This window comes from Mesoplodon mirus (genome assembly GCF_964341445.2).
Source record: "Mesoplodon mirus genome assembly, chromosome: 3".
Lineage (NCBI taxonomy): Eukaryota > Metazoa > Chordata > Mammalia > Artiodactyla > Ziphiidae > Mesoplodon > Mesoplodon mirus.
Genome location: NC_138978.1, coordinates 120,891,294 through 121,034,695, shown reverse-complemented (window position 1 = coordinate 121,034,695; position 143,402 = coordinate 120,891,294). Strand labels below are relative to the sequence as shown.

Here is a 143,402-nt window from a genome sequence, read left to right as displayed (position 1 = left end):
CATGAATAAAATGCCCTTGGCAAACCTCCCTCTTGGCTGACCACCCCCTGCTGCGTTCCTGCTGCCCTCTGATCTGGTATGGAGTTAAACACCACCCAAGATTCCTGATGGGAAGGGGGGAGGGGGGGTTAGGAGGAAGAGTAGGAATCAAGCCAGCCACTCTCCTCCCTTCTGCTGCCATCATGTCCCAGAGAGAAAGGCTGAAACTTTAGCCTGAGGAGCCTTCCTGGCCAGTGAGAAAACAGCGTCAAGGAAGGAACCTAAGAGCAGAGCACGGGTCTTCACAGAATGACCCCCAGATCCCTGCCATGGACCTCTGAGCAGTTTAAGGGCTGGGGATGAAGGAGGGAGTTGGAAGGGGTCCCTCTCCCTCTGCACCCCAGGTCCAAAGAATGACAAGGGGAGCCAACTGAAGCATCAGGTGGCTGGGGGAGGAGGGGACACATAGAGAGGGGTCTTTTGCTCAACCAAGGAAAGGCCAAAAGAGAAGAATGTTCCAGGAGCCAAGGCAATGGAACCATATTGCTCTCCTATCTCTAGGCTGCCAATTACAGGTTTAGGATTTGTCTCCACTTTCTTCCCATGATGGAGAGCAGAAGCTAAGGAAGCACAGAAGGTCCCTTTGTCCATCATTTGTCCCTGGCCCTCATCCAAAGAGTAGGGGTGCATCCCTCTCTCAGAGCTCCCTATTCATTCTGCTACCTCACTGCCTCTCAGTCCTTTGTGGCAGGCACATGTTCTCATGGATGGACTGGGGAAGGAGAGACCCAGAGTAAGGCAGGGCTAAGCCCTCACCACACAGAAAGGTTAAGATGAGCAAGGAACCCAGCTCCCAGGCTTCCAAGCAGGGTATAGGCCAAGAGAAAGGATCTGTGAGTGGGCTTCATCACAGTCTCCCTCCCTTACCCCAGATGCCAAAAAAGGGGACCTCAGAGTGTCAGTCCCAGGAGATCCTAGGAGATATAGTGAAAACTGCTTCTCACTTGCTCCCAAAGTCACAGGCCCATCCCCAGCCCTACAAGAAGGACGAACACCCAGCCTGGGGCTTTCCCATCATCCTGTCCAGTTTGGGGAGACAAAGAGCTAGTGTTGTCTGCTGTGGCACAAAGAACTGGATCACACTGTCATAGGGTTTGGGTCCTGTTCAGAGAGGCCAGCCTCGGGGAACAGGGTCCCATAACAGGGACCCCCATGTACCCTCTGCCTGACCCCTCCTCCTCTTCAGAAGTTCATGGTTGCTATGACCCCTACGTTTCAGGCAATGAAAAATGCTTTGTGGTCACTTTTCTAAAATTTCTTTTTAGAGTAGGTGAACCCAGGAGACTGAAAGCTCAGCTTCAGAGGACATAAATTTCCAGGTGGTGCACTCTGCGTTTTAGACAACAGATTCAAGGAGAGCAGAGTTTCTCAACCTCGACACTATTGCCATTTTGGGCTGCAAAATTCTTAGCTGTGAGGAGCTATCCTATGCATTGCAGGATGTTTAGTATATCTCTGGCCTCTAGATACGAGTAGCACCCTCCCCCAGCCTCCTCTTCTAGACCTGGTGAAATGTTCCCCCCAGGGGAAGAAACCGTGCCTGGTTGAGAATCACTTAAGAAAGGCTTCAGCAAGTCCAGATGTTCTGGCAAAGATGGGACCCAGGCTCCACCAACGCGAAGAGAACTGTTGGTTTACACGTTGCAAGAGTGCCCTCTGGTGGCCAGAGTCAACACCAGTGATCCGAAGAGTTCAGAGCTCGGGACCAGGCTGGGTGGGTAGAAGCCATGGGGGGCGCTGTTTGAGGTGAAGGGGTGATGGGCACCTTGGAGTCTTCCGAGGGGAGGAAGGGAGTTGCAGGATAAAAATATTTTATAAGAACCCTCCTATTTCAAACCCCATTTGCAAATCATGGACTATTCACCAAAGGATCCACAGGTCTAATGGGAAAACAGAAGGCAGATTGTCAGTTCCTCTGGTACAGTTGGGTGCAGCCATCAACGCTGGACATCACACCTTCTAGCCCACTGGGGTCATCAGCGTCCTCTGAGAAGAGCACGGAGCAGATGCTCAGCCTTCTTCTAGGAGGGGTGGGAACCAGGGCAAGACACAGCAAATCCAGCTCACCAACCCCTGCTCCCAGGCCCTGGACTCTGTTGCACCAAAGGCAGGGACAGAAGCACACTTGGGTTCCAGCAGAGTTTTAGGGCGTCAGAACTCCCAAGCTTCATGAACCAGACATTAGTAGCCATAAGGGACGTTTGAGATCATCAAGTTCAACCTCCTAATTTTACAGGCCCAGAGAGAAGAAGGGACTTGTTCAAAATCATACATGTAGAAGAGCCAAATTCAGAACATAAATTTCCTAATTATCAGTTAATGTTCTTTCCACCTCACCATAATCACATGGATTGAGACTTCAAGAGGCCCTTAAAATTCCTTAGAAATAAGAGCAAATTATATACTGAGAGGGAAAATTTTAAAGTTATTCCTGTGTGATTTTTTTCCTCTTTTTCAATAAATTTATTTATTTTATTTATTTATGTTTGGCTGCATTGGGGTTTTCGATGCTGCGCACGGGCTTCCTCTAGTTGCTGTGAGCGGGAGCTACTCTTTGTTGCGTTGAGCGGGCTTCTCACTGCGGTGGCTTCTCTTGTTGAGGAGCACGGGCTCTAGGCACGCGGGCTTCAGTAGTTGTGGCTCGCGGGCTTAGTTGCTCTGCGGCATGTGGGGTCTTCCCAGACCAGAGCTCGAACCCGTGTCCCCTTCATTGACAGGCGGATTCTGAACCACTGCACCACCAAGGAAGCCCCTCTTTTTATTTTTAATTGAAGTATAGTTGATTTACAATGTTGTGTCACTTTCAGGTGATTCAGTTTTATATATATATATATTTATTTATACATATATATATTTATTTATACATGTTATTTATATATATTATTTTTATATTCTTTATTTATTTATATATATTGTATATTATTTATATATTTATTTATTTATTTATTATTTTTTATATTCTTTTCCATTACGGTTTATCACAGGATATTGAATATAGTTCCCTGTGCTATACAGTAGGACCTTGTTGTTTATCTATTTTATATATAGTAGTATATATCTGTTAATCCCAAACTCCTAATTTATCCCTCCCTGCCCCCATTCCCCTTTGGTAACCATAAGTTTATTTTCTATGTCTGTGAGTCTATTTCTGTTTTATAAATTAGTCTTGTGTAATTTTTAATATGACCATAGTAGCAAACATTTTCCTTTTTGTGTGCATTTTGGTGCTCGATTACATATTGTCTAGTTCTGTCATCTAATTGTCTGATTTGCATTAATATGGTGTCCCCATAAGGTTGGTTTTCTCAGGGTGGTGCAACACACAATAGTTAAATGGAAGGTGTTTTGTCACTGGAACACTTGATTAGCATATGGAAGAGGCCTCGGACATTTCAAAACAAAAACAGAAGCAAAGTATTTGCTGCCCTGAATCATTGCTGGCAATGAGAATCCCTATCCTCTCCCTTTTTCCCCCCAATGAAGACTCTGACCAAGAGGGGAGAAAAAATTCAAGTACCGTATATGCTTTATACACACATACACACACATATGAACACACACACACACATATATATAATTCAACAAGCATTTCTTAAATGAGCGCTACATGCCAAACACTGTGCTGCCAGGTTCTGAGGTGCCCTTGAGACCTTTTTATCTGTGAAGGGTCACAGACAGCGTGGCAGGAGTCAGTGCCTTGCATGGAACATAGGTGACTTGGCCGGGGAGAGGAGGGTGGGGTGTGGCCGGGTCAGGGCTCGGCAGTCACGGCAGGTGACTGAGCACTCGAGAGGCAAGGTTTCGGCATACATGTGCAACACCTAATTTAAATGTGAATTTTGTTTAGTAATCAACCTACTTTTAAAATACCTAGAAGTAGGCCGCTCTTACCTTCTGAGATGAACTGCATTATCCGTATGGAATGTGTCTCTTTAAATAAACTTGTTTCCAATAAAATAAGATAAAATAAAATAAATAAAATAAAATACCTAAAAGTAAATCTCAAGAAGTCCTTTCTAATTACCAAACACAGAAAGCCAAGCAACATGTGCCAATTGTTTATAAAGTTATCAAAACAGATATACAATTCTGTGATCTCTTGTTTCATCAAACATTACTTCATAAACACTTCATTATGTATTTGTAATTAATGTTTGTTTGTTTGTTTTTGGTTTTTTTTAGCTGCATCGGGTCTTAGTTGCAGTACTCAGGCTCTTTGTTGTGTCACGAAGGCTTCTCTCTAGCTAAGGCACGCCAGCTTAGTTGCCCCACGGCATGTGGGATCTTAGTTCCCGACCAGGGATAGAACCTGCATCCCCTGCATTGGAAGGAGGATTCTTAACCACTGGAACACCAGAGAAGTCCCTGTAATTAATGTTGATCATCTTAACTGCGGCAGACTATTCCATCATGTTTATATAACATATATTTTACCATTACCCTTTTGGTGGGTTTTTTTCAGTTGTTTCTTGTTATTTGTTTTGTAAATAAAATGTTTTCAAAACTTTTGTCCATAGTTACAATCTTTTTCTTTCTTTAAATTAATTCTTTGAGGTTCGTTCCCAGGAGTGAGATAACTGGGTCAAAAATTATGACATTTCAATGGCTTTAGATACATATTGCTCAATTGTCCTCCAAAAAGATTATAATATTTCAAGCAGCCACATTTACACACTGCTTACTATGAGCCAGCTGTGTCATAAGTGCTCCAGATACATCAGCTCATCCAAAACCCACAACAGCTTTAGGAGGTAGACCCTATTATCATCCCATTTTACAGACGAGGACACCAAGTAGAGAGGTAAAACAACCTGTTCAAGGTCACTTTCCTGGCAAGTGGCAGAGCCAGATTCAAATCCAAGCCACCTGGCTCCACAGTCTTGCTTCAAGTGCTGGCCTATGATGCCAACTGAAAAGGATGAGCTCCCCTGGACCCTCAGCAACTATGACCTCTCCCCTCCTTCCCCCACTTTTATTAATAAAAGTAAACTGTTACTTCACTCTTCGGTTCTTCAGTTTGTCTTAAATGGTGAGGACAACTGAACATTTTTATGCTCGTATGCCATTTATAACTTGGACTCTCCCGCTTTAAAATTAGGAACAGGGCTTCCCTGGTGGCGCAGTGGTTGAGAGTCCGCCTGCCAATGCAGGGGACACAGGTTCGTGCCCTGGTCCAGGAAGATCCCACATGCCGCAGAGCGGATGGGCCCGTGAGCCATGGCCGCTGAGCCTGCGCGTCTGGAGCCTGTGCTCTGCAACGGGAGAGGCCACAACAGTGAGAGGCCCGCGAACCGCCAAAAAAAAAAAAAAAGAAAAAAAAATTGGGAACAAAGGCTACCTCACTAATACAATATTTGAAAGATAGTTTAAATTCATATTATGGCCTGTTAAGGATAAAGGTAGGAAATAGGGTTAGTCAAAAAGAGAGTTTTTCATAAGGATTTGAGGAAAGGGAAGAAGAAAATGTTCCAGGCACCAGGTTAGGAATCACTTATTTAGTGTTAATTACTTATCATAATTACCTATAAAAGTAATGTATCTGGTCACGTGACTGGGAGCTATTAATTCCATTTGAAATGTTAATACTATCACAATTAATACTGTTTATAATTCTTTCATTGCTTTGTCCTTAACCTTTCAGAGACTCAGACCAGTCAGAGCAACCCACCAGGGGAAAATTGAGTGAACACAGCAGTAATTACCTGGAAGGTTCAGCCTGAGGAAAGCAAGCAATGGGTAAGATTTGGTTTCTGGGCCAGAGGTTTTCCATCCAAATGGAATGAGACCCAAACAGCACAATTACTGTGGACCATTGCCAGGAACTTAGAAATGAAGTCAGAGAGATCATGCGTCCAACCCATCTGTTTTTCAGTTGAAGATTCAAAGGTCCCCAAGAATAAGTTGTCCTGGGTCACTTGGAACAGCAAACCCTGGGTATCAATCCCTATATAATCAATCCCACTCACTTTTCCTACCCCAGCTTGCCATGGATTGATGGAGGAAATCCCACAACTGCAGGACAAGGTGCTACCATGTAGCTGCCCTCATCTGGGTCCTCACAAGTCTTTTGCTGATCCCAGGTCAGCTCTTAGCATCTGTTCTAAATCGTCTCTTACCTATATCCTGCTCCTTTCCTCTCAGTCTACTCCACTTCCCGCTCGAGGCTTCCCTCCCTTGCCCCGGTCCTTTTTTCCAGTCCTAGGAATGGATTGTCTCCCCAGTGATGTAACCCCTCCCACCTGTACAAAGCAAGGAAGGTCAGGCAGGTGTCAACTCTTGTGCCAACTCTAATTAACTGTCTGGGGCCACAATTAGGAAGCACATAGTTGAGAAGGATTCCAAAGTTGTGTTGGGGCTTAGGAAGGGAACTGGTACCATGTTTTTCTGTGACTTCCATATTACTAAATCCAGTGACCACACCTTGGTCCTTATCTTATTCAACCTCTCCTCTGCATGCAACACTGTTGAAAACCCTTTGTTCCATTAGTTGCTAAGATCTATCCCCTCTCAATTCTCCCATTCCTAAGACTGTTCCTTTTCAAACTCCTTCCTAGGCTCCCCTTTGCTCCCCCACCTCCAGTGTTCTCCAAAACACTGGCCACAGCTCTGCTTATCCTACACATGCTTCCTAGATGGTTTTAGTTTCGTCTTGTCTCCTTGTCTTAACTACCACAACATCTGCACAGCCGGCACTGACCTCTGACTCAAGCTTCAGACTCATCGGTCCAGCTGCCCACCGAGCATCTCTGCCTCATTGTCCCATAGGCAGCTCAACTGTATCATGTCCCAAATGGAATTCTTTGTCTTATCATCCAGTGCTGCTCCTCACTCCCCTTTTCTCTCAGTTTCTAACTTTAGTTAATGACACCACAATTTAGCCGATTACAACCAGGTAGAAACTAGAGTGTCAGGCCAAGCTTTTTTCTCCCTCACTTCCTACACCTGGCTAGTCACCAAATCCTACCAGTTTCACCTCCTAAACATTTCTCGAATCTATTGTTTTCTGGACAATGTTACGCTGACCTAGTTTAGGCCCCCACCAGCCTCTTAGAGAGTCTAAGCTTGTCCCTTTCCAATCCATAATCCATACTGCCAGGACGTTCTGTTTAAAAAGCCAGTCTGATCATGAGACTCAAAACCCTTCGGTAGCTCCCCTAAAAGGAAAAAAAGGTCTTTGTATTCCCAGCATTGGTAATTTATCTGTATTATAATGCCATTTAAATAGATATAGGCATAAAACTAGATATAAATATATACTTACAGTACATAAAACTATAAAAGCAATGGCAATTTACCAATTAAATAGAAACAAAGCTATAAAACCAATACATTTAAAAATAATAACATTAATTTATTGTGACAGATGATGTTTGCTGAAACTAATTGCTGCACAAAATGTGATTGTGGAACTGATCCGTCCAGCGCAGGGTCTCTGGAGTTTGGCGGGCGTGCAATGACTCACTTCTCCTACCACTTTTCTCCGTTGGAACTTCTGCTAACCCTTTGTTCACTCAGCCTGCTGGGAGACATTTGGCCTCCCGGAGGCACAAATGTTTCATTTACATACTGAGTCCTCCTCTGTTCTCTTCTCATTAGCTGAGACAATTAAAGCAGCGCTACCTGGTGCCAACTCATCACAAAGACAAAAGCAAATGCAGACACTGAAGTCATTTGGCAATTTAGGTTATAAAACGCCACCCAGTTGATCCTAAATGATTGTCTCATTTGTTTTTCATATTATTAAAAGTAAAACACAAAAGTTAACCTTTCTGCAGAAATTCCATTGACTTCGAGTTGAGACCTAAAGAACCAAGTCCAAGTTCAATATAGCACGGGATCCAGGAGCTCACTGCTGCACCTGCACAAACACTCAAGAAATACTTCTGCAGCCACTTCCCACCACCCACTTGACATCCTGGTGGTACTGAATTGCTTGTACCTCTGGGTTTGGGGTGCCTGCTTGTCCCATGGACCGAAAGGCCCTATCTTGTCCACTGCTTAAGCTAACTCCTGCTCATCCTTTAGGATTTCGCTCAGAAGCTCTTTTTTATCCTGTAGGTAGGGTCAAATAGGTCCCTCCCCATCTCTACAGGGCTAGCACCTAGGCAGGACCTGGCCATGGCAGCATGAAACAATGGCTGCTGAACTAAAACCCAGGTTCCATGTTGTAGTAGTGGGAAACTCTCACAGTGGCTGGGCCGTAGAACTTGCTTCAGTGATCCTTTGTGACCTTGGACTTGTCATTGCATCACATTGAGTCTCAACTGTCCCATCTATGAAACAGGGACCATACAGATAAACTCACACAGGTGCAAAGTTACAAGGGAATTCGATGCAGCATGGTTTCAAAAGCAAAATAATGGAAGCAACCAAAATGTCCACCCGCAGTGTTAAACAAATTAGAGTACATCCATAAAATGGAACACTGTGCACAGACAAAAAGAAAAAAGAAGCACCTTGTGTACTGATGTCAAAATACCTCTAAGATTTGTTTTAAGAGGAAAAGTAGGTACACAGCAGTATGCATGGGATGTTATCATTTGTCTAGAAAGGGGGAAACACATATTCATGTTTACTTGATTAGGCATTTGTAAAAAATTGATAAACAGAAACCTCAATTAAATGGAGTGGGGAGACCAGAAGGGGGAGCTCTTACTCCCTGTGATAACAGCAGAGCCCAATAGGAAGAAGAAAGACACCTCTTCTTTCCTGGAAAGCCATGGAGTTTTTGTTTACTATAGCCCTCTCAACTTCCTTTTCCTCTTTATAAAGATTGTTCTCCTTCCCTTGCGGTTGGCGGGACTTGCAGATGGCTCGCCAAGGTTGCAATTCTCTGCTGATCCTGAATAAACCCATCTTTGCTGGCCAAATATCTAGCAGTCTATTTGTTTTAGGTCAACTCATTTAAACGTCTGGAAAAGTAAACAAAACTAACAACAAAGGTTACCTATTGGGGAGAAGGAAATGCATGGCTGAAGGACAGATGTGAAAATAGATTTTTCACTGCAAATATTTTACACTTGAGATTTTTAAACTACAAGATTGTATTATTTATATTAAAGTTAAATTAATTTTTAAAGTAAATAATATCTGCCATAACTATATCACAGGATCAAGTAGGAAGATCAAATAAAAATTGTAAAAGCGTGTGTTATTATTGTAAGGTGTAAAGCAGTAATGTCATTTTTGTGGTGAAGCTAATATCCTATAGTACTGCTAAAAATTATAATGAGAAATATGTCACATACCTTCCCTTCTCCAAACCCACATCCCCCCAATACATACTCACTGGGGGAGGATCAAGTTTTACTATCATTTTACAGAAGAAAGGAAACTGAAAAAAGGAAAATGACAATTAGACTGAAACATGATCTTATACCTGCTTGTAATATGGAGGGTCCCACATCTGAACACACCCCTCCAAAAGCCCTCTAAAGGCATCCTCTTCAACAAGAGCCTGCCTCCTTCCTACCCTCCCTTTCCATGCCCTACCCCTACCTTCTCATGGCCCTCACATAATCAGGGGCTCTTCTGCAGCTGGTCTCAAACATCTACCATCAATTCCACACATCATTTTCTTGTTGGCCTAGTACACACACTGAGTCTCATGACCTTCTCTCACTCACTCTGACATCCTCACAGAAATCTCAAGGCTGCAAAACCCAAATAGCAGCCTTACAGCAGACTCCACACACAGATACTGGATGCTGACTCCTGAGACCCTCGACCAGCCCAGCTCATCAGGATGAGTCACTTCTGATGGTCTTCTGCTTCTTGTTCCTCTTCCCCTTTATCAAATGTCTCAAAGAAACCAAAACTGGAAGGAAAGAATGCCAAGGTTTGCTTTTGGAGAGCAGCCAGGTACCACCCAAGTAACACCCCAGTAATGCACACAGCAAGGGTTTCCTATGATAAGAAATTCCACACTGAGCCTTATTCAGTTAAAGGTATGACTGAAGAGACCCTAATGAAATAGTTAAACATATGAACTGTGGTCATATGTTTATTCATTCAACAAATATTTACTGAGTGCGTACTAAGTGCTAGGCACTGGACTAGATAATGGCATACTAGTAAACCAGCTCTCCAAAAACAAACCAAAAAAATCCCTGATTTGAAGCATTAGCCAATTACCAGGGTGTGAATACTCCCACCATAGTCAATATCAAGCTCTGTGACATCTCTGAATGTGGAACTGGAAAGAAATGGGCTCAGTTTGTACAAGCTGGCTCCAGCACACCACTGGACAATGAACAAGATACATACAGACCCTACGTTCATGAGCTTATACTAATAGTATAACAATAACTAACATTTGTTGAGTGCTTACTATATGCCAGCTAATATTCTAATAACTTTATAGTTATAAACCATTAAATTATTACCAAAACCCTATAAGGTTCACTTTTTTTAAATTTGGAATTTTTGGAATATTGACCCCTTTATCACTTTGTAATGCCCCTCTTTAGCCCTGACAACTTTCCTTGCTCTGAAGTTGGCTTTGTCTGAAATTAATATAGCCACTTCTACTTTCTTTTGACTAGTATTAACATGGTATATCTTTCTCCAACCATTAATTTTTTTAATAAAAAATCATTTATTGTTAACAAAGGAGATATATACAACAGGAAAATAGGTGAATCTTTTTCATTTACTTTTAACTTATATATGTCTTTATATTTAAAGTGGGTTTCTTGGGAGTTCCCTGGTGGTGTAGTGGTTAGGACTCAGTGCTTTCACTGCTACGGCCCAGGTTCAATCCCTGGTCAGGGAACTAAGATCCTGCAAGCTGCATGGTGCAGAAAAAAAAAAAAAAATGGGTTTCTTTTATATAACACATAGTTGGGTCTTGTTTTTTGATCCACTCTGACAATCTTTGTCTTTTAATTAGTGTATTTAGGTCGTTGACATTTAAAGTGATTATTAATATAGTTGGATTAATAGCTACCATATTTTCTATTTGTTGCCCTTGTACTTTGTTCCTATTTTTGTCTTCCACACTTTTTCTGCCTTTTGCGGTTTTAATTAAACATTTTATATCAGTCCATTTTCTCTCTTCTCTTAGCATATCAGTTGTATTTCTTTTTTTTACTTTTCTTAATGGCTGCCCTAGAGTTTGCAATATAACACTTACAACTAATTCAAGTCCACTTTCTGGTGGTCCAGTGATTAAGACTCCATGCTTACACTGCCGGAGGGATGAGTTTGATCCCATGCCGCGTAGTGCGGCCATAAATAAATACATAAATAAATAAACAAACAAAAAAACTGCTTCACAGGTAGTGCAATATCTCATAATCATAAGATATTCCTAATTCCCCTCTCTTGTCCCTTGTATCACTGCTGTCATTCATTTCACTTATACATAAGCACATATATATATATTTGTGTGTGTGTATATATACATGCATACATAATCAAATACATTGTTGCTATTATTATTATTTTGAACAAAATGTTACTTTTTAGATCAATTAAGAATAAGAAAAATAAAAGTTTTTATTTTACCTCTGCTTATTCATTCTCCAGTGTTATTCTTTCTTTATGTAGATTAAGGTTTCTGACCTATATTATTTTCCTTCTCTCTGATGAACTTTTTAAAACATTTCTTCCAAGGCAGGTCTAATGAAAAAAATTTCCTCAATTTTTGCTTGTCTGAAAAAGTCTTTATTTCTCCTTCATTTTTTTTTCTTCTTCATTTTTAAAGGATATTTTGCAGTGTACAAAATTCTAGGCAAGTGGGTTTTCTCTCTTAACACTTTAAATATTTTACTCCACTCTCCTCTTGCTTGCATGGTTCCTGAGGAGAAGTTAGATGTCATCCTTATCTTTGCTCCTCTATAGGTAAGGTGTTCTCCACCACCCCCATCCCAGCTTCAGCCTCTTTCAAGATTTTTTCTTTATCTTTGATTTTATGAAGTTTAATATTATATGCCTAGGTATAGTCTTTTTTGGCATTTTTCCTGTTTGGTGTTCTCTGAGCTTCCTAGATCTGTGGTTTAGTGTCTGACATAAATTTGGAGAAATTCTCAGTCATTATTACTTCAAACATTTCTTCTGTTCCTTTCTTTCTTCTCTTTCTAATACTCCCATTACGTGCATGTTACGTTTTTGTATTTTTTCACACAGCTCTTGGACATTCTGTTCCATCTTTTTCAGTCTTCTTTCTTTTTGCTTTTCTATTGTTGTATCCTCAAGCTTGGAGATTCTCTCCTCAGCTGTGCCCAGTCTACAAATGAGCCCATCAAAGGCCTTCTTCATTTCTGTTACAGTGTTTTTGATCTTTAGCATTTCTTTTTTGATTCTTTCTTAGAATTTCCATCTTACACCTTACATTATCCATCTGTTCTTTCATGTTGTCTACTTTTTCCATTAGAGCCCTTAGCATATTAACCATAGTTTGTTTTTAAATTCCTGGTTTGATAATTCCAACATTCCTGCCATATCTGACTCTGGTTCTCATGCTTATTCAGTCTCTTCAAACTGTGTTTCTCGCCTTTTAGTATGCCTTGTAATTTTTTGCTGAAAAGTAGACATGATGCCCTGGGTAAAAGGAACTGAGGTAAACAGGGCTTTAGTAACATAGTGGTAAGGTCTGGTGGGAGGGGAGTTTTTCTATAGATCTATGATTTGGTCTCCGTCTTTTAGTGAGCCTGTGCTCCTGGACTGGGAACTTCACCAGGGCTTCTCAAGATTTCCCTCCCCTAAAGGGGGCTGGAGTTGGATATTTTCCCTTCCCCCAGATAGGTTAGGCTCTGATAAAACCCCAGCAGCTTAAGCCCCAGTAAAGTAGTTTCTCCTGAGGGCACACCTTATTAAGACGGACAGACTACTCTAATGTATTTCTCCTCCCCGCCACCTACCAACCCCCAACCCTCTGCCAGAACACAAAGGGATTTTTCTCCATTACTCACTGTGAAGTCCTAATAGGGCTCCTAGAGGCAAAACTCACAGAAATGGGTGCCTCCCATTCACCCATGACTGGGTCACCCTGCAGTTTTTAACTTTCAAACTTGTCCACACTGAGCCTCAAGCAATTTGTCAATTACAGGTCAGGTTTTCCTACCCCAGCTCTGGTTCCAATGGAAGTTTCTGCTCATGGGTTTCTTCTCTGGTAGATGTGAGTCTCTGTATCTGTGTATCTATTTCTCCAACTTGGGAGAGCAGCAGTTTGCCCTGTGACTTCACTTATTTGGTAAATCTAAGAATTGTTGATTTTGCATTTTGTTCAGATTTTACTTTTTTAAAATTTAAGATGGAATGGTAACTCTAAGCTCCTTATGTGCCAGGCTGAAAACCAGAAATCAACCATTTTTTTTTCCCCCTCATAAAACAAGAGTGAGAAGGGATATGGTGGGGAACACTTGAGGCAAGTGGGGAGATTTACAAGAGTTGCTATGGAGAAGAGGGGAGGAGTTGATACCGCTCAGAAATACACAGGATCACAGGAATTCATGGTAAAAGACCATGGATTTGTACTAGTGTTAAATTCCATGGTTGGGTGACTCCCCAGCAGTCCTCAGCAGAACAGACGTAGGGTCAGAAAAGGGAGACAGATGTGCTGCTCTTGGGTTAAAGTTTACAAGAGAGCAATGCATTTGAGAGCGTCGATAAGTGAGTTATTGAAGTGATAGATCATAAATCTAGGCCGATTGACTAGAGAAATTGGAGGACGGGTAGGGTAGGAAGTTGTAGCCAAGGATATTGAACTTAAAGAATCAGGTGATAATAAGGCCCATAATATGGCCATAAGAGTAAGTGGATGGTATAGAGCAAAAGTAAAAGGAGTTGAACATTAGAAGGTCAAAGCACGTAAAGAGCTTGAACATTGGACAGTCATTTATTTTGACCCTGGAACTGTGCAAGATGATGGTAGCATCCACGAGTTACAAAAAGGCTATGACCAAGATTCCAGAATCTTAGATATGACCAGTTCCTTATATGTCAATTCCTTATATAACAAATAGGAGTAGATAGTCGTGTAGTTAGACGGTAAGAGTCTCAAAGAGGATGGAAGACTTAATGATCATCTCTTTGGGCTTCCATTTTCTCTTCTAGGAAAAAAAGGGGGATGGATTAAATTGGGTCATCTCCAAGAAATTTCACAGCTCTAAAAATCTGTGAACCCCTGTCTAGAAGATGACAGCCTAGAGGTGGCTCCCCACCTCCTGGTACAGTACTCCCTACCTTTGCTGCCCACACTCTGTTGGGATTCTCGCATATCAATGCTCAGCTTTTCTACACTCCTCAGTCATAACCATGGGCTTCCCTGGCTTGTGGGCTGAGCTCTACTACCTAAACTCCATGGACACAACCTGGGTGCTCCTTGCTGTCTGTGCTAACCTGGCTTACCTAGCTTGGTCCATCTGCTTAGCACATAAGTGGCACTCTTTATTAACAGTCCATCTTTGTACCCATAGCCTCCATATCCCTCACTCACTCACCTCTGCTCAGATAAACTGGTTCTTTGTTGACTCCTTTCTATTGAGCGAGGCATATGGGATCCTAGTTCCCTGATCAGGGATAAAACCCATGCCCCCTGCAGTAGAAGCGTGGAGCTCTAACCACTGGACCACCAGGGAATTCCCTTTTTATTGGGGGGAGAGGGGTATTTGTTTTATTTATTTATTTATTTATTTATTTATTTATTTATTTAGGCACCACCATCTTGAAGGTTTGTAACACCATAAGGAAAATTCGACGCTTCCAAGGGCTTCTCCCAGTACTACCTCTTATTTGATTAGAGTTGCCCCCTTCATCCAATGCCCATTTTACTCCAATTAATTTCTGCTCCTCCATCTTCATTCATCTTAGAACTGAATTTTTGCCTGCCCCACACATTCATTCTGGGACTCCCATTTCCAGCTTCAGCCTTCAGCCTATCTCACAAGACACCCCTCCAGCCTCTCACTTCTATCCTTCATGTTAACCCACTTTTCAGAAAAGGCCAGGTCTTTCCCCCTTTTGGAGTCTTTTCAATCTTGGTGGAGAATCTCTCTAGTTTGACTGCTATGTGCTTACCAGCTGTGAGGATTAGTGAGGCATCAGAATAGTCTGGCAGCCATGCTGGGCTCTCCCTGAAGCTGCCATGCGCGCTCCTCAGAAACCACCAAGCAGGGAGCCCATCCTGCCAGCAGAGAGCTGCAGGCAGCAGCAGCTCCTTGTGATGTCCCTCTCAAAATGCAGGCAGGAAGGGTCATTATGTGTGCAAGTCCTTGTGCAGGACTCCCCAAAAGCTTCCAGTGAAACTTACTCAAGTATATAAAGAAGTGGTCATCAGAATATCTGTGTCTTAACCATCCCACTTTCCATACTGCTGCTAGAATTAAATACCGTATTTACCCTTTTCCTTCTCCACAAGATAATCTTGCTGGCTCCCTGCTGTCCTATATTAAAATTAAAATCATTTTTTAAATATATTAGATTTTTTAACTATTAAATTACTACAGGTTATTGCTGAAAACTTGGAAAAAACAGAGAAGTATAAAGAAGAAGATATAAATCACCTGTGTGATATTCTGATTTATAATGACATATATTTGGTCTTTGTCCAGTTTCTGGAACAGAGCTCCTAAAACCCTTGGAATTTCCTAAGTGATGAGAGCAACAAATATGTATTTTGTTATGTTAATGAAGTGACTTTTGGACCACACTTAAGGATGGGTGCTGGTTGCCAGTGGACCCAACCATATGACTAGAGGGTTGGAACTTTCAGTCTCCCCATTTAGCTCCCACTACCTCCAGGGAGAGGAGAGGGGCTGGAGATTGAGTTCAATCATCAATGGCCGATGACTTAATCAATCATGCCTATGTAATAAAGCCTCCATAAAACCCTGAAAAGACAGGGTTTAAAGAGTTTCTGGGTTTGTGAACACATGGAGGTGTGGGGAGAGTGGCATTCAGAGAGCATGGAAGCCCCAAGGTCCTTCCCACACACCTTGCCCTCTATATCTCTTCCATCTGGCTGTTATCTAGCAAGTAACTTGTTTTCCTGAGTTCTGTGAGTTGCTCTAGCAGGTTAGTAGAACCCAAGGAGGGGGTCACGGGAACCCCTGACTTATAGCCAGTTGATCAGAAGCACAGGTGACAACCTGGACTTGCAATTTGCATCTAAAGTGGAGGGCAGTCTTGTGGGACTGAGCCCTTAACCTGTGGAATCTGATGCTATCTCCAGATAGATAGTATCAGAATTGAAATGAATTATGGGACACTCAGCTGGTGTCAGATAATTACTTGGTGTGTAGAACCCAACCACTCTTACCCCCCACTTTGGAATTGGGTGACAGAAAGATAACCTGTCATTCCATCTCCCAGAAATAATATTATTAATATTTTGGAGTGTTGACTAACAGTCGTGTGTGTGTGTATAGAAATATTTTTCTGTTTCTTGTTTTGTTTTACACAATTAGGATACCTAATACTATTCCAGGATATAGCTGGGCTGTAACTCAATTAATTGTTTCATATCGTCAGGCATTTTTCCAACTATTCCTTGCTATAAACAATGCTGCTGCCATGAACATCCTTGAGGAATTACTGGATCAAAAGATATGAGCAATACAATGGAATATTATTCAGTCATTAAAAAGAGGGAAATCCTGCCATTTGCAACAACATGGATGAAACCCGAGGCCATTATGTTAAGTGAAATAAGTCAGACAGAGAAAGACAAAAACTGTATGATTCCACTTATATATGGAATCTAAAAACACTGAACTCATAGACACAGAGAGTAGAATGGTGGTTACCAGGGGCTGGGGGGTGGGGGAAATGGGCAGATGTTGATCAAAGGGTACAAACTTTCAGATATAAGATAAGTAAGTTCCAAGGATCTAATGTATAGCATGGTGATATAGCTAACAATAGTGTATTGTATACTTGACAATGCTACAATAGTAGAACTTTTATGTTCTCACCATAACAACAACAACAACGAAATGATAATTATGTGAGGTAAAGGATGTATTAACTGACCTTGTTGTGGTAAACATTTCACTCTATATACGTGTATCAAATCATCACATTGTACACAGGGTTATATGTAAATTATATCTCAATAACTTTGAGGAAAAGAGATATGTCCACTCTAAGACTTTTTATTCATTCTACCAAATTGTCCCCAAAAAAGTTAAAATTAATTTTTACTAAGTCACTCACTCAATATGAGTTTTTATTTCATGGAACCCTTCCTGCCCACAATAGATAATTTCATCTTTCTAATGCTTTGCCAATTTGACATTTATAGGTAAACAGACTTATTTTATTTGTGTTTTGTTTTGTGTTGTTTTGTTTTGGGGACTGGCCTCATCATGGCATGTGGGATCTTATTTCCCCAACCAGGGATTGAACCCGTGACCCCTGCAGTAGAAGCACGGAGTCCTAACCACTGGACTGCCAGGGAATTCCCATTATCTTATTTTAATTTATATCCCTTACTAGGAGTTGTACATTTTTTCATGTGCTTATAGGTCTATTCTATCTCACCTAAACCCAATAGCCCAATCTCGCAGCCTTCTTCTGCTGCACCCATCCACCTTACCAACCTCACTTCTCATGACTTCCCACCAATCTATAGCCTGCACTAGCCAAGCTCATCTGATTGCACTCTTCATACATATGACTAGCTAACATGTGATAACCACCTGCTTTGTGTTAGGCAATGCACAGTGCTTTGCAAGTATTAACTCATTTAAATCTCATAACAACCTTATAAGGAAGGTATTATTATTATACACATTTTAAAATGTGTATAAATAAATAAGCCATAAATAAATTAATTAACATTCCCTAGGCCACACAGCTTGAATCTTGAATCTTGGAGGATCCAAAATTCAAAGCCAGAGAGTTGGCTCAAGAGCCCATAACAGGCTGAAAATCCTCCCTTCTAAAATGGTAGCATGACAAGCCTTCCTTTAAAATTTAATTCCAGGGCTTCCCTGGTGGCGCAGTGGTTGAGAGTCCGCCTGCCGATGCAGGGGACATGGGTTCGTGCCCCGATCCGGGAAGATTCCACATGCCGTGGAGCAGCTGGGCCCGTGAGCCATGGCCGCGGAGCCTGCGTTCCACAACGGGAGAGGCCACAACAGCGAGAGGCCCGCGTACAGCAAAAAAAAAAAAAAAAAAAAAAAAAAAAAAAATTTAATTCCAGCAATAAGAAAATTCTTCAAATTTTAAGTATAGAGTCGGGGTTTAAGTTTGAAAATAAAAGGCAAGCCAGAATTTCTGCATCTGGCTAAGAAAGTATAATAGGGACTGAATTCCATTGTTTCAACTGAAACAACTAAAAAATATAGACAAAATATACAAAACAATAGTTCTCAAGACATTGGCGACCAGGCAACGCAGGATAGTGATTCCTGGGAAATGGGAAACAAATGAGGTGAGTCCTTCAGTTAGTTGCTTCAGCTTACTTCCCAGACAAAGTTTCCAGGCCAAGGCACAGGAAGGGGGAGCCCAGGTGGGGTGCAGTAGTGCCCCAGAGCTGAGGAGACAAAGCTGAGAGTCCTGGAGGGCAAGGTGGCTAGAGGCCAGAGGCCAGAATATCAGAAGGAGAAAACTGCACAAAGGGAGGACTCCGGAGAGCTGCACTGGGCCCCCCCTAAGTATTCAGCTGACTTTAGATCAGTGCATGTGTGAGAGGATAATATCCTAGATTGAAGACAGAACTACTTGAAATGATTAGAAAGAGGAATCCTTGAAACTCACACAAGGCCAGGAAAGGTGCCTGTTCCTACCAGCCAGAGTGAAAGATCTCATAGTTCCTAGGCCGTCATACAGAGTACACAGAAGACCTAACCTCAGTAGCTGTGGATAGGGGGAGGGAATCAACTTTAGACTAAATACTGTCCTTGTTCCACCTAACAAAGCTTAAATGCAAGACCTGAAAGGGTTAAACTGCTTCCAAGAAGCTTAAATGTGTTCTATAACAAAATTTAAGAATATATATAGGAATACAAAAATATCCAGCACCCAATTAAAAATTACCAGGCATGCAAAGAAGTAGGACATTAAGGCCCATAATGAGGAAAAATATCAATCAACTGAACCAGACCCAGAAATGACACATATGATAGAATTAACACACAAAAATAGTTATTATAACTGCATCCCATATTTCAAGAAGCTAGAAGAAAGACTGGGCATATTAAGTATAGGTATATGAGGAATTTTAAAAAGAATGTAACTGAACTTCTTACAAAAAAAAACTACAATGTTTGAGATGAAAAATACACTGGATATGATTAACAGTAAATTAGACATAGCAGAAAGAAAGATTAATGAATTTGTAGAATAGCACTAGAAACCATCCAAAATGAAACATGAAAAGAAAAAAGACAGAGTATCAGTGAGCTGTGAGATATCTCAGTGGCCTAATATACACAGTCTCCAAAGGAGAAGAAAGAGATGGGGAACAGACAAAAATATCTGAAGAAATAATTAACCAATAGATTTCCAAAGTTAACTAAAACCATAACCCACAGATCTAAGAAGTTCAATGAACCCCATGCACAAGAAAGTAGAAAATAATTACACCAAGCACATCACCTACACCAGCAACAAGAAATGTTAAAGGAAGTGTTTCAGACAGAAAGCATGATACCAGATAAAATTTCAATTTACACAAAGGAATGAAGAGCACCAGAAATTGTCACTATGTAGATAAATACAAAAACTTCCATTTTTATTATTTAAATAAGTTTAAAAGACAATTGACTGTTTTACAACATATTACAGGATTTACAACACATGTAGAAGTAAAGTGTATGTATGCTAACAATAGCATAAAACCTGGGAGATTATTATATGTGAGGTGGTATAATATCACTTGAAGTTATTCAACGATAAAAATTAAGAATTATACTATAATAGCACAACAAAAAGTTATAGTTAATAAGCCAGTAAGAGGGATAAAAAGAAATCATAAATATACACCTGTACATCATAAGGAACTAGAAAACAAAGAGCAAACTAAACCCAAAGCTAGCAAAAGGAAAGAAAAAACAAAAATTAGAGTGGTGATAAATAAAACAGAGAATTTGAAAAAAATAGACAAAGTCAATGAAACTATCTTAGTCAATTTGGGCTGCTATAAAAATTACCATAGATTAGCTTTAACAATAAAAAAATTTTTTTTAAGGAATTCCTTTATTTTTATTATTTATTTATTTATTTTTGGCTGTGTGGGGTCTTTGTTTCTGTGCAAGGGCTTTCTCTAGTTGCGGCAAGCGGGGGCCACGCTTCATCGCGGTGCGCGGGCCTCTCACTATCGCGGCCTCTATTGTTGCGGAGCACAGGCTCCTGATGCGCAGGCTCAGTAGTTGTGGCTCACGGGCCTAGTTGCTCCGTGGCATGTGGGATCTTCCCAGACCAGGGCTCGAACCCGTGTCCCCTGCATTGGCAGGCAGATTCTCAACCACTGTGCCACCAGGGAAGCCCAACAACAAAAATTTATTTCTAATAATTCCAGAAGCAGGAAATCCAAAATCAGGGTACCAGTATAGTCAGGTTCTGTGAGAGATCTCAAATCAATGATCTCAACTTCAACTGTGAGAAACTAGAAAAAGAAGAGCAAATGAAATCCAAAGTAAGCAGAAGAAAGGAAACAATAAAGATCAGAGCAGAAATCAATAAAACAAAAACAATAGGGAAAAAAATCAATGAAACTGAAAAGCTGGTTATTTGAGAAGACTAATAAAATTTATACACCTGTAGTCAGATTGGCTAGGAAAAAGAAGTTACAAATATCAGGAATAAGAAAGTAGATATCACTACAGATTTTATACATCTTAAAAAGATAATATAGGAATATTATTAACAACTTCATGCCCATATATTCAAAAACTTAGATGAAATGAATAAATTCTTTACAAAACTGAGTCTATTAAAGCTCAATCAAAAAAAAATAGACAATTCAGATGGCCTTATACCTATTAAAAAGACTGAAGTTGTAACTTAAAACATTCCCACAAAGAAAATTCCAGGCCCAAATGGCTTCATTGGGGTATTCTATGAAACGTTTAAAGAAGAAATAATGTCAATTCCACATAAACTGTTCCAGAAAATTGAAGAGAAAGGAATTCTTTCCAGTTTATTCCATGAAGTCATCATTACTCAAAACCAGACAAAACATTACAAGAAAATAAAGCTACAGTCTAATATCTTTCATGAATATAGATGTAATAATTCTTAAAATTTTAGCAAATCAAATCAAACAATATATAAAATCATAACCAGGTGGAGTCTATCTCAGAAATTCAAGGCTGGTTCAACACTGAAAACTCACCATATCAACAGAATACAGAAGAAAAACCATATGATCATCTCAGTCAATACATAAAAAGAACTTGATGTAATACAACATGTATTCTTGATAAAAACTCTCAGCACACTAGGAATACAAGGGGAATATTGCATGATACTACTACACCGGAGGTGCTACACTAGGAATACAAGGGAATGTCCACCACCTGATAGCAGAGCATCTATGAAAAACCTACAGATAACATCATATATAATGGTGAAAAAAACAATGCTTTCCTCCTACGATCAGAAACAAGACAGGGGGCTTCCCTGGTGGCGCAGTGGTTAAGAATCCGCCTGCCAATGCAGGGGACACGGGTTCAATCCCTGGTCCGGGAAGATCCCACATGCCGCAGAGCAACTAAGTCCGTGCACCACAACTACTGAGCCTGCGCTCTAGAGTCCGCGAGCCACAACTACTGAAGCCCGCGTGCCACAACTACTGAAGCCTGTGTGCCTAGAGCCCATGCTCCGCAACAAGAGAAGCCACAGCAATGAGAAGCCCGTGCACCGCGTCGAAGAGTAGCCCCTGCTCACCACAACTAGAGAATGCCCGTGTGCAGCAACAAAGACCCAACACCACCATAAATAAATAAATAAAAAGAAACAAGACAGGGATGCCTGCTCTTACTAGTGCGGTCAACATCACACTGGAGGGTCTAGCTAGCGCACAGTAAGACATGAAAAAGAAATAAAAGGAATGCATATAGGAAAGGAAGGAGTAAAATTGTCCTTATTCTCAGACAACATGATCATCTACATAGAAAATCTGATAAAACCTACAAAATATCTACTAGAACTAATAAGTAAGATTGCAGGACATAGGATCAATACACAAAAATAACTGTGTTTCTATGAACTTACAATAAGCAATCAAAAATTGAAATTTAAAAAATGCCATTTAGCAATAAATTGATACATTCAACAACATAGATGAATCTAAAAATAATTGTGCTGAGTAAAAGAAGCCATATCAAAAGGAACACATACTCTATGATTTCATTTATATAAATTTCTAGAAAATGCAAACTAATCTTTAGGGAAAAAAGCAGATCAGCAATCACCCAGGGACTAGGACGGGAGAGGGGGGGTCCAGTTGGAAGCAGTGGGAGGGAAGAATTAGAAAGGAGCAAGACTAAGCTTTGAGATAATAAATATGTTCATTATCTTGATTTGTGGTGGTTGTTTCATGTGTGTCAAAACTTATCAAATTGTACATTTTAAATATGTGTAATTTATTGTATGTCAAAATTTTTAAAGGATATTTTTCAGTTTTTAAAGCAGGCTTTGGGCAGGTTTTGTTTTTTGTTTTTTGTTTTTTAATCTTCCCCTTGGTAGCTCACCTTTTTTGTATCTCGCATTTGATCCTGGGTACTTTTTCCTATTGGGAGGAAAAAAATAACACACCCAACTTCCGAAATATTAGCCTTCAATCTAAAACTGGTTTTCTTGCACACATTTCCCTTTACAACTTATCTTGGCACCTTCCCTGTTATTCAATTCGTCTCAGCTACTAGGGGTGCTGATGGGAGAGAGCTGGCTTCTAAGGTAACAACAGACAGGAAGGTTCCACACTCGGGAGGCTGGAGTGCACACCTGAGACGTGGCACCATAGACAATGCAGACCTCCCCTCAGTGGGAATTAAGGTGAGAAGTCCCTTCTCCACTGAATGCCTTGAGATCCTCAAAAGTGATGAGGGAGCAAATTTCTGGGGGTGATATCTCAAGGGACACTGAGAAGGGAGACGAAGACGTGAGAGCACTAAGATAAAATTCGCTGTTCACTGCATCATGGGAAAAATGACTCTCTGGAGGGTTGAGGAGTTAAACAGCTGACCTCTAGTTCCAGCTCCACCCTCCCCAGTTTCTCCTCAATAAGCCCTGCACCTCTTCTTTCTGATAAGCTTTTGTCTATGCGTTGTTCTTTGTTTTGGTTTGGTTTTGGTTTTGGGGGGTTTTTTTTCACCAGTGCCTGTAACATATAGCCAGTACAGTTGACAGTTAAGCATAGACTCTGAGGCCAAACTGCCTGTGTCCCCAGTTCTGTGACCCTGAGCAAGCTACTTTAGCTCTCTGAGCCTCTGTTTCCCATCTGAAAATGAGGATAATAACCACCTCAAAAGGTTGCTGAGACGATCTAGTGGTTAATACTCATAGTTTGTTTAGAACAGTATTTACATAGTAAGCACTATGTATGTTTTGGGTATTATTATTTGATATTTCTTCATATTAAAATTTTATTGGGAACTCAACAGGTTGAATGATCAGAATGTTCTGAGTGACAATGAAATGATATCTGTAACAGAGGTTTAATATTGGTTATTCTGGCTACCCAGAAGTATTCTAGAGAAATCTAAATCAGCTAAAAAATAAACCATAACATTTTCTCACCCTTAGGACTAAACAATATCTTAATTAAGCAAGCCTCTCCGCATCATTTTTCCAACTGATAAAGGTTGAAGAGGGATAAAAAGTCTTCAATAAACAGTAGCACTGTCCCTCCAGTGGTGATTTTATTTGCTAGGCCTGTCTCCTAACAGCATCCCAGAAGGAGAATGACTGAAACCTGGAGTCCGTCTTTCTAGACTTTACTCCTGGTTTGGGCTGAGGTTGTCTCTGCATGAAAAAGTTGCTTCTCTAGAACTCACATTGGGAACCATTCAAGTTTCTCCATCACAGCTCTCCCTCAGCTATGCAATTAAATATTAAGTTTCTAGACTCCCTCTCAACACACACACACACACACAGTTTTTTCCTTTGCTTCCCTCACCTAAAAATGAGGAGGTATGAACTCAAGCCTAAATGTATCAAACTAATGGGATTTCATGCAAATTACCTAAAACTTCTCTGTGCCATAGTTTCCTTAAGTGTAAATAAATTTAACCTAACAACTAATGAACATAACAATGAATGCCCTACCTATCCCACAGGATGTTGGGCAGAGAGGGTTCACTTATTAATAGAGTTCTTGGAAAAAAGGTAAAAGGACTCTGTCGATTCAAGATATCACTTCTTAATGTTTATCCTGATTTTCCTGCCCAGCAATCTGTAGTTTACAGAGCCCATGCTTGACCTTACTTAATCCTTACAACCTGCAAACAGCAGGTCACAAAGCTAGAAAGGGATACAGCCCCAAACAAACTCAGGTCTTTGGATTCCTAGTCTAGTGCTCTTTTCATTAACCAACAGCTGCTTCCAGATTCCTACAACCTAGTCTGTCTTGGGTACAATCTAATATTTTTGTTTCCCAGAACTGAGACTGCAGTTCACTTAAATGACCAGCTAACTTCAGCGAGTTCTATCCTGCTAAGGTCACCCCCCCATCCCCACAGTCTTCAAAGTGGAGTATACACAGAGGTACACTGCTCTGCAAGAGGAAACTATTTAAGTGCATTCACAATAGTATTTAACAATAGTAAAAATAACTAAGCTTTATATTAATATTTATTATTATTTATCTTTAATATATGGTCTGAGGCCTGACCTAGCACTCTCACCGGGTCACTACTTCAGAGGTCATCTGTCACGTGCAGTATGTGAGATGTTTCCAGGAACCTGCAGTAATGCCACACACAGTTCAGACATTCAGTTTCTTTATAATGTATGCCATCCACTGGATAAAAATAAGCCTCTTAATTGCTACAAACTTTACAATTTTTAGTAAAGACAGGGAAAATGACCATGAAAATTCTTGTTCTGCTGAGATTCATTGGTTATCTTCTGGGAGAGGCCTAAAAAGAGATATAGAACAAAGCAGGGATACACATTTTTATTTTACAAAGTTCTATCAAAAATGGCTGGCAAGAGTATACTATCTAGCACTTATTTTCAAAAACAAAAAACAGCAAAAATCCACTTAATCTGTCCCTTCAAGGTGAAGATGACAGTCTATTAATTAGTGGGAAAGTTACTGCTTTTCTAAAGAAACTCATGCTTATTGAGAAAGCATTTGGAAAATGCCTGGCTGAAATGGTTCCAAAACTGTTATTTTAAAATTTATTTTTGGGTGGCACTGTGCGGCTTGCAAGATCCTAGTTCCCTGACCAGGGATCAAACCCGCACCCCCTGCATTGGAAGCTGGGAGTCTTAACCACTGGACTGCCAGGGAAGTCCCTGATATTTTTATTTATTTATTTATTTATTTACGCGGGCCTCTCACTGTTGTGGCCTCTCCCGTTGCGGAGCACAGGCTCCAGAAGCGCAGGCTCAGCGGCCATGGCTCACGGGCCCAGCCGCTCCACAGCATGTGGGATCTTCCTGGACCGGGGCACGAACCTGTGTCCCCTGCATCGGCAGGCGGACTCTCAACCCTGCGCAACCAGGGAAGCCACGCTGCTATTTTTTTAATCACCAAAAACAGTGTGTTTCACGTGTAAAACTTTTGTCTGCACACTTGAAAACTAAGAAACAAAAATTTTAAATCTGTTTTAAAAATCTAAATGATACTTCCAAGGGGGTTTGGACCCATCTGTTAAAAATATAAAATGTAAAACCTTCCAGTCATTCAAGAAGGACTGATTGACTTGAGCTGTAAATTTACTAGTTGAATTTCAATTAAAAGCCTTTGCATCGTGGTGAATGGGAGGATAGGAAGATGAGTTATCATAATTTAATAAATGCAATCAAGAACGCACTCCTTCTGCTTGACTCTACCTCTTTGACAAGCATCTTTTCCAGTCATGACAGCCATTAACTTTCACTAAAAAGTACGATTTTAAAATGCACTTCATCTTTATTTTAATCTTTTAATATTTCTACTCTAGAGCAAGATTTATAATGTATGTAATAAAATACATGTAAATAATTGTTTAAAAGTATTACGTAGATTAAGAAAGCATGATAAGAAAAATGTTTGGTGACCACTGGTCTATCACCATAGAACAAGTGTGCACATTTGGGAACATTTTTGCAGGTAGTATAGGAAGGGAATAAGCAACAAAGTCAGTAGAAATTTGAACTGTGGTGCCTCAGATTCCGGGCAGACCGCCTGTCTTTGGGGATTCTGGCCTAGGGGTTGGTGGAGATGGGGTGAAGTTCTTTCTTTTATTTACCAACTTGTACCTGGTATAATTCAGAGGAAGGTTCTAGTTCATTCTGGGTCCTCAGAGGATGCTTGTTAGTTTCTTTTTCCTCTTGCTGTTCGCAAATTCATCACTTCTAACACTGCTGGGGTCACTCAGATAGATCCCTCTTTACTGCTTATGGATGTGTGTGGGTAAATACACATATACGTGTATTTTCCCCCAGAACAATCAAGGTGGTGTGGAAGGGAGAGAACATATGCAAACACACCACCTCCGCAGGGTATTTTACAATAGCATTTACCCAGGCAAGAAGACAAAGTTCACTCCCCAGTCCTAATGAAAAAGTTTCCTTTTTGTCTTAATTATTTTTAACCATAACGCTTGGGACCTTCTGACTAATGTCATGCTACTTGGAAAGATTTAGAAACCTGATTCTTTGAGAGGGGGTTATGAAAATAGAACTGTCCTTGAAAGGATTTTCCATCGAGTTCAAAAACACTTTACCCAGCCTGGTATTAAGATGCCCAAACAACCAGAGTGGGAAGAGCAGAAGGGTCTCTTCCCGCAGTGTCGGTGGGTGTTAGAAGTGAGGAGGACCACCGAAACGGGAGGAAAAGGTTAAAAGAGCTCCTGGCACCCAGGCAGGGGGCCGCGACAAATTTCTGAAAAATAAGATGAGAAAAGAGGTGGAGGTAGTGTGAGCAGAGGCGGTGGGAGAGCAGGCGTTAACGATGGTGAATGCAAAAACCAGTCCACGTGGGGAGGGGGCCTAGGAGCGCTGGGCACCGCAGCAGGGTGGGAAGAGGGGAAAGAAACAAAGGTCAGGTCTTGAGCTCAGGGCAGTAAAAGGGGGAAAAGCATCCAAGGGAAAGCAGTGAGGCGTCCGGTGTGGTGACGGCGGCGGAGGCGGCGCCGTGTGACTCGCGGGGTCCGGGCCGGGGTCGCCGGCGAGCCAGGCCGGGAAAAGCCAGGGATCCGGCTAAGCTCGGGATCGGCTAGGCCGCACTGAGGGGCAGGGCCAGCGACTGTGGGGCCGCGGAGGGGACCCGCCGAGAACCGGCGGCGAGGGGTCGCGTCGGGGCAGAGCGCACACGGAGACCTAGAGAAGTGCCGGCGGGGCGGGAGCCGCGGCCTCGGCACTCAGGGAAAAGAAGGGCGGTCGGCTTCCCGCCCCCGCCCCTAGCCGCGGCGTGAGGGGAAAGGCCGGCGGGCAGCGCTGGGAGGAGGAGCCTGCGGCCCCGCCCCCGCCGGAGCGAGGGAAGGAGAAAGGCTCGCGGGGAAGGAGGAGGGAGGGCAGCGCGAGGAGGGGGCGGCCGGCCGGGCCTGCGCCCGAGCGAGCGGCGAGCCGGGGGGGAAGGGGCCCGGAAGGAGGCGAGCGCGGCCGCGACGCCGGGAGCCGGACGTCTTCCCGTGCCGGCCTGCCGTCGCCGCCTTCCCTGCCTGCGCCCGAGCCCGGAGTCCCGCGGCCGTCGAGACCGGAGCGCGGCGGTCGGGCGTGGGGCGAACGGGCGAGCGGAGCCGGGAGCCGGAGGCCGCCGGCGGTCCTGCGCGAGGCGCGGTGGGCTTCTGCCTGCGAGATTAGGCGAGGGGCGGAAAGGGAGGAAAAAGAGAGGCCGAGCGAGAGAAGCCAGGCGATCGGATTGTCCAGGAGGCTGGTGTGGAGGAATATCCCACCTCGAACTCAAATCCACAATAATAATCCAAACTATTAATAATAAGGGAGCAGTTTTTCTGGCCAGGCGAGAGGGAGAACGGGGGGAACGGGAAGAAGCGAAATCTCCGTTTCATGGAGGCTGAGGCAAGAGAAAATTTCGGAGCCTGGATGTGGAGGAGCAAAACAGAACTAACTCAGGAAATTGTCTTTCAGAAAAAGGCCGAACCTAGGCTGGGAATCAGGCTGGGGTAGGTGGAGAAACCTGCAAGTTTAAAGGAAAAGGAGAGAATATTTTCAGAGATTTTTCTCTGGTTTGTGGTATTGCTACCATTTTAAAGGTAAAAAGCATTGCATTTCAGGTGTTCCTTGTTTTTTTGTTTGTTTGTTTGTTTTGTTTTTTGCTGCGATTGGCTCATTTAAGAATTTCAAAACCTTTCATATAAAAGCTTTTTTTTTTAAAGGAAATTCATAATTTTGGTTCCCAGGGTTGCACTGGACTTGGAAGGAGTGCTGTTGTGTACATACTAGTGTATGGTTTTATTTATTTTTTTTACTGTGCAAATCAGCTGGAAGATTTTTTCCAGGTGTCAATTTGGATTTTTTTTTTCTTTTTGGTCCGTCAGTATATTTGTTGTCGTTTTAAGCATTGGAGACCAGAGCATTATTTTTTCCCCCTTTGGAGCTTGAGGCTCTCTTGCCAACAGAAAGACAGCTAGGAAAGCTAGATTAAAAGGATGGTTTTTATCTATATTTTGCAGTTAAGATTGATATTTTGAAGGCACGTTCTTTCTGTGATTTTTTTTTTTTTTTTTTTTTAAGCCCATAGCGCTAACCTTGAAGAGATTTGTGGTTGGGTTTTTGGTTTCTAAGAAGGTCATAGTTTTTTCTCTTTTTCTTTCGGGTTTTTTCTGTTTTGTTTTGTTTTTTTTAGGGGGGGGAGGGGAAAAGGGGGCTAAGAAAGGAGACCATGTTAACTGGTAGAAGTAGAATGGAGCTTCAGTTACCAGGGTCCTGAGAGCTGGAAGAAAAAGCATTCTGTCTTCAAGTTGGGAGGCCATCCTCTCATCTTTCTTTAAAATTGCAAGCGATTCAGTCCTGATCAAGACATCAAAACTACAGGATTCTGGAACCGTGGAGACACTGAGAAACCATGAGTGTAAGGTTACCCCAGAGTATAGACAGGTAAGTTTGCTAATAATGTGTTTTTTCAGCACTTACTTAAGGAAGGACTGGGAGGGAAAGTGTTGCATTTTGATAAAGGGTTGCAAAAGAAGGGTCTGTGTGGGCTGTGGGAATTGGTGGGGTCTCTGGGGACTCTCTGGGCATGTGTGTTTATGTTCCCTCTATGTGTGTCCATGTTCAAAACATATCTCCTGATTCAGTGTTTTTTAAATATAAACAGTAGACAGTGACGCCAGAAGTGGGGAAAGAGGGGGAAATGCTTTCCAGCCGCCTTTGACTTTTGCCAGGCCAGAGGCTGAATTTGAGTCCCTAACTTGCCAGCCTAGGGGTGGGAGGCGGGCACAGGACTGGTCACGTGAGACCCCAAGGGTGATTGGGACCGGCTTTAGGTGTCGGAGCTGCTGGGGGAAGGGCCCTGGCAGGGGCGTGGGCCTCCACCGGCTGGTTGTTGTGGAATGGTGGGGCTTGGTGATGGGGTGGATCCCATTTCTAGAATGAGGAGGATGTTCTTGGCCTGAATGATGGGACAGAAACACCCTTTGCACCCATACAGGTCTGGATTTTTACCGGTGGCTGATAATGGCCCCCAAAATGCGTAGGTCAGCACTAGAATTTCTTCCTCTCCAAGCTTGGGGTTTAATTGAAATCTGCCAACCAGCTGATGCTCTAGGTTAAATCTTCCAAGCCGTTTTTAATAAGCTTGACTCTGCAAAATGGGCCTTCCCTCTGCCTAGAGCCCGAAGGGGTTGTTTTAGGCTCTTAGGCCTGATGGGCAGAGGCACTGGCCCTTAGAGTCAGAGCACAGGATGCCCTCCCCCCGACCCCCAACCTCCTCCAAGAGTCCTCCCAGTCGCCCCATCACCGGTAACACTACAGTTTACAACTTTGTAAGGTGTCTGCCTTTTCCTTTCCTCTCCTCCTCAACCTTTTCTCCTTGAGAGTCTTTAGGGTAGTTTTGTGGGTGCTGGATGGATGGTTGGTTGGAGGACTGAACAAGCAAATGAAAGGACTGGGCCTGGAAGAAAAAAAAATTATTGGAGAGATAGGGAAGAATATTTGCAAGGGAACAATTGTTTTCTCCCTGTCCAGTTAACCTTTGATTATCCATGCTGATAATAATTTCTTTTGGGCTGTGGAATGTGGCCTAAAATGATACAATCTCTCTCTCCCCCAAACACTAATCTCTGTATTGCCTCAGAGTCCCGTTTAGATTAGTTCAGCAGTCCCCAGACGGGGACCTGACTTGGCAGTGGAGAGAAGGCAGACAGCCACAAAGGACAGATAGTATATGTGGCTGCTTGAACCTCCATCCCTTCCCCTTTTTGTTGGCTTCTCTTTAGTTTGACTCTTGTAAAGGGAGAACTGAGGCGCGTGTCAAGGCAAGAAGTTGAAATGGTTACATGGCTGCCCTTCTCTTTTCATCCTCTTGGAATTTGGGAATTAGCGCACTTGCCTTTTTGAGATTTGGGGATAAACTATTTCTCTGAATTCAGAGATGTGAGCAGATGGAAACCCAGGTGTTGGGGGTACAAGAAAAAGGCAATGAAGGTTCCTGGCCTAGTGTAAGATGCTCCTCTGGGAGTTTGCATACCCTCACAGTCTTCTCAGGATTTGTATAGCACGGTTTTTCTGAGTGCTTTCATAGGAATGTATCTCATTTGAGCCTCCCAATATTTCCGTGAGGCAGACAAATCAGAGGTTATTATTCTCATTTTACAGAAGGGGTGATTGAGGCTCACGGGGGATACCTGGCTAGCCCAGTGCCATCTGCCCTGACTAGTGGCAGAATCTGGACTCAGTCGCAGGTCTTCTGATTCTGAACCCGAGGCTCTTTCTCTTGCCCCACCCTGTCTAAGTAGGTTTATATACTGGTCCTGTGGGATAGGGGCGGGGGCCCCGTTTTATTCTTTCTGGCAGTAGGGTAAGATGCTTTTCAGAACCCCCTTGCACTTGGGATAATGGAGCTTCGCAGGGTGAGAGCGTTCCTCACCTCTACCACTACCCCAATTCTCTTCCCCATTAAAGGATCAGTTCTGGGACTTGGGTCCCCTTCACGGTATCTCCAGTTGTATTGGATTGTACCCCTTTAGCAGTAGTTTCATTCTATTGGCTATTTTGACATCTCAGATTCAAGACCCTGTGGATTTTAAATAATTTACAGTTTTACACAATTTTACACCATACTGGAGAGATTGAGTGAAGGGATTTCAGATTATAGAGTCAGGGATTCTCTTTTAGTTTATCAATTTGCTGTTTAGAGAGCGTAAGTGTAAGGTGCTGTGCTCAATGTTTCAAAAAATTTAAGTATGCAGTTCTTGCTTACAAAGATCATGCAATCTACTTGAGGAACTAGGAAAGGTTTAAGACTCCTGAAGACCACATAAAAGCAACACTGGATTATAAGCTCTGTAAAGGTAGGAACTGTGTTTTGTTTGCTCAGTTATAGCCTGCACGCCTGGCTTAGTGCCTTGCATGGGGTGAGTGCTCACTAAATATTTGACAAACGAATATTGGATTGAGTGAACATGTCAGCATGTATAAATTCATCCATTTCAGATTTTTCAACATTCATGTGTTAATCTCAAGTGTAGTCAAAGTAAGGTCAATTAGAGAAGGCTTCCTAGGTGATGCATGTTTTCTAGGACATAAGCATGGAGGACCATGTCTATGGAGAGAGATTGTGGCTCGAAGAATAGAAGGCTGTGGAATATTTATCCAGTAGAGTCTTTAATCCCCTCTTGGGAAGTGACTTCTGGGTCCAAAGAAACTTGAAGTATTTGCAGCTAATCTTGATCTTACAGTGTTAATCAGTTGTTAGCGAAAAATGGGCTAAATTGTAGCTGTTCATGTCCCTTTCAGTTTTTGTCCATGGACAATTTATTGCCTGTTAATGTGTGTTCTTCTCAAAAGTTTCTAAAAATGTGTTTGATATTGCAAGCTGAGATAATAATACTGAATTATTTTTATAGGAATGGTAAAGAGTTTTGCTAAGCCATCTATATCCATTTGCCTAATTCTCCATGGCAAATGTTTTTGAGATGGCCAGAGGGGTTAGGAGTTTGCATCCATAAAACAGCTTTTCTCTGTTCAGAGATAGTTAGCTTATGTGAGAACCAAAGCAAATGGAGAAGTACTAGATTTAAGCTGAGAGTTCTTGGTTTGAGCCCTGGCATTCCCCTTAACTGTGTGATTTTGGGCAACTCACATGCCTCCTTTGGTTTCCTCATATGTAAGGCAATAGCTCATTTATATGAAATGCTTTCCGGTTCACAAACATTTTCACATAGCTTGTCATTTGAGGATTGTAACACTTATTGTGTCTTTCTCATGGTGCTATTGAAAGGAGCAAATCAAATTAGATAGGGACTTCCCTGGTGGTCCAGTGGTTAAGAATCTGCCTTCTAATGCAGGGGACGCAGGTTTGATCCCTAGTGGGGGAACTAAGATCCCACATGCCGAGGGTCAACTAAGCCTGCGTGCCACAGCTACTGAGCCCACATGCTCACAAGCCAGCGTGCCACAACTAGAGAGCCCGAGCATCGCAACTACTGAGCCTGTGCGCTCTGGGGCTCATGTGCCACAACTAGAGAGAGAAGCCCGCACGCCACAACAAAAGATCCCGAGTGCCGCAACTAAGACCTGACGCAGCCAAATAAATAAATAAAATATTTTTTAAAAAAAACAACATTAAGGGCTTCCCTGGTGGCGCAGTGGTTGAGAGTCCGCCTGCCGATGCTGGGGACACAGGTTCGTGCCCCGGTCCGGGAAGATCCCACGTGCCGCAGAGTGGCTGGGCCTGTGAGCCATGGCCACTGAGCCTGTGCGTCCGGAGCCTGTGTGTCCGGAGCCTGTGCTCCGCAACGGGAGAGGACACAACAGTGAGAGGCCCACGTACCACAAAAAAAAAAAATAATAATAATAATAATAATAAATAAAAATTAAAAACAACATTAAAAACAAATTAGATAATATATTTCAAATTGCTTTCTAAACTAAAACTCTATAACTTTTATATGGTAAACTCATGAATTTGATTTAACATCATGTACTGCTTTCTGAACTGGCCCAAAACAAATTAAGAGTGACTGAAAGATCTTTCTATTGTTTTGAAGAATTTAACCAGAGTGAACAGGCATTTCTGTTGCAGAAGTGCATGAGGTTAGAAAGAAGGCATACTTTTCTAGTGGTCAGGGTTGGGTGATGATACTAGAATATGAGAAGGGGAAGGTTATTGAATCTCCTTCCCAGGAATTTTGATGAATGGGAGAGGCTTGAGCTACCTTGGCTTCCTTAGATGGGGATAGAAAGGATTTGTTTTATGATCTCTGGCTGTTCCTTGTTTTAGAAGCATATGACTTGCCTAATTCAGAATAAACCCAGAGCCAGCAACTGTTCCTTATCAGGGATCTGAGATTGAATGTAACTTTTCCCCAGCCTGTAGCCTTTTTGTTTTTTTGGTTTTTTTTAGAAGAGGCAAAATCTTTCATGAAGTGTTCTTTCATGAAGTGTATGGAGGAGGAGGGAGAAAAAGGCAGAGGAAGGAGGAAAGAGCCTTCAGGCTGAGGGGACGTTTGTAGAGAAGAAAAGCTGGTAGCCTAGGCTGAGGAGACGGGGCTTCTCGGAGAAGGAGGTGGGGGGAGGTTCTTCCCACCTCAGGCTCCCCCTTTGCACTTCAGGTTCTTACTGAGCCCTGGGAACAAGAAACCCCCAGACATTCAGCTGAGTTTCTGCCTAGTTTCGAGGTTGGCCTCCCAGAACAGTGACAGGGATCCAGAACTACAAAGAGTAAGTCCCCTGAAATGCTGAGTCTTCTCCAGAATGTACCCTTGTGCTCTCCAGGCGTGAGATGAGAGATGGCAGTGGATTTGCAGATGAAACATTTGGTGATTAATCACCATTATGAGCAGGAAAGGGCTGAGCTTACCTTCACATACTCAAAAACATTTCTGAAAGAGCACCCTTTGATGAACAAATTGATTTAGCTTTTTTTTTTTTTTTTAATAGAGCACTGTCAGAGTCCCTTTTGTTCTGTTTAGGAGGGTAGACAAAAAATGTGACAAGTTAAATGACAACGAGTTCATCAGAAATAAAAAAGATTCTGTGAAGGTCACATGGCTAATCCCCAAATTGGTATAAAGACAGAAGACTTCTGGAAACTCGCAACCTTCGTGGAATAGAGTTTGGAAACTTTTGGATAGCGTCTTTTGGGTAGCAGTGATACTGCTTTAAAGATCTGGGAATCTGATGTATGTGAAAGGGCTGAATGCTGAAGTTCCATAAAACATAAGAGGAATGGTTTTAATCTATACTGACTGAATTCGCTTCACATCTTCATAGTGGCACTGCCTTTAAAAATCCATTTTATTGGTTTATTATTTTTAAAACTTAATTTCAAGATTTATCATGTGGTTTGGAAACCCTTTTCCCCATGGACTGTGCATTCTTCTTTCCTCAATCACCGTATTGGGAAAAGACCCAAGCATAGACCTGCTAGTGGCATCCAGGGTCACTCCTTTGCCCCACGGAGGAAAGCAGGACTACAGAAGTTGCAGATTGTGGTCTCAAAAGAAAAAAGTAATCATTACTTTATGAAAAGTTGTGTTAGATCCCCTGTGAAAAGAGCCTTGGAGTTCTGAGGGAAGACCCCCCCAGCATCCGAGTAAATAGATGAGTGAATTAGGGTAGCCAACTTCTCAGATTTGATACCTTCTAGCTGTTATGTTCTTTGAGCCTCTGAAAACATAATGCCTGTGCCCATTCTTTCAGTGAGCCAGGACTTTTTTTCAGGAATCCTATCTGCCTCCCTGAAAACCAGTGAAAACGAAAGTCTGAAAAAACCAGGGAACAGAGCTGTCTGATGAAATGGGAGGGGAAAGTGGAAGAAGTACAGTGATGTGGAAGTGGAAGTGTGGGGAGAGGCGGGGAGACCTGTGGCCCCCAATAAAATTGGAGTAGGATTTGGAAGACATTTTCAAGGCCTGGAAGAACACCCAGATTTATGGTCCTAAAACAATTGGACAGATTTGAGGGGAAAATCACAGAAGTCTGAAGTCTTAGGGGATCCTCCTCTTCCCTTTCCTCTTGACTCCAAATAGGGCATCTCTTGAGCTGGTCCAGAAGGTTGAGGGGCTCCCATTTTCAGTGATCTCTTGTGGTTCCCTGAGTTGAATAGTTGTAAATTCTTTTGAATCCCAATTTTTCCTTTGCTACAATTTTTTTTTTTTTTTTTTTTTTGGCTCCACTGTGTGGCTTGCGGGATCTTAGTTCCCTGACCACGACCAAGGATTGAATCCAGCTCAGTGAAAGCGCCGAGTCCTAACCACTGGACCACCAGGGAATTTCCTCCTTTGCTACAATTTAAGTCCATCTTCCTGTCTTTTACTTCTGATTTCAGCATAGGCCCTAAAGTCACTAGTACCCCTCTGTCATCCTTATTGACTTCTTCAGGATTCTCCTCATTCTAAAAATAGCAACTAAGACGTGAATGTGTGAGAAGGGGGCTTTGAAAAGTTGGGGTGAAGTGATTTCAGAGTCCTGATTTCCAGCACTTTGTCCTCCAGTGTTTAAAGCTACCATAAAATGGTGCAATGGGATCTATAGTCACCAGTCGTGGACTGGCATCAAATCACAGAGGGAACGGGACCAATCTAACAACCTTCCAGATGATGACCTATGATCTGTGGCACTTGCAATCGGTTGGATGGCAAATATTTATCAAATAGCTCCATGCACAGCTCAGTTCTTAGTGTTCTGATAGATAATTTGCAAGAATGTGGAGCTTACATTCTTGTTGGGAAATGTAATTAATGAAGCAACACAAAACAATAAAAAGGTAGTACCTCATTACTGAATCTTGATGTAGACCAAAAAGGTACATTTAGAGACGAGTAGAAAGTTGGTGCTAGTGAGAATAGCCAGGGGAGGGGTGGTTAGGAATTATTTAGGTTGAAGAAAGAGAGGAAGCTCTTTCAGACCAGGGGAACAACATAAGCAAAGGTTCTGGGGCAGAACCAAGCATTGGGTGGTCTCAGGATGGTAAGAGTATTGGTCTTTGTAGATCAGAGAGAAATTAGGTTGTCAAGGTGAGTATGGTGGGAGCGTGGGGGGGGATAAAGGTATTCAGACTGGATGTGGTAGGAAAAAGGGAACCAGCAAGGTTTGTGTAATATGTGGTGATAAAAGGAATGTTTAAGGAAAGAATTCTAATATTATTATGTAGGTGGGAAGAGAGCAAAAGATAATGTGAGAACAAAGAAGGGTAGGATTTGAAAGACATTTTGGAAGGAAAACTAACAGGGTATGTGTGTTAAGGCTGAATCAGATTTGGTTCCCAAGTTTTGGAGACTGGCTATTGCTAGAGAGATTAAGACCATCATTAAAAGTCATTCTGCCGGGTTTCCCTGGTGGCGCAGTGGTTGGGAGTCTGCCTGCCAATGCAGGGGACACAGGTTCGTGCCCCGGTCCAGGAAGATCCCACATGCCGCAGAGTGGCTAGGCCCGTGAGCTGTGGCCGCTGAGCCTGTGCGTCTGGAGCCTGTTCTCCGCAACGGGAGAGGCCACAACAGTGAGAGGCCCGCGTACCGCAAAAAAAAAAAAGTCCTTCTGCCTCGCATTGGTACCCAGCAATTCACTGAACATAGCATATCAAATGATACTTATTTGCTGAGGCCCTTAGGTTAGGCTGTTTCTACCAAATAGATTTAGAGGTCTTCAGCGCAGTCTTCTAAAGAGAGGGAGAGAGGGCAGTGAGTTCTGAGAGCTCCCTTAGGAAATGGGGTCATGATTTGAGGAGATTAGCATATATTTGATATCCTGATTAATTAATCATACCCCACTCCCCCACTGCAGACCAAACTCCAGGGCTCAAGGGATATCTCTGCAGAAACCATCCTAGTAGCATGATTATAGAGAGTATAGGACTTGAAGTGAGAAGAGCTTTGTGTGAGTCCCAGCTTTTCCGCTAACTAGCTGTGTGATCAGGACGATTTGTGTAAAAGCATTTTGTGAATTCTATAGAGCCCAACATTTGGTGAGTGTTGTTGAGGCATTTGGTTTGGCGAGGACCCCAGATTGGCCTGAACTCTCCTCAGCTACCACGAGAAGACCTGTGCTTGGGTGCTGAGACCTGTGCTGATTCTAAACTGAGGACTGACAGGCATGGCTCTGGGAACATATTGAACAAACACAGGACGGTACTAGTTAAAAATAAGGTGCGGAAGATCTCGTCCTAAGTCGATCCTTTTTCACTGGAAACCTTCCTTGCACGGCGTCTTTCCTTTCCAGTTCGAACTCCCAGCTTGGGATCCATGCCTTCTTGCTTCAGTTCAGCCCACATCTCACTAATTGTAGGTCTTATTACTGTCCCCTACCATCCCGCTTCAGGTAGGCTAGCCTGTTTCCCAGGCCCACATCACTCTTTCCACATCTTTATATGAGTGTTCTCTTTTTCTCCCCAACTCTGGCTAGTCTTACTTCCTTCAAGGTGACCTTTTCTGGTTAATATCATCAAACTCTACAGTATATTTATATTATTCAACATTCTTTTTGCACATACATATAGCAATTGGACTCTTATTATCTTTTGTATGTTGGTATAAAATACTTTATATCAAAGTTCTAGCAGAATCCCTAGCACATGGTCGACTGTTATAAATAAATGTTGGTGCTCTTCCATTCTTTGCATGTTTTATGTTGGTTATTGTGTCTTACCCTGTTTCTCAGGGTTCAAAAGCGATGCCTCTTCATTTTTCTAGATTGTCTTCTAGTGCTCAGTAGAGTTCTCTTTATACGAGGTATACTCCTCCCTCAGTTACCTGACTTGAACTGTAGTTCATTCTTGACATTTCCAATTCCCTCCATGCCTACCCAAGGGATTTCAAGAAAGCAACTCTAAACATTGCTGCTAGGAAGGGAGACCAAGAATTCCCCTTGTTCTTACTGGGTGCTAGGTCTTGGGCACTTGGTATTTCTTCTAGGGACAGAGCAGCCTTGTTGCGGTTGTTTGCCTTCAGCTTCTCCCAGCTCTCGGGGGATTTCCCCATTGGCGGCCTGGTTTCCGGGCTGCTGTTCCCTGCAGGGGTCTGACGGGGCACAGGACCCGCCCTGCCATTGTCCTGCCTGCCCCAGGCTGGCCCCATTCATTTCCCAGAGCACAGCCCTCAGAAGCTTCCTTCCAAGAGACTGCTGCTGCAGAGAAAGGCCACTGTTGTTCTGGGGGGAGGTGGCTGGAGAGAGTGTAGTAAATAGCTTTGTGAATGGGACCTTGTATGAGACTAGAACCGCAGACCCTTTTCTGCAAGCCCTAGGGATGGGGGCAGAAAACCACTTGGGCTTCAGTGTGTTCACAGGAATAGGGTCTGAGGTTTAGGAATACTCATGCTATCCCTCAAATAAGGAGATTGGTCCATTTAATAAGTCTTCACTGGCTGGTGCCCCTCAAGCCACTAGGATTCAATGTGAATAAGTCGCTTACCCTGCCCTCTGGGAGCCTGTGGTTTTGTGTGGGGAGACGGTGGGCAAGCAGGAGTTGTACGATACCACCCTGAACTCTTCTGTGATATCAGTTGAAGCAAATGGGAGGGACAATAAAGAAACTTTCCTGGAGGAAGTGACCTTTAATTGAGGCTAGAAAATGAGAGCCAGGCTTGAGCAAGGGAAAGTCCAGGCAGAGGGAACAGCATGTACTGAAGACAGAAGAAAAGGAAGGACATGGTGGCGTGGGAGCTGAAAGTAGCTATGGTCTATAGCGAGACCTTGAAACAATTAATTAAATGAAACAGGAGCGTACAGGAGCTAGGGCCTGGGAATCATGTAATCCTCCCTATTAGGAGTTTTCAACTTTATCCTGAGAGCAGTGAAGCACCATTGCAAGACAAGTAGGGAGTGACATGGTAAGATAGGCTTTTAGAAAAACAAGGTCACCCGACTGCAGTGTGGACGTTTAAATTGAAAGAACAGAAGAATAGAGAGGGAGGACAAATTAGGAGCCCATTGTGGTAATCTGGGCAGGAGGTGAGGGTGGCCTCTACTAGGGAAGTGACAGTGGAGATGGAGAAAAATGAAGGCTTAGAAGACTAAGTAGTTGGTTATGGGGCGGGGAGGGCGTGAAGTGGCGGGGGGCAAGGCTGACAGCCTTTTCCTTGGCTTGGGCTGGTGGGTGGTACTATTCAATGGAAAGGGGAACTGAGGAGGAAGAGCGTGATTGAGGGAAGGAGACCCTTTTGGACATGATGAGTTTGAAGTGCCTGTGGGAGATCCCAGGGAAGCTGTTCAGTAGGTTGGCGGCTGGTTACACAGGCCTGGAGGTCAGGAGGGCGTGCTGGGATGTGGGTCATCAACATCTGGACCGAATGGTGCAAGTGTGAGGCTGTCCAGGGACAGGGTGTAGAGTGAGAAGAGGGCCTTGGACAGAACCCTGAGGGGCACTGCATTCAAAGGTGAGGCAAAGGAAGAGGATCCCACACAAGAGACTGGTGGGGAGTGGCAGGCAAACAGGAGCCAGGGCAGTGTGGAATCTCAGAAATGAAGGGAGGGAGTGGCCAGCAGTGTCAAGTGCTCCCAAGAGGCAGAGGATGGAAAGGATAGAGAAGTGTCTGGATTTAGTAACTAGGAAGATTTTCATGGCCTTAGGGGGATGTGGGGAGGAGCCAGTTTGCAGTGAGTTTAAAAGGGAAGAGGTAGTGAGGAAAGGGTGATAGTCTGGTCAATCCTTTTATGAAGTTTGGTCAGAAAGAAGAGGAGAAAAAATGGAGCCCCTTAGTCCCCATCAATAGGCCTTTGAGTTCATTTTTTTCAAGGTAGAACTAGGTTGTCTTAAGTCAGAGGTTAGCGTACATCAGAGACTGCCTGTGGGAGAGGCAGAAGGGGAAATGTGTGACAGGATTAAAGGAAAGATTAGACCCAAGAGAAGAAGTCAGTTTTTAAAGTAGGGGAGGACACAATTGACAGGGAGAGAAAGATGGAAAGTTTATAAGGCCGAGATAAGAGTGCCATAATGATGGCGCTTCTTTGTATTTCTGCGGTATGATATGTAGTTTGCAAAGTGTTTTTGGTCTGTTATTTTATTGAGGTAGTCCAGGCAAGTATTTGCATTCCCATATTATAGGTGGGGAAACAAGCTCAGGGAGGCTTTAATGATTTGCCTAAGTCTGTAAACTAGTAAACAGTGGGATTGGGATTAAAAAAAAAAAATCTGTGTTTACGGAGCCCTAGCCTAGTGCTCTTTCCATTTTCCTGTCCCCCTGGCCAGGCTCACTGGTAAAAATGTGTAAATCTTTGAGGGAGCCAGACATCAGGTTTGCTTGACACGGGTGAAGGGTATCCTCCAGGAAAAGAGATTGGTAAATCGGGAATCAAGTCTCTTGAATATTTAATCTCTTGCCGATAAGCTTTCCTTGTCCATGGCCTCCCCATAGGACCTGAGGTTTGCATTCACTATCCAAGAGGAAGGAAACTTCCCTCCCTCTCTGCCTCCTGGTTGGTTAATGATGGGGAAAGAGTGGCACTCTGGGGCCGGGTAAGTTCAGTGACTTTGGGAAGAATAAAATCTCAGAAGTGACTGAGCATTCTTCCACTAAGCAGTGTGGTGCCTTTAAACTACTCAGGGGCCTTATCTGTGTGTACCCTGCGGTGCCTGGACTGTGTAGTGAGTGGATGCTCAGTAAAGTTTTACTAAATGAATGAATACAATATTTATTTATTTATTTGGCCACCGTGCACAGCATGTAGGACCTTAGTTCCCTGACCAGGATGGAACCCACACCCCCTGCAGTGGAAGCGTGGAGTCATAACCACTGGACCACCAGGGAGGTCCCTGAGTACAAGTTTTTAATTAACAGCTTTATGATGTATAATTCACATACCATAAAATTCACCACTTTGGAGTGTACAGTTCAGTGGGTTTTAGTGTATTCACAGAGTTGTGCAACCATCCCTATTATCTAATCCCAGAAAATTTTCATCACCCCAAACGAAACCTCGTATCTGTTAGCAGCCACTCTCCACACCACCCAACTAGCCCCAGGCAACCATGAATCTACTTTCTGTCTCTATAGATTTGTCTATTCTGGATATTTCCTATACATGGAATCATACAATATGTGGCCTTTTGTGCCTGGCTTCTTTCACTTAGCATGATATTTTTCCAGGTTCATCCATGTTGTAGCACATAACACTACTTTATTCCTTTTTATGGCCAAATAATATTCCATTGTATGGATATACTACCTTCTGTTTATCCATTCATCAGTTGACGGGCATTTGGGTTGTTTCCACTGCTCAGCTATGATGCATAATGCTGCTATGAACATTTGTGTACAAGTTTTTGTGTGGATGTATCTTTTCATTTCACTTGGGTATATACCTAGGGTGGGAGTTGCTGGATCATATGCTATCTCTGTGTTTAGCATTTTAAGCAACTACCAAACTGTTTTCCAAAGTGGCTGCACCATTTTACATTCCCACCAACAAACTGTGAGAATCCAGTTTTCCCACATCTTCACCAATACTTGTTTTTTTGTCTGTCTTTTTGATTATAGCCATCCTAGTGGGTATAAAGTGGTACCTCATTGTGATTTTGATTTGCATTTTCTTAATGACATTGAGCATCTTTTCATGTGCTTATTGGCAATTTGCATGTCTTCTTTAGAGAAATGTCTATTCAAATCCTTTGTCCATTTTTGTTTATTTGTCTTTTTAAAAAATATTTATTTATTTATTTACTTATTTATTTATTTGGCTGCATCAGGTCTTAGTTGTGGCACACGTTGCTGCATGCAGGATCTTTCACTGCAGCCCTCGGGCTTCTCTAGTTGCAGCATGAGGGCTCTAGAGCGCACCAGCTTAGTTACCCCGTGGCATGTGGGATCTTAATTCCCCAACCAGGGACCGAACCCACGTCCCCTGCATTGGAAAGCGGATTCTTAACCACTGGGCCACCAGCGAAGTCCCTGTTTACTTGTCTTTTTATTGTTGAGTGTACAATTCAGTGGGTTTTAGTATATTCACAGAGTTGTGCAACCATCCCTATTAGTTAGTCCCTACTTAGTTTTTGTTTGTTTGTTTGGGTTTTTTTTGTTTGTTTTTTGCGGTACACGGGCCTCTCACTGTTGTGGCCTCTCCCGTTGTGGAGCACAGGCTCCGGACGCTCAGGCCCAGCGGCCATGGCTCACAGGCCCAGACGCTCCGCGGCATGTGGGATCCTCCCGGACCGGGGCACAAACCCGTGTCCCCTGCATTGGCAGGCGGACTCTCAACCACTGCGCCACCAGGGAAGCCCTACTTAGTTTTAAGCTAAGTCACTTAACCTCGCTAGGCCTCTCAGTTTCATCAATTGTAAAATGGGAAAGTTGGATTTGATCTCTGAGATCCATCCAACTCTCATGTTAATCTGTAGAACTTCGGTCACTTCTTTAAGGTTCTACTCACCATGTTGCAGTACGGACGAGTTTTTAGGAGTATGACTTTTGTGTCAAATAGACCTGGGTTTCCTGTTACTCCATCCCTCTCAGCCTCAGTTTTTCCTGAGAAAAAGTGTATTTCTCTCATAGGGTTCTTGCAAAAATTAAGTAAAAGTAATGCATGTAAAGTGCTTAGCAAAATACCTGACATAGTTAAGAGTTCAGTATATGCTAGCTATTATTATTATCTCATTACCACCTCCTATAGTCTCTAGTTGGATGAGCCAGGTCCCCATACCTTAGGTGTGACTTAGCTGTCCTGGTCATGGAGGCTTTGCACAGATCAGTATTGTTCAAAATATCCATTGCTGCATAACAAACCACCCCAAACATTGGCTTAACATAATACTAATTATTTTGCTCAAAATTCTGGGGGTTGACTGGGTTGAGCTAAGCAGTTGTTCCCAGTTGGGATCTCTCGAACAGGTGCAGTTATATAGGGGCCTACCTGGCCTGGGCTTCAAAGGCTTCTTCACTGTGGCCCCTGTGTTGGGAAGACTCAAGACAGCTGGGAGCTGAAACAGCTGGAGCTCCTCGACTCTCTCTCTCTCTGTCTCTCTATCTCTGTCTCTTTCTTTTCCTCTCTCTGGAATCTCTATAGATTCTCTTTCCACATGGTGGGGTGAGGGTAGCCAGGCTTCTTAGAGGGTGACTGAAGACTCCCAGAGCAGGCATCCCGTGATATTTGCAGAGGCTGCATCACCCTTTATGAGCTAGCCTCAGAGATCACATAGTGTCAGTTTTGCCCTACTCTTCTTATTAGTAGAGGGAGTCACAAAGGCCTGGCCAGGATTAGGGAAGGGATACGGACGCCACCTCCTGATGGGGAGTGGCGTGAAGAATGGGAAATACTGTTGTGGTTACTTTTGGAAAATTCAGTTTGCCACAGTCACTTAATTTCTTTATGGTTAATTTTTGTCCCTCCTGTCCTCCAAATACCACTTCCAAACTTACTTACTAGTGAAGTCTTACCTGATTAACTGCTTGATTCAGGTTTCTCCTTTTTCCCGTATCTCTCACCACATAAATCCCTGTTGATTTTTATGTCATATCTGCTTATCTGTTCTGTCATCTCTAATACTCCTGTAGTACTTACAACTGAGCTCTGTGCTCTTTAAGTGGTGCCAGCTAGTGCCCTAAATTCTCCAGTTGGGGTTTTTCCAATAACTTTAATCAGCTAGTGTTCAAGTGTTGACTGGTTCTCTCTTGGTTAAAAGTTCTTGCAACTTTTCACACTTACTAACTGCTAACTCTAATCCATCTGGCACTGTAGGGAAACCCAAGTCCCACACCCTTTTGTTCTCTCATATGACACTACATCCAACCGTATAAGTATATAGAAGGGTGGATAGGGGAAGATCCGGAATAACAACTGGCATTTGTCAGGCACTTTACTATTTTTTGGAAAGTGCTTTAACAGTCATTCTGATATATACTCATTACAGTTATTTTTCTCCTTTATATACAAGAACATGGAGGCTCACGGGAGTTGAGACTTGAAATCATAACTGTAGTGAACCTAGGTCCCTGGCTCTAAATCCTGGACTTCCTCTCCTTGGTTGAGGAGGGTGTCTGGTTTGGGCCCTGTTTAACACTCTTAATCACCCAGAGCTCCAGGGAGCCCCACAAGACTGATCTCAGAAATCGCTTTCCACCTCCTAGTCTTTGCTGAAGGAGGTAAACTCAGACAAAATCTTCTACCATTCTAGCCCTACCTTCTCTGTAACAGTCATACAGTGATCTGGGACTCTGAGCTGTGTTTTCCTCCCATGGTCTCGCCTCTGCCGCTTTTATCCTTTACACCAGAGATTGAGTTCCTTGGGAGCCCTGTGAGCTTGGTTACTTTGGAAAAGGATCCCCCAAGTTGGGGAAAGTGTGTGTGTGTGTGTGTGTGTGTGTGTGTGTGTGTTTTCTAGCAGGAGGGTCTGAGAAATAGTGCTTATAGGTTAGGAAGCATGGAATGAGCAAAAGGATGGGAAGGTAGCTAGAGAAGATAGAAAAAAAAAATCTCCCGAAGTGGTTAAAGTTCTCTTGTCTTCAGTTGAGGGAGAGTAAAATCAGATGCAAAACTGATGCTTTCTCTGCATCTGACCCTGCTGGTGATCTGCCACTGCCTCCAAATTGATACTTGTGTCATCAGGGGCTCTTGACTGAGAGTCTGCTTCATTTCATTTCCTGTCTTGGTGATCCAATGCTTGGGGAGTTTTATTAGGGTATTGTTGGAAGAACTAGGACACAAACCAGGCAAAGGATAAGAACCACTTAATATAATAATCCTTGCAGTACCAACCATTTATACAGTGCTTTTATTCCTCAAAGCACTTTCCATCTATTGTTGTACTTTAACCTCACTATATACTTGTGAGGAAGAGCCTAGGGCATGAGGGAGGCATCTCCCTTCAGCTGGCTTAGTTTTTGTTTCTTCCTCTCCCTCCTTGGAGGTGGGTTCCCCCAGGACACACTGTTTCCATAGCTCTTTCCAGCTTTTGGAATTGCGTCCCTTCTGATACAACTTAGCTCCTCTATCTTTCCCATGAATGAGGTGCCTTCCCTCCCTGGTGTTTAACAGGGGAGCCTGCTCATCTGTGTGGCCGTCCTGTCTGTCACCATCAATCTCATGGAGAGCCTTTTACGTGAAAGCTACAAGATTAGAAAATAAATTGGCTGAGGCAGGATTACTGACTCAGAGGGCTAGGGACCCACAGCTTCAGGAGGGCATGGAGAAGGGGTGGTGAGGAGGGAAGGATGAGATAACAAGCTGGCAGCATGAATCCTACTGGAATCTGAGGTTCTTCTTCCCTCTCTACCAGATTTATCCCCCATCTCATTCTGGCTGCCATCATCTCCATCAGCATCTACTCCTGCCCTGTATTATGTGCTTACCCCTCTTCTAGATGCCTTGGGGAAGATAATGGAGACTAGTGGTCCCTGACTTTAGGGAACCTAAAGGCTAGTTGGGAAGGCACCTGCAAAAGATCTAAGAACCCTTAAGCAGCAAGGGTGGAATAAAGGCATCACAGCTCACAGCCAGGGAGCTTACTGGCAGCTTGGTAGAGATAAGGAATCTCCTCTGCTTTCTGATTTTACCTTCGAGTCTTATTTGGCAATTAATTGACTTCAACAAGAAATGTGTATTGATCCCAGGTTGGTATGTCAGCATTGTGCTAGAGGTTATGGGGATTTAATATTTTCAGGCAGATATTTAACCTGAGATATGTGTTCAAAAAATATGAAATGAATAATAAAGAAATAGTCACTCAAGATGCCAGAGAAGTGACGTATCTGATGCACCTTTTAAAAGATTTTCTCTGGTATTACGAATAGACTAGGGGTTCAAGAGAAAAGCAGGAAGGACTATTAAGCTCTTGCAATAATCTAGGCAGGAGATGATGGGCATAATTACTGAGTTAAAAATCGCTACTGTTTTTACTGTGGCACAGATACAAACATTTTTTCCCCTTAACCAACAGACTGTGCTTTTATTTTTAAAATTGAGGTAAAATTCACATAATATAAAATTAACCATCTAAAATATACAGGTAAGTGGCATTAAGTACATTCACAGCGTTGTACAACCAATCACCTCTGTCTAGTTCCAAAGCATTTCATCTCCCCAAAGGGAAACCCCTTACTCATTAGCAGTCATTCCCCATTCTCCCCTCTCCCTTACCCCCACAAACGTCTTAAACTTAGGAATAGGGTAGGTTTCTATGGGGTTTTGTTCCCTTCCCCCATACATCTTAGCTTTAATATATCTTTATTGGTCAGAGGTGAAAAGCGAATTGTTTATAAATGTACCCTAAAGTCAAGAGATAAATACATTAGATGTAAAATACATAGCAAGCTGGGCACCTCCCATACCTGCAGACAAGATTTTTGAGGATTAGTGAATTGGCTGATTTAATTGCTACTTCATCTAACCTTCATGACTTCACAATCCACAGCCATTTATTTGCATCATAATAATCCCTTGTGTTTGTGCATTACTTTGCAGTTTTACAGTTTGAGTGTTTTCACATATATTCTTTTTTTCGTAACAGCTTTATTGAAATATAATTCACATGCCATAAAATTCACACTCAAGGTGTGCAACCATCACCACTATCTAATACCAGACATTTTCATCACCCCAAAAAAGAAACCTTATACCCATTAGCAGTCACTTTCCATTCCCCTCTGCCCACAGCCTCGGGCAACCACTAATCTACTTTCTGTCTCTATAGATTTGCCTATTCTGGACATGTCATATAAATGGAATCATACAATATTTGTTCTTTTGTGTCTGGTTTATTTCACTTAGTGTATTTTCAGGTTTCATCTATGTTGTAGTATATGTCAGAATTTTATTCCTTTTTATGGCTGAATAATACTGTATTCCATTGTGTATATATACCATCTTCTGTTTATCTATTTACTTATTTGGCTGTGTTGGGTCTTCGTTGCTGCATGTAGGCTTTCTCTAGTTGCAGTGAGCGAGGGCTACTCTTCGTTGTGGTGCGCAGGCTTCTCACTGCGGTGGCTTCTCTCATTGCAGAGCACGGGCTTCAGTAGTTGTCGCTCGCGGGCTCTAGAGCGCAGGCTCTAGAGCGCAGGCTCAGTAGTTGTGGGGCTAGTTGCTCCGTGGCATGTGGGATCCTCCCGGACCAGGGCTTGAACCCGTGTCCCCTGCATTGGCAGGCGGATTCTTAACCACTGTGCCACCGGGGAAGCCTCACATTTTGGTGATTTATGAATAATACTGTTGTTAACACTGGTGTACAGGTATATGTTTGAATCCCTGTTTACAGTTCTCTTGGGTATATACCTCATAGGAGAATGACTAGATCATATGATAGCCCTGTGTTTAGCATTTTGAGAAACTGCCAAACTGTTTTGCAAAGGTGGCTGCATCATTTTACATTGCCACCAGCAATCTGTGAGGGTTTCTAATTCTCCACATCCTCTCCAACACTTGTCATTATTTGTCTTTTTTATTATAGTGGGTGTAAAGTAGTATCTCATTGTTTTGATTTGCATTTTCTTAATGACTAATGATGTTGAGCATCTTTTCATGTGCTTCTTGGTCATTGTATATCTTCTTTAGAGAAATGTCTTATGCTAAACCAACCTTGCATTCCTGGGGTAAATCCCACTTGGTCATGGTATATAATCCTTTTTACATGTTGCTGGATTCAGTATGCTAGCATTTTGATGATAATTTTTGTGCATATAGTCTTATTTAATCTTTAGACTAGCACTATGAGATTAGGGTTCCCATGAAAAACTGAAGCATAAATTAAGCAGTTTTCCTGTGACTACATAGTGTCAGGACTAGAATAGGAAAGTAAGACTTTTGAATTTAGTCTAATTTTCTTACCACTGCTTTACTTTGCCCCTCTTTTTAGCATAGATAACCAACAGTTGTTTTCATTTATTTGGGCTGTTTTCCTTTTTTTTTTTTTTTTTTTTTGCGGTACGCAGGCCTCTCACTGTTGTGGCCTCTCCCATTGTGGAGCACAGGCTCCGGACGTGCAGGCTCAGCGGCCATGGCTCATGGGCCCAGCCGCTCCACGGCATGTGGGATCTTCCCAGACTGGGGCATGAACCCATGTCCCCTGCATTGGCAGGCGGACTCTCAACCACTGCGCCACCAGGGAAGCCCCGTTTTCCTTTTTTTGAAATCCTATCATTATTGCTTAGATTGAAAACTCCCATTACATGGCCACATAATTAAGATTTAATATTAGATGCATTTTGAATGATAATGAAATTTATATCCTTGATGGTTATTAATTTGATTTTAAATGTGTCCTTGTCATTGTCTCTTTTTTGAATGAGGAACATTGCAGAGGAAGGACGTATCTGTGATTCTTCTCTCTTTTTTAGTGCTCAGCATTTGCTGTGCCCAAATAAATACTAAATAAATGCTTTAGGACTGGAAGGATGCATCTCTGTAGTGCCCACCTGAAAGCATCTAAGAACAGCTTATTCTGCTGGCCTAAAATCCTCTTGAACAGCTCTCTTCTACCTGAATTGTGTACCCCATCACACCTGTCTCTCTCCCTCCTTCCTAAGTAGCAACTGGTTCATCAGAGACTGTAATTGCTGAGAATTTACTGACAGAATCTCAGCATTAAATCTTTGGCTTTTGCCACCTTTTCTGATGGCAGGCTATAACACATTTCACATTGAGGTACAAGCATTTAGAGACCCAGAAAAGCTCTTCTGGAGAGCTCATGAGAGTGAGTGGGGAGCACGTGGGCAGACATTTCCCTGTAAGTATATAACATTGGTGGATATGTGTGAATGCTTTTAATTCAATTGCTTTATCCATGTCAGTGTTGTAATTTAGCCTTGCCACTCTGAACTCCTTAGCTCCTGCTCTAGTAAAAAATAGGGGGGGAAAAGAATTTATTTTAACGTTAGTCAAAGCCCAACATCCCTAGATATATCTTCTGAAAAACAAGACCACATGTTCAATTACAAAGGCAAATGAAAATGCTTTTTGTATTATACGTTTTCGCTGAATACTTGTGCTGCCTCTCCATTAATGTGGGTATTTAGGACTTGCCTCTGCATCAATTGATTAATCATTTGTATGTGTAAAGAGATAGAATGCAAGTGTGTATGTACATATTGCGATTTTCTCCTGTTTTAAATCCAGAAGCCATTGCCTCATTTTATGGTCTAGCAGCACTGTGACCTGGAATAATGAACAGAATGTCTTGGGACACACTTGTGTTACCAGTTAATAGAGACTGCCTGCATCTCTATAATTGAAAAGAGCAATGTTTAGTTTCCAGTGTGGACTCAGAATATTTTTTTTCCCTTAATGTGTTTTTTTTCCTTTTAATAGTTTTATTCTGCTATATTTGATCTACAATCAGTGTATACATTTACAGTATATAATTTGATGCATTTTGACATTGTGTACATCTGTGGCACTATCCCCACAATTAAGACAAGGAACATACCCATCACTCCCAAAAGTTTCCTCATGCCCCTTTGTAATCTCGTTCTCTCTCTTCTCTTCTTTCCCATCCCCAGGAAACTATCCTTGGGGATTTCTTTTCTATCACTGTAGATTAGTTCACATCTTCTGTAACTTTATATAAATGGAATTATACTCTATGTCCTTTTTTCTTGCCTGACTTTCACTCAGCACAATTATTTGAGGTTAATCCATGTTGTTGTATGTATCAGTAGTGTATTCTTTTTTTATTGCTGAGTTTTATTCCATTTTATGGATAATCTGTGTATCCAGTCTCCTGTTGATGGACATTTGGGCCACCACAAATAAAACTGCTATGAACGTTTATGTACAGGTCTTTGTGCGGACACATGTTTTCCTTCTTGTGTAAACCCGAGGAGATGATTGGCTGGGTTATATGGTAAGTATGTGCCCAGCACCATAAGAAATAGCCAAATTGTTTTCCAAAATGGTTTTACAATTTTACATTCCCACTAGACAATGTGTGAAAGTTCCAGTTGTTCTACATCTTGGCCAACACTTGGTATGGTCAGTCTTTTTAATTTTAACCATATTAGTGTGTGTGTAGTAAGTTGTTCTACATCTTGGCCAACACTTGGTATGGTCAGTCTTTTTAATTTTAACCATATTAGTGTGTGTGTAGTAAGATATCTTATTGTGGTTTTAATTGGCATATCCCTCATGACTAATGACGCTGAACATTTTTTTTAATTTATTTTTATTACTTATTTAATTTATTTATTTGAGGCTGTGTTAGGTCTTCGCTGCTGTGCATGGGCCCTCCCTAGCCACGGTGAGCAGAGGCCACTCTTTGTTGCAGTGCGTGGGCTTCTCATTGCCGTGGCCTCTCTTGTTGCGGAACACGGGCTCTAGGCGCACGGGCTTCAGTAGCTGTGGCATGAGGGCTCTAGAGTGCAGGCTCAGCAGCTGCGGCGCACAGGCTCAGCCGCTCCACAGCATGTGGAATTCCACCAGACCAGGGCTCAAAACCGTGTCCCCCGCGTTGGCAGGCAGACTCCCAACCACTGCACCATGAGGGAAGTCCCTGAACATTTTTTATGTGCCTGTTTGCCCTGCTTATGTCCTCTTTGGTGAAGTGTTTGTTCAGGTCTTTTGTCCATTTTTTAAGTGGGCATAGTTGCTTAGTATTAACTCAGTTATTAAATTGTAAGTGTTCTTCGTGTATTCAAGATACAGTTTCTTTGTCAGATATGTTTTTGCAACTGTTTTCTCCCAGTGACATGCTTTTTCGTTTTTGTGACAATGTCTTTTAAAACTTGTTTCACATTTGCATGCAGCAAAATACAGCGTCTTTGAAGACCAAAAATTCTTAATTTTGATGAAATCCACTATATCAGTTTTTTCTTTTATAGTTTATACTCTTTGTATTGATTAAGTAAATCTTTGCCAAATTCAAAGTAAGGTCTTCTCCTAGAAGTTTTATGATTCTAGCTGTTACATTAGATCTGTGCTTTATTTTTAGTTATTTTTTGTATAGGGTGTGAGATAAGAATTGAGGTTATTATCTCTTTTGGTTTACGGATATCTAGTTGTTGTAGCACTATTTATTGAAAAGAGTATTCTTTCCTCATTGAGTTGCATTGGCACCTCTGCTGAAAATCAGTTGATCATATGTGTGTGGCCTGGACTCTACTTTGTTCCATTAATCTGTCAGTAACACTGGTTTGGTTATTGTCATTTTATAATAAGTCTTGATATCAGATGATACAAGTTTTCTAGCGTTGTTGTTGTTTTTGGTCGCGCCACACGGCTTGTGACAGCTTGTGGGATTTTAGTTCCCCGACCAGTGATCAGACCCGGACCCTCAGCAGTGAGAGTGCGGAGTCCTAACCACTGGACCACCAGGGAATTCCCTCTAGCGTTCTTTTGTTTTCAGAATTATTTTGGTTATTCTAGGTCCTTTTCATTTTCATGTAGATTTTAAAATCAGTTTGTCAGGTTTTACAAAAATGCCTTTTTGGGGTTACAGTTGAGATTGTGTTGAATCCATAGATCAGTTTGGAGAGGATTGGCATCTTAACAATATTCAGTCTTCCGATCTCTGGACATTGTATATTTCTCCATTTAGGTCTTTAATTTCTCTCAGCAGTGTTTTGTAGTTGTTAGTGTACAGGTCTTACACATCTTTTGTCAGATTTATCCCTAAATATTTCATATTTTGGATGCCATTTTAAATTGTAGTTTTTAAATATCAATTTTCAGTTATTTCTGTCAGTATGTATAAATATTAATTTTTATGTATTTATCCTGTATCCTGCTACCTTGCTAAAGTCAATAATTCTCATAGCTTTTTTGTTAATTCCCTAAGATTTTAGAACCGCTTGTTTGATTCTAAATCATGTTGTTGGCAAATGATGAGCTTTGCCTCTTCATTTCTAATCTGTTTATTTTTTGAGTTTTGGAGAAAAATCAGGATTTTATAACTTTTTGCTAGACATGTGAAGCATACGTTGGATTCTCCCTCACTAGGAATTCTTTAAAAATAAATAAAAAGGGGATTATTAAGTCCTTCTATCCATTCCTTTATTCATTCAGTGAACCTTTAGTATCCACTGTGTGTCAGTCACTATCTAGTGACTAATGGAAGAGACAGACATATAAACAAGTAATTTTAATTTAACAAGTAAGTACAGTAAGTGCCATAGTAGTTATGATGCAGAGTACGCTGGGGACTTCGAGGCAAGGCGATTCAGAATCAGGGGAGGGAATGAAATGATCTCTGCAGGCCTGCTGCTACCCTGGATGGGTATGATTGACAAAAGAATACTCAGAGATTATTGATCGGCAAATGTTTAAACTACACTGTCCTGAGAAATTCTACATCCTCCCCATCCTGATTGTTAGTTACAGTCGGCCCTCTGTGTCCTGGGTTTTTGCATCCATGGATTCAACCAACCTTGGATCAAAAATATTCAGAAAAAATAAAATTCCAGGAAGTTCCAAAAAGCAAAACCTGAGTTTGCTGTGCACCAGCAACTATTTACATAGCATTTACATTTTATTAGGTATTATAAGTAATGTAGAGATGATTTAAAGGATATGGGAGGATGTCAGGGGTTATATGCAAATACTTTGTCATTTTGTATTAGGTACTTGAACTTCCGGGGGTGGCAGGTGGAAGAGCCCTGGAATTAATCCCCCTTAGATACCGAGGTACAACTGTATTTACTTTATTATTGTTGAGAGTCTGAAAGGACTACATCTTTATCTATAGTTAGTTCGTTTTTCTTTCTTCTTCTTATTTTTTTTTTAATCTTACATGAAGGCAACAGCCTTTGCTTCTAGCCTTAAATCTCACTGACCTGAGTCCAGGAGCCGTGGGAGCAGGGATATTTGATATCATGTTACTCTTAATACTAAATTATGCTGCTGTGTTCTTAAGAACCCTATGAGTTCGGTACTATTGCCCCCATTTCTGCAAGTTTTTGGTTTTTTTTTTTTAATAAAGTGAGCTTTTTTAAAAAAAATATTTATTTAATTTATTTATTTGGTTGCGCCAGGTCTTAGTTGCAGCAAGCAGGCTCCTTAGTTGCAGCTCACTGGCTCCTTTAGTTGCGGCATGCAAACTCTTAGTTGCAGCATGCATGTGGGATCTAGTTCCCTGACCAGGGATGGAACCCGGGCCCCCTGCATTGGTAGCGTGGAGTCTTAACCACTGGACCACCAGGGAAGTCCCAATTTCTGCAGTTTTGTTTTGTTTTTTTAAAAAGCACTTTAGCATGTATCCTGTTACTTTTTAAATTCTCATAGCAACTCCTGAGGTCTTTACATTTCTCCTGTCATGTACATTGAAGGGGAAGTAAGCTTCTGACTTTGTAGCCCCAGCATATTTCTCGGAATCTGGTGAGTAGGAGGTGCTAAATAGACACTAATGTGTGTGTATTGGCATAATTTCTCTTCAGCCTAGTTGTCATGCTTTGGGCTCCTCTAAATAATATAGGATCATTCGCATTTTATAGATAAGGAAATTTATCCAGGCCACCAGAGAGTAGATGATTGTAGGTTCTCCTTCTTCTCCTCCTCCCCCTCCTCCTCCTCCTCCTTCTTCCTCTTCTTCCTTCTTCTTCTTCTTCCTCTTCCTCTTCCTCTTCTTCTTCTTCTTCTTCTTCTTCTAGAATTTAGTATTTTATTCGTTTGTAAAATTATATAATTTAAGAAACACTAACAGCACTCTTCATTTTAGAGGTGAGAAATCTTGCTATCATAGAGGAAGGCTAAAAACTTAGACATATCCACACTTCTTATTTGTTTCTGAAACCTCCGTAGTCATGACCTCATTCTTCCTGTCACCCTGTTGCAAAAAGAATCTCTCACTTTCCTGAATTGAGAACTCCCAGAAGGCGGGGACCAATATAGCAAAGCGACTGGCACATGGTAGGAACTGAGTAAACATTCTTGACTGAGTAAATGAGTGTATCCGACTCACCATGGGAAACACGCCCATCGGACCAATGCGCGAAGAATCTGGTGGCCAATTTTCCATTCCAATGCTTCTTCCTCCTTCGGGGGTAAGAAGAAGTGAACTGCACATACCTATGCTGCATGTGTTAAAGCCCTCTGTGATCTTATGATGGTTAACAGACACACCCCACGCCTTAAGGGGAGGGCTACAGTGCATGTATGACAATAGACCTTCAGGCTGCAAGAGTGAATAAGACAATCCCTGCCTCAAGTAGCTCACAGACTATTAAATAAATAACTTAGCGCAGGGTGAGTGCAGTGATGGGGATGTGCACTGTGAGTTAGGGGCACAGAATAAAGATAACTGACCCAGTCAGGGGAGCAAAGTGAGGTTGCTTTTTGTTTGTTTGTTTACTAAAAACGAATACAGTGTTTGTTATGTGCCGGGCACTGTTCTAAGCAATTTGCACCTAATAACTCCTTTACTCCTCGTAACAACCCTGCAAGCTAGGTTCTGTTAGTGTCCCCATTTCACACTGAGGATAAAGAGCTACAGAGAGTTAAGGTCACACAGCTTGTAAGTTGTGGGACTGGGATTCAAACTCAGGCACTGTGGCTCTAGAGTCTGTGCACTTAAGCACATGCCAACTGGGTCTCTTGTAAGTCCTGAAGTAGAGGGGAAAAAAATGAGAAATATAAACATTTGTATTAAACTGACAAGATTTCTTGTTTAACTGGCTATGGGGTTAGAGAGAAGGAAGAGTCGAGACTGATTGCCAGAGTCTCTACTTTGGGTTAGAGAGAGAATACAGGAGTAGTAAAGAGGTGGGGTGTACGGAGATGAGGTTTTCAGTGGATTGAGTTTGAGTGTTTACGGGTCGAGGTGTCTCCCTATAAAGTTACGTATAGAAGTCAGAAACTTGAGAGAGTCTAAGGGCTGAAAAGAAGCTTCGGGAGTCATCAGTGTTATGAGAGCTGGTTAAAAGTACCAGAGTAGACACTGTCCCCTGTGAAGAGAGTGGCAGACCAGAAGGAGAAAGAGAGAGAGAGAGATCAGCATTGTCAGATGCAGAGAGAAATCCAGTTTGACGGGATCTAGAAAAGAAAATCCTTCAAACTTTCAGTTAAGGGACTATTAACAGTTCAGGGTCAGCAATCTTACTGAAAACAATCCCATCAGTGTCCGGAGGCAGAAGTCAGATTACAGTGGGCTGAAGAGTAAGTGGGAGGTGAAAACGTGAAGATAGTAAGTGTAGACTACTCTATACTTTCCAGAAGTCTGGATGAGGAAAGAGGTTGCTTGGTAAAAGCTAAAGGAGCTTTCTGGGTGAAGGAAATACTTTCTCCTCAGGTTAAGAGAGATTTGGATAAATTTATGGGTTGAGGTGGTAGAGCCAATAGAATTAGGGGGATCCTGAAGATTTAGGAGAGAAGGAGCTCCTGAGGAAGCAGAGGGGAGTGGAGTCAGGGACCTCGTGAGAGGGCCTCGACTAGACGAAAGTAGCTAAGATGTGTGTGAATGTTGATTGAGGAGCTTATAGGTAGAAGTAGGAAATTGAAGAAGAATATGCCTAAGGACTCTAATTATTTCAGTGAGGTCAGAAGAAAAACAACCTTATGATAACATGAGGGCAGGCTTTAAATACAGAACTTGAGGAGAGCCATAAATGTTTGGAGTGGTGGTGGAGAGGGTGTGAAAAAGAGAATTGGGCTAATAAAGCCCCGACTGGAGACACTAAAGGCCTGACAAAGGTTGGAGACCTTGGATCTGCATGCAGGATTGCATGGCAGTGTGGTTTTTCCCCAGCTAACTGAGTCCACCTAACTGGCAACAGGAACAGAGGCCACAGATGGGAGTTTTGCTGCAGTGCTGGTTTGCTGGACACATTTGATGGAGGATCGGAGGTACAAAGGAATCAGGACTGTGACTTCAGGTGATCAACTACAGAAGAGAAGCCAAGAGAGGGCTGACACCTGGAAGGAAAATAGAAGGGTCTGGTGAGGTCACTTATAGGTGAAAGAGCAGATGTAGTGGGACTGAATGTGAGAGTGAGGGGAACTGGAGTTTGTGTCTTTGAAGGTGGAAGTATTCTGGACATAGTCAGGATCCAAAGTGTGTAGTTCTGGGAGTGAGTAGAGGAGATTGAGTGGAGGTGAAAATCTTAGGAATTAAGGGATAAAAAGAAAATACATTCAGGGAATTCAGTGTGTTGTATGAGACCCATAAACAGATTTGCTCTGCAGAATAAGAGGTACTGTAATAGAGGGAGGGAGGATGTGAGCAGCTATGCTGGGGAAGAGGCAGGGAAATGCTTCACCAGGGTATTAATACGTTTGATCTGAAGCTTGAGGAATGAGCAGGAGTTTGCTAGGCATTCAATGAGTGAGCATGGCGAAGCATGGCTGTGCTATGTAAAGCAGGATAGGGAAAACCAAAATGACTGTGCCTTTGAAATAAACCCACCCACTGGACAAGGCTTCTGATGTGTGTGGGTCGGAATGGGAGATGCAAGGAGTTGGGAACAGACCCAAGTACAGGTGACGGCAGGGAAATGTAATTCAGTCCTGGAAATAAACGCGATTTCTCTAGTGTAGAGCAACTATGGCCAGCGGTCCAGGCATGTAGTTAGTTACAGACGTTCAACACTAGATAGCAGAGCATAGGATGAGGAGTCCACATGAATATTAGCCTGTAAACTCCAGGTTCCCCCTGCCATATCACTGCCCCATCAGCCACCCAAAATGGCACCCTTATCTAAAGACCCTCCATGACTTTGCATCAGACAAGGAAGGAGAATCTGACTTGTGTCTTATTTTGCTTTTGAAACCTAGCAGTGCTTCTTCATACACATTAGGCACTCAATAAATTTTGTTGAATGAATGGCTCAGAAATGATGGTGATGATGGTGATGATGATGATAGTAACTTAAAGCTTAAATAGCGTTTACTGTGTAAAGCACTGTTCTAAATAGTGCTTAATATTCAACAACAGTACTGTGAAATAGGGCTTCCCTGGTGGCGCAGTGATTAAGAATCCTCCTGCCAGTGTACGGGACATGAGTTTGAGCCCTGGTCCCGGAGGAAGATCCCACATGCCATGGAGCAACTAAGCCCGTGTGCCACAACTTCTGAGCCCGCATGCCACAACCACTGAAGCCCCTGCGCCTAGAGCCCATTCTCTGCAACAAGAGAATCCACCGCAGTGAGAAGCCCGAGCACCGCAACGAAGAGTAGCCCCCTGATCGCCGCAAGGAGAGAAAGCCCGCGTGCAGCAACGAAGACCCAGTGCAGTCAAAAATAAATAAATAAAATAAATAAATCTATTTAAAAAATACTGTGAAATAGGTTCTCTTTTTATCCAGATTCAACATAGATGATTGAGCAAAAATATCAAATTAATACCTAGACAGAGAAACTGTTTACTTTGGATATATGAAGGATACGTATCCATCTCGAGTAGAGGATGTGGAAAGTAGTCGTATGAGAGTTCAAGGAAAGATCTTTTCTTCTAATCAGTAAACCTAGGGAAGTGTGGGGGGCGGATGGCTGTTTGTTTTTTGTTTATGTTTTTGTTTTACAGCTTTACTGAGATATATTTCACATACCATAAAGTTCACCCATTTAAAGTATACAGTTAATTGATTTTTTTTTTTTGCTGTACGCGGGCCTCTCACTGTTGTGGCCTCTCCCGTTGCGGAGCACAGGCTCTGGACGCACAGGCCTAGCGGCCATGGCTCACGGGCCCAGCCGCTCCGCGGCATATGGGATCCTCCCGGACCGGGGCACGAACCCGTATCCCCTGCATCGGCAGGCGGACTCTCAACCACTGCGCCACCAGGGAGGCCCAGTTAATTGATTTTTAGTATATTCACAGAGTTGTAAGACCACCACCACCATCTAATTTTAGAATTTTTCAGTACCCCAGAAAACACCCCCCTGTTCATTAGCAGCCCTTCCTCTTTGCTGCTCCCTGCCCTTCACCCTAGCCCCAAGAAGCCACAAATCTACTTTATATCTCTATGAATTTGTCTATTCTGAACATTTCACATAAATGGAATCATACAATGTAAGGTCTTTGTGACTGGCTACTTTCACTTAGCATGTTCATCCATGTTGTAGCAGGTATCAGTACTTCATTCGCTTTTTTCTCGCTGCTTAATATGTCATTGTATGGATACACCAGATTTGTTTATTCATCAGTTGATGGACATTTGGGTTGTTTTCTCTTTTTGACTTTTGTGAATACTGCTGCTATGAACATTTGTGTACAGCTTTCTGTGTAAATATATGTTTTCAGTTCTCTTGGGTGTATGCACCTAGGAGTGGAATTGCTGTGTCATATGGTATTCTGTGTTTAATATTTTGAAGAGCTGCCACATGGTTTTTCAAAGTGACTGTACTGTTTTACATTCTCATCAGCAATATCTGAGGGTTCCAATTTCTCCACATCCTCACCAACACTTGTTATTTACCATTATTTTGGTTCTAGCCCTCAGGATCGGTGTGAAGTAGTATCTTATTGTAGTTTTGATTTACATTTCCCTAATGACTAATGATATTGAACATCTTTTCTTGTGCTTATTGGCCATTTATATCTTTTCTGTAGAGAACTGTCTATTCAAAATTTTTGCCCATTTTTAAAATTAATTTATTAATTTGGTTCTGCCGGGTCTTAGTTGCTGCAGGTGGGCTCCTTAGTTGTGGCAGGTAGAGTCTTTAGTTGCGGCTCCAGGGCTCCTTAGTTGTGGCATGTGAGCTCTTAGTTGCGGCATGCATGTGGGATCTAGTTCCCTGACCAGGGATCAAACCCAGGCCCCCTGCATTGGGAGCATAGAGTCTTATCCTCTGCACCACCAGGGAAGTCCCCTGGTTTTTTGTTTGTTTGTTTGTTTTTTATTGTTGACTTATATGAGTTTTTTAAAAATATATTCTGGTTACAAGTCCCTTATAAGCTATATGAGTTGCAAATATTTTCTCCCGTTGTGTGGATTGTATTTTTACTTTCTTGATGTTGCCCTTTGAAGCACAAGTTTTTAATTTTAATGAAGACCAGTTTATTTTTTCACTTGTTGCTTATGCTTTTAGTTTTATATCTAAGAAATCATTGCTTAACTCAGGATGACAGAGATATACTCCTATGCTTTCTTCTGAGAGTTTTACAGTTTTAGCTCTTACATTTAAGTCAATGATCCATTTTGTTAATTTTTGTGTGTGATGTGAAGCAGGTCCAACTTCATTCTTTTGTTATGGATTTCCAGTTGTTCTAGCACCATTTATTGAAAAAACTGTTCTTTTCCCATTGAATTGTCCTGGAACCCTTGTCAAAAATCAGTTGACCATAAATGTGAAGATTTATTCCTGGATTCTCTATTTTGTTGACCTATATGTCCGTCCTTATGCTAGTCCTATTCTGACTTGATTACTATAGGTTTTGAAATTGAGAAATATGAATCCTCCAACTTTTTCAAGATTGTTTTAGCTGTTTATTTTCATATGAATTTTAGGATCAGCTTGTCAAGTTCTGCAAAAAAACAAAACCCTGCGATTTTGATAGAGATTATATCAAATCTATACATCAATTTGTGGAGTATTGCCATTTTTTTTAAAGGTTTCTGTTTATGTAGAAGACACAGACTAACATTATTAGATGGTAAGGTTCACAAGTGGGTTCATTTCTTTCCTTAGCTTTTTTTGGCTGCATTGGGTCTTTGTTGCTGTACGTGGGCTTTCTCTAGTTGCGGTGAGCAGGGCCTACGCTTCGTCGTGGTGCGCGGGTTTCTCACTGCAGTGGCTTCTCTTATTGTGGAGCACGGGCTCTAGACGCAAGGGCTTCAGTAGTTGAAGCATGTGGACCCTAGAGCACATGGGCTTCATAAGTTGCAGCACGCGAGCTCAGTAGTTGTGGCTCTCAGGCTCTAGAGTGCAGGCTTAGTAGTTGTGGTGCACGGGCTTAGTTGCTCTGCGGCATGTGGGATCTTCCTGGACCAGGGATCGAACCCGTGTCCCCTGCATTAGCAGGTGGATTCTTAACCACTGCGCCACCAGGGAAGTCCCGAGTATTGCCATTTTAACAGTCTTAAATCTTCTAACCCACGAACATGGATCTTTTCACTTAATTTCTTTCAATGGTGTTTTGTATTTTTCACTATACAAGTCTTTCACTTCTTTTGTTAAATTTATTCCCAGGTATTTTATTTTTCTGCTACTATTAAAAAGGAAATGTTTTCTTAATTTCATTTTTGTATTGTTCATTGCTGGTGTATAGATATATAAATGTTTTATATCAGCTTTGTATGCTGTGGCCATTTATTAGTTCTAATAGTTTTTTGTGGATTCCATAGGATTTTCTATATACAGGGTCACATCATCTGTGAAGAGAAGTAGTATTACTTCTTCCTTATCAATCTGAATGCCTTTTATTTCTTTTTCTTGCCTGATTGCCCTGGCTAGAACCCCTAGCTCAATGCTGAAAAGAAGTGATGAGACCAGATATCTTTGTCTTGCTCCTGATCTTGGGGAAAAGGCAGCCAGTCTTTCACCTTTGATATTAGCAGTGGGTTATTTGTTTGCTTTTGAGGGAAGGATGAGATAGAATTTAATAGGTGCTCCAGGAAGCAAGTTCATGTTGGGAGAAGGCAAGAGAGGTTCAGAGTGAGATTCAGCCACTGAATATTGAACTGGGGGTGGCATGCTTTTGTAGTGGAATGAAACGGCTCAGAGCTGGACTGCTTAGTGTGTTGAGGACTTTGTAGCCAGGTAGACGAGCTTCACCCCTGTAGAAGTTTTCCACCAGCTAGCTTAGACTAGCTAATGAATTTGCGTTGATAAGGAGTCCCCTTGTGTTTAGGTCAAATCATGGTTCACTTTGGTTTAGAAGCTAGGAGAAATAGAAGAAGGGTGTTTATCCCTTCTGGCTGCCCTTTAAGAGCTTAGTGCAATACCAGTGACCTCAGGATTACTCTTCTTGAAGAGCCCCATCTTCTGATCACTGTATTTGTTACTCAGTACTGTTTGTAAACAATTGGCTCTTTGTGGGTTTGCACTTAACTTCTCTTTTGCCTTAACTTAAGTCTCTTTTGCCTTTGTCTTCCTAACTCCTCAGATTGTAAATTTCCCAAGGACAAGAATCATGCCTCTACCTTAATATATGCCTCAGATGTCTAAATCACTTCTGTGTACCAATAAATAGTTATTAGCTATTGATAAAGATAAATGTGATTATAAATGCAAAGATTTCTGAGCCGTTTGGGAAGATATTAAGTATAAATCCATTTTATACTCGATAAGCGGACTTTTGGAAGAGATGAAGGAGGTCACCTGAAAGTCATGATTTTAAATTTTAATAGACACCCACTTGAGTTTTTAAATATGTGCATGAGTGATATTTCTAACCTGCCCCTAGAATTTATTTCAGTTCATTCCCACTTACCTACAGGTGACATACCAGGCAATCTGACTTTTCACTTCCTATGGACTTGGCCTTTACTAACTCCCACTCCTGAGTGCAACTTTGTGACTCAACAACAGCTGGGAGGAAAAGCCTTTGAAAGCAAAGCTGTGCCTTGCCTTTTGTTCCTTTCCCCACCTTGTGAAGGAATGAAGCAGGGCTTAGGAGAGTAGCTCTGTTTGTATCTCTCCAAGAGGCGAAGCCATTGGCTCTAAGTATAGAGTGAGAAGCTCTGAGGAGTTGAATAAAGGGTGAGATAGAGATGCTAAACCCATTTTTCCAGCTTCTCCCAGTGTTGTTATCTCCAAAATGGCCAACACCCCTACACTGATGTGCAAACACATTCCAAGGCCTTGGTGTAATAGAAAACACCAACCTGGGATAGGAGCCCTGGCTTCTAGTTCTCACCCTGTCACTAGAGGACCCAGAAAAATTCAATTAAAGGCCTTCTTCCTCAGCATAGGCTGCCATAACAAATACCATAGATTGGGTGACTTAAAACCATAGAAATTGACTTTCTCACAGTTCTGGAGGCTTGAAGTTTGAGACCAGGTTACCACCGTGGTTGGGCTCTGGGGAGGGCCTCTTCCTGGCATGTAGACAGCTGCCTTCTCATTGTGTGCTCACATGGCCTTTCCTTGGTGTGTGCACATGGAGAGAGAGAGGGGGCCAACTCTCTGGTGTCTTTTCTCATAAGGGCACAAATACCATTATGAGGGCCCCACCCTCATGACTTCATTCAACCTTCTTTATCTCCCAAAGGTGCATCTCCAAATACCATTACACTGAGTGTTAGGGCTTCAAAATAATGATTTCGGGGGGGGGAACACAGACATTTAGTCCATAACAAAGGCTCCAATCCTCAGTTTTCTTGTCTGTGAAATGAGGATGTTGAGATTCTTTCTAGCCCTTAACATTTATGATTCTGTGAGGTTGCATTTGCATTATTTTCTATTTTGAGTTATTTATAATGTTCCCCGTTACATTCTCTCAGGCAGCTGAATGGGTTTAGATTTAAATGGAGTTAGGTTTATTCTTTTATTTAATAAGTATTTTTTGAGTATCTGAGCATCTCCTTTGTGCCAGGAACTATTGTAAGCACTGAGACTATAGTAGTGAACAAAAGAGACAAAAAATTCTTGCCTTCCTGGAGCTTACATTCTAGGTGAATTAAATAAGGAATAAAAGGATAATGTGTTAGGTAATAATTGCTGAAGAGAAAATAGGAAGTATCAGAAACGCAGGGTTGCAGTTTTAGATATGGTGGTCGGAGAAGACCATCTAAGGTGGCATTTGAGTAAAGAGAGAAGAGAGTGAGTTTATTTTATTACTTTTTAATTTAATTTTATTTATTTTTTTATACAGCAGATTCTTATTAATCATCCATTTTATACACATCAGTGTATACGTGTCAATCCCAATCTCCCAGTTCATCACACCCCCACCCCCCACCCCTGATGCTTTCCCCGCTTGGTGTCCATACGTTTGTTCTCTGCATCTGTCTCAATTTCTGCCCTGCAAACTGGTTCAGCTGTACCATTTTCTAGGTTCCACATATATGCGTTAATATACGATATTTGTTTTTCTCTTTCTGACTTACTTCACTCTATGACAGTCTCTAGATATATCCATGTCTCTACAAATGACCCAATTTCGTTCCTTTTTATGGCTGAGTAATATTCCATTGTATATATGTACCACATCTTCTTTACCCATTCGTCTGTCGATGGGCATTTAGGTTGCTTCCATGACCTGGCTATTGTAATAGTGCTGCAATGAACATTGGGGTGCATGTGTCTTTTTGAATTATGGTTTTCTCTGGGTATATGCCCAGTAGTGGGATTGCTGGGTCATATGGTAATTCTATTTTTAGTTTTTTAAGGAACCTCCATACTGTTCTCCATAGTGGCTGTATCAATTTACATTCCCACCAACAGTGCAAGAGGGTTCCCTTTTCTCCACACCCTCTCCAGCATTTGTTTGTAGATTTTCTGATGATACCCATTCTAATCTGTGTGAGGTTATACCTCATTGTAGTTTTGATTTGCATTTCTCTAACAATGAGTGATGTTTTCATGTGCCTCTTGGCCATCTGTATGTCTTCTTTGGAGACATGTCTATTTAGGTCTTCTGCTCATTTTTGGATTGGGTTGTTTGTTTTTTTTAATATTGAGCTGCATGAGCTTTTTATATATTTTGGAGATTAATTCTTTGTCCGTTGATTCATTTGCAAATATTTTCTCCCATTCTGAGGGTTGTCTTTTCGTCTTGTTTATGGTTTCCTTTGCTGTGCAAAAGCTTTTAAGTTTCATTAGGTCCTATTTATTTATTTTTGTTTTTATTTCCGTTACTCTAGGAGGTGGATCAAAAAAGATCTTGCTGTGATTTATGTCAAAGAGTGTTCTTCCTATGTTTTCCTCTAAGAGTTTTATAGTGTCCAGTCTTACATTTAGGTCTCGAATCCATTTTGAGTTTATTTTTGTGTATGGTGTTAGGGAGTGTTCTAATTTCATTCTTTTACATGTAGCTGTCCAGTTTTCTCAGCACCACTTATTGAAGAGACTGTCTTTCCTCCATTGTATATCCTTGCCTCCTTTGTCATAGATTAGTTGACCATAGGTGCGTGGGTTTCTCTCTGGGCTTCCTATCCTGTTCCATTGATCTATATTTCTATTTCTGTGCCAGTACCATATTGTCTTGATTACTGTAGCTTTGTGTAATCAAAGATTGCTGTAGATTACTGAAGTCAGGGAGCTGATTCCTCCAGCTCCATTTTTTTCCCTCAAGACTGCTTTGGCTATTCGGGGTCTTTTGTGTCTCCATACAAATTTTAAGATTTTTTTTTCTAGTTCTGTAAAAAATGCCATTGGTAGTTTGATAGGGATTGCATTCAATCTGTAGATTGCTTTGGGTAATATAGTCATTTTCACAATATTGATTCTTCTAATCCAAGAACATGGTATATCTCTCCATCTGTTTGTATCATCCTTAATTTCTTTCATCAATGTCTTATAGTTTTCTGCATACAGGTCTTTTGTCTCCCTAGGTAGGTTTATTCCTAGATATTTTATTCTTTTTGTTGCAGTAGTAAATGGGAGTGTTTCCTTAATTTCTCTTTCAGATTTTTCATCATTAGCGTATAGGAATGCAAGAGATTTCTGTGCATTAGTTTTGTATCCTGCAACTTTACCAAATTCATTGATTAGCTCTAGTAGTTTTCTGGGGGCATCTTTAGGATTCTCTATGTATAGTATCATGTCATCTGCAAACAGTGACAGTTTTACTTTTTCTTTTCCAATTTGAATTCCTTTTATTTTTTTTTTCTTCTCTGATTGCCGTGGCTAGGACTTCCAAATCTATGTTGAATAATACTGGTGAGGGTAGACATCCTTGTCTTGTTCCTGATCTTGGAGGAAATGATTTCAGTTTTTCACCGTTGAGAATGGTGTTTGCTGTGGGTTTGTCATATATGGCCTTTATTATGTTGAGGTAGGGTTCCCTCTGTGCCCACTTTCTGGACAGTTTTTATCATAAATGGATGGTGAATTTTGTCAGAAGCTTTTTCTGCATGTATTGAGATGATCATATGGTTTTTATTCTTCAATTTGTTAACATGGTGTATCACATTGGTTGATTTGCGTATATTGAAGAATCCTTGCATCCCTGGGATAAATCCCACTTGATCATGGTGTATGATCCTTTTAATGTGTTGTTGGATTCTGTTTGCTAGTATTTTGTTGAGGATTTTTGCATCTATATTCATCAGTGATATTCATCTGTAATTTTCTCTTTTTTTGTAGTATCTTTGTCTGGTTTTGGTATCAGGGTGATGGTGGCCTCATAGAATGAGTTTGGGAGTTTTCTTCCTCTGCAGTTTTTTGGAAGAGTTTGAGAAGGATGGGTGTTAGCTCTTTTCTAAATGTTTGATAGAATTCTTCTAAAAATGTTTGATAGAATTCACCTGTGAAGCCATCTGGTAAATGGTCCTGGACTTTTGTTTGTTGGAAGATTTTTTTTTTTGCAGTACACGGGCCTCTCACTGTTGCGGCCTCTCCCGTTGTGGAGCACAGGCTCTGGACGTGCAGGCTCAGTGGCCATGGCTCACGGGCCTAGCTGCTCTGTGGCACGTGGGATCTTCCCGGACTGGGGCACGAACCCGTGTCCCCTGCATTGGCAGGCGGACTCTCAACCACTGTGCCATCAGGGAAGCCCCTGTTGGAAGATTTTTAATCACAGTTTCAATTTCATTACTTGTGATTGGTCTGTTCGTGTTTTCTATTTCTTCCTGGTTCAGTCTTGGAAGGTTATACCTTTCTAAGAATTTGTCCATTTCTTCCAGGTTGTCCATTTTATTGACATAGAGTTGCTTGTAGTAGTCTCTTAGGATGCTTTGTATGTCTGCAGTGTCTGTTGTAACTTCTCCTTTTTCATTTCTAATTTTATTGATTTCAGTCCTCTCCCTCTTTTTCTTGATCAGTCTGGCTAATGCTTTATCAATTTTGTTTATCTTCTCAAAGAACCAGCTTTTAGTTTTATCGATCTTTGCTATTATTTTCTTTGTTTCTATTTCATTTATTTCTGCCCTGAACTTTATGATTTCTTTCCTTCTGCTAACTTTGGGTTTTGTTTGCTCTTCTTTCTCTAGTTCCTTTAGGTGTAAGGTTAGATTGTTTATTTTGAGATGTTTCTTGTTTCTTGTGGTAGCCTTGTATAGCTATAAACTTTCCTCTTAGAACTGCTTTTGCTGCATCCCATAGGTTTTGGATTGTTGTGTTTTCATTGTCATTTGTCTCTAGGTATTTTATGATTTCCTCTTTGATTTCTTCAGTGATCTCTTCGTTATTTAGTAACGTATTGTTTAACCTTTATGTGTTTGTGCTTTTTACGTTTTTTCCCCTGTAATTGATTTCTAATATCATAGCATTGTGGTCAGAAAAGATGCTTGATATGATTTCAGCTTTCTTAAGTTTACTGAGACTTGATTTGTGACCCAAGATATGATCTATCCTGGAGAATGTTCCGTGCGCACTTGAGAAGAAAGTATAATCTGCTGTTGTTGGTTGGAATAGCCTGTAAATATCAATTAAATCTATCTGGTCTGTTGTGTCATTTAAAGCTTGTGTTTCCTTATTAATTTTCTGTTTGGATGATCTGTCCATTGGTGTAAGTGTGGTGTTAAAGTCCCCCATTATTATTGTGTTACTGTTGATTTCCTCTTTTAGAGCTGTTAGCAGTTGCCTTATGTATTGAGGTTCCTATGTTGGGTGCATATATATTTATAATTGTTATATCTTCTTCTTGGATTCATCCCTTGATCATTATGTAGTGTCCTTCCTTGTGTCTTGTAACATTCTTTGTTTTAAAGTCTATTTTATCTGATATGAGTATTGCTACTCCAGCTTTCTTTTAAGTTCCATTTGCATGGAATATCTTTTTCCATCCCCTCACTTTCAGTCTGTATGTGTCCCTAGGTCTGAAGTGGGTCTCTTGTAGACAGTATATATATGGGTCTTGCTTTTGTATCCATTCAGCAAGCCTGTGTCTTTTGGTTGGAGCATTTAATCCATTCACATTTAAGGTAATTATTGATATGTATGTTCCTATGACCATTTTCTTAATTGCTTTGGGTTTGTTTTTGTAGGTCCTTTTCTTCTCTTGTGTTTCCCACTTAGAGAAGTTCCTTTAGCATTTGTTGTAGAGCTGGTTTGGTGATGCTGAATTCTCTTAGCTTTTGCTTGTCTGTAAAGCTTTTGATTTCTCCATCGAATCTGAATGAGATCCTTGCTGGGTAAAGTAATCTTCGTTGTATGTTCTTCCCTTTCATCGCCTTAAGTATGTCATGCCACTCCCTTCTGGCTTGTAGAGTTTCTGCTGAGAAATCAGCTGTTAACCTTATGGGAGTTCCCTTGTGTGTTATTTGTCATTTTTCCCTTGCTGCTTTCAGTAATTTTTCTTTGTCTTTAATTTTTGCCAATTGGATTACTATGTGTCTCAGCGTGTTTCTCCTTAGGTTTATCCTGTATGAGACTCTCTGTGCTTCCTGGACTTGGGTGGCTATTTCCTTTCCTATGTTAGGGAAGTTTTCGACTATAATCTCTTCAGATATTTTCTCTGGTCCTTCCTCTCTCTCTCTTCTCCTTCTGGGACCGCTATAATGCGAATGTTGTTGTGTTTAATGTTGTCCCAGAGATCTCTTAGGCTGTCTTCATTTCTTTTCGTTCTTTTTTCTTTATTCTCTTCTGCAGCAATGAATTCCACCATTCTGTCTTCCAGGTCACTTATCCATTCTTCTGCCTCAGTTATTCTGCTGTTGATTCCTTCTAGTATATTTTTCATTTCAGTTATTGTATTGTTCATCTCTGTTTGTTTGTTCTTTAATTCTTCTATATATTTGTTAAACATTTCTTGCACCTTCTCGATCTTTGCCTCCATTCTTTTTCCGAGGTCCTGGATCATCTTCACTATCATTATTCTGAATTCTCTTTCTGGAAGATTGCCTATCTCCGTTTCATTTAGTTGTTTTTCTGGGGTTTTATCTTGTTCCTTCATCTGGTACATAGCCCTCTGCCTTTTCATCTTGTCTGTCTTTCTGTGAATGTGGTTTTTGTTTCACAGGCTGCAGGATTGTAGTTCTTCTTGCTTCTGCTGTCTGCCCTCTCGTGGATGAGGCTATCTAAGAGCCTTGTGCAAGTTTCCTGATGGGAGGGACTGGTGGTGGGTAGAGCTGGCTGTTGCTCTGGTGGACAGAGCTCAGTAAAACTTTAATCCGCTTGTCTGCTGATGGGTGGGGCTGGGTTCCTTCCCTGTTGGTCATTCGGCCTGAGGCGACCCAACACTGGAGCCTAGCCGGGCTCTTTGGTGGAGCTAATGGTGGACTCTGGGAGGGCTCACGCCAGGGAGTACTTCCCAGAACTTCTGCTGCCAGTGTCCTTGTCCTCATGATGAGGCACAGCCACCACCACCCCCCCGCCTCCCTCCAACACTAGCAGGTAGGTCTGGTTCAGTCTCCTATGGGGTCACTGCTCCTTCCCTTGGGTCCCAATGCACACACTACTTTGTGTGTGCCCTCCAAGAGTGGAGTCTCTGTTTCCCCCAGTCCTGTCAAAGTCCTTCAGTCAAATCCTGCTAGCCTTCAAAGTCTGATTCTCTAGGAATTCCTCCTCCGGTTGCCAGACCCCCAGGTTCGGAAGCCTGACATGGGGCTCAGAACCTTCACCCCAGTGGGTGGACTCCTGTGGTAAAAGTGTTCTCCAGTGTGTGAGTCACCCACCCAGCAGTTAGGGATTTGATTTTATTGTGATTGCGCCCCTCCTACTGTCTCACTGTGGCTTCTCCTTTGTCTTTGGATGTGGGGTATCATTTTTGGTGAGTTCCAGTGTCTTCCTGTCGATGATTGTTCAGCAGTTAGTTGTGATTCCGGTGCTCTCGAAAGAGGGAGTGAGAGCACGTCCTTCTACTCGGCCATCTTGAACCCGGAAGAGAGTGTGTTTAATTTTGCACAGCCAGATTGGAAACTGAGACCTTGCTAGGGAAAGCTCTGTAATCCAGAAATCCTGCAGCAAACCTGGTTCTTGCTTGCCAACTACCCACTCCTCTCTCCACTAATCTTTCTCCCCACCACTGCGTCATCCTGTTCTGTGCCAGACACTCTGTGTTAATTAATGATTTCACAGCCCTTTTACAAATCTCAACCCAAAGACTGTAATGAGTTCCATTTAACACCCCTGCTGTCAGAGTCTGGGAGAATCTGGCTGCCTTAGAATCTGTACCAACTCCTGAGCTAGTTTGATGTTTCAATAGTTCTATGACTCCCTTCTTTCCCCTTTTGTTGAATGCTTCTTCTCTTTTGCCCTAATTTCTCCTCTCCTTTCTCCACATCTTTCCACGTAGCCCTTGATCCAAAATCTTTTTATCCTGTCATGCTCTTGTTTTTCTCTCCCCTTTCTTTTGTAACTTCCCTACTTCCTCCCCTTCTTCACTTTGTTCATCTCACATCTGCATTTATTCCATCTCTGACTCTTCTCTTCTGCCTTGTATTTCTTTCCATCCTCTCATTCTCACCATGCCCTGTGATGTGTGCAGAGAGCAGGCTAACACAAGGTGAGGAGCTCTCTCCTTTCCTCACAGAGTAAGTCACATCTTGGCCTCTCTCCTGTCTCCCCCTAACTGCTGCCTGAGCGCACAGAACCTTATAGGGGAGAAATTCTAACACAAGTCAGTTAGGATTTAAAGGGCTGCTAATCTCAGCCAGGCTGTCCCTGCAGGAACCCCATCCTCACTAGGCCTGTGGCATAGGCCTCATCCTACAGATCTGGGGCTGCCACTTCATCCTCTGGCTCCAGCCCTTGGCACATTTACAGTTGATGGATTATGGGGATGGTTTCACATATCAGTCAGATCATTAAAGGTTCAGCATGATCCAGGGAAGGAGGTGCCAGCAGGTGGTGAAACCATTCATCGGTCACTGCCATCTTCACTACCTTTCTGACCTGACCCCTGTCCAAGTGCCTCCTGACTTCTCCTGTGTTTCCAAGAACCAGAGCACTGAGTCCCATTCCAAAGCAGACTTCTGCACCAGAGGGCAAACAGGATCAGAGAGGTGTCCACTTCTTGCCCTCAGAACCCTTTTTTTCTAAGCCCTGGAGAGGGTGACAGAGAGACTAAATTCTATCCTGTGGTTATAGTGCTTTTGATGGGATGCATCCTTGCCCCCCACCTCTCTCCCTCAGTCCCACTCTGTCTTCAAATCAGAATCAGCCTCAGGATTGGAAGGAATCTTGGCAGTCATCTAATTAATCCAACCCTCTGATTCTTAGCCCATGTGGTTGTGTAGCTCCATCTTGAATATCTCTAGTTTTTCTTTGGCTATCTGGTTCCTTAGATTTGTGTCATGTGTCAATGGCCATTTGTCAGCTGGTTTGTCGAACAAGTGGATCAAGCAGTGCTTTGTAGAATCATATATTTTGTAGTGGATGCTGTGTGTGTGTGTGTGTGTGTGTGTACATATGTGCTTGTGCAAAAAAAAACACCTATTTTATCCAGGTGGCCGACAGAGGGGAGAGAATGCAAAGATATTTCAAAAGTGGAAGACACATCCTTTCCTCTTAAGGAATTTACAGCTTAGTTGGGAAAACCAGAAGTATATTGATTTAAAAATACTTAGAAAAAGAGTGTCAAAACAAGTGTCATTTAATGCACAAATGAGGTCTTTGTGGAGTGAGTTCCACAGAGGTGTTCGTCTTTGGTCATGCTGGATATGACAAATATAACTTGAAATAAATGGTTTGAATGGCTGTTTGTTTTTTCACTGAGGTTGTTGTAAGTAACTAACAAATAATACAGAGTGAATTTATGAAGGCTTAGGTTACGCCTGCCTAGGGGGAGAGGTTGGTTAGGAGCAAATCAAGGAAAGCTTCTTGGGATTAATATGTTTTCTTTTATTTTTTTCTTTTTTAAACATATTTATTTTTATTTTTGGCTGCATTGGGTCTTCGTTGCTGTGCACGGGCTTTCTCTAGTTGTGGCGAGTGGGGGCTACTCTTCATCATGGTGCGCGGGCTTCTCATTGCAGTGGCTTCTCTTGTTGCAGAGCACAGGCTGTAGGGTGCATGGGCTTCAGTAGTTGTGGCTCATGGGCTCTAGAACGCAGGCTTAGTAGTTGTGGCGCATGAGCCTAGTTGCTACGCAGCATGTGGAATCTTCCCAGACCAGGGATTGAACCCGCATCCCCTGCATTGGCAGGCAGATTCTTAACCACTGCACCACCAGGGAAGTCCCAGGATTAATATGTTTTAAGTACGGTTTTGATGGGTGGAATTGGGTCAGTACGGGTCTGCTTTGGGGCTTTTCTCAGTTTGCTCTGTCAACCACAATTGTGAGGGCTCTGGACTGGCCTCAAGAAACTGCCCTGACAACCTTCATTTCTGACCTCTGAGCCATAACTGTTCAAAAGCCCTCTAGGATGTTGAGGTCCACTCCCTATTTGGGATACCACCCCATCCCTATCCTCTGCCCTATGCCACATTCACTTCACCTCCTGAGAGTTCCTGGAGGTGATTCTAGGGTACTCAGACCCACTGAAAGCCTTCAGCATTGTGGGGGCAGGAGGTAGGGACAGCCCTGAGACCACTGGCAGCAGTAGGGGACAGCATTCTGTTCTGTAATGGTGTATCCAGAGCAATCATCAGAGCTAAGCTGAGCAAATCCCCCACCCAAGCAATGGACAGTGACAACGGAAGGGAGAAGGAAGGTACTACATAAAGTACCCTTGTGCTGGAGTTTGAAATAACCAGAACATCAGTCCCATGTTTCAGAATAGAAGAGCAGCAATTTTAGAAAAGAAGGCGAGGTCTGACGTTCTTTCCTGTTAGCCAAGATTAGGAGGTACTCTGGGAGCGGTAGATTTCCTACAAGACTTTTCTAGGATCTTAGAGGTAAGAGTTAGAGTTCTAGATCCCTTTGGGCTTCTAGATGTCATCTTTTCTTCATTCTATGTCCAGCCAAGATTGTTCCGTCTGGAGAGATTGAGGTTGCTGTTTCCTATTCCACAAGATCCCCTTCATTTTCACATTTGGGGGTGTCACCCACAGAATTCCTTCCCGACGTCATCTTTGTGGGAAATAAGGCGTGGATTGAGGGGAGGGGCCTCAAGAATGCTTCTCTTTCTGTGAAAATAACTTTCGGCTCTTGCTGCCATTCGGCATTAGTTATATCCATGAGATGGCTTCTTTCCCCCCTCACCCCACCCTTCTTCGGTTTTCTGGAAATGGAGCAGGGCTGGAAGAAAGAAAGGATGGAAATTCCCATTGCGTCTCTCTCCACTGAGCAGTGGTTGAGATGGGGTTCGTGTGAGGGGGATGGGAGAGGTAGATAGATGGAGTCAGCCCTGGAGGGAGAGGCCAAGAGACTGCTGAGCCGATGGTATGGGTGTAATTACTCCTCTGCCTTGAGCTTGCCTGTAATTGTGGTTTCTGGGAGCCAGCACGTCCTGGAAATCTACTGGAACAGCAGAGATTTGGGGTTTCCGCCTGGGATGGAGTTGAATTTTCCACTTGGAACAACTTGCCCAGCACCCGTTTTTGCTTGGGGGGTGGGCAGGGTGAATCCCTAAAGCTCTAAAGGGGCAATTAGGATAGTCTTAGGACTACAAGGCCTTCCTTTGGAACTGAACGAGAGGTTGTATATTCTGAAATTCGGGACATTAGAGAGGCAGCAGGTAGCCAGATCTGGTGAAGAGTTGTAATTAGAGAGGCGGCAGATAGCCAGATCTGGTGAAGAGTTGTATGCCGAAAGTTAGGAGATGAACTCTTCCTAACCTTGGGTAAGGGGTTTAATGTCTCTAGACATTAGTTTTCCCATCTGTCATTTGATTAGAACATCTGTCTTTTTTTAAAAAATAAATTTATTTATTTTTGCCTGCGTTGGGTGTTCACCGTTGGGTCTTCATTGCTGCGCGGGCTTTCTCTAGTTGTGGTGGGCGGGGGCTTCTCTTCATTGTGGTGAGCCGGCTTCTCACTGTGGTTGCTTCTCTTGTTGCAGAGCATGGGCTCTAGGCGCGCAGGCTTCAGCATTTGTGGCATATGGGCTCAGTAGTTGTGGCTCGCGGGCTCTGGAGCGCAGGCTCAGTAGTTGTGGCGCACGGGCTTAGTTGCTCTGCGGCATGTGGGACCTTCCCAGACCAGGGATTGAACCCGTGTACCCTGCATTGGCAGGCAGATTCTTAACCACTGAGCCACCAGGGAAGTCTGAACATCTGTCTTTTTTACAGGGATCTTCCTAAGTAATAGATGAGGAAATGCTAGACTAATGTAAGGGAGCAACTCATGGTGTGTTGATAAGAGTAAAAGGTAATATGCATTTTTGGTATTTATTGTGTACCCTGTGCTAAATGCTGTAAGGAATGCACCGTTTAATCTCATAACAGTCCAGCAAAGTAGTTACTAACCTCTGCTACAGATGGGAAAACCTGAGGTTGGGAGATTAAATATCTTGCCTGAGGTCACAGAGCCAGTGTGTCAGCGTCAGGATTACCAACCCGGGGATCTGATTGCAAAGCCTGTGTGTTTGGCCAGCAGAAGTATAAATGGTAATCCGCACTGTGTTTTATGCTTGTGCCAGGAAAAACCCAGAGCCAGCCAGGTTTAATGAGGACTGGCTATTGGACTTGGAGACAGGGAATCTGACTTCCAGTCCTGGCACGAGCCATCACTAACCTTGGGACCTCAGGCAAGTCCTTTATCTTCTCTGAACTGTAACTTCCTCATCTGTAAAATACTTATGTTCAGAGTTCTGAGGATCAAATGAAATACTATTTAGCACTACACCTGCCACCCAGCAGATGCTTAATAAATGTTAGCAGAATCTAAATTCATATATGGAAAAATAAGCAGCCAATCCCTGTCATCTTGAATCTGTGATCTGAGATTTCAGGAGAACACGGACGTAAGTTAAGTATGGATCTATGGCAAAAACAAACTTCTGGTTACCAAGGTTGGGGGTGAGGATAAATTAGGAGTTTGAGATTAGCTGATACAAACTACTATATATAAAATAGATAAACAACAAGGTCCTACTGTATAGCACAGGGAACTATATTCAATATCTTGTAATAAACCATAATGGAAAAGAACATGAAACAGTATATATATCTGAATCACTTTACTGTACACCAGAAACTAACACAACATTGTAAATCAACTATACTTCAGTTAAAAAAAAAAAAAGAAAAAAAAAAGGATCTATGGTAAAGTAAAATAGGTGGTAAAAACTGTCTCTAACTAGAGGGCAAAGCATTAGCAGAGAACAGGCTCTGAAGTTAAACTGGTTGGATTCAAATACCAGCTCCACCTCCCTCACTGGAGGCATGAAATTAAGCAAGTTACTTCAACTCTCTGTGCCTCAGCTTCCAACTATAAAACCACAACATTAATAGTACCAGTTCATAGGGTGGTTGTGAGGATTAAATAAATAAGAATGGCTAATATTTATTGATTATTCTTACTGTCACCAGGCCCTGGCCTAAGCATTTTAGTTTTACGTTTTAAATAATTAAGTCCTAACAACAATTCCAAGAGATGGGTACTATAACTATCCCCATTTTAAGGATGAGGAAGCTGAGGCACAGAGAGGTTAAGTAACTTGTCAGGTCACATAGCTAATAAGTGGCAGAACCAGTATTTACATCTGAGACAGGGACTCAGGAGCCTACATTTCCTAATCATACTGTCTTGTCTCAGTAAGTGCTTGAGAAACATGCTAGCTCTCATCATTGTAGTCATCACTGGAATCTCATCTATCAGTCAGTTGCCTCACAATTAGTGTTTACTAAGAGTACATGTTTAGCACTGTGCTAGTTATTGTGGGCTCTGTCAACAAGGAATCTAACAGGATTTCTGCTCTTAAGTTTATTATCTATTTGGAGGGAGACATGATCAATATGGATGAAAAAATTTGAAAACAATCAAGTGCTAAGTGATAGAGTATGGACTCAAAATGCAGCAGAAATGAATTTAGTAAATAATAAAAAGGTCATTGGAGGAGTTGCACTACTCAATGAGAAAGCTTCCTAGAGCAGGTGATACTTGCCTTCAGCCATGGAAGACTGGGCCAGAGGACAAGGGTAAGCTATTTGGAGCACTGGAGTTTGGGAAGAGTTAGAATTTCAAGGTCGGTCATTCACCGTTCAACACATTTTCATTGAGTATATACTCTGTGCATGGATAAAATCAACACTAGTGCTCAGTTGCCATTGTTTCTCTCCTGGTCAATCCAGGTTGGATTCCTAAAGATTATGTTTTGGAGACTGGCGATTTCCAAGTTGAAGTACTGTTACTGCCCTGCTCAAGGTGGTCTCTTGTTGACATAATAAAACTTCATTATAATATGATTTGTGCCTGGATAGAATAAAGAGTATGTTTTCCAGGCCCCTGGAAAGGCACTGCAGGGAACCATCTGGTTCATCCATTCCTCTCCGTGTCACTCCCTCCACACGCACATGCCACCACACTCTTTGCTCATAAGGAAACGAAGGCCTAGAACTACGATTATAATCCAGAGCTTCAAACCCCCAGGATACTTTATTTAAACTAACCTATGCTGCCTGATAGTAAACTGAGTCAAATTATGTGCTCTAAAATGTAGCTGTGTAGAACAAATGCTTATCATTTCTGTTCACCTACACAGGGGGTTATAGTTCCATCTCCCAGCGCCAGTGATTTTTGTCTTTTTTTTTTTTTTTGGACTATGCCGTGAAGCTTGCAGGATCTTAGTTCCCCAACCAGGGATTGAACCTGGCCCACGGCATTGAAAGCGCCAAGCCCTAACCATTGGACCACCAGGGAACTCCCTGATTTTTGTGTTCTTAATATCTCTTCCACTGTTGTGCAGCACCCCACCCCACCCCAGTATGAAAGGTTTCATTCAGTAGGAAAGGGTATAAGAGGCAGGAGCACTTGCTGAAAGTGGTTAACAGCCATTGCTCTAAAAACCCTTGTCTTCCCACAAAATGGCCTGGCATCTCCCCCAACAGAGAAGGCAGCAGCTGGTTTCCTCTCTTTACGTGTATGAGCTACATCAGCAGACTCAAGAAGTACCCAGCTAGGCAGAGTCAGTGGAGTGTTCTGGTTGGTGGTCTGCCCATTCTACCTCCTTTCAGGCAGGCATATACCTGAGTTGTTGCTTGGAGTTGTCTTAGACCAAGTTTATGTTTTAATAACAGCGGCTGGTCCAGCAGTCCCGGTCCCATCAGTCAACATGAGGGGAGGGAGTAAGGGTCAGAGAGGTCCAAAGTGGATCACTTGGCGATGAAACTGCGACGAGAGCTACGGGGATCTGGCTACTAGGGAAGTTGACTCAGATGTTCTCTGGCTGGCTTTCTATCAGCTTCCTACCAACTATGTCTGTAAAGTATCCCTTGTAGAGCTCAGGTTATTGGTTGGAGGGCCCAGGTCAGGTGGCTGGAGATGCAGGTGCTAAAGAGACACAAAAATAGAAGACAGTGAGTCCTTCCTTCAGAACAAGTATTTTATTAGACAAAACACAGAATACTTGAGTTCCCTTTTAAAGTAAAATGGAGGCAAGGATATATGTGTTTATAGCACAAGTCAAATGCTTAAGGGCTAGCAGGATGCAAAGAATAGGAGTGGTCATCATTAGAGAGTTAACTGAGGAAGGCTTCCAGAAGGAGGGGAGTTTCCGGGCAGTTTTTAGGAGGATGGAACAGGAATTTGTAGGGAGCCTGTTGCAGGCTGGAGAAGAAGCCCCCACCCCCACCCTTCTTTCTTCTCTCTGCCTCGGCAGGGCTTCCTGAAGTCACTAGCTAAGAATGTGGAGGGTAGGGATGCTCAGCCTGTGATGTTCTGGGTCCCCTCCCCCCATTACAGTTGGTAGCTTAGATGCTATGACTAGATTCGCATCTTCCTGCAGTTACCTCAGCTGAAGAAAAGGGTACCACCTCCCTGAGGTAGGAAAGGGATTGCAAAGAAGAGCAGACGTGCTGCTGTCAAGCCACGTCAACTCAAGTTACCTCTGCTACTCATTTTATGGTTTAACCTCGGCAGCTTTAAAATCGAAGACTAGCTTTCTTCTGCCACCAAGTACTTTCCTAATGATTGTGTTATGAACTCAGGGAATTGAAACCACTAATTTAAAATCCACCTTAACAAAGTAAATCAGAAAGGTGAATCTTCTGAGACAAACGGCAAAACTTTTTTAAAGCAAAACGGAGACTTCTTGGATTGGCTGTTATTCTGGGTTATTTGTTTTCTGGTTTGTCCTTTATTTGTGCCAACAATAAAAAACTGACTCGAATAACAATTCTATTTTTACAGAGTGGAAAGCAAGGTATGCCTTGCTTTAAGAAAACCCAGTCTTTTGAAAGTTTGTTTTTAAATTAGTATCATCACCTTCAGGAGGGTTCACTTCAGGACACATTTACTTATCTTTCCAGGAAAACTTTAGGTAAAACAAGATATACCTGTAGAGTGATTTTTGGTTTACAAATAATTTAGTTATCACGGTGCCCTGTGAGAAGTGCAAAGCGTGATCTTCCTGTTTTACCAGCACAAAAGCTGAAACTTAGAGGTGTTATGTGGCTTGTCCACTGTCACGCAGTGGGCATGATGTAGGCAAGGAAGAAACCTCATTCCATAGATGGAGGCCCTTTCCACTCCACCCTCCTAAGCCTTGGGCCTTATGACAGATGCTTATTCTTTACCTCGTGAATTCTAGGCTTTGCTTCTTATTCCTTTGCTTTTGTGAAAACTGGGAAATGAATAAAAATATTCTTAGCCATCTTGTGGGCCTTACCAGTGCGGACCTCGAAGTGCTTCTAGATGATTGTTGGTGAGGGTGTCTACTGTTTTCTCCTAGTCGAATGAATTTAGTTCTCCCTGAGCCCCCTCTGGGTGCAAAGACCTGATATGCCAAAGAAACATGGTGAGGGCCAAAGAATCATGCAACGTTAGTGTGAGAAAGGATGAGAAATAATGTGGTCCAGCCCCTTCATTGCAGGAGATGAAATCAAGGTGCTGAGAGGGGAAGACTGGACTTTGGTCAGGCCAACTTAAGCTCATGTTCCTGGCTCTATCATTTAGCACCTGTGTTCTTGGGCAAACTATTTAACTTCTCTAAATCTCATTTTCTCATCTGTTAAAGAAAATAACAATGTCTACCTCACCAGGTTATTGTGAGGATTAAATGAATGCCTGTAACGTATTAGGTGCTTGTTCTATATAATTTTCTTCTCCTTTTTCAAGGGTAAACAAAAAAATGGGGGCAGATTTGGTCTAGAACCCAGATGTCTAGACTGTCAGTCCTGCCCTCTCACCACCTTGGCCTGTTCCCTCCCTGCTGCTATGGCGGCCTCCATGATCTCCATGATTTCCCTTCCTGTGTGCGCCGCCACGCCCCCAAACCACACACACACACGGAATTACACAGCTAGTGAATGGCAGCATTAGCACTGGTATCCAGGTCTCCTGGTCTCCTCTTTCTGTCCTGAAGCACATTATTATTATTTTTTTTTTTTTTTTTTTTTTTTTTTTTTTTTGCTGTACGCGGGCCTCTCACTGCTGTGGCCTCTCCCGTTGCGGAGCACAGGCTCCGGACACACAGGCTCCGCGGCCATGGCTCGCGGGCCCAGCCGCTCCGCGGCATGTGGGATCTTCCGGGATCGGGGCACGAACCCGTGTCCCCTGCATCGGCAGGCGGACTCTCAACCACTGCGCCACCAGGGAAGCCCAAGCACATTATTTTTATCAAAGGTAGCAGTTTGGAGGATACTTAGACAAAAGTAAATGGATGTCAACTGATATAATAGCAATAGGTCATTTGCTTCAGAGGAGATCTGTGAGATGGTTGCGTCTGTATTAGATAAGTCAGAATTTGTTTATTTTGTGCTGTGAGGCAGGATGTGATGGCTTTAGCAGTAGCTTACTAATTATGTTTGACTTAGGGTCTCATAAATAACAAGAATAGCAATCATTTTTTGAGCATTGCTCTGTGCCAGACATTGTGCTAGAGACTTCACTTACATTACACCAGTTCTTACAACAGCCCTGCAGGATAGGTAGCTAGCATTCCAGTTTTGTAGAGGAGAAAACTGAGGATCACAGAGAGTAACTTTGCCTCGGTCACACAAATGATCAGAGACAGAGCCAGGACACACGCCCGTTCTAACTCCACACTCCCCCACGCCGCTCCTCAATATCAGTTTGAATTCCTGGGCATAGCCTGAGCGTTGAGCTTTTCCTGAGGGATGTGTGACAACTTATAGACATCTGATGTGCATCTATACCTGTGCTGCTAGAGCCTGGGAGGCTGGTGGGGTGTTGGGTTCTGAGTGAAGAGAAGGGTGCACAGCCAGGGTCGTGTGGCATTGTTCTCTGCTCAGCGCTGCAGACGGCCGCCCCCAGAGCAGGGCTCACTGCTTCCTCACTGGGGCTCCAGAGACGCTGTGGTGCGCCCTCAGGGGCTCACAGTCCAGCAAACAAGGGAGAAAGGTCGGCACCCATGTATGACGTGCTTTGGCAGAAACGTGTAGCAGGTGCTGTGGGAAACAAAGGAGCTTGGGAGGAGTGACTCTGGGCAGATTTCTAGCTTCCTTTGACTGGTCTGAAGGGCACGAGGCCCTGCCATGGGAGAGAAGGCACAGTGCAGTACAGCTGTGGCCAGAGGAGGCCAGACCAGCGCTGTCCAATAGAAATAGAGTGCAAGCCTTGAGTGTAACTGAAAATTTTCTAGTAGCCACATTAGAAATAGTAAAGAGAAACAGGTGAATTAATTTTAATGTGTATTTCATTTAACTCAATATATTCAAAATATGTTATTTCAACATGTAATCGATATAAGAATTATTAATATTTTACATTCTTTTTTTTTGTACTTAGTCTCTGAAATCTTGTGTGTATTTGGTACTGACAGTGTCTCAGTTCAGACTCGTCACATTTCGGGTGCTCTGCGGCTTCCCTGTTACACAGTGCAGAGCCGGAAGGTACTCCTCATGTCGGCCTCCAGCAGCCACTCTCAGTGGTCTCTCTCTCTCCTGCCTTTGCTGTTATATCCCAGCAGCTGGGCTCTCATTCAGGTACACATCATCTCTGCCCCACCTGTTCTCTGGGCCTCCAGCCTTAATCTCTTCTTGTCCACTCTACTCACTGCAGTCAGACCTGTCTTTTTTTTTTTAAAACATCTTTATTGGAGTATAATTGCTTTACAATTGTGTATTAGTTTCTGCTTTATAACAAAGTGAATCAGTTATACATATACATATGTTCCCAAATCTCTTCCCTCTTGCGTATCCCTCCCTCCCACCCTCCCTATCCCACCACTCTTAGGTGGTCACAGAGCATCGAGCTGATCTCCCTGTGCTATACAGCTGCTTCCCACTATCTATTCTACATTCGGTAGTGTATATATGTCCATGCCACTCTCTCACTTTGTCACAGCTTACCCTTCCCCCTCCCCGTATCCTCAAGTCCATTCTCTAGTAGGTCTGCATCTTTATTCCCGTCTTGCCCTTAGATTCTTCATGACTTTTTTTTTTTTAGATTCCATATATATGTGTTAGCATACGGTATTTGTTTTTCTGTTTCTGACTTACTTCACTCTGTATGACAGACTCTAGGTCCATCCACCTCACTACAAATAATTTTGTTTCTTTTTATGGCTGAGTAATATTCCATTGTATATATATGTGCCACATCTTCTTTATCCATTCATCTGTTGATGGACACTTAGGTTGCTTCCATGTCCTGGCTATTGTAAATAGAGCTGCAATGAACATTGTGGTACATGACTCTTTTAGAATTATGGTTTTCTCAGGGTATATGCCCAGTAGTGGGATTGCTGGGTCGTGTGGTAGTTCTATGTTTAGTTTTTTAAGGAACTAGATCTGCTTCTGTTACTCCCTTCTAGAAAACCTTCAACAGCTCCCCTCTGTAAAGAATAAAATCCATAACCTGCCCTAACCTTTTCCTCTGTCCTTGTACTTCCTAACATGAATATGTTGTTTTAGTTTTGAAAACCTTTGATATTCCCTATCTCATTTAATTCTCACAGCAGCTCTATGAGATAGGTAGAGCAGGGCAGGTGAATTATCCACATTTTTTAGGTGGAGAAACTGAGACTCAGTGAGTTTGAGAGAGTTTCCTAATGTCCACTAGCTGTTAAGTGGCAGAACCAGGACGAGAACCCATGTCTTTTCAGGTTTTTTTTTTTTTTTGCGGTACACAGGCCTCTCACTGCCGTGGCCTCTCCCGTTGTGGAGCACAGGCTCCGGATGCGCAGGCTCAGCGGCCATGGCTCACGGGCCCATCCGCTCCGCAGCATGTGGGATCCTCCCGGACTGGGGCACGAACCCACGTCCCCTGCATCGGCAGGCGGACTCTCAACCACTGCGCCACCAGGGAAGCCCTGTCTTTTCAGTTTTATCTCTTCACTCCTCTTGCCTGGCCCTTTCCTCTTTTCTCCCCTGTGATGCACTGACAGCCTCACCAAATTCGCTGTGTTCTTGACCTCCTTCTGTGCCTCTACTTATGCTGTTTCCTCCCCCTAGCATGTCCTTGCACAGCACAGCTTCCCATCAGAATTCCACCCTTCCCCAGGCTCTGGTTAAATGTCTCCTCTCTGATTCCTCCTTTGGCCATCCCCTCAACCAGATCTACTTTGTAGTTACCAACACATCCTAACATGCATTTTCTTGTTTAGTGAATGCTTCGCTGCTTTGTGTACAGAATTGGATTCTAGAGATCTGAGAGATGGAAGACTTTAGGAGCTTAACCAGTTCTTACAGCCAGGTTGATGTCAGTCCCTGCTGTAGGTGCATGGAGAGGCTAATACCTTCCTACTTCATTTAGCCTTTGTTAAAACTGTGAAACTGTGGATTTAACCCTAACATACACGCGTTGTGGAGGTTACTCAGAATGCTTCCTTTTGATGGTAAGTCTGTGCTTACGATATTTTGATGTCTATAAAGTTCTTTTGTGTGTATTATCTGATTTCATCTTTCAACACGTATTTATTGAATGTCCACTATGTACTGTGTTCTGGAGCTGCTGTGTGATCTAGAGAATAAGATACAATGAAGTTTATCATTAAATGAGGAAAGTAGACATTAAGCAATCAGGAAAACACCCAAATAACTAGTTACTATTGAGTTAGGCATTGCAAAGGGAAATTTCAGGGGAGATTCAGCTTCTTGGGTATCGGAGAGAGCTTCGCTGAGAGGAAGCATTTACGCTGAGCCATGAAGAATGAGTGTGAGTTGGCCTGGCCGAGGTGAGAGAGAAGGGCCCTAGGTTTGGAGTACAGTGAGCAAGGTGGGGGGCAGCGGGGGAAGCACAAGAGATGAGAACCTGCCAGGCCATGCAGAGGATTTGGAACTTTATACAAGGACAGCAGGAAACCACGGAAGGGTGATGTGTGTTCTAAATTATCTTATGAAGAAACCCCCCTGACTGTGTGTAGAGAATGGGTGAATTCTAAAGGAGTGGAGGCTGGAGGAGATGTGAGGAGACCAGTTGTTCTAGGTGAGAGGTGTCTTCCAACAGCGTGTGACAGGAAGGGGCAAAAGTAAGTGGATTCCAAAAATAATAGTAGGTAATATCAGTAGGACTTGGCGGTTGGCTAGATTTGAAGGGGTGTCAAAAATAACTCAGGTTTCTGGCATGAGCGACTGTGTGTGGCCCTGTTTCCTGAGGAGGAACTATCTGCTCAGGAGCCAGGGTCAGGCTTGGGCTGGGGAGATTGATTTCAGTGTGAACATTTTAGCTTCGAGGGATCCGTCATGGTGATTTGGTTCCTCCAGTCGCCCTTTGAGGAAAGTGGAATTACCCACATTTGTTATTGAGAAACTGAGACTTGGAGAGGTTGGGTGGTTTGCCTGAGACTACACAGTGAGGACAAGGCTGAGCCTGAGCTGGAGCCCATACTTTACCCCTAAAGCTGTGCTTTCCAGACCATACCACATGGGCCACGTGCTACCCTGTCGGCATACCAGTTCTCTGCCTCCACACAACCCCGTCTGCCAAGTTGTCTGCTCTGATCATCAAACAAGTCCCCATGCCTCTTGTTCTCCAGGAGTCCTTCATGGAAGTGCGAAGGAGAGCTTTCCTGGCTCTGCCCTACCTAGAATTAGAACACACCAGGAGTCATCCCCACTTTTCCATGTATTGTTCACTCACTCAATCTTGTACTGTTCCGCTCACCTCTGACACATGTTGAGTGTAGGTCATCCAGTCTGGACCTGAACAAGACTTCAGAAAACACAGTAGAGCCATTTGCATAGGACTTTACACTTCCAGAGAACTTAACAAATATTACCTCTTTGATCCTCACCTCAGCTCTGGGAGAAAGAAAGGACGTGTACATTCCTTCAGCAAACATTTTGGAGCAGGTGCCCTCCATGCGCAAGACGCTTTGCTGGACCTTGACTGGTGTTACAAGGATGAGTAAGATGCCGTCCTTGTTCTCAAGGGGTTTAAGGTCTACCAGGGAAAACAGATGATAGACTAAGAAGTTAAGGGACTTGTTTTGAGAGTTCCTCAAAGTTACGGTCCTCTAAATAAGGAGTCACTTGGACTGCCTATTGAAATAAAAATAGTATTCGTACCACAGACCTGCTGAGTTGAACCCACAGGGTTGGAGCCTCAAGTAATTCATATGCTGCTCCTCAGCTAGTAAATGATCCACTTGAGATGTGAGCCTTTTCTGGCTACATTACCAGAGACTTTCCCACTCCATTTTTCTGCCCTCTACTTTTACAGATAAGAGAATTGACACGTGTAGAAGTCAAGTGGGTAGTGGCCCACAGTGAATTAGAGACAGAATTGGAATTAGCATCTGAATTTCCCTGATTTCCAAGCCCAACGCTTTTCTGCAACATCATTTAAAGTGTTAACTTTGCACTCTGGTTCTGATTGAAACCACTGCTTTTACTTGATCTGTACCCTTTTTTCCCTCTAAATGTCTTCAATTACATAAGCTCTTAGGGAGCATTTGTGTCATATTCTGTCAGCAAGGATTGTCTGCAAACTGGCCTCTTTTCTTTACTATAGGGATGTCCTATGTTTCCAGCCTCAGACCATGGGGAAAATTCTACCCAGAGGCAGAATCCTTGGAAAGTTAGGGTTCCAGGAAGCTGCTTAAAGCTCCACCCTGGCAGATAAGGGAAACCAGACCAGTAGGACCAGGTCAGGGTTCAGTGAGTGTGGACTTTATCTAGAACTAAGGTCCTGGCAAAGTAGCTCTTTCCTGGTTACTACTCCTCGCTTTGGGCAGGGATTCAAGAACATTACTTTGCCCCAGACTCAAAACACCTAGGTCAGCCTATGTATAGTGTACTTTTTATATCTATCTATCATATGTGTTATATATCTTTATATACATGTATTGCATATATGTATTATGTATTTGTATCTCATGTATATATCATCATATAATATTTGTGTGCACATGTGAGATGTATATATTATATGTGTGTTTGTATATGTATGCATGTGTGTACATATGTACGTAAAAAAGAAAATAGAGAAAGTCCAGTAAAGACCAATTAGATCTACATACAGGCACAGGTCATATAGCTTTTTGTTTAGGAACACAGACCTTGAAGTCAGTTACTTAACCTCTGTTCACTCATCTGAGAATGGAGATGTACTATCTGCCTCACCAGGCTTTTGTGATGGTTAAATAAGATAATGTATGTCAAATGTTTAGCACGGTATCTGGTAGCTAGTAAGAACTTAATAATTATTATCACAGAACAGGGATATTCTCGGCCTTTCCCTCATTTACACATTTGTGGTGGGATGGGGCTGAGGATGAAGAGATCTCCCATTGGAAGGGGCTGATACCACCCAACTTAAGCCAGCTGTCACCATATGAGACTAAAGCCCCAGTGATGCCAGAACTTCTGCCTTTTCAAGAGAAACCAGAAACCTGTATTTTTAAATATGAAATTGCCTGATTTTTAAAATTTTTAACAATTAATTTTAAACTCACATATATACATATATGTGTATGTGTGTGTGTATACACACATATATACATATATGTATACATGGTGTATACACACACACACACACACACACACACACACACACACACAAATACCATAGGCCAACAGCAGGGATTTGTGGGCTGGTACCACTCTTCAACTTTGCTGTCTGGAAGGTCATCAGAACTTTCCTTGCTTCCTCACACACCCTCTAGGCTAGGATGAGGAGGCTTGTTTCACCATGTATTTGCAGAGCGCCCATCCTGTGTCTGGTGCCGGAGAACATACCAGGAAGAACACCCTGTAACCATTGCCCTCTGGCAGAGGCAGGACTAACACAGCAGATGATAGGGAGCAGTGTAGGCAGGAGGAACCTTTGTGAAAGAATGTGGGCTGCATTGTAAAGAAAAGGATGAGGAAATGGAAGATTTCTGTGAACTGATATGGAGTTTCTTTGAGGGTATATTAAATGAGAAATCAAAGTGTAAAAGGTGTAGGATACTACCTGTTATGGAAGCAAGAAAGGAAAATAAGAGTATTTATATGTGTTTGCTTAGTTTTTACAAGAAGAAACACAGAAAACCAAAAACAAATGAAAGTGGTTACTTGGGGAGGAGTGGGATGAAGGGACAGGGACACTTCTGAATATATCTTTTAAATTGCATTTTGACTTTTCAACCATGTAAATGTCTGACAAATTCAAAAAATTAAATTAAATAAATAAACCTGAAAAAGCAAACCCTAAAATTACAGACAAATATGAAAAGAAACCTAGGGACTTCCCTGACGGTACAGTGGTTAAGACTCCACGCTTCCACTGCAGGGGGCGCAGGTTCGGTCCCTGGTGGGAGACTAAGATCCCACATACTGCATGGTGCAGCCAAAAATAAGTAACCTAAATGCATTTCAAATTGATAACATAAAGAAGAATTAATCCAAAGTAACTTTTGCACACAGTACTGGCTGTATACCTTTAGTGGGATATAGTCTAAGGACAGAAAGAATTGCAAGGAAACGCTGAACTTTACTTAGTAAGTTTGCTGTTGCCAGTGTTACTGATGTAGTAACTCTGGAAACAGTATTTGATGTATTACAGAAGAGAGCAAATGAGTAAATATATTACTGTTGTTTGTGAATAAGGTTCTCACTATGGGAAAAGGAACATAAAATATGGAATTGGGGAAGACGAGGAAGAACCCTGTAGTGTTGGAGTTAAACAAGATTTTATTGTGAACTCACAATTTCTTAATCAATTTATTTTCTGGCTCTGTCCATTGAAAGGGCCTAGAAGCAGTGACAGCTTAGCAGCAATGAACACCTAGCATCCAGACCTTGTTTCTAAATACATTTCCTACTAAAAGGAACCAGGGCTCCTTAGAGAAATGTTTGAGTCAAAGTCTGACACAGGGAAAATACAAGGTGAGCCTGGAGTATTTCTGTGTGTGCCAGAAAATAAGGATGCACTCAAAGACAGATAGTGACACTTTAAAGGACACAGCTGGCTTGTAGAAGCTTCCACCAGCCAAATTGGGACAACTTTAACATTTTTTAAAAGCAGTAATGAATTATAATGCATTGCATTGGGGGAAAAAAATTCATGAGTTCATCGCACTATTCCAGAAAAGGGACAAAATGACCTTCTTTACAAGATTGCCTGCTAATAGATGTAGAAGGAATGATAGGCTTCCTTCACCTCATCATGCTGCCCCTTCAACTTTAATATAGGTTTGAAAATTTTCCCAAAATGCCATTTTGCAGCCACCAGTGCAGTAAGTGGTTCAGGCCAGGATCATCAATAGATAGTAAAACTATTGGGTGGGAAGCTGTTGGACAACAGGATATTCACCAGTCTCAAAATATCACCCCACAGATTTCCCACTAATTCAAATGGGAAAATATACTTTTACCATTGAGAAATCTTAGGAGCACCAACTTATCTAAGTAATCAAACCTAGGATCACCAGAAATGGGCAAGGTATGCTACATCACTTATCTAATATTATTTTTAAATGTTTAATCTGAATCTAATCCTGAGGAGACAGGCAGATCTGTTGCAGGCCATTCAATAAGACAACTGGCCTGAACTCTGCTACATGTCAGTGTTAGTAGAGACCAAGAAAAGTAGGCAGGCAGGGGGCTGATATTCTAGATTAAATGAATCTAAAAACCATGAATGAATGCAATTCTGAGATCTTTGACTGGATCGTGTATTGAGGCAGTTGGGGAACAACTATATAGGAGATTAATGAAACAATTAGGGAAATTTGAATATAGACTATATATTAGATAATATTATTTTTTGTTTTTATTTTTTGGCTGTGTTGGGTTTTCATTTCTGTGCATGGGCTTTCTCTAGTTGTGGCGAGTGGGGGCTGTTCTTCGTTGCGGTGCGCAGGCTTCTCATCATCGTGGCTTCTCATCGTTGTGGCTTCTCTTGTTGTGGAGCATGGGCTCTAGGCACGCGGGCTCCAGTAGTTGTGGCTCGCGGGTTCTAGAGTGCAGGCTCAGTAGTTGTGGCGCACGGGCTTAGTTGCTCTGTGGCATGTGGGATCCTCCCGGACCAGGGCTCAAACCCGTGTCCCCTGCATTGGCAGGCGGATTCTTAACACTGCGCCACCAGGGAAGCCCTAGATAATATTATCGTATCAAAGTTAAACTCATTGGGTGTCCTGATGGCATTGTGGTTATATAGAATTCCAAGGGTCTTGGGGGACATATGCTGAAGTATTTAGGGGTAAAATGTCATGATGTGTGCAACTTTCAAATGGGAAAAAGTGTATAATCATAGAAAGATAAAGCAAGTGACAAATGTTAATTGGTGAACCTAGATGAAGGGTATGTAGGTGTTCATCATGCTGCCCCTTCAACTTTAATAATAGGTTTGAAAATTTTCCCAAAAAATGTTGGGGTAAAAGAAATGTGAGCTGCAGTGGCCAGGGAATGCTTCATGGAATCAATGCCATTTGACTAGAGCCTTGAAAAAGGAGTAAAGGAGGGATAGAGAGAAGGGATGGAGGTCTTCATAAAGCAGAGGTGAGAATGAGCACAGAATCTTTTAGGATCCAGTAGAGGTAAGGAAAAGTGAACAAGTAATAAGAGTGAATTTGAAAGGTACTTGGATCCACTTGATGAAAGGCCTTTAACACCAGGTAATTGCACGCACATCCGATCATATAGATAGTAAGAAGGGGAAATCATAGGTTCTTGACCAGGGTGAGACCCAAAGAAATATTGTTTGGGAAAGTTAGTCCTTTGTGGTAGAATGCTGGAGGGACTGGAGAGTGAAAACAAGAGGTTTGTTTTTTTTTTCAGTCATCCAGACTGAGGCAATGGACATGTGGCTTAAAGTGACGGATATCAGTGATAATGTAAAGGAAGGAGCAACTCTGGGAAAACATAAAAGGACTTACCAGTCTCCATAACTGACTGGATAAATATGGGGGTTACTGAGAAGTTGATTCAGAAGATCTATCTCAGTGATGTCATTTAGAGAGCCACAAATTTTGCGGGAACTTCTCTACTCTCCTGGGCCTTCTCCATGCCCATCAGATTTAGGCTGATTGGAATCTGATCTCTGCTGCCCAGTTTTGATGGGAATGTCATCAGGAAGAGGGAGAGCCCACCATTAAAGTCTTGATCTGCTGATACAGGCGTTTCTTCCTCCTCTAATTTAGTGGTAGTTTTTCCTCCTTTAAGCTCTCAAAGAGAAAAAAAAAATTTTCATCTGTTACAATTATACTTATGTTGTAATCCCCCATGTCCTCCACTGTCTCTGCCCTAGCCTGTGTTTCTTTTTTCTTTTTTTTTTTAGAGGAGCTTTCAATGGCTGCTGAAATGATCCTTGTCTTTGCCCCTAACAGTCCTCTACAGCCAGGTACATAAACCTTGGCTTCATGTGCTTTGCGTTACGTTGAACAGCTCACAACTTAGCTCAAATGCAAAACCAAACCAGGTTAAGTTACCAGACCATTCCTTCTAAGCTTAAATGTGGGCATAGGAAACCAGTTTCCTGCAGAGTCAAGCAGAACAAGGCAAGGAGGTGGCCCAAGCTGTCCCAAGATAGAATGGGCTTTCTCCTGAAGTAGTAAGGAGGGAGAAGTGCAAGCCCATTCTGGGTAACCCAGGGGTGGGATGTTGTGGATCTAGCCGAAGACAGCAGATGAGCAGCTGGAATAAAAAACCTTTAAAAGTTCATTCTGAGAATCCCTCACCGATGTGGGGAGCGGAGCTGTTGCCATTCAGTGTTTATACTAAAGTTCTATATGTATACCTCATCCATTACCTGCAAGTGACTGTGTCTTATTCATTTTTTTACCCCATAGTGCCTGGCATAGTATCTAGAGCAGCGCTGTGCAATTGAACTTTCTGCAGCGATGGAAGTGTTTTATTCTGCACTGTCCTGTATGGTAGCCACTACCCATAGTACAACTGAGAAACAGAATTGTAAACTTTAAATATCTACATGTGGCTAGTGGCTGTTGTATTAGATAGATAGCACAGGTCTAGAATCTAGGACTTTTGTTTGTTTGTTTGTTTTGCGGTATGCGGGCCTCTCACTGTTGTGGCCTCTCCTGTTGCGGAGCACAGGCTCCGGACGCGCAGGCTCAGCGGCCATGGCTCACGGGCCCAGCCGCTCCGCGGCATGTGGGATCCTCCCAGACCTGGGCACAAACCCGCGTCCCCTGCATCGGCAGGCGGACTCTCAACCACTGCACCACCAGGAAAGCCCTAGGACTTTTTTTTTTCCATTTTATTGAGGTATAATTGACACACAGCACTGCCTACGTTTAAGATGTACCGCATAGTGACCTGGTATCCGTGTGTTGCAAAATGATTACCACAGTAAGTTTAGTTATCATCCATAGATTCTAGGACACTTATTAAACGATGAGCTAAGTTGAATCTTTACCTTGGCTGAGGAGGTGGGGGGTGGCAGGGCATGATGGACTAGGGTAATTTGAAGAAAGCCAGAAGTTGTAGCTTCTGGAAGTTCTCCTTGTCTGGCTGACAGGTGTGGTAATGGGGAGTAGAGTAAGAACATCTAGGAAGAAGGGACAGTATGGGCGGAGCCAGGAGCCGGAAACCATGGCAAGTGAGAGAACAGTGAAGAGCAGGGACCAAAAGTAGGACGGAGCATTCACTGTGTCAGGCACAGGGGGTGCTGATCAACAAGACCACCCTGACTTCGTGGACCTTACAGCCCTACGGACAAGCACACAAGCATCTCTGCTGATTGTATACAGTCAGGATAGGTACTGGGAGCTGTGGGAGACAGCGGAGGGGTGCTGACTGGCATCAGGCAGTACCTCCTTTTTGATGCTGTGGCTAATGGCCTCGCTTGAAGACAGGGTGACCTTTCTCCCAAGTACAATGGGGAAGCTCTAAAAGGTTTTAATCAGCAAAATGGCACAGGTAAATCTGCATTTTAGTAAGGGGGTTCTACTGCATTGGCCAGTTTCCACCCCGGGTCCTTCTTAAGCTTGATTGTGGTTTTTCTTTTAAACCAACCATCTCCAGTGTCTTGTCTGGTTTATGTCTTGTTTCGTTTTTCTTCCTTGCTTCCTCCTTTCCTGCGTCACTCTCTCCTGGGCCCCACGCTCTCTTCTTCCTTGATGTCCTTCTCTCTCTGATCCAAAGATCAGCCAGTAAAAAGCAGTCTCACCTGTCCAGGTAAGTGGGGTGCCAGGGTGAGGGGGGAAGAAGACCCCTCTTTTAAATTTAAAAGTTATTTATTTGTACTGTGTTGTAATTATTATTTGAATAGTTAGTACCTTCACATGACTCAGAATTTAAATGGTACAAACAAGAAGATAATGAAAAGATTCCAACTCCATCCCTTTGCCCCTGGCACAGTTTCCTTCCTCAGAGGCAACCAGTGATATATGTTTCTTTTGTACCCTTTCAGAGGTATTTTACACATTTTATATATAGGTAAGCAAACATATAAACAAATCATTCCTTCTCTTTTACCGTCTACATAATTCTGCATCTTCCTTTTTCCACTCAACAGCATGTCTTGGAGACTATTCCTTATCATATATAAAGAGCCCCCTCATTCTTTTATATGACTGAATACTGTGTCATTATATTGATATACTGCAGTTTATTTAACCAGTCACCCATTATGAACACTTAGATTCTTTGCAGTGTTTTGCCACTGCACACAGTGCTTACATGAAGCCCCTTCTACATAGTCATTTGCTAGATATGAATAGGAGACACCCTCTGGAGGGGCAGCAACTATTGATTAGGAACTGGCAACTTGTACACTTTTCTAAAAAGGAGAGGCATAGAAATGATCTGAGCTTCTCCTGTTCCTTCAGGGGCCCTATTATTAGATCTGGTTTGGTGATCCGTGGTTCCTTGAGGTTGTAGGGCCTTAATAGTTTCTAAACAGGGTGCCTCAAGCTGGCTGTAGGAATGGGGTTGGAATACTACCACCAAACAGACCAGATTCCTGTTCTCCCATGGTACACACAAAATAAATGGAATTTCAGAGGCTTGGGTCATCATTGTACACCTCCTTTCTAGAAAAGGGTACAAGTTGCCAGTTACCCAACTAAAGGCCTAGTTACCCTCCTAGAGACACTTGTTTTGGAGAGGGACAAAGAGACGAAGCTAAAGTGAGAGAAAGTGTCTCTGATACAGCCACTGCAGTCCTCTGCTGTGTCCCCGCAGGCCTCTGTGTGTTTGTGACGCTCCCATCCTTGCCTTCCAGTCCCCCCTTCCTTACAAATCATCACCTAAAACTAACTAGCTGTTTGTTTTTTTCTTGTCTTTTTCTCGCATTCATTTTCTCTGCTGCCTCCGTTCTGTTCCATCAGCCCCATTGCAGCCTGGTAAGACCCAACAAGCATGTGTATTTGTTCACACTCTGTTCTTGCTATTGTCTCTTTGTCTCCTGACTCCAGGAAGGGCTATTTCCCTTCACGCCTTGCTGGGTATTAAAGAGATCATGCTTGCCTTGCCAACCTAGGATTCCAGATAGGTGATGTTGCCAGTGGTGTAGATGTGGCTGATCTCCCACCAGATTGAGCGGGTTACAGGGTGAGAGGGTCGGTCTCTTGTTACCCAAGACTCAGGGCCCCTTTGACAGAGCTTCCTTCTGCTACAAGGCTGGTCCCTCCCTGCCCAATTCATTGTTGTGCTTTTCTTGCTCTTTCTCCAGGTTAAGTAGCCTGTCTTTGGGAGATTCAGCACCTGAACGCAAGTCCCCTTCCCACCACCGGCAACCCTCCGACACCTCTGAGACAACAGGTAACCTCTCGGGGCATTAACACGTAGACACAGAGGTGTTTACCCATACAGACAGGTCCGTATACCCCAGATGTAAAACAACTTAGCCTTTATATTGAGCTCATAATGTGTGCTAGGCATCGTGTTATATGTTTTATACAGATTACCTTATTCAGTCCTTTAATCAGTTGTAGAAAGTAGATTTTATCATACCTATTTTATGGATGAGGAAGCTGAGACACAGTGGTTAAAAAATTTGCCAAGTGTACAGGCTTGTAGGAGACAAAACCAGGACCTGAAACCAGTTGAGTTTTAACTCTAGAATTCATGCTTTCTCCATCACAGGGAGCAGTCACACATACCTGCACACATGCCCGATGTCTAGTACACGCCCACAGGGATGGAGTCAGTTAGGAGTTATAGTCTCTCTTTTTTCCTACGCTCTGCATATGGTTGTATGTGTGACAAACAGGGTTTTCTCTTGTCATTTATCCTTCCCTGGATTTTGACAAGGGGCCAGCCCTCAGTCACCCCACGTGAGTTACCCAGCTCTGCAGAATCAGCAAGCACTGGTGTCCCACTTGCTGTATTCATTGGACGTAATTTGATGGAAAACTTCCAGTCTCACTTAGGCTTCAATCCCAGGGCTGCTTCTCTGTAACACTAGCCTTCAGGCTGGAGTTGGCCATGCCCCTTCTTCGACCAGTCTCACCCAAACAGGCCTAAAAAGACAGACATACATAAGAGAGACAAACATCTCAGCACCTCAGAGAAAGGAATTTCTTGTATAGAATGCAGAGTAGGTGACAGGGTTTTGTCGATCACTGAGGAAGGCAGGCATTGCAATAGTGTGTGGGGGCAGGAAAAGTCTGGGGAATCTGGAAAGGCTTTCTGGAGGAAGAAACACACTGGGACTTCCCTGGGTTGGTCTTGGCTTGTGTGCACTAACTTTCTGATGACAGTTCCTACCGAACTCCCTTCTTTCTCCTCCTTACCTCTCACCAGGTCTTGTTCAACGCTGTGTCATCATCCAAAAGGACCAGCATGGCTTCGGCTTCACAGTCAGCGGGGATCGCATTGTTCTGGTGCAGTCTGTGCGGCCTGGTGAGTGTTGCGTCCCTGCTGCCTGCAGTGTACAGTTCTTACAAAGCCACCATGTATGTGACAGTGCCATAGGACTTGAAGAACTTGCATGTGCTTTCTCTGGAGGCCTGGGCATCCTGGGGCATGAATGATTCATTGTAGAACTGGTTCCCCAGGGGCATCTGGGGAAGTCTCCACAATGCTAAGCTTCCAGGCAGAATGTCTAGGGATCACACTCCAGGCTTGTTTCCCCTGTTGGAAGTGTGAAAATGGCAGAATAGCCTTCAGATCATCAGGCAGGTGCCTGATTGCCCTCCAGGGGAGCTCCTCATCCTGGGTTGGAAGATGCTGTGGAAAAATCGAAGACTCGCTTTCTTCTTTCTCACCTTCACATGACCTTGCTCCGTGCACAAATGGTCACTGTGCTGCAGCAGTTCACAGTTGAGACAGGCACACTGGTCTAAATGTATTTGCAGATATATTAACACTAAGTAATAAATGACCTAAAGATGTGTGTTGGACAGTACATGGGAGGAAAGGGTGTTTGTAAGTTTGTATTTGGGTAGTTGGTGGTTCGAAGCTAAGTATTTCCCTTCTGATCAGTTTAGGAAGCCTCCTTAGAAGAAAATAGGATTTCAGGAGTAGTTTGAAAGATGGCCATGGAAAACACATTGGCAGGATAGAAATTTGGTGGGAAGGGAGTAGAGAGTGGGAGGGCATTATAAGCAAATCGATCAGTGATGTGTGAAAAAGCTTCAGATATTTCAAAGCACTATCATATGTCAGGTGGTAGAATCATTGTTGTTAAGCGACCCAGACTGAAGAAGATGATCAGGAAGGAGATGGGAGTAGGGGAGAGTATGAAGCAAGTATCCCTGACACAAGCAAGTATCTGTAACAGGAGTGAACTTCAGTGTAGCAAATAGGATTGGGCCTGGCAACGTGGCACATCATAGGCTTGAAGAAGAGTACAAGGAAAGGGGTAGGGGACAGGCCAGCATTTTCCCACTAAGTACAGTGCAAAATGGGATGGAAATATACTTACATAACTTGGGAGAAATATTTGGGATTTATTTAATGGGAAAAGTGAAAAGAGAATTTCAAATTTATGACCAAAATGAGGTATGTGGATCATACAAGGATATAAATAATTATAGCTCCTTATGTTCGGTAGTTAACTTTTGTCAGTGAGAGGTTTGTTTTTCATATCCTAGGGTAGAGCTCTGAAAAGATACTTTTCTTCTTTGCTTCCATATTCTCTCAAGGCTCCTGGACTAGGGCGAGACAGAGCAAGTGGGACTGCCAGTAACTTGTACTCTGCCTCTATGGTCTGTTTGATACAGAAAGTATGGGGATCCCCTCCAGTGAAGTGTGAGTTCAGCATTCTTCCAATTTTTCCTCCTCTCAGACCTGGAGAGGAAAGAACAAAAGGATGGCCTGCAGTAAAATATGAGTTTTGGAAAATCTGTGTATGTATGAGTATTTCGGGCAGGAGAGAGGGAGAGACTTCATTTGGATTGGCACTGAAATCACAAGAGTAACAAAGCAGTTGTTGTCTTTTACAGATTTTAGCCTTCTCAATTCACTGTTTCTCAGAGTGTAGCCTGTGTTCTGCCTACATCAGAATCACCTAGGTCCTTAGGATGATTGAAATCCTCATTCCGGGGCCTAGTCCCAGAACTACTGAATCACTTGCTAGCAAGGGGGTCAAGGACTATGCTTTTTAAAAAATTCTCCTGGTGAGTCTCATGCTTACTGAAGTTTAGAACTTCTGCTCTAATTCCTTTACGCTGAAAAGTTTAATTTCTTTTAATCCCTAAGTTATTAGAAGTCACCTCACGTGTTTCGTACATTCAGGCAAAATAGCTCTTTCCTCTCCACCTTTAGATTCTAGATGACAGTGTAAAAGAGAGTTTTCAAGCTACTTGCAAGTACTTTTCCATAAATAGCAGACTTTTTTTTTTAATTTTTTTTTTGCGGTACGCGGGCCTCTCACTGTTGTGGCCTCTCCTGTTGCGGAGCACAGGCTCCGGACGCGCAGGCTTAGCGGCCATGGCTCACGGGCCTAGCCGCTCCACGGCATGTGGGATCTTCCCGGACCGGGGCACGAACCCGTGTCCCCTGCATCGGCAGGCGGACTCTCAACCACTGCTCCACCAGGGAAGCCCAATAGCACACTTTAGATGAGGGTAGTCTGGGTCCCAATACTGAAAAGCCAAATTGGAATGTAGTCATCACTGTAATTTCCCTTTTCAGACTAGAAACATCTAGATGTGCTTTGTTGGAGTTTTGTTTTGATCAGATGAATGCAACTTACAGATTTAAGGATCATCTTGGGGCAGATTTACAAGAAACATAATTTTTATGCTTCTCGTGAACTTCTTTCTTTCTTTTTTTTTTTTTTTTTTTTTTTTTTCCTTTTTGCGGTATGCGGGCCTCTCACTGTTGTGGCCTCTCCCGTTGCGGAGCACAGGCTCCGGATGCGCAGGCCCAGCGGCCATGGCTCACGGGCCCAGCCGCTCCGCGGCATATGGGATCCTCCCAGACCGGGGCACGAACCCGTATCCCCTGCATCGGCAGGCGGACTCTCAACCACTGCGCCACCAGGGAGGCCCTTTCTTTTTTTTTTAATAAGCTTTCTGAGTGAACATATTTTTAAAATTTATTTATTTATTTATTTGGCTGCGTCAGGTCTTAGTTGCGTTACGTGGGAACTTTCATTGCAGCTCGGAGGCTCTTCGTTGTGGCACACAAGCTCCTCTCTAGTGACATGCAGGCTCCAGAGCACACAGGCTCAGTAGTTGCAGTGCACAGGCTCAGTAGATGAGGCATGCGGGCTCAGTAGTTGTGGCACGTGGACTGTCTAGTTGAGGCACGTGGGCTCAGTAGTTGTGGCATGTGGACTCTCTAGTTGAGGCACGTGGGCTCGGTAGTTGTGGTGCGTGGGCTTAGTTGCCCCGCAGCATGTGGGATCTTAGTTCCCCACCCAGGGATCAAACCCGAGTCCCCTGCATTGGAAGGTGGATTCTTTACCACTGGACCACCAGGGAAGTCCCTCATGAACTTATCTCATCATTAGTGTTTCTTATGCTTCCTGGGTATAACTTAAACTAGGACTCTAACTTATTTAAAACTACATTTGGCCTTCCATATCCGCGAGTTTCGCATCTGAGAATTCTGCATCCATGGATTCAACCAGCTGCAGATTGAAATTTCCATCTGCAGTTGGTTGAATCAACAGATGCGAAACCTGCAGGTGTGTACTACTCCATTTTAAGTAAGGGACTTGAACATCTGCAGATTTTGATATCTGTGGGAGGTACTAGAACTAATCCCTGGTGGATACCGAGGGACGACTGTACGTGGTGATCTAAACCACTGCAGTGGGCTTCCCTGGTGGCGCAGTGGTTGAGAGTCTGCTTGCCGATGCAGGGGACACGGGTTCGTGCCCCGGTCTCGGAAGATCCCACATGCCGTGGAGCGGCTGGGCCCGTGAGCCATGGCCGCTGAACCTGCGCGTCCGGAGCCTGTGCTCCGCAACGGGAGAGGCCACAACAGTGAGAGGCCTGCATACTGGAAAAAAAAAAAAAAAAAAAAAAAAAAAAAAAAAAAACCACTGCAGCTCCAGAACAACTTTTTAACAGAAAATAAAGCAGTGATCATTATTATCCTTAATGCTAGGAACCCCCATAATATCCTTGTGAACCTCTCAGGGCTTAGGGACCACGTTTTGAAAACGCTTGTTTTAATCCTTTTCTCATATTCCTCTTAAAAATGATTATTACTTCAGCAATTATTTAATACAGTGAACTCGTTCTTCCCACTGGATAATAGAAATAACTCTTATTTGACCTTGGAACACATCTAGACACATTCAAATAAAGCACACATTACTCTCTCCAGAGCATGGCCATGCCTCTCTGCCACCTTGGCCTGGCTCTCAGAGGAGAAGTCTGGCTTCTGAGCCAGGTAGAGGAAAGAGCAAGAGATGTGTCCTTATACAGTCCAGTCCAGCTCAAAGGTAGTTGTGTCACTGGAGCAGAATAGGATGTACACCCAGCATTTGAGGCACTTAACACAGAGAGGTGAGAAGGGATTTGAGGGGGAAGGTGATCTGACAGGGTCGTTGGTGTAGATTCAGCCACCTCTGGAAATGTCGTGGGGCTCTGCTGACCAGGCCTTCTCCTTCCTCACAGGAGGCGCAGCCATGAAAGCCGGTGTGAAAGAGGGCGACCGGATCATCAAAGTGAGTGACCTTCCCTCTCCGCCCCCAGAGGAGGGGGTGCAGCGTCACTTCTGGCCTTGGCCATCCTCCACACTTCCGTTTTCGTACCAGCTGTCATCAGCCACTGAGTGGGGGGGTGGTACCATGAGAGTGAGTAGTATAATGTGACAGAGACTGGGGACTAAGATAGCTGGGTTCCACATTCTAGGCCCTTCTTGACTCTGACCAAGCTTCTGTAATGTTTTACTATGCTAGAGAACATTGATAAATGGCTCCCTAAAGGAGTGGTGATTGACCTAGGAGAAGGATCCCCTGGGCTTCCACTGCCATTACTCAATCATGTCGTTTGTCCCCCAACAGGTGAACGGCACCATGGTGACCAATAGCTCACATCTGGAAGTGGTGAAGCTTATCAAATGTGAGTTGGGGAGAGCTGACAATGAAAGAAATTAGGGGATCAAATGGGGCATGGGTGGAAGCAGGCCTGTTGCCCCAGGAGGCTTCCTTTGTAGACGTGCGAGGCAGCCGAAGTCTTTCTTCTTGGCCTGATCATTGTAGACTACCACAGTTCCCCACTGTCATTTCAAGTGGAGACACTATTAGTCTCTCATCCGACATCTTTATTTTTCCACCCATCTTTGCCCTACGTTTTAGATCATATTCTACTAAGACCAGGTCTCACTCAGATACTGCTCACTCCCCTCTCCCAGTCCCAGGAAACAGGGACTGGGCAGGCAGCTCCCAGATAGTTCCGGGTGGGATTTTGGTTGAGGTCTCTACATGAGGAAAGGGAAGGAAGGGATACTTGTGTTGATGCAGGATGGAAGGACAGGAATTAAAGAACAGGTGGGGCATTAAAAGTGAGGAGAACTTTACCTGAAGAATTATAAGCTTAATGGAAGGAGAAGGGAGAACCCCCTCCTTTGTACCTTGAATGTCTGCTGTTGAGAACAATACCACTTGAGCAAGCCTCTCTTTGCCTTCCTCCAGCTGGTGCCTATGTTGCACTGACCCTCCTGGGCTCTTCACCCTCGTCCATTGGTGTCTCTGGGCCCCAGCAGGACCCAGTTCCAGCAGGAGCTCCCCGAGTCACCCCTGTGATCCCACCACCACCACCCCCTCCACCTCTGCCACCTCCACAGCGCATCACAGGACCCAAACCTCTTCAGGTAATGGTCCTCCTACTCCTCTCCTCATTGTGGTGTCCTTTTGAAGAGCTCCGCATTGGAATGAAAGCAGGTTAAATCAAATGGCAGACTGGCAGGAAGAGACAAGCCAAAGAGCTGTATGAAGACCATCAAAAAGTAGAGCAAAATGAGAACTGCATTAAAGGGGTGTTCCATGCCTTAGTGTCCTCTTTCCATGTAAGTGGAAATGCACTTTATCAGATAGCAGCAGCAGTTTCCTGTGTGTGTGCAAGGCTCTAAGGAGGCCCTTTGAGAGTTCTCCCCATCAGGGAGAAAGTGCACACCTCCAGCCATGGTCAGAGGCATCTGTAAAGACTGTTGCCAGTCATTGTTACAAGGGTATGGAATAAGTCAAGGAGTAGGGGAAAAGGCTTCCTGGGGAAAAAGGCTGCTTGGAGGAATGAAATATGGAGCCTAGTCTGTAGGGGAGAGAGTCAGGAAAGGACAAGAATAGTAGGGAGAGAACCCAAGGGCCAGGATAACCTGTGTGAGGAGTTAAAAGAGGACAGGAGGCAGATAGGAATAGGGAACAGGATTTTCTGGTTGGAAAGAAGACCAACCAGCAAGTCCTGGGAGACTTCAGAGAGCAATTGATAACAGATTTGATTACAGCCAGGGTTTCTAGGAAATTAGGAATGAAATCAAAATCAGATTTTATGTTTACTGAATTTCAGTGAGATACTGAGTGTTATACAAAACATTCTTATGACCCAGGCTCTACTCATAGCTTTCCTTCACCAGGAATCAGCTGGTAGACGAGAATAAAAGCTATTGATCTGGTCCCCAATTCTCACTACTGTCATATTTTCCATTCTTAGGATCCTGAATTTCAAAAACATGCCACCCAGATCCTTAGGAATATGCTGAGGCAGGAGGAGAAAGAGTTACAGGTAAGGTCGCTGCTGAGGGTAGACTGGCCATTGCCTTAATGAAATAATACTTTATCAGAGCAATCTGCCAGTGTGTACAACTTAATTTGCAGGCCATATCCTATCACAGTAAAACCTTAAAAAGTCAAACTGCAGGACTACTAATGAATTGCCATAGGCCAATGGAATTTGTTAAAGCAGAATTTGATGGATAGAGTGAATAGGGTAATAGAGCTTATGGTAATAGATTAGAATGGTGACTATGTAGAGAAAATACAAGTGATGAGACAGGTAGAATAAAATGAAGGAACATGAGAACTGAGGAAAATCAGTTGGAATTGATCTTAGAGGTTCTGGGAAGGGAAGGATAAGAGGGAAGGAAGGTGGGGGTTGGGGGTGAATGCCAGGCCAGGCTGATGGAGGAGGGGATGCAGAGAGATTTCCAGGCCTGGAGAATGATGCACAGGGAAGACAGGAGGAAGATTAATTTGTCTGGACGGGAATAACCAGATTCCTATAATAGCCATGGCTTACAGTGGGCTCCTTGCCCCTTCATTTCAATTCAACAAATTTCTAAGTTCCCACTGTATGTAAAGCATTGCTTTAGTTCCTACGGTATACAGAGATTAAAACGATTAGACAGTTCTTGCCCTCAACATGTTTACAATCTCATGGGGAAATTTCATATTACAGTAAGAGAGTGGGAGGAACAAAGAGCTTGCAATAAGAGAACAAAGAAGAGAGCAGTTAATTAATAATGGGAAATGTGAGGGAAACTTCACTGAGAAGATTGTATTTCAGCTGGGCCTTGAAGGATAGGGCTTCAGTAGGCAAAAGAGATGAGGAAGAGAATGCTGGTAAATGGACAGCATAGGACAAAGGCACCAAGACATGAAAATATACTCATTTCTTTAACAAACATTGAGTTCCTGCTGTGTGCTAGGTACTGTGTATGTGCTGCAGTGGAGGCATGGGCCAGTGCTAGGGACAAAGGTTAGAATGGTTATAAAGATAAGTGAGAGAGGAATCTTTCCTTTAAGGAGTTTATAATCCAGTAGAATATCAATGGATGAATGAAGATAAAGTTATACTGCACTGTAATAAGTGCTGATACTTACATTTTGCTGCAAGTCATAGAATAATCAAGATAGTGTGGTACTGGTATAAAGATAGACCTATAGATCAGTAGAATAGAATTCAGAGTCCAGAGATTAATCCATACATCTATGGTCAGTTGGTTTTTGACAGTGTCAAGATAGTTCAGTAGAGAAAGAATGGTCTTTTCAACAAATGGTTCTGGGACAAGAGGGTGTCTATACGCAAAGAAGGAATTTGAACTCTTACCTCACACAATAAACAAAATTTAACTCAAAATGGATCAAAGGGGCTTCCCTGGTGGCGCAGTGGTTGAGAGTCCGCCTGTCGATGCAGGGGACACGGGTTCATGCCCCGGTCCGGGAAGATGCCACATGCCGCGGAGCAGCTGGGCCCGTGAGCCATGGCCGCTGAGCCTGCGCATCCGGAGCCTGTGCTCCGCAACGGGAGAGGCCACAGCAGTGAGAGGCCCGCGTACCGCAAAAAAAAAAAAAAAAAAAAAAAGTGGATCAAAGACTTAAAATGTAAGAACTAAAACTATTTTTAAAAACTATAAAACTCTTAGAAGAAAACATAGGTATAAATCTTTATGACCTTGGATGAGGCAGTGGTTTCTAGGCTGTGACACCAAAAGCATAAACACCCCCCCAAAAAAGATAAATTAGACTTCATCAAAATTAAAAACTTTTATCCATCAAAGGACACTATCAAGAAAGTAAAAAGACAACCACAGAATAGGAGAAAATATTTGCAGCACATATATCTGATAAGGGTCTAGTACCAGAATATGTAATAGATGCTTAAAACTCAACCCAATTTAAAAGTTAGCAGAGAATTTGAATACACAGTCCAATAAAGAAGACATACAAATGGCCAATAAGCACATGAAAAGATGCTTAATATCATTAGCCATTAGGGAGAGGCTAACCAGAACTACGAGATACCACTGCACACGCACTAGGACGGCTAGAGCCAAAATAACAGTTATTGGTGAGCATGTGGAGAAGTTGGAGAAATGTTTGTTTATATTTTGTCTACATATCCGCTATCCTAATCTACTCCCACCATAGTGCAGCCAGTTTGGCAGTTCTTCAAAATATTAAACGTACGATCTGTCAATTCCACACCTAAGTGTATACCCAAGAGAGTTCAAAGCATAAAACCTGTACATAAACATTCATAATAACATTGATTAATTGCATAATGGCCAAGAAGTGGAAACAACCCAAATTCCCATTAACTGATGAGTAGATAAACAAAATGTGTTGTATCCATAAAGTGGGATATTATTCAGCCATAAAAAGGAATGAAGTACTGATACATGCTTTAACATGGAAGAACCCTGAAAACAGACTAAGTGAAAGAAGCCAGACACAAAAGGCCACATATTGTATGATTCCATTTGTGTGGAAGTCCAGAATAGGTAAATCCGTAAAAACAGAAAGTAAATTAGTGGTTGCCAGGAGGTGGAGGAAGGGGAAATTGGGAGTGACTGCTTTCTTGTTGGGTTGATAGAAATGTTCTGGAATTAGATAGTGGGGATGTTTGTACAACTCTGTGAATATACTAAAAACCACTGAATTGTATACTTTTTTTTAAATATTTATTTATTTTCTTTATTTTTTTGGCTACGTCAGGTCTTAGTTGAGGCCTGCGGGATCTTTTTCGTTGCCGTGCATCGGCTCTTGGTTTTGGTGTGCGGGCTTAGTCGCCCCGTGGCATGTGGGATCTTAGTTCCCTGAGCAGGGATCAAACCCGAGTCCCCTGCATTGGAAGGTGGATTCTTTACCACTGGACCACCAGGGAAGTCCCCTAAATTGTATACTTTTAAATGGTGAAGTTTATGTTATATGAATTATATGTTGATAATAATTTTAAAAATATTTTTTAATGCCATTAAAGCCCAAAAGAAGGAATAATTAATTATGCAGTGATCAGAGAAGGCTTCATGAGATGACATTCCAGTTGGGTTCAGTCTTTTTCACTCTGGAATGTGCTTTGGGCCTTCAATACCATGATGAGCTTGAAGTTTATTCTGAAAGCAGTGGGAATTGATCAAAGGATTTGAGTAGGGGAGTGATCGTATCTTCAAATCAGTTTTCTTTAGAAAAGTGTGTTAAGTGGATTGACACATAAGGAAACTATGTTGGAGGCTGTTGCAGTAGATAAGAAATGATGAAAAAAATAAAAAAATAAAGTTAATGAGAAATGGAAAAAAAAAAAGAAATGATGACCGATTTAACAAGAACAGCAGGAATAAGAACAGAAGGAGGGATGGCAATGTGAGACACACTGAATCCCCTCCATTCCCTGGCGGTCCAGGGGTTAGGACTCTGCACCTCCACTGCAGGGGGCACGGGTTCGATCCCTGGTCGAGGAACTAAGATCCCTCGTGCCACTCTGCGTGGCCAAAAGAAAAAAGAACAGAATGAGGGATGGCAATGGGAGACATCTCAGGGGTCAGATCAGTAGAACTTATCAGCTGGAAGGGGGAGGTAAAGAAGAAGAAAGAAAAGATAGCCCCAAGTTTGTGTGCCTACACAGATGGTGATACCATTGATGGAGTGAGGCGGAAGAGAGGAGCAGGGTTTAGGGGAAAGGAATGAAGGTAATCTTTGGATGTACTGAGTTTAAGCACCCATGGGGAAGTTCAGATAAGCAGATCATCCACCAGGCACACGGAGATAACAAGGATGAACCTCAGGAGACAAGATTGGGTTGAAATAGAGATCGGGTGGCCTCAGCATACAGGTGGTAGTTGAAACTGGGGGCTAGACGGTATCACCTAGGGCACCGCTGCAGAAAAGAGGAGAGAGCTGAGGGCGGAATTTCGGAACATCCGTGCTTCTGTAGCACACCGCACCAACCTCTAACGTCACAGCAATTGCTGTGGTACTTGTATTTTAATTATTTATTTGTCTTCCTCTGTTGGACTAAGTTCCTTAATGGCCAGGACCATGCCTACATTTGCATATTCCTCCTGCACAGCTGGCACAGGGCCTGGTGTGTATCAGCTCTCTGTAAATGTTTGCGGGGCTGAAGGCTCACCTAGATTTAAGAGAGGAGGAAGGGATAAAGCTGTGGTTGGGGAGAGGGGTGTGAGGTGACCCAAGACAGTGTCGAGTTAAGAAGTCAAAAGAAGATAGCATTTGGAGGAGATGGGTGTTTAAAGAGGTCTGGAGAGTTGAGGACTAAGAAGAGACCATTGGATTCAGCCACTGGGTCATTTCGCCTTTGGAAGAGCGAGGTGGTGAGCGGAACTAGGCTGTGTATGCTGAAGAGTGGCTGGAAGGCTAAGAAGTCTGGGCTCTACATAGAGACTCCTGTTTAGAAACGTGGCTGTGAAAGGAAGGAGAAAAGACTGAGACGGTGGCTTGAAGAATAATCAGACTTGATGGAAAAGGTTTTGTTGTAGTGGCTTGTTTTTGTTTTAAGACAGGAAACAAGCATTTTTGTAGGATGAGGAGAAGGAGCCATTGGAAAGAGGAGACTGGAGATACGTGAACGATGCCGAAGAGGAGCCCGAGGCAGCTGGAGGCACTAACCTTGTGGAAGATTTAGACAGAGTTTCTATTCTGAGGCAGAGGGAAAGGGTGGCTGCAGATGCCTTGAAATGGAGTAAAGTTGGGAAAGTTCTTACCAGCCGATACTATCTGCAGAGACTAAGAGGAGCGTTGGGGGCTTGAGAGACATGGAGAAGATGAGACAGCAAGTATGGCCCCAGACGATCTTGGAGAAAATGTGCACCCAACGTCTTTATTTAACTATTTAACCCACCAACTTCACTGAGCATTTCATTTGGTACTAAAATAATAATAGCTGCCATGTATTCAGTCAAGTAATTATGCACCAGACATTCTGCTCAGCACTTTCCATACATAATCTCATTCAGAGCTTACAGCCATCCCCAGAGGCAGGTACCGTCATCTCCATTTGATCCATGAGGACGTAGTAAAGCTTGCCCAAGTCTACACAGCTAGTAAGCCAGAATTCAGAGCCAGGCCTCTCTGACTGCAAAGCCCAAGCTCTAAACACGCATGCTGTGCTCTGCCGTATGCTGGGAGGATGCTAGATAAGTCTCAGAGTGGTTCCCAGCTACAGGGCTGGGGGACGGGGGTGCTTCTTCCTCTCATCTCCTGCGGTTCTCACTGTGTGTATGTTTCCTCCTTAGCACTTTTGTGTGTGTGCTAGTCTGGCCAGTCACTTAAATATCTAACCCTTCAGCAGCAGTCAAGGAAGACCTCATTTAGCAAGTAGGCCTTAAGAACAGGTCAGATCAGGACGGGCCTTTGTGTCACGTCTTCTTTCTCTAGTTGCCTCGTGTTCTTTTTCTCACCATTTATACCTCTTTCTGCTCCTGAGTGATGGTGAAGTAACATGTATCTCCTAGGAGGCAGAGATCTCCTTTCTCTCCTCTTTGTTTTGGGATAACTGCCTACTCTCCCCACTGGTGAGTCGTCCATTCTCTACTAACCACTCCTCTGCCTTTTCCCTTCCTCCTTGTCCTCCTCGCCCCCTCCCCGCCCCCCAGCGTATCTGTGAGGTGTATAGCCGGAACCCCGGCAGCCTGCTGGAAGAGCAGATCGAAGGCGCCCGGCGGCGAGTCACTCAGTTACAGCTGAAGATCCAGCAGGAGACTGGTGGCTTAGTGGTGAGTGATGGTAGGCTTAGCTCTAGGAAGGGCACGTGCAGGTGGATGGAGGGGAGAATGAGGGAGAAATCTAGGACAGAGGCTTCCCGAGTCCTACAGGACCGCAGGGCTGAGCTAGTGAGTGTTTAGTGTTTTACAAAGAAACAGAGGTAAGCAGTTCTTTATATAGCTCCATAGAGACTGAGCACTGTCCTGACACTTGGGATCCCATAAAAAGAAATAGCCTGTTTCTTGCCCTCCAGCAGCTTACAGTTGTAATAGAAAGAAAGAAATATTGCAATAAATCAGACTGTCGGCTTTGATCTCCTAATTATCCATCCCCTTCTGGGTAGTTTCCTCATAGCTGATGTATATTCCGGCACTAATTTTACTCAGTATTCATCTGGTAGCTTTTCCCATCACCTCTCCCTCTAGTAATGGGTCTTTTCAAAGAAATACGAGAACTTTTAAAAGTCAGCCTAAGTAAAGGATCCCCAGTCAGTTGAGAGGGATCTGTAGCAGTACTAACCACACTTTGTGGGAAATCCCAGAGAGGAGGCACTTCCTTATCTGTTCTAGTCAGGGACTTATTAATTAATAAGTATTAATTAGTGTCTTACTTCTCTCCATCGGGCCTTAGTTCTTTGGGTAAATAAGTAACTCTCCAAAAACTTTAAGATCTCCAAGAATAATATTTGCCAAAGCCAATAGAAATTATTTGAGGATGATCTACTTTCTCTTTCAGAACAGCCAGATCAAAAAAGTCTGGGAAACACAGGCTAATCAACTGGAAACTTTTATTTTCTGAAGGACTTCTCAGTATCACATGGTTGATAGGAGCTCAGGTTTAGGACTTAGACCATCTGGATTCACCTCCCAGCTATAATGCTCACCAGCTTTAAGACTCTTGGGCAAGTGACTTAATCCCTGGGAGCCTTGGTGTCCTCATTTATGAAATGGAGCTACGGCAGGATCTGCCTAACAGTGGTATTGTCAGAACTAAAGGATGCCCTCGGCACGGGGCCAGTGCATGTGTGCTGCCGCTGCTGCCTCTGCGCTCGTGTGCTCTGCAAGTGGTTGAGTCTGAAACATTCAGCTTGGAATCCAGGGGGCTGAGCGCCAACTCTGGCTTTATACTTTACCTGCTGTGTACCTTGGGCAAGTTCCTTAAAATCTCTGGTCTTCTGTTTCCTCATTTATAACATGGGAGTACTATACCTGCCTCAGAGTTGTTGAAAAACTCAATGAGATATAGACAAGAGTGCATCATAAACAGTAAAGCACTAGCAACATAATTCCCTCCACAAATGGCTGGTCAGCCCCAGTCCAGCGCCTGTCAGTCTTCAAAGATCTTTAGAGGCAGAGCTTTCCATCTGCTAGAGATTTTCATACTCCTTGGTAGTTTGGAAGTTCTTTCTGTGTCCAGCCCAACTAAAGCAATAGACGCTTTGAGGTCCAGGATGAGAAATCAAGTAAGTTTTTAGAATTTTGCTAATAGTAAAGCTCCCTTTTCACCATTAGGGGTCACCATTCTCCTCAAACTGTAGAAATGAAGCAATAGCTCTTCCAAAGGGGCATTTTTCAGGCAGTGAAGCAGAAGAGGCCACTAATTGTAAGCAGATGTTATCTGCTGAGACTGAGGGAAGGGTTGATTGGAGGAAAACAGTAAGGGGAGAGGTTCACAGCCTTTGTCCACCCTCCGGACCTTTCTTTTTTAGGACATACTTCCGCTATATGGTGACACCAGCCAGAGATCATCAGAAGGTGAGTCCCCGCAGCACGCCTTTTTTCTCTGGCACATCTCTAGTCTACATTTCTTGTCTATTCTGTTGTCCCCTCCCTTTGGGGCAGATTCAGGGGGAAAAAATATAGTCCCTGCCTCTGAGAAATAGAATAATGAGAGAAAGCAGTACCAGAGACAGGGAACTTGGATACAACTTATTCAGTAGAAATGAGTGTATAACCAGTAGCCCTGGATAGATAAGTGCCAGGGAGATACTAGAATGATGGTGGTCCAGACAACAGCATGCCTACCAGCGCCTAGCAGCTAGGAGCTCAAGAGACGCTGTCATAAGAGGAAATGGATGGGAACCAGAAGAGGGTTGGGATGAACTGAGGGCTAGCACTCGTTGCAAGGTAGAGCTATGGAGGATTATTTTAGGAGGTGACACTGCCTGGGCTCAGGTGTACAGGTAGGTAAAAGCTAGGTGTAGAGGTTCTCAGGGAGTCGTGTAAGAGAGCTGAAGGGAAACTGGGAAAGAAAGGCAGGTGGCAACTTTGCCCTCCTGCCCTCGGCACAGGTTCCCAGAATAAAGGCCCTTCTTTCCCCCAGACCACAGCTCCTTCCTCACTGTGTAAGTTCTTTTCTTCTCAGGCCGACTCTCTCTGGATTCCCAGGAGGGGGACAGTGGCTTGGACTCTGGCACAGAGCGCTTTCCTTCCCTCGGTGAGGTGAGTGCCAAAGCGGGGGGAGCCTCTTTTAAAACCATACATTCAGTTTTCCTTCTCTGAACACCTAAAGGTCCTATGCTCACTGCTTATACCAAGGCCTCTGGCCTGTCATCTGTGGCCCTCTGGTATCGTTCCAGTTCCAAGGGTTTTAGTCATTCTGCTCTGGGATCCAAAAACAGGGGGTTCAAAGGCATCCTACACTCAAGATCAGCAAATCTGGCTTCTATTTTATCATCGTCAACTCTGTAATACAGAGTCGGGTGGAGAAAGAGGCCATGTCTTTAACTGTAGCAAGCCTTTTTTGAGTGTAAGGGAGCAGAGACGAAAATTCTCTAAAACAGTGACTGGACCAAAAACACATTGCCACCTGTCTGCGAATAACGCCATCTTAGAGTAATACAATGAACCTGGCCTAATCGGAGGTGGCAGCCTCTCTTGCTTTGTCACAGATCTTTCTGTACTTGAATAGCTTATCTTTTCTGGAGTGGTCAGAAGAACTTCAGGCTTTGGCTTCAAAGGTTGTCTTCTAGGTGTTCTCAGTCTGCATATATTAATTGCAAATATAAACTTGCAATATAAAAATAAGAGTGAATGGAAGAAGTAATAATGGTGTGAGCAAAATATTTACTTAGCCAGCTTAATTAAATATGTGAATAAGTAATTGAAAACATGTTTAAAACCTAATTTTAAATAATAGTTGGACTTTTCTTTCTTTACTGTTCCTGTCTATTCATGGGAAGATGATGAACGTACGTGGAAGGACCAGTATGTCAGAAAGACACCAAGAAGGGGGAGGAGGGTCCTAAATAATCCACAGTTGACATTCCCCTGCGGGCTCCACATCTGGAAGCAATGCAGCCTAGTGGGCAGTGGATTGAGACTGCCCAGGTTGCATCCAGGGAATACCACATTACTAACTATTCGACCTTCACCAAGTCCCAGAACCTCTCCAAGTCTTAAGTTTCCTTGTGTGAGAAGTGGGAGGAATAATAGTTTCTACCTCAAAGGGCTATTGTGAGCATTAAACGAGGTGATACATAACCAAGGGCTAGTATAATGTCAGGCACAGAGTAAGTACTGGACTTTTATTAGCCAACGAGCAGAGCCCTGAGGGTCTTCTGGATGAGGTTTTTTTTTTTTTTAATTTTTGGCTGCGTTTGGGTCTTCGTTGCTGCGTTCAGTCTTTCTCTAGTTGCAGCGAGCAGGGACTACTCTTCTTTGCGGTGCATGGGCTTCTCACTGTGGTGGCTTCTTTTGTTGCAGAGCACAGACTCTAGGCACGCGGGCTCTAGAGTGCAGGCTCAGTAGTTGCGGTGCATGGGCTTAGTTGCTCTGAGGCATGTGGGATCTTCCCGGACCAGGGCTCAAACCCATGTCCCCTGCATTGGCAGGCGGATTCCTAACCACTGAGCCACCAGGGAAGTCCCTGGACGAGTTTTCTTCTCACAGAATTCTCTGTTCCTCTAGTCATTGGTGAATCGGAACTCAGTACTGTCAGACCCTGGGCTGGACAGTCCTCGAACCTCCCCTGTGATCATGGCCCGGGTGGCCCAGCACCACAGGCAGCAGGGCTCAGATGCATTGGTTCCCCCCAGCGGTGACCAGGTGAGTGATCAGAGCCACCGTGCGCTTTTGCTTTCCCTGTTTTCAGAACTGGGTTACCCATATGTGGCCTTGAACGATCAGACTAAACCCTGTTTTGAGATAGACACTTACTAGAGGACAAATAGTAAAGGAAGAACGTGGTTTAAATGCATACATGGAAGTAAGGCTATCTCAGTTTCTGGGTGAAGAGTCAGTGAATGCATCTGTAGGGAAGTGATGTCCAAGGAGCAGATCGCTGGTCTTTCTTTTAATGTCTGTATAGAATGGGAAATAGGTTGGTTCAGTGTTTCTCCAGAATACTAATTTTCAATCTTCTCTTTCTTTAGCAAAGTCCTTTTCTTGAGCAAAGTCTTATTGTTTGGTACCCTAATACAGAAAACAAATAAATGCTCAGCTATCTGGGACTTTTCCTAATCCATCTCCCCACCTCGGCCCCCACCTCAGGGGCACTTCCCTGGAGCCCTAAGGTTCTGCAAAGCCTGATTTGAAAGCCACTGCTTTCAAGGGTAGAACTAGGTCCAGGGGAGATTTCAGGAAGACAGTTTTTGGCTCCATGAAAAAACCTTGCAAAGAACCTGAGCTATCAGACAATGGAATGGGCTGACTTGAGAGCCAGGGAATTGCCTGTCATTGTTCAGGCACAGGTTAGGTCATTCCTTGTTTGAGACACTGGCAAGAAAGCTCCGAGTTTTGTCAAGCAGCGTTTCTTAAAATTCATCTGCTACCACCGTAATTTTTTTTTCCATATCCTCATACCGACTATATAATGTTACTTAATATTTTTCTTTAAGCTAACTCACTTTTTAAAACTTAAATTTATTTTTAAAGGAAATTTGCCATTATATTAAAACCAACATCATATACCGTTTGATGCTCTAGTTCTCCCCATGGGATAGAGTTTAGTTACTTTCAGATCTTGGAGGGGGAAAGGCAGGGAAGTGGATCTCACATGTATTAAAATGCCTAGTGTACCTGCTGCTGTGCTAGATCTTTCAGGAACAAATCTCATTTAATTCTTACCACCAGAAAAAGAGATAGGCATCAGAATCTTCATTCAGTGAGAAAACTGAGGCAGAGAAAGGCTAAGCGACCATTCAAGGACTCAGCTTGCTAATGGCAACATCAGACTAGAACTTAGTTTTCCAGAGCCCCAGTGCAGGGCTGCCTCCTGTCCTAGACGCTCTTTGATCACCCCTCCCACTCCTCCACCACCACCGCCACCACCACTCCCCCTTAGTAGTACTACAGGGCCAAGGTCAGGCTGCCAGGCAGGGTCAGGTGCACATGGTGTTCTTAAGGGAGGTTTTCCTTTAGGTGGCTAATAGGAGCAGGTGTAGAGTAATTGGTCTTGGAGTCCTTTTCCTCCTTCTCTGAATTTGTTTCGACTTCTGAAAACTATTTAAGTTGTTATTTTTGAGTGATAAGAGCAAATATAGTATAGCTCCAGTTTCTTAATAATAATCTATGTTAGTAAGAGCAAAGGTGGAAACCTGTACTATCCATGAAACTTGCAGCAGCTGGGAGGTGGAATCATAGGGAATTCAAACATTGTTATGTAATTCTGCAATGTTTGATTTTCTTATGATAAACATATTCTGCTTTTGCAGTCAGAAAAACTGTATGTTTGTAAAGACTTTAAAAAAATAAATCCTCCCTCCCAAACAAGCAACAACCTAGTGCTTTCAGGTTTCACTAGAGAGCCAAGTAGAGACAGAAGTGATCATCCCACACCCCCTGGGCATCCTGGATCCCAAGGGATTCAGAGACTAAGGTGTTAGGGGAGAGGAGGATACTCAGGATGTGTCTGAGGAATTCAGGTCCAGCACATCAGGCCTGACTCTGCAACTTCCAACATGCCATTATAAGTGAGTGCTAGACTCTGATCTCTGAGATGCGTCCTGGGTCTCTTGAGTTCTATACTCAGTCATTCTGAGCATAGAGTCTGTAAATACCCAGGAGAACAAAAATGAGTGAGGAGTGTCAGGGAGGAACCGTCAGGAAAAGCCCCTTGAGAAGGTGGAATAGGAGGGTATCTTGGGCCTGAGAAAAAGTAGGCATGAGAAGTGACTCCTCCAGATGGGTTCCAGAGCCCAGCCCTTGTTGGGGAATCACTGAAAATGAGGTAGAGTGAATTGAGTGAAAAATATAGTTGGTAGGAAATCTCTGAAAGCTCAAGGAACCTTTAGGAGAAAGGCTTGTCCAATGAAGCATCTAAAACGTTTATACAGTATGAAATCTCTCATCAGACATAATCGATGGCATAAGGGGGAAAGAGAGAAAGCCAAGCTGAGAAGCTTGGATTTTAGACTGGAAATGGGGAATCTACCATAGATTCTTGAGCAGGCAGGGAAGATGATGGAGATGGTGTTGGAGAAGGCAAAGCTCCATCCCCTTTTGCTCAAGGAGGCAGAGATGGACCACAAAGCTCTCCTCCAGCAGGGGTGGAGGGCACACGGTAACTGTAGAGGAGCGCTGTGGAAGACACTAGGTTTGGAGGGCGTGTTTTGGGGGTGCGGGGGGTCTGTTGAGGAGAACAACAGAGCCCCGGCCCACCAGTCCAGCAGAAGCTCTAGGTTCTTATTTTGTGGGCTGACACTCCCTCCTCAGATCTTTCACAAACAGGAAGAGAGCACTTTCTCTCACTTCCCATCTTCATACGTCATGTGACCAGGCTGCTCTGAGTCTGCCCTGCCCCACCCAGAAGCAGTTGCCTTCTTGCAAGTGGAAGTCATTCTTTCTGTTCTCTGAGATTTGGGGGGTGGTAGTGAGATGCCGGTGTTTACCAGCCCCGTGTGGCCTTCCCCTTCAGTGCCATGCTGTCACTAACCAAACTCCACTGAGGGGGCTGGATCCCTGTCCTCCGACCTCTCATCTCTACAACTCAACTCTCTCCCCCAGGGTGTAGATCAAAGCCCAAAGCCTTTAATTATTGGCCCAGAGGAAGATTATGACCCGGGTTATTTCAACAACGAGGTAACAGTTTCCTGATTTTCTCCTTTCATCATTCTCTGTCGTACCTGCTGTTCCGGACTAGAAGCGCTTGGACTGGCACCAGCTGTGAGGGAGCGTACGGGAGGGGCCGTGCTTATCAGCACTGGCAGGCAGGGAGCATGGGAGCTGAGCTGGGGCAGGCAGTGCTTCTCTGCCCCCCAGCCCTGCCTGTCCTGCCTTCCAGAGCGACATCATATTCCAGGACTTTGAGAAACTTAAGTCACGGCCGGCTCACCTGGGGGTTTTTCTACGGTACATCTTCTCTCAGGCGGACCCCAGTCCACTGGTAAGTCGCAAGTATCTGTCTCGATTGAGTGCCTGCTTGTGCTTGGCCTCTGTCCCTGCTCTCTAGATGTCATAAGTCAGATCCATGGGCATGGCCATGCATCTCGAGGACAGAGACAACATAGAAAAGAAGGTGCAACCTAGGTGGAAGGGATTCTTCACTGCTAACCGCATCGATAGCACAGGGAGGAACAGGAGAGCTGGGCCAAGAAAGCTGTTGTTCTGGGTCTGCTTGGAGGAGATGGTCTTTCTAGGTTTTTGGAAGGAAGGTGCATACAGACTGACAGTGGGGAGTTGAGAGAGCAGCCCTTTGCAAGTATACAGTGTTACTACAAGAAAGCTTGGCAGAGGGGCAAGGTGGTAAAAGGTCTTCAGTCTGAAGGTGATGACAAGGAGGATCATGACGGGATGGAGGTCGGGGTGCTCTGCGACAGTGCCCAGAGCCAGCAGCCTTACCAGTTTCTGTCCTTCTGCTCAGCTGCTTAGGAAGGGGGATGAAGGAGAGAGGCTGCTGTCATGTACTCCAGAATAAACTTCTTGCCCGTGGCATGCACTGCTGCTCTTCCTTTCGGGGGCTACCACTGTTAGAAGCCAGAGTCAGCCTCTGTTTGCTCAACAGGTGTTCAGTGAGCACCTGCATGTACATCCCAAACGCTGGTATCTCAGAAGCATTCCTGAATGAAGACGAGGCACAGCACAAAGAGAAATAACACCTGAACCCTTTAAAACAACAGATAAACAAGTATAAGACAAAATGTCAAGTGTGGAGAGGATACAGGGTTGAGGAGAGATTGCTTTGGGGGAATATGTGTGTGCGCGCCAAGGGGTGGGGATGACTTACCACAGGTTTCTGAAACATGCTAAGCCAGGGTTTCTCAACCTCAGCACCACTGACCTTTGGAAATCTTTGTTGTGGGGTGCTGTCGTGTGCATGGCAGGATCTTTAGCTGCATCACTGGACTCCACCCAGTAGATGCCAGTAGCACTTCTCCAGATATAAATCAAAAATGCCTCCAGGGCTTCCCTGGTGGCGCAGTGGTTGAGAGTCCACCTGCCGATGCAGGGGACGCGGGTTTGTGCCCCGGTCTGGGAAGATCCCACATGCCGCGGAGCGGCTGGGCCCGTGAGCCACGGCCGCTGAGCCTGCGCGTCCAGAGCCTGCGCTCTGCAACGGGAGAGGCCACAACAGTGAGAGGCCCGCGTACTGCAAAAAAAAAAAAGCCTTCAGACATTACCAGCTGTCCCCTGGAGGGCAAAAGCACTCTGGTTGAGAATCGCTGCTCTAACCCATTTTCTCTCTCCCAGCTTTTTTACTTGTGTGCAGAAGTTTATCAGCAAACAAACCCCAAGGATTCCCGAAGCTTGGGAAAAGACATCTGGAATATTTTCCTAGAGAAAAATGCGGTAAGGCAGTCATAGACTGTATTACAATTTTCAATTTTATTATACTGTTTGGCCATTCAGAGGCAGAGGAAAAACTAAGCAAAGCACTCAGGCCGAATGGAGACAGGTTTTTTTGTTTTTTTTAATATTTATTTTATTTTTGTGGCTGCATCTAGTCTTAGTTGCAGCACGTGGGATCTTCATTGAGGCATGCGGGATCTTTGTTGCTGTGCATGGGCTTCTCTCTAGTTGTGGCGGGTGGGTTTTCTCTCTCTAGTTGAGGCGTGCGAGCTCGGTAGTTGTGGCACGCAGGATCAGTTGCCCCACAGCATGTGGAATCTTAGTTCCCCGACCAGGGGTCAAACCCACGTGCCCTGCGTTGGAAGGCGGACTTTTTACCACTGGACCACCAGGGAAGTCCCTGGAGACAGGTTCTTAAAGAGGATTCCTGGATTCTGTTCCTAGCTCCACTCTAAAGATTGATCTCTCTGGACCTCTTTTGCCCACATGTAGCAAGGTGGAGTGCACATTGCCTCTCTCTGAAATGTTTGGAGAAAAAGAACTTGCACCAAGTCCTAATTACTCTCCCTTGGATCAATGCCCTGGTTCCCTTCAACTCCCCTTGCCTTACCCATCCCTGGGATGAAGAAACAGAGGCCCAGAGACATCAGATGATAGAAATCAGTGAGCCAAGAGGCGAGCCCAGATTTCTGAAGTTCAGCCTGACGTGCTCTTACTGCCCCAAGGCAGGGTTCAGAGGGAGGGGACCCCAGAGTGTCTGGGGTGGATGAGCACTCTGCAGCTGGACATAGCTCCCAGGGATGTGTCAGGGATCCCACTGGCGGCAGCACCTCGGCCTGCAGAGGGCAGTTCCCATCTTAGACTTTCTAATCTGATCAACTAAACTAATTCCAAAATGACTTTATTCATCTGGCAGTAAGCTACTAGGACTAATGAGACTGGGGAATAAACGACTTTTCCTCAAGATTTTTATTTTTGCCCCCTTCAGTGGGTCTTGAGTAAGGAGGTGAGAGCTGCCAGTTGTTCCCTGTTGGCTGTTATGGAACCACCGCAATGTCCAGCTGTCAGGTAGTCGTAAAGCAAAAAAGCCAGGCACTGTGCTCACTGGAAGACTTGGTAACATAAGGCCAGTTTTCCCTTGGGAGTGAAGGAGAGGGGAAGCCCATCAAATCGCCTCATAAAGATTTCTCCCATGCTGCTAAATTGGTACCAGTCCACTTTTTGGAACCTCTCCATTCCATGCCTCTTGATGTCCTTGAAATAAGAGTGGGAGGAGTACAGGTGCCACCCTCAGAGTAGAGTCCCAACTTGCCTTGCCACCTCAGATTCCACTTCTCAAATCCCGAGCCTAGAATTCAGTTGGAGAGAGGTGAGTGGAGGGTAGGGTAGTGGAGGGAAAGGGAGAGAGAAGGTGGTGTTCTGGAGCCCTCCTTGCCTCTGCACAGGATCTCCCACATCCCCTGGGATGTGTGGATCTCACCACTTCTGCCCCCACCCTTCTGTCTTTTAGCCTCTGAGAGTGAAGGTCCCAGAGATGTTACAGGCTGAAATTGGTAAGTTGGCTCCTAGGACGGTTAGTCTCCTCTTGGTGTCCATCTTGTGCTGGGCCCTCAGGAAGGGGCGGGGGGTCGGGGGGACATAGTCCCTGCCTTGGGCAGCTGTTCTCAGATAGGGGGAAATAGGGACAGTTCCTCCAGAACTCCTCACGGTAGCTTACGGACAAGCACAGACAGAACAGACCCTGCCTGGGAGCTTGTTGCGGGGAGACAAGACTCGGTTAGGAGACCGGGGTCGTTCCTACCAACCTTCCATGTGACCTCTCTGGGCCTCAGTCGGCTCATCTGTACAAAGAGGAAATTGGATTCCTAAGCCTGGTCGAGCATCAGGATCCCTTGGGGAATTCTTCTTTAAAAATACAGAAACCAGTGCCTCGTTCCACCCCACCTGTAGGGTCAGGATCTCCGGAGTATTTTTGTTCTTCTGGTTTCGTTTGAGCTCCTCAACTCACACAGAGTGAGGAGGCAGGGAACGAGGCAGTTGCTGTGCTCCCTTCTCACTCTCAAGCCACGACTAGAAGAGCTGAGGGAGATGGTAGAAAGAGGATGTCAGTCTGAGAGGCTAATCATGGGAGCTTTCTAGAGGTAATAGTTTGAAGCTGCCTTGGAAAAGAGGCACTTTACAGGCCCAGATGATAGGAAAGCTTATGGGCACAGGCAGAGGGTGAATGTAGGGACAGGAGAGACACCTTCCAGTTTCTGGTGGGGAGTTAGGTTTCCTTGCCTTTTTCAGCCTTGCGAGCTGGCCCTGGGTCAGTGGAAGGAGAATGAGCCTCTCAGAGGTCTGCACATGATGTCAGAGGGCAGCAGCGTCTAGACACATCCGGAGAGGGACTTTAATATTTCCCCGCTTAATGGAGTGTAGAACACCCTGAAAATGTTTTTGTCCTTGTCTTGGGACTTGGATGTCAGGATTCCAGTCCTGAATTCAAGAATGACCTGGTAGATCCAGGCCTCCACTTCCCTTGGTTAACAGGAGGGCAGAAAGCCAGCTTCCCCTCCCGGTGCCCCCAGGGAGCTAAGAGGCTTGAAGATGCTCAGCAGATATAACCTCCTCCTCCTGACATCCCTCCCCTATCTGTCTCCCCTCGGCTCCCACCGCAGACCTGCGCCTGCGGAGCGGTGAGGACGTGCGCACTGTTCTCTGTGAGGCTCAGGAGGCAGCCATGCCAGAGATCCAGGAGCAGATCCATGACTACAGGTACCCGGCGCCCCCCACCTCCTGCTCTCTCCCCTGCCTCCTCACCCGTTCTCTTTCCCCTGCGTTGTGTGTGCATCTCTTGTGATGTGTGTATGTGCGCCTCACTCTCTGTCCAGCAGTGATGTACATGTGTTTCTTTCTCTGTGTGTCTCTCTGGCTCAGAACAAAGCGCACTCTGGGGCTGGGGAGCCTGTATGGTGAAAACGACCTGCTGGACCTGGATGGGGACCCTCTCCGCGAGCGCCAGGTGGCAGAGAAGCAGCTGGCTGCCCTAGGAGACATTTTGTGAGTCTCCGATCCACTTCTACCCCCTGAACATGCTGCACAGATTGATGTATTTTGTGGGTCTGTTTCCCAACCTCTCCCACTCTTCCACTGCTTGCCTGATCCGTCTTCCCCTGAAAGATGGGGAGAGTCCAGCCCTCCTGCTTCATTTCTCAGGCTGGGGCTGCAGGAATTTCTAGGGAGTTGCAGAGCCTGGGGCTCCTGACAGTAATTTGGTGATTATGACAAACCGCGGGCTCCAGGAATGCAGGGAGCTTTCTGCTTCCCCTCCCTAGCCTCTTCGTGACGGTTCTCCCTTTTTGCTCTACGGTCATATCTGATGCTGAGTGTGAGAACCACGCTGTGATTCTCCAGGGAATAAAGTTCCTTCAGGAGGCAGGTGGTTCATGGGAAATTGACCTATTTTTAACTAATCACATCAAAGGACTAGCCTAACTAAACTTACTAAGGAACTTCTGGCACAGCTGCTGTGGTTGCATCTTTCCAGTCTTATTTTCTAGAAGTGTCCCAGGTGCCTGGGATGACTTTGTAGGGACACTTGCAGGCTTAGAGGTAGATTTTTCACCCCAGTACTTCTTTCCACTCAATAGTTGTGTTGACTTTTTTTTTTTTTTTTTTTGGCTGCGCTGCAAGGCACGTGGGATCTTAGTTCCCCGACCAGGGATCAAACCCGTGCCCCCTGCAATGGAAGCGCAGAGTCCTAACCACTGGACCGCCAGGGAAGTCCCGAGTAGTTGTGTGACCTTGATCAAGCCATTTCGTCTACCTTGGTCTCATCTAAAATGACAGAGATTGGGCTAGATGATCTCGTTAGTCTCTACTAACAGTGATATTTCAATCCAGCAAATTTCTGTGGAGTCCCCACTGATGCTAAGCAGTGTTCTAGGCTCCTGGATATATTAGTAAACAAACAACAATGCTCGTGGGGCTTATGTTATTGTGGGAAGAGAAAGCAGTATATAATAAATAAGTAAATTGTATACTATGTTAGAAAATAAGGCTGGGGGGAGGGGGGGAAATAGAGCAGGCTGAGGGGGGTCAGGAGCACCTGAGCTAGTGGGTTGCAATTTCAAATAGAGCCTCATCCAGAAAGTTACATTTGGGCAACTGAAGAAAGTGAGGGGGTCATCCTTGGAAATATCCTGGGGGAAGAGCATCCCAGGCAGAGGGAACAACCAGGGCAAAGTAAGAATGTGCTTGACGTATTTGAGGAACAGTAGGAGACCAGTGTGGCCAGAGAAGATTAAGAAGCTAAGTGCTGAAGTCAGAGAGGTAACAAGAAGAGCAGCCTCGCAGAGCCTGTGGACTGTTTTAAGGTCTTTAGTTTTTTTCTCTCAGTGAATTAGGAGCCACTGGAGCTGTGAGAGACTCGAGGGTGGGTGGAGGGTGGTGGGAGAACAAGGAGGGGTTCCAAACAGGGAGATCAGTTACGGGAACCCACGCAGTAGGGCTCCGACCAGAGAATTGGCGATGGAGGGTGTGAAGAGAGGTCAGCTCCAAGTATATTTTGACAGTAGAACCAACAGGAGGATTTCCTAAAAATTGATGTATAGGATGTGAGAGAAAGGAAAACCAGGGAAGACTCCACAGTTCTTACCTAAACAACTAAAAGGACAAAGGTGCCATCAGTCGAGTTAGGGACAGTTGTGTGAGGGACAGTTTTGTGGTAGAAAACCGGGAGCTCAGTCTCGGTCGTGTCAAAATCTGCAATCTTTAGACATCAAACTGGAGATTTGAGTAGACAACTGCATAGATGAATCTGGCATTTGACAAGAGATCCGGGTTGGAGATGAGACCAGATGAGGTCCCACAGGGAGGGTATATTCTTTGAAAACAGCCTTCTAACCCTCAGCCAAACCCTGAATCTTTCTGGGCCTTAGTTTCCCTAGCAGTCAGATGGCACTAATCACCCCGACCATGCCAGGGATGGTGGCAAAACCTGACCGAGCCTATTCTGAGGTCGTAGGCACCACAGAGTTATGTGGGGTTATTATTGACAGCACAGGCACCCTGCTTATTATAAAGGCTTCTGTTTAAAAGAAGCAAGCGCTAGCTTCGTTAGATGAAGATATGAGACCTATTATTTTGAGTGTAAATATTATACGTGTAAATAGCTTAGAATAGTGCCTGGCCCGTAATGAGCACACAGTATTAGTTGCTGTTACCATTAACCTCTTTTAAATAGGTTCCTCTGAATCAGGTCTCAAGGTATTATCTCTGTGCCCTCATCTTCTTTCCTCTTGCCTCAGTGTCAGCCCAACCCTTCTAATTTAGTTCTAGGTGGACACAAAGAGGAGCCTCTTCCTCCGTGATAGCTTCAGAGGCTGGAACAGATACCAAGCGAGGAGCTGTATCTGCCTCATTCCCCTTCCTTTTAGCTGGAAGGACACCATCATCACCATCACTCTGTGCTCATTGAGCCCCTCGGAGGAATGAGAACCCTCACCTCCTGAGCCCCAAGCTGGCTCCAGAGCTGAGACCAAGAGTCTGAGTCTGACCTTTTATCATCCTCCTCCCTTTCGTCACCTGCTCCCTTCCTCTAGGAAAGAACTTACCCTCCTCCCAGTCTTGCACAGGCGGACGAGCCTCTGCCTTTGCAGTCTGAGTCATCTGTTCTTTCTTTTGTTACAGGTCCAAATACGAGGAAGACAGGAGGTGAGTGAGTCTGTGTGGTTGAATCAAGGTGGGAAGGAGTGGGGTTGAGCTACTGGGCATCGCATCTCTGCCAATCATAGGGGAGTCCCTAGCTTCAGAGGATCACCGTCTGTCCAAGTTTAGTTTCCAGATGTCTGTGTAACCGCAAGGAGGTCATGAGGCCCAGGCTCTGATACTCGGGGATCACTGCCTGGGACGTGGGTCTGCTCCTCAGTGTGAAGACACCAAGCTGCCAGCGCTCCCCTTCCTGGCCTCCTCTTCTCCACCCACATTAGCCCTGTGTCTGCCTCCCCACTTCTTTCTCGTAAACCACCGAAAGGAGCAGTGATAGAATCAGCCTGTGTTAGCAGCACCTGCAGAGGGGAGCTAGGGTACAACACACTTCCTCTGTTGGCACATTTTTTTTTCCTTGAAGCCTATATACATGTCTCTTTGTTTCTCAGTAGCCGGTGTTAAAATGAGAGTGCATTCACGCACTCAATAAGGGAGAGAAGATGGGGTTAGAAGTCTGTTTCAGAGAAGATGAAAGCCAGGGCCGAAACATTTGCTTCATTGAATCCACAAAGTGGATAATCTGTCTACCGAATTGAGAGGCAAATACAGTTTTAAACACAGAGCTCTGGACAGTTTCATCTGTGGCAGTTGGAAGCTACTTGACAGATCATCTCCATCTCTTTTTCTCCTTGTACTTGGGGTGGGTGGTGGCAAAGGCAGCTTACCTGGACTTGCAGGGGCCGGTTGGTGTTTCTGCGCATCCCTTTGCCACCCCACCCCTGTGTATGTGCTTGAGGACATTAGCTGTGGGCCTCAACTGTCGCCCATGGCTTAGTTGCTTATGTTTTGGTGAACTGACGCGTCCTTCCACTGACCACTGTCCCCTCGTTAGGGAGCGTTCTGTGGAGGAAAAGAATACGATTTCTTCTGGGAGTCATGCCAGCCAAGACTTTTCTCCGACTTCTGCCTGCTGTCCCATCTGAATATTCTGGGCCTCCCTCTGAATGCCCTGGCCCTTCGCCACCCCACTGGGTGGTGGTGAGGAGCTTGTGTAAAGCAGAGTCCCAGCCCTTCCACCTGCTGGCGCTTTCCGATTCACCGCCCCCATTCCTCTTTTACAGTGCCCCCATGGACTTCGCCCTCAATACCTACATGAGCCATGCGGGCATCCGTCTTCGAGAAGCACGACCTTCCAACACGGCTGAGAAGGCCCAGTCCGCTCCTGACAAGGACAAGTGGCTACCCTTCTTCCCGAAGACCAAGAAGGTGACAGAGCTCCCCTAGAAAGAATCATCTCTTGGCACGGTTCCTGCGCTGAGGCAGACCTGGAGAGTCATTGAGAATCCCCAAACTAGAGCAGCCCTCTCCCTCCCTCCAGTCCCAGACCGGAAGCAGATGTGCTAGATCAGATACAAGCATGAGTCTGCTTTCCAGTTGCTTGTTTAGGGCTAGTCATAGAGGCAGTAACACGGTGACCAGTGGCCCAGTCTGGGTACTGGGACCTTCTCCAAACCCTAGTGTCTCTTATCTCAGCAGAGCAGCAATTCCAAGAAAGAAAAGGATGCCTTGGAGGACAAGAAGCGAAACCCCATCCTCAAGTACATCGGGAAGCCCAAAAGCTCTTCCCAGAGCAGTGAGTATTTGGGGAGCAAAGCCTTGGACAGGGACCTCAGCCCCTTCGCAGGCCAGCATGTTGGCAGAGGGCCTTTCTGTGCTTCTGGCAGCCAAAGGCCCAAACAAACTCTGAGGTCGCAGCTTCCTCTCGGTGCTACTGCATTCTCCCCTTGCCACACCCAGTGATGGCTCCTGAGGTACAGGGAACTGCTTCAGAGCCAAGGAGGCCGAGCCAGTCCCTGGGTCTAGGAACTCAGAGACAGTTGTAGATACTGAACAGCCATGCAGAGGAGTATCTCCCCCTTGGCAAGATTGCCCTGTTGACAGTCAGTGCTTCCTTCACCTTCATCCATGGACTTGTCTGTGCTCCTGAGGGCCTGTGTGTTGGGAGCAATTATGGGCCCTTGATGGAGGGTTTCAATTAAGCAGAACTAGGTGGAAGGGGAGCAGGTTTGGGACCTAGAGGCTCCCCTCATGCCATCAGTAACCCAGACCTCCATGGATCCTGTCACCGATCTCTTCCCAATTGTGTGTCATCTGTCTGGACATTGCTGCTGGCCCTCCCAGTCATTATCTTAAGACCCCAGTGTTAGTCTTGGGAATCTGGGAAGGGCCATGGCATGGGCCTCCTGCCTTTCCTGAAACTGCTGCCTTGGGGGAAGGGGAGAGGAGGGGACTCTACTAGATCAGCCCTGATTTTTGCCACTACCTTTCATTTTCCAGCTTGATGTAATTTTTATTTTGACTCTTGAAACATTAATTTGACTTTTCATGGTTTACTTTTGTTTTTGTTTGTTTTCTTTTAGCATTTCATATTCCCTTGTCCCCTGTGGAAGGTAAAAGGACCATTTTCTTTGGGTTTTTCTTTGCATTAGCATTGAGTTTCCATTTCCCAAGTCCTGTCTGCCCTTCTTCCCCTCTCCTTCATCGCCTCCTGTCCTGGCTCTCTTTCCTCCCTCCCTTTCCTCACTCCATTACTCTAGTATGTTCCTCCATGCTGCTAAAGCTCCCCATGACACAAACACCTGCCCAGGGGTGCCTGCCCAGAGGCTCCTGCCCTCACGCTGGGCGCAGGACTCTGCCTACCTAAGGCAGGGTGGGAGGGGCCGGGGCACTGCCCCCCGGCACCATGCAGCTCCTCCTGGCAGTGCTGGCAGAGGCCAGCTTCTAGGCCCTCCAAGACTGGTCCACGGCCTGCAGCCTTTCTCTCATTCTGTCAGCTCTCCGTGGATGCGCTTCAAAAGTCCAGGGCTCTTTGTAAATGAGGGAAACCCTCGCATGTGGAAATGCCCTGTACAAGTTCCTCAGATTTTTGTTTTCAATTGAAATAATAAAATCCTCAGTTTTGAATGTTATATGGGGTTGTTTTTAGTACCTAATGGGTCTTCAGCAGTTTTGCCTTGGGATATTTTCATTTCTATCATCTCCTTTGTTTAAGTCCTTCACTGTAGCACCTTCATCTCCTGACTCTTACCTTTGCCAGCACAGCGCCACTGCAACAGTTAAAGAGAATGACCCTAACGTATGTATGTTAGAGGCCTAATATCTTCTAGAATCTATGTATCAAAAATAAATACGTATATAACAGACATTAACCCAGAGGAGCTTAGAACCTAGAACTGGGCAGGTTCATTTCCCATCAGTGAGGTCCATATGCATACAATTAAAGTGATTAATGTTTTCTAGGTTCTGTAGTAAATCAAGGGGAGAGATAGCAGTGAGATGCAATCAGGAAATTAATCTGTTGCTAGAATTCACTTTATATAAATTAGTGACAATTAAAGATAATGATTTTCAAAATTATTTTTCAAGTTAAATCCCTAGACTTGTTATGCTATTTTAAACAATATAAGTAAAGAAATATTAGGAGGAAAAAAGTCTATAAAACAATGGAAAAAATAAAAGAATGGCCTTGAAACCCAGGCCCTTAGTTTTTAACACATACTTCCTCCCATCCACCCTGCCCGAGGCAGGCATGAGGCAAGCAGCAGGCCTGAGACCGAGCAGCCCTGCCCAAGCTGCTTGCTTTATGTCAGCCTGAGAGGGAACAGGAACACCCAGGGTAGGTTTGCTGATCCCAAGAGAGGATAAGGATGCTGGGTATTCACCATCTCTTTGAGTCATATCTTTCTATTGTCATTTCATGGTTTGATTTGATGTTCTCAAGTTCCCAGGACATCAGACGAGTCTGTATGCGTATCTAAAGACCAAACACCCACCAAAGCTAGAAAGCCTCAGTATTGAGAACCTTGCTGTTTAGGATCATCAGCTATTGCCCCTGTTTATTAGTGAAAGTATCTGATTGTTAGTGACATATAATTCACTTTTGTTTAGTTTCATTGTTATTCAGAGAATGGAGGAACGGAGAGCAAAGGTTACTGATGAAAACTTTGCCCTTTTCAAAAACGCATTCCTTTCTACGTGTCTTTTTCCCCTGTTACTCTGGGTTATTCAGTTATACCAAATCTCAGGGCCACACCTGTTCCTTGTCACAGCTAGGGTGTAACTATATCCCAAGAACTGGGTCTTTTCCAAGTGGCCCATGGGAGAGGGAACAATGGGCTCTGCCCGGAGGCATTCTATTATAGGACGTTCCCAGGCTCCCACGTCATCACCCAGCCAGGGATGCTCCGGGCTGTGGCTGCACAGCTGACCCTGGCTGCTGCAGCTGCCCCAAGGCCCAGATGCACATTCAGTCTGGGACAGGCAGATCTGACTCAGATCTCCAAAATGGGAGTGATGGTAACAGTCCCTACTCCTAACACATATACGCAGCCACCTATTTTGCAGTTTTAGAAAAACATTACCTGCCTAAAGGATATGAAATTGTGAGCTTTGAAGAGACCAGCTAAATGTTTTTCTGTTTCCTCTGGCTTGGAAATTTTCTTACGAATCTCAAGTTTAGATACACAGGGAGATTTATAAATTTGTATATGTCGATGTCAGAATCTCTGGTTAGTGTGGTTAGGGCCAGGGCCTGGCGCCTGGGGCTGTTTGTCTTGCCTTCCCCATCCCATTATCCTTCCATTGGTCCGGGCAGAGCAGCATCTTTAGCCCCACTCCTATTCTGACATCCTGGACCTGGAGCTGAGCCAATCGACTTTGAAGATAGGAACCACTGAGCCCCTGGGCCTGAGCTTTCTTCTCCAGGGTCTCCACATGGCATCACCTACACCTTTTTACTCTCTTACCTGCCTTCTCTACTTTGAACAAGAACAGCTCTCTTTTGTCTTAGCTTTGAAAAGCATCTTGAATTTGAATGCCAGAGAGTGACATCTCTCCTCTGTTCCTCCTAAGACCCCCCTCACTGGTAATGGAGGGTCTGATTCTTTAATGATGGAGAGGAAGAGGTGGGGGTGAGGGCAGAAAGAACAGAAAGGAGAGTCAAGGAAAACCAGAAATAGTGAACTCTAAAAGTAGTATAAATTTGAAAAGTGCTTGGTAAATTTGGCAACCTGGCCAAATTATACCAAGGTTGATGTGTTTTTGGTCTTCCCGGCTAACTTTTTTTAACACATATATGGCTCTTGGGAATAACCTAGTCATGATTCTCAAGCGTGAGAATCACTGTAATAAAGAATGTGAGAGCCAAAAGAAGTATCCGTAGCAAATGCACTTTCAAACCCTCTCATTTTGCATCTGAGGAAAGAGTAGCCCCCAGAAAGGTGGAGGGACTGCCCGTGCCACACCACATAGTAGAAGAGCCAGGGCTCATATCATGTCTCCTGACCCTCAGCCCCATGCTGTTCTCATCCATGCTTGCTCATCGCTGTCTTCTGGGCTAGAGGGGAGCGAGGGCCCCGAGAAGTCATCCCTGAACAGAAAGCAGAGTATCTTTCATTATCTTTCTTCTGCTTCCAGTCAAACCAGGCAACGTGAGGAACATGATTCAGCACTTTGAGAACAACCAGCAGTGCGATGCCCCAGAGCCTGGGATGCAGCGACTCTCAACAGGAAGCTTTCCCGAGGACTTGCTGGAGAGCGACAGGTAGCAGTGGCTGGATGGGGCCTGCCGGCTGCCCAGGGAGGGGAGTGTGGGCAGGGTTCAGGGCTAAGGTTCAACGCCAGCTACTTTACCCCCCACTAGACTGTAAGGCTCCCACTACAGAGCTCTCTCCCTGTCCCCCAACCTCCCCGCCTGGGTATGTTCAGAAGAAGACATACTATGTGTTGGTGATCAGGCCAGCGGGAGAGAGAGCAGGGCCCCTGACCTTCCAGTCCAAGAACCATATGCCTTTCAAATTTCCTTTGGATTCACCCCCTGGCCACTCAGTAGCCTCCACCCCAAGAATGAGCTAGATTATGTTATAAAGCAGCTAGTCAGGAAACCTTAAATGACAAGGCTAGAGAAGAGTACAGAGTGGGGCGAAGGGAAATCCTGGGCAATAAGGAAGTCAGGCCAAAGACAGTCTGTGGCGCCCGTGAAGAAGAGAGCTAGAGATGAGGTTCTGCTGGCTGCTTTCAAGGCAGACTGTGTAACTTGGGCATCAGATGTACATCTCAGCGAAGAAATAGAAAGGTCATTGATTCAAAACAAACTGCTCCTCTTTCAAGAAGAAAAAGGGGAATGGAGGCTGTGACATTGCTCACATTCTCCACCTTTGGCCGGATTCTGAGAAGAACCCTTCTCTGGTGGTGAAATGTACTCTTAGACTTGCTCTTGACTGTGGCATGACAGCCATCAAGTCATGTCTAAGATTCTGTAGCCAGCACTTAAAGTGAAAACTGCCTGTAGTCAGAAACATCCTCGCAAATTCCTTAAGTCACACCTGAGGTATAGTAAATATGGTCTTGTGTATACAAAAATAGTTCCTGTGTGCACTGCTGAGCTGGACCAAAGGCAGACCCAAAGGCAAGTCAGCATGTAGCAGCGTGATTAGTCAAACCACTTTACCCCTGAAATAACTAATTATCAAACTGTAAGTCGAACATTCCTGCTTGTATGCAGGGTTACTCCTTTCTGTTTATACTAAGCCTTTATAAGCTTAATAGTCATTAAAAGATTTTGCCATAGTGAGAATTAACAAAGATTTCGGCAAGATAAAGGTTAGATTTGTACTGGGGTCAGAGGTTAAGTTCTAATATTACCGAGTAACTTAAATATACAAATTATATAATTGCTGGGGTAGGTGTGATCTTACAGATGTATCAAATGTACAATTATAAGATATACTATCAACATTTTGAGGAAATATTTGAGACCATTTGTAAACGTATTCTTCAGGTTGTCAGGTAAATTTACCCTGAGACATTCATTGGGATTCTAAATCTACTCTCAGCAGAAGCCTTTGGATTTGTTGGTTATGAGTTCACTGACAATCTTAGAAGAAATGGCATCAGCAGCATGGTGGGTCAGAGGTTGTCGTAGAAACTAAACAGGTATAAGAAGCCTCCAATTCTAGGCAGCAATAGTCTAGGAGTTTTTGGCCAGAGGTGGGTTGTATGCCTCACTTCTTGGTGGGATCATTACTCACTTCTGGGTACTTGAAAGAAGCCCCAGGAACCTCACTGCATGAGGTTTGTTGGGTGCTGAAGTGACCCATTGTGGGGCACTGGTGAAAGTTTTGAGTTAGTCTGTGTTGCAATTGTTCTGTCAGACTTCAGGGGGTGAGTTCAGTAGGGCATCAGCTGGCAGTATGGTTTCTAACCCTGCAGACGAACCCTCAGGACCTGGGCGGGGGAGCGGCATTTGGATCCTCTGGCAGTTCAGAGAGACTTGATGAATGGAGACCAAGGCATTTGGCTCCTTCTCTGCAGCAACCTGCTGTGCTATTAAGAGCTCTCCAGACTCTCCAGGCCTTCTGTTGTCCTAGAGGCAGAGCAGGATGTAGATGAGTAATAATGTCAGCAAAGAACTAGCCCAGCAGGACCATGGGGGGAGGCACCATCTTGGGGCAGCTAGGGGTCAGAGATGCCAGCTGTCACAGGGCTGATGCACTGCAGGACTCAAAAAAGAGCAACACCCAGTCATCAGCATCTCATCAAGCCCCACAGATACTCAGTGGCCAAGCATGGTAGGCCAGGGAGCAGGTTCCTGCCCATCAGTAAACAGGCCCCTGTAAGCACCCTCCCAAGCTGGTCTGCTCCCAAGAGGGGACTGGAAGCCTAGGAAGGATGCTGTCAGGATAAGAATGGAAGAAATCCACAATCCACATCACAACTGGAGGGGTGGGAATTCAACAGCAGATAGAATTTTCTGACAGGCAGTGTGGAGAATACTAAAGAGTGTGTGAAGATGGTGCTTTTACTTCCCTCTTAAAAGATCTTGTAAAAGGAGAGATCCGCCTCAAGCAGAGTCCAAGGTGGGAGCTGACCTGTTCCAAAGCAGAGGGCCAGATGAGCTGGCCATGAGATGGCCAGGGGCGGGGAGGGTGGGACCTTGTTGTCCCTAATGAGGGACTTTGGTGTCCACAGCTTTCCTGACGGGGACTTGGGGTCTTTGGCATCCGGACACCCCACAAGTCTGATTCTGTTAGTCCCAGATTTCACCTTCCTGTTGGGATCCCTTCCTGACCAGTCACAAGGAAGTTGAGAGGCTCTGTCCATCCAGCTGGGCTGGGGAAAGGAAGGATTTTATAGCAGAAGTGGTTTGTCACTGAGCAGCGTCTGCCACCGGGAGTTGGGACCCTTTGGGTCTGGTGTTTGGGGTGGAAGCGCTGAGGCACCGCTGAGATGGGGCAGCAGATCAAAGCTGGCCAGTTATAAGACCCCAAGGTCTTTTGCCCTCTCCATCCAGTTCTCGCTCAGAGATTCGCCTGGGCCGCTCTGAGAGCCTGAAGGGCCGGGAGGAGATGAAGCGGTCCCGGAAGGCAGAGAACGTGCCCCGTTCTCGCAGCGACGTGGACATGGACGCAGCCGCAGAGGCCGCCCGCCTCCACCAGTCAGCCTCGTCCTCTGCCTCCAGCCTCTCCACCAGGTGGGTGGGGCTCAGGGGCTCAGCCCGCTGATATCTTGGGGGCCGGGCAGGAGCAGAGGGTTGCTGAGAGTTGACATTGTCTCCACAGGTCTCTTGAGAACCCAACCCCTCCCTTCACCCCCAAAATGGGCCGCAGGTGAGTGATGGGTGCCGTAGCGCCTCTGTTAGGTGTCCGTGTCCCAGCCATGCTCAGCTGCCCCCGCTCCCCTTCCAGGGGCCGGCTGGTGGTGCAGCTCCTCTTCGTGGCCCGCTGGCTTCCCATGGGCCCCGGGCAAGCAGGGTGGGCAGGAGGTGGAAGGACAAACCCCGTGTTTGAGTTTTTCCTCCGTGTGACGCCGAGCTGCCTGTTTTCCCCCAGGAGCATTGAGTCCCCCAGCTTGGGGTTCTGCGCAGACGCCCTCCTCCCCAACCTCCTAGAAGATGATCTGGGCCAGCTGTCTGACCTGGAGCCAGAGCCCGATGCCCAAAACTGGCAGCATACAGTGGGCAAGGATGTGGTGGCTGGGCTAAGCCAGAGGGAAATTGACCGGCAGGAGGTCATCAACGGTGAGACTCAGGCGGGACCAGGTGCAGAGCGCCTCAGGCGCAGATGGTGGTAGAGAAAATAGTGGGGGGCCTGGGGGCGAGAGCAGCCGCATTGTGGTTCCTGTAAGGGCCACCTCAGTTCTGGCCCCTGGGGAGAGAGAAGTTGACACACCATCTGAAACCAGCACCAAAGGTGGTTTGGAGGTCACGGTAGTGACGAGATCCTTGCTGACGGGCTTTCCCTCTGTCTTTCTGCCCCTTCTCGTCACTGCCCCCGCTCAGAGCTGTTTGTGACAGAGGCTTCCCATCTGCGCACACTCCGGGTGCTGGACCTGATCTTCTACCAGCGGATGAAGAAGGAGGGCCTGTTGCCCCGGGAGGAGCTGGCGCGGCTCTTCCCCAACCTGCCCGAGCTCATCGAGATCCACAGTGAGGAGCCCACCCCGCCTACCCCCTTCCCTGGCCAGCCTTCAGGTTTCTGCCCCAACTCTGCCCGCATGCCAGGACCCCCCGAGCAGATAGCCCCCAACAGTCCTCTTTGGTTAGAGAACCTGACATGCAGCCTGAACATCAGCATTCCAGCCCCCCACAAGTGAAATGACTTGAGACCGTGCCCCACGGCCCTGCCGTCAGATCCCTCTCCTCTCGTCATGAAGGGCCTGGCCATGCGGCTCAACCCCAGGCACTTCTGTCTTCTCCTTGCCCCAGATTCCTGGTGTGAAGCCATGAGGAAGCTCCGGGAGGAGGGCCCCATCATCAAAGAAGTCAGTGACCTCATGCTGGCTCGGGTATGGCTGCCCAGGCCTGGAGGAGGTGGCAGAGGAGGTGGGGGGGAGCGGTCCCAGGCAGGGGTGTGAGGCCGGGGCCGTGTGGTGTCCCTTCTGCCTCTCAGTTCGACGGCCCCGCCCGGGAGGAGCTCCAGCAGGTGGCCGCGCAGTTCTGCTCCTATCAGTCCATCGCCCTGGAGCTGATCAAGACCAGGCAGCGCAAGGAGAGCCGGTTCCAGCTCTTCATGCAGGTACACTCGGCCTCCCCTCGTCGCCACCGAAAGCAGCCAGTTCAGTCATAGCTCACTCGATAAGGCGGAGGGGGACAGTTAACCGGGTTCACCCGCAATCTCCCAGACTCCCCTCCTGGCCCCCAGCTCCAGGCGCTTGGCCTCTTCTCTCTACAGGGGAGGGTAAACAGCAACTTGCTGCTCCATCCACACCCTCCCCAACCCAACGCCCCCTCTTCAGAAACACTGACACGTACTTGCTCTCAAGACGGAGACACTGGCCTGGCCATCAGAAGGCCCCGCTCACCTACCAGTGCCTGTATTTACTTAGATGGATCTCAGTTTCCTTTGTCTATAAAGTGGGAATAATACCTGCTTTATGTGGCTTATTTGACCATATCCCCTTTTTGGGCTGCTGTCTTCCTGCCCCCACCAACCTTTCCCTAAATATTTAAGCAAGCAGCTGCCACCTCCGTTTCTAAGTGATCCTCTGGGATTAGGACCTGTTTGGCATTCGCACAATCCTCCGTGTCCTGAGCCCACGGCCAGCTCATAATCCAGGCTGACGTCTTCCTCTGTTCCTCCTTGTGTCTAGGAGGCTGAGAGCCACCCGCAGTGCCGGCGACTGCAGCTCAGAGACCTCATCATCTCTGAGATGCAGCGGCTCACCAAGTACCCACTGCTGCTGGAGAACATCATCAAGCACACGGAGGGTAGGGCTCGCAGAAGGCTGGCGTGCGGAGGCAGCAGCCCACAGCTCAGAGCCTGGGTCTAGCACTGACTGGCTCTGTGTCCTTAGCAAGTCACTCGACCTCTCTGGTCTTCAGGGTCTTCATCCTTGTGTTGTTATGGTCACTCTCAAAGAAGGTAACGATTGTAAATGTGCTTTGGCAAAACTAAGGTGCTGAGCAGCAGGAGGAGGCAAGGGCTGCCTCTGGCCTGTGTGGGGCCTCTGTGCAGATCAGAGGGAAGCATCTGAGTGACACAGGTTAGCGCACAGAAGGCACCTTGGCTGCTCTGAGGATCGTGGTCCCACGCCAGAGGCTGTGGCCGGATTTTAGCCCTGTTGATCCCCCTGCTGGACGTCTCTGTGCGATGCACAAAAGATACAGCCATGCATGCTTACTCCACAGGAATAGGGGACCATCCTGAATAGGGGGGTCTAACCCCAGGTTGTCACTGTCCCTGGGATCCTTAGCAGCTTTCACCACCCTCCACTTTGGGATGTTGGCGTCAGTGTGTAGAAGTGGGAAGAACCACAGCCTGATTTGAACAGGTGTTCCTAGAGAGAGACACACACCATCACTGTCATCACCCACAGTCCCTGTCCCCGTTCCTGTCCTCCACACCTGTAGAGTGGCTGTGGTCTAGGCAGGAATTCCCAAGAGCTATGGGTGTCTTCAGAGCCGTGGTCTGAAACACGAGGACCCTCAGTACAAGTTATCCTTACGATTGAGGTCCAAGTTAGGCAAGGGTGGCGTATCTACACCCATCCCTGCTGGTTGGCGACTGGCCAGTGGCTATTGGTAGCCAGGCACTCTCAGACCCTGAACAGACTTCTCAGGCAAGAGCCCTCACCACCTCTTCTCTGCCCCATGGGTAGGTGGCACCTCTGAGCACGAGAAACTCTGCCGGGCCCGGGATCAGTGCCGGGAAATTCTCAAGTATGTGAATGAAGCAGTGAAGCAGACAGAGAACCGGCACCGTCTAGAGGGCTACCAGAAACGCCTGGATACCACCTCCCTGGAGAGGGCCAGCAACCCCCTGGCAGCAGAGTTCAAGGTAGGAGGCTGAGGCTGCAGCATCGTCAGCCCCACATGTGCACGTGCCTCTCGGGCACCCTTAGGAGCAGAGCTCCGGTCAGGACCTGGAGAAGGTGGAGGGGAGGAGACCCGGGCCTGTCTGTGATAGGATGGCGCGATGGGGGCCCTGGAATACACACAGCCCCGGTTACCTTTGTCACCCCATCCCGAGATAGACAAGGGCAGACAGCCCTACCATAAAGGCCAGATGTTCGAACTCAGTCTGGGAGAGCAGGGGATGGGAGTAAACTCAAGGTAAAGGTGAAGGTCATTTGGGAGAACATAAAGCTGAGGGAAAGGGCAGGTAAAGCAGAGTGATCCCAGGAGAGTACACAGCATGTAGTAGGGGGTAGAGAGACCCCTGCCAGAACCATCGGCATATCCCCCAGCACAGCACGTGGCACATGACTTTGTAGTTGCCTTTTTACTTGTCTGCATCCCCCACAGGAGTGTGAGGGCAAGGACTACTCTTGTTCACCACTGATGCCCAGCACCTTGGCACAATGTCTAGGTTTTCAGATACTTGTTGAATAAATGGTGTCTCCTTAACAGAGTCTGGATCTTACAACCAGAAAGATGATCCATGAGGGGCCCCTGACCTGGAGGATCAGCAAAGATAAGACCTTGGGTAAGTGCCAGGGAACTGGGGCCAAGAGGGAATCTAGGGCACTGCCCCTGGGCTCTTCCCTCTCTGGATCATAAGCCCTGTACCCGGTGCTCTAAAGGGATGGTAAGGAGGCAGCTTGAAACACGACTGGGGATGAGAGCTCAGGGCTCCTTAAGCACAGAATGGGGAGGAAGGACCAAAAACAAAGCCATCAGAGGTCACCAGACTCCAGGGCTTCCTAGATCCTGGAGATGACTACCCAGGAGCCTCTGGTACCCCATGTGTTAGTGGGGGATGAGTGGGCAACAGAGAACACCTCACAAGCACCACACCCCTCCAGACCTCCACGTGCTGCTGCTGGAGGACCTCCTCGTGCTGCTGCAGAAACAGGATGAGAAGCTGCTGCTGAAGTGCCACAGCAAGACAGCCGTGGGCTCCTCGGACAGCAAGCAGACCTTCAGCCCAGTGCTCAAGCTCAATGCCGTGCTCATCCGCTCCGTGGCCACAGGTACCCGTGAGGAGACAGTCCCAGCCGGCCCACACCCGGGGCCATGAGCCCTGTTGCTCGTGTCCAGCGAGCACTGGGTGATGCGGGGCCGATCTGGGGCTGTACAGAACTTATCAGCCCACCTGTGTTCCTTTCCTCCTAGCCCTGACTCATTGAAGCAGGAGGATGTGGTCCAACGTGGGTTAGGGTGATGGGTAGGATGGGGATCAAGATGAGGGAGGACAGCGTGGTTCAGGCGGGATGGGATGTGGGCGCTGAGGATGAGGTAGCAGAATTGGGCAGAGAAGAGCAGGACAAGCCTTCCTGCTGCAAAAGTGATGGGCAGAGCTTACTTGCAGAAGACGGACACACCCACAGTCCAGAGCCTGGTCCAGTGCTCAGAGCATTTCAGTGAGAAGCAGAGTGTGTACAAGAAGGGCTCTGGAGCAAGAGCCAGGCAACCAGATTCTCTAGGCTCGCTTTCTTCATCTATAACATGGGGGGTGATATCTGTCTCTTGGAGGGGGGTATAAAGGGAGGATGGGTATGATATAGTTTCATAAACCCTAAGCACCGTACATCCCTCAGCCTTCGCTGTTCGGAAAGCGAGAGGTAATGGGGGTGGCTGTGAAGATGGCATTAGGGGACCCAGAATTGCCTCTGTCCTCTTTGTAAGCGAGCCCCAAGTGCTTCTGAGGACCCCAGGTCCGTCTGGTGCTGCATTCTTCAGCTGGCTGCGGGTGAGGACTTCAAGTCCGCACTCTGTCGCCTTGGCTCAGGCTGCAGTCATGCCTCTGCCACCCCCAATGCAGACCCTTCTGCCTTCTCTCTCTCACACAGATAAACGGGCCTTCTTCATTATCTGTACCTCGGAGCTGGGCCCACCCCAGATCTACGAGCTGGTGGCATTGACGTCATCAGACAAGAACACGTGAGGATTGCCTGATGGGGGGTGGGCGGTCCCATGTAACTGCCGTCCCCTTGGGACCAGGGTGGTGTATGAGGATGTGGACAGGGAGGCCAGGGCTGCGCCCCAGAGCATTCACAGGATGGGGCCTTGAGGGGAAGTGGGAGATAAGACAGGAGTAGAGAGGTTTACAGTGTCACCGCCCCTGACCCCATGAGCAGGCCTGCCCTAGGGAGGAGGAGTCCCCAGCAGTCTTCCAGCCTTTCTGAGGCTGCTTTCCTTTCTCTGGCCCCGCTCCTTTCCCCTGGGGTTTTTCTTCCCTTCCCCCATCAAGCGTTGCAAATGCCCACATTCTTCAAAGGCATTAGCATCCGGGACCCTCGTCCCCAACCAGGGCATTCACTCACCCGTATTCCCAACAGTGGCCAGCCAGAGGCAGCATGGCACGGTGGGAGGAGATAGGTTGAGTCAGGCAGTTTCTCAGGCTCCGGGTTTTCATCTGCAAAATGTGGATAATGCTACCTCTTGAGAGTTATTTTGAGAGAAAGAAGAGACATAGAGGGACTTCCCTGGTGGCGCAGTGGTTAAGAATCCGCTTGCCAATGCAGGGGACACAGGTTGGAGCCCTGGTCCAGGAAGAGCCCACACGCCGCGGAGCAACTAAGCCCGCGAGCCACAACTACGGAGCCTGCGCTCTAGAGCCCGTGAGCCACAACTACTGAGCCCGCGTGCCTAGAGCCCGTGCTCTGCAATAAGAGAAGCCGCCGCAATGAGAAACCCGCGCACCACAACGAAGAGTAGCCCCCGCGCACCACAACCAGAGAAAACCCACGCACAGCAACGAAGACCCAACGCAGCCAAACATTAATTAATTACTTTTTTAAAAAGAGAGACAGATATAGAATGCTCAGCACAACTAGTAACAGGGTCGGTGGTCAGTACTTCGTAGCTGCAAGTAATGTGACCCAATGTGAGCAGCCCGTCAGGACTGCAAGGAAGGGGGGACCCCGCTGGGCAGAGGGGGTCCTCAGAGCAGGGCCTGGCGAAGGGCTTTGCAGCTCTGACGCAGGGGGTCGGTAAGGGGAGAGGCTGTGTGCCTCGGTCCTGTTCTCATCACCAGTCCTCTCTGTTCCTGCTGAGCAACAGGTGGATGGAGCTCTTAGAAGAGGCTGTGCGGAACGCCACCAGGCACCCTGGAGCCGCCCCAAAGCCCGTCCACCCGCCGCCCTCAGGCCCCCAGGAGCCAGCCCGCCAGAGCCCCACGCCCAGCAGGTGCTTAGCCCTCCAGGCCCCCTCACCATCCCCACTCCAGGTCACTTGTTTGCTGCTTCTAAGCCCTTCACCCCTGGGGATGGGCAGCCTCAGCAGCAGACGTCAGCGGGCAGGTGGCAGAAGGTACCCTCACATCTCTGCCTTCCGTCCCCGTCTGCTCTCCCCCTGCAGCCCCGCACTCGGCTGTAGTAGAGACTGTGCCTGAAGTGGGGTGGGGGGTATAAAGTCATGACCAGGAGAAGCTTGGCCGACACCCACCCTCCCCTCCGGGTTGCCAGCCAGATGGCAGGTGCTGGAGTCTAAACCCCTCCCTCCTTGGGCCCTGCTCCTTCATTGCCCATCCCAACTCAGGAGGCCAGAGTGGAATTTCATGACACGGCCACCTCCTCCTGGCTGGCAGAGAGCCAGAATTCCCAGCAGGCGATCCTCTCTCACCCTTGGCTGTTTCTTCCCTCAGGGTAGGACTGGATGACTCCGAGGTGTTCCGTAGTGAGCCAGAGCCTGAGACAGTACCTGGAGGTAAGTCCCCTGAGCTGTCTTTGTGGGAGCCCAACCCATTCCATTTTCTGTAGGCACAGTAGGGAGGTGGCCAGGTGTGCCTGTGGGGGTGATGGGAGAGGGCCGTTGGGGGCCAGAGGTGTGAGGTTTTGATAAGAGTAGAGAAGAAACAGTGAGGAAGAAAGTCTGGAAGAGGAAAGAGAACAGGCTGAAGCGAATGTGGACCAGCTCACTTGAACAGAGCTCTCAGCCTGGGCTCTCTGGGTGCCAGGTATCGAGCAGGGGAGGAAGAGAGGGGCAGTCAGGTCCGGGGGTGCCTAACGGAGAGCAGAATGCACTCAGATCTGCAGGCACAGGAGTCTTGTGAAGGCAGGGATAGGGAGCCCAAAGGGCTGAAGATACAGGCACCGGGATGGGATTGGCAGGGGCAAGAGGGTCTCAGACAGAATTCTCGTTGGGTTTTTATGTGAAATAACTTAGGGTCTCATGTTTAGAGAGAAACCTCCCCGGTGGGCTCCCTGGCTGGGTCCCTTTTCTGTTTCCTTCTGCTTAGAATGCTTCTAACTCCCGCACCCCCTTCAAGTCTTTGTGCAGGTGTCAGCTTTGCACCAATATACCTTCTCTGACCACTCGGTTTAATACCAGCATTCCTGATCTCCCACACCCTGCGCTATGTTTTCTTCTTTCCTGTAGCACTTCTCTAAGTTATTTAGACAATTTTCTTACTTATTTTATTTTTCTCTATGTCCGTCCACTAGAATTTAAGTTCCGTAGGGCAGGGATCTCTGTTTTATTTACTGATGTATGCCAAGAGCCTGGGACAGTGCCTGGCCATAGTAGGTGCTCAGTAAACATTGTGGAATCAGCCAATGTTCCCAGCCCCTTGAACCCAAAGCTGGGCCTGGGATCAACCCATACATGCCTTCCCTCTTTCCCTGTCTTATACTGTCCTCCCATCCAAAACAGGCACTGGGCCCCAGCAGAGGGTCAAAGGGAAGCACCCGGTCCTGCTAGAGGGCCCCGAGCAGGAGGGCAGCACAGAAGAAGAGGAGCTGGGTACCCTGCCTCACCCTTCTGCCTCCCTGGATGGAGAGAACAGGGGCAGCAGGACAAGGGACCCCATCCTCCTGCCCCTCCCAGGCCCTCTGTTCATGGAAGGACTCGCCGATGCAGCCCTGGAGGACGGTGAGTGCCTCATGGCCCCAACCGTCAGCCCCCGGTGCCCCAGTAGCATGGCCTTTGTGAACACCATGGCAGACACCCACTCTCTTACCTGCTCAAAGGCTCTCCCTGTTGTATTTGAGGAGAGATGGATGCAGAGAGACAATTGTCATTCCTCTCCCCCCAACCCACCCAGCTGGTTGGCCAGAGTCCCCCAGCTCCACCCTGTGACTGAAGCAGTTTCACCAAGATGGCTGTGGGAGAGGGGAGCAGTGGCCCTCCTGCCACCTCTGCACCCTCCCCCGACTGGCGAGGTGTGTAGTCCTGTTTCTAGGAAGCCATCGCCCTGTTTCTCCTCCAGTGGAGAACCTGCGGCACCTGATCCTGTGGAGCCTGCTGCCAGGTCGCCCCATGGACCCACAGACTTCTGGGGAGCCCGAGGATGACCTGACACCTACACCTTCTGTCATCAGCATCACTTCTCACCCCTGGGACCCAGGCTCCCCAGGGCGAGCTCCCACTGGGGGTGAAGGGGACAGTGCCCGGCTCTCAGGGCCAGAGCGGGGCCAGCAGGAGGACATGGCTCTCTGTTCTCTGGAACACCTGCCCCCAAGGACCAGAAATTCTGGGATCTGGGAATCTCCTGAGCTGGACAGGAATCCAGAGGAAGAAGCTTCGAGCACAGAGGCAACAGGAAGTTACAAAGTTGTGAGAAAAGGTAAAATAAATTGGGGTGTCCACTGGAGAGACACATGCCCAATTTTGCTAGGGTAGCGCTGAGTCTTCCAGATGGCTACTTCCTTCCCCGCCTCTATCCTGCAAACCATGTGTGCAGAGGCTCGTCCAGATCCTGGGGAAAGGAGACATGTTGCTATCATGCAAAGGCTTTGGGGTCGGACAGCTGAGGTGCAAGGTCCTAGCTCCATCACTTAGTACCCGTGTGACCTTAGGCAAAAATCTGAATCACCTCTGGACTTCATTCTACAATATAAAGATATTACTCCTGCTTGGCACAAATCAACTGTCAATAAAAGTTTCTGCTAGCATTTTTCACTGCTCTTCCAGTTCTAAGGAAAAGTGGGGCTCTTCTCAGGAGCTTCATTCCCAGAAAGACAAGGGCAGATGCTTGCAGCCAGTCACTCCAGATAGCAGCAAAGGAATTGGCGTGTAGGATGGAGGTGGCAGCGGGACTAGAGGTGGAGCCAAGACTAGGGGCTGAGGACAAGGCTGGGGAGACGTGTGGGGAGTGTGGGGCTGTGGTGAATGAGCAGGGACGTAGGGAGGGTGCCCAGCTTGTGGAATGCCGTGGACGGTAAGACACGAAAAGCCAAGACTGGCTAGGATGGGGACTCAGGGCAGGTTTGTCTGGCCAGAGCTTGGGGGAGGGAGGGAAGAGTAAGCTGAAGAGAGGGCAGCCTGGTCTGAGGAGTGCAGCAGGAAAGATGAACCGAAGCACGGGATGCTCTCGAGGGGTTGAGGGCGGGGGTGGTCCACGTTAGTGCTAGGTGGTCTCCTTTCCTCCCCTAGTGCCCAGCTCTGCCTCCTTTTCCAGGAGCGTTTTTCTTTCCATCTGCCCAAGGTGTGTGCTCTCTCCTGGGTTTCTGGGACCTGACCTCCCTTCTCTCTCCTCTGGTGAATTGGTGGAGCGGCTCTCTTTAGCTCCCTGGGGTATAATCATGTGTGATCTTGCGTTCACTTTGTTCTTCCCTTTTTCTCCACCCCCGCTCCCTCCCCCCTTCCTTCTCCCTCTCCTTCCTACTCTCTCTCCCTTCCCTCTCCTTCTCTCTCAGTCTCTACTGTCCCTGGTGGTGGTGTCGGTGCAGCTGAGGTGGCAGGCAGCAAAGTTGTCCCTGCACTACCAGAGAGTGGCCAGTCAGAGCCTGAGCCACCCGAAGTGGAAGGCGGAGCAAAGGCTACGGGTAATGAACTTCTCCTTGGAGCCAGAGACAGGCCAGGGCTAGAATGCGGGCCCACGGGGGCAGAACTGGGCTTCAGGTGTTAGACCCTTGCCTGCAGTCATGTGGCCACACACCTCCGTACGTACTCCCTGAACTGTCTGGAATGGGTGAGGAGTAGGACGTGGGCCTGAAGACGGGAGAACAGACCCTGTGCCAGCCCCTCGCCGAGAGCGGCGCAGGCCCCATTCAAAGCAGTAGGGTTAAGCAGCTCTGCTTAGTCACGAAAGGAGGTGGGGAAGCCTGGCCCAGTGCCCAGGGCCCAGTGTCCTTAGCCTGACATTCTGAGCCACCTCTCCCCAACACTAGCCACCATCTAGTGTCACTGTGGAAAAGGGCCTACGTGGCCCTCCAGGCTCCTGGGCACTTACCTATGCTTACTGCCCTGTCAGTCAGCCTTACGTCCTTCTCTGTGTGTCCCCGACCCCCTCTGATGAGCTGAGGTACCTCAAGGATCGTGAAATAGATGGCAGTTGGGGCACCGTGTCCAAGCTCAGCAGCAGAGCCTGAGGTGGGGCCGAGTGAAGGAGGCTACCGCCTGCTCTTCTTCAAAAGTGCCTAAAACCAGCCCACGCCCTCTTTACCCTTCCTTCTGGGAATGGGAGCCACTCCTGTTTCCCAGAAGAAACACAACCACCCCGCCCCTTCTCCCTTAGCTTCCACCACTAAGTGTCTCCCCTGCTCTGGGCCAAGCCGAGCAAAGTCGCCATCTCGAAGGCTCTCTGGCGGAGAAGGGCCCTTGGGAGACTGGTAGGCAGCACAAGGCCAGCCTGCTCCGATCTCGTCTGCAGGATGGCTTCCCTGGCCCCATCAGCCGGCCTGGGGAACACCAGGGGAGAAGATGGCTTAGACTTCCTCTCTGTTTGCCTCCTAATCGCTTTGTCTTGCTGGGGACAGGGAACTGCTTTTACGTGAGCATGCCGGCAGGACCCCTGGACTCAAGCACTGACCCCTCGGGGGCACGCGTGGGCCCCTCCCAGCCTGATGGCCTCCCTGCCTGGCAGACGGCTCCTCGGCCCGCGCTGCGGGAAGGCAATGGAGATCAAAGGCGCCCGGGCCGCTCTCCCCCCAGCCTGGCCCTCAGGGACGTGGGCATGATCTTCCGTACCATCGAGCAGCTCACCGTCAAGCTCAACAGGCTCAAGGTAAGGGCTTGGGACCCTGGAGGCCTCAGTCCATTGCGCCGAGACCCATCACCCACGTGAGTGAGCTACACAGTGTGTCTCCATGGGAGCCCTAGATCCTGGCCTGAGGCTCTACCCTCAGCCCACCCAGCCGCCCTCAAGCACAACCAACCCATCCCCTGGACCCCACGGATAAGCGGGCATTGCCCCCTCCCCAGGGGCTCATGAACAGAGGGGCTTGAGAGCAGATGTCCCTCTACAACTCTTCCAGGACATGGAGCTGGCCCACAAAGAGCTGCTCGGGTCCCTCGGGGGAGAGTCGTCTGGTGGCACCACGCCTGTGGGCGGTTTCCACACAGAGGCAGCTAGATGGATAGACAGCTCCCTGTCCCCTCCAGCCAAGGAGCACCTGGCCTCTGACTCCAGGGACAGCTGCGAACTGGGGCCCTGCCCTGAGGACGGTGAGTGAAGTCCTCCGGGGTTGGGGTGGGGTGTGCAGGGCCAAGGCCTCCGGCTCCTGAGGAAGCACTGCCATGCAGTGTGAGGACACGGAAGGGATTTCTGAGAAGGGGCCTCATCTCCCCCTGAGTACAGTTCATTCATTCATTCCCTCAGCTTCAGAAAGAGGTCATTTTAGGAAAGGCCCACAGAAGCTCCCCTAAAACTGGGAAACTTATAACTGAACCCTCTTTTCCCTTGGGTTATGGAGATAACAAACCAGGGGGAGCCTCGTCTCACATCTGAAACCTGTTCTTAATAAGTGGTTCAGAAGCAGATTGCATGGACCAGGGCCACGGCTGTGTTCCAGCTCAGGAAGACAGACCCATACCTACCCGTGGGCTTTGGGGGCCGACAGAACAGAAGTGGGGTTCAGTAGGCAGCCCTTTCCGGGTCGCACAGGGAACTCCAGGGTTTCTGGAGGAGGAGAATGCCTTGTCACGGAAGGATGGCACTGAAGAGCTGCTCTCACAAGCCTGAGGACTTTGCAGGCGGAACACAGAGGGAGGGTCATCTCAGAGGCCAGCTCCTCACTGCCATCCCCACATCCCTGCAGGCCCCAACGCCCCGCTGGAAGACGGCCCAGCGGACGCGGCCACATCTCCAGGACTGTAGCTGTCCAAACCACCGAATCCTCCGTGTCCCGACTCCTCCTCTAGGGACTGGCCTGAGGCAGGGCACAGGGTGGGGAGAGCCCAAACCTCCACGCTGTGGAGGCAGGCGGTTGAAGAGACAGCTCCAGCCAAGACCCGCGGGGAGATGCGCATGTTGCTTGGTCTGCTCAGATTGGAGTCAAGTTTCAGTGTCTTTTCCCCTCCCTTCAGCCCAACCCTTCAAGGCCTTGTGTCTCCTAAGCATGCTGACTGCATCTGAAAGGCCCCCCTCGTCCCACGAACGTGTGCGCGCCTGTATGTGTGGGTGCCCTCAGACAAGCCAGTGCGAGTGAAAGGAGGCGGCTCCAGTGTAAATGCACTTTCTTCCTCCCCTCCCTTCTCCACAGGACCCCAAGGCTGGGGTGGGTGTCTCCACCTCTCCTCTCTTTGTCACTTTGGTTTCCTATAAATATGTATGTATTGTATGTGCATCTTTGCTATTGTAAATAACTCGACCTTCTTTGTTTCTGATCCTGGCGTGCCGAAGGCAGTTACAGAGGGACTGCTAAGGGAAGAGGAGGTTCACTTGTATCTCTTTGTTAGCAGCCCAGTTCCAGGATCAGGGCCCAAAGGTGGAGCCAGCCCTTAGCGCTCCGGGCCCCCGCCCTCCCATAGGCAAGAAGGCCTCCAGCTTCCCGCCCACCTGGCCGGAGAGCCTAGCCTCTGCAGCTCAGTGCTGAGCTACTCCCTCCCTCCTAGGACTTCTCATCTTCAGGGGAACTTCTTACCCTACCTGTGTCCACCCTGCCCCACCCTCTCCCTATAGAAAACCAGTGTATCAGGTACAGAGCTGAAAACTGGGCCCCAGGGAGGTGGGGGTAGGGGTTTGAATGCTGGAGTCCCTAAACTAACCTAGGACCATCCCCAGGGGCCACCACAGCCTTGGCCCCTATTACCACATCCACTCCACTCCCCACAGACTAATAGAATATACACACTGTGCTAGGTGTATATATACATATATATATATAAATATATATAATATATATAAAATACAGATATGGAAATGACTGTTTTGCTGTTAAAATAATGTATACTCTTATTTTCTTCCTTTCATGGTTAAGATTTTTTTTTAAGAAAAGTTAAATATTCTTCAACTGTGGTGGTGTGTGTGTGATTCTTGGAACTGCTGTGATCAAAGATATTGTGGTTGGGCTTCCCTGGTGGCGCAGTGGTTGAGAGTCCGCCTGCTGATGCAGGGGACACGGGTTCGTGCCCCGGTCCAGGAAGATCCCACATGCCGCGGAGCAGCTGGGCCCGTGAGCCATGGCCGCTGAGCCTGTGCGTCCGGAGCCCGTGTGCTCCACAATGGGAGAGGCCACAAGAGTGAGAGGCCCACGTACCGCAAAAAAAAAAAAAAAAGATATTGTGGTTGTTCCCTCTGAGACTGATTGGAATTGAATAGAGGGAACAGAAGGCAGCCCCAGACCCAGGCCTTGCCATATTCTCTCCCGAAGTTCCAGATGTGCACTTCACTGAACTTCAGACTAAGCGATACAGCCCCCATGGCCAGAACACGAAAGGACAACACGCACGCACGCACGCACACATGCACGCACGCAGTGGCCCCAGAATCAAGAGCCCTCGTGAGTTGCCTTCAGTGAGCTTCAGGACTGTAAAGGCAATACACAGGGGAGGGTCATCTCAGAGGCCTGGCCAGTTGCTGTCATCGGCCCTCCGCGTCCTCCCACAGGCTCCGACATCCCCTGGAAGCAGCTCATCAGACGTGGCCACACCCCCAGGACGGTAACCACTCAAACTGCCTCTCTTTGCCGTTATTGTTGGACTAAGGGACAAATTCTCTTTCCCCCCTAACTAATGTTTTCCCTCCTAAACCCAACATGATGCTGAGTGCTGACCTTGGGAGCTTACAGTCTAGTTGGGCATCAGAATTAATACACGATTCGTTCTTGATAAAGTATAGGGGTGAGGACAAGAACTGCACGGATCCACTGGAGCTTTAGAAGGCCTCGGGCAGGGGTAACTGGAGAGGCTGGCCGTTACTGGAGAGCACCTGCTACGTGCTCAGTGTTGGGAATTCAAAGAGCTGCTCCCTGCAGAAGCTCAGCCAGCCGCCGAGAGGCTGAGCAGCAGCGCAGGTGGTGAGAGGCAGAGAGAGGACTGTGAAGGCCACAGAGCCTCGCAGAGAGGCAGTGCTGGCAGGGAGAGCAGGGCTCTTGTCCAGGCAACAGAAAGCGGAGTCAGGGCCGAGAGGATGTGACCAGAGGTGAAGGGACGCTCGCCGAAGAGTGGATGTCAGCTCCCCAGAAGCCAGCCCTGTGCTCTTGGGGCACGGTTGGGTCATCTCAGTGGAGGCAGCACTGAGGGTGAACAGTCGGGGCCCCCAGCTCTCCTGACTCCTCCGGCCCCCGCACTGTCTGGGTGGCTCTGGTTTCAGGCGGCTGACAGCAGCAGGCAGTGTCATTAGGGTTCGTGTTTAGTGCTTGGACTTTGCTACGTAGATGACAGGAGACTCAGCACCCTCTCTAAAGCAGCCTGACAACTCTACATTTTCATAAGCTGAGCCCTTGCCCCTCCTCCAAACCAGTCCAGACACGTGGGCCAGATGGAGCAGCAGAAGGGGGAAGGGACCCAGGAGGGTGGAAGGGTGGAGCCCGCGCTCCATCCCTCTGCCCCACCCGCTCTTC

The 143,402-nt window shown here is 45.3% G+C and overlaps 1 protein-coding gene across 8 annotated transcripts; it reads left to right on the top strand.

Moving 5' to 3' along the window:
- The first annotated feature begins 27,721 nt into the window (after positions 1-27,721).
- ARHGEF11 (Rho guanine nucleotide exchange factor 11) lies at positions 27,722-141,856 on the top strand. Of its 8 annotated transcripts, XM_082615742.1 has the most exons (42): positions 27,722-28,355; positions 29,103-29,199; positions 92,155-92,243; positions 93,228-93,326; positions 97,502-97,551; positions 97,891-97,948; positions 98,521-98,699; positions 99,536-99,607; positions 105,213-105,332; positions 107,030-107,075; positions 107,686-107,762; positions 109,230-109,367; positions 112,266-112,340; positions 112,543-112,644; positions 113,949-114,047; positions 115,558-115,600; positions 116,708-116,804; positions 116,967-117,089; positions 119,721-119,744; positions 120,860-121,004; positions 121,272-121,371; positions 122,159-122,188; positions 125,214-125,340; positions 128,089-128,268; positions 128,357-128,404; positions 128,627-128,814; positions 129,076-129,222; positions 129,502-129,581; positions 129,686-129,811; positions 130,386-130,503; positions 131,394-131,572; positions 132,145-132,220; positions 132,540-132,707; positions 133,527-133,617; positions 134,740-134,865; positions 135,323-135,384; positions 136,330-136,548; positions 136,886-137,242; positions 138,315-138,443; positions 139,377-139,624; positions 139,875-140,064; positions 140,658-141,856. In XM_082615742.1, exons 2-42 carry the CDS (start codon positions 29,168-29,170, stop codon positions 140,714-140,716), a joined length of 4,716 nt encoding a protein of 1,571 aa, XP_082471868.1. In that variant the 5' UTR covers positions 27,722-28,355; positions 29,103-29,167; the 3' UTR covers positions 140,717-141,856. The 8 variants fall into 8 exon arrangements, with proteins under 8 accessions (XP_082471868.1, XP_082471869.1, XP_082471867.1 ...); XM_082615743.1 differs by having other exon boundaries at positions 27,722-29,199; positions 121,275-121,371; XM_082615741.1 differs by having other exon boundaries at positions 27,722-29,199.
- The last annotated feature ends 1,546 nt before the right edge of the window (positions 141,857-143,402 follow it).

What these genes read in the sequence shown, in the direction of transcription:
- ARHGEF11 (XM_082615742.1), top strand. Translation starts at nt 29,168, where the DNA reads ATGAGTGTAAGGTTACCCCAGAGTATAGACAG. An exon ending in CAGGACCCAAACCTCTTCAG is followed by an intron (nt 98,700 to 99,535) that starts GTAATGGTCCTC and finishes TTCCATTCTTAG; the next exon opens with GATCCTGAATTTCAAAAACA. An exon ending in CGATGCAGCCCTGGAGGACG is followed by an intron (nt 136,549 to 136,885) that starts GTGAGTGCCTCA and finishes TTTCTCCTCCAG; the next exon opens with TGGAGAACCTGCGGCACCTG.